The 144,179-nt window shown below is 44.5% G+C and overlaps 3 protein-coding genes across 4 annotated transcripts; 1 reads left to right on the forward strand and 2 right to left on the reverse strand.

Moving 5' to 3' along the window:
* Positions 1 to 12,050: 12,050 nt before the first annotated feature.
* On the reverse strand, positions 12,051 to 64,545 carry hexa (hexosaminidase A (alpha polypeptide)). Of its 2 annotated transcripts, XM_036961273.1 has the most exons (14): positions 63,797 to 64,538; positions 63,238 to 63,345; positions 58,651 to 58,716; positions 58,515 to 58,561; positions 57,807 to 57,917; positions 55,729 to 55,830; positions 38,510 to 38,642; positions 35,820 to 36,000; positions 25,361 to 25,447; positions 25,108 to 25,180; positions 22,004 to 22,184; positions 18,390 to 18,480; positions 17,898 to 18,005; positions 12,051 to 12,450 (listed from the first exon to the last, which is right to left on the reverse strand). In XM_036961273.1, the coding sequence occupies exons 1-14, from the start codon at positions 64,062 to 64,064 to the stop codon at positions 12,387 to 12,389; spliced, it is 1,620 nt and encodes a 539-aa protein (XP_036817168.1). In that variant the 5' UTR covers positions 64,065 to 64,538; the 3' UTR covers positions 12,051 to 12,386. The 2 variants fall into 2 exon arrangements, with proteins under 2 accessions (XP_036817168.1, XP_036817172.1); XM_036961277.1 differs by lacking the exons at positions 55,729 to 55,830; positions 57,807 to 57,917 and having other exon boundaries at positions 63,797 to 64,545.
* A 14,312-nt stretch (positions 64,546 to 78,857) lies between these two features.
* c2h15orf39 (chromosome 2 C15orf39 homolog) lies at positions 78,858 to 117,965 on the reverse strand. The gene is made up of 4 exons (XM_036934567.1): positions 117,684 to 117,965; positions 99,029 to 103,433; positions 95,341 to 95,515; positions 78,858 to 81,482 (listed from the first exon to the last, which is right to left on the reverse strand). Exons 2-4 carry the CDS (start codon positions 103,394 to 103,396, stop codon positions 80,020 to 80,022), a joined length of 6,006 nt encoding a protein of 2,001 aa, XP_036790462.1. The 5' UTR covers positions 103,397 to 103,433; positions 117,684 to 117,965; the 3' UTR covers positions 78,858 to 80,019.
* Positions 104,177 to 111,892, forward strand: LOC118936918 (basic proline-rich protein-like). Its single transcript, XM_036934571.1, has 3 exons — positions 104,177 to 104,191; positions 104,662 to 105,550; positions 110,883 to 111,892. The coding sequence occupies exons 1-3, from the start codon at positions 104,177 to 104,179 to the stop codon at positions 111,890 to 111,892; spliced, it is 1,914 nt and encodes a 637-aa protein (XP_036790466.1).
* Positions 117,966 to 144,179: the final 26,214 nt, after the last annotated feature.

The following is a 144,179-nucleotide window of genomic DNA, read 5'->3' on the forward strand; positions in this document are numbered from 1 at the left end:
CTTGCACCCCGTGTTAATGGAAGGCAGGATGAGCTTGGCCTTGCATCCTGTGTTTATGGAAGGCAGGATGGGGTTGGCCTTGCATCCAGTCTTTATGGAAGGCAGGATGAGCTTGGCCTTGCATCCCGTGTTTATGGAAGGCAGGATGAGCTTGGCCTTGCATCACATGTTAATGGAAGGCAGGATGAGCTTGGCCTTGCATCCTGTGTTAATGGAAGGCAGGATGAGCTTGGCCTTGCATACTGTGTTAATGGAAGGCAGGATGAGCTTGGCCTTGCATCCCGTGTTAATGGAAGGCAGGATGAGCTTGGCCTTGGAAGGCAGGATGAGCTTGGCCTTGCATCCCGTGTTAACGGAAGACAGGATGAGCTTGGCCTTGCATCCGTGTTAATGGAAGGCAGGATGAGCTTGGCCTTTGAAGGCAGGATGAGCTTGGCCTTGGAAGGCAGGATGAGCTTGGCCTTGCATCACGTGTTAATGGAAGGCAGGATGAGCTTGGCCTTTGAAGGCAGGATGAGCTTGGCCTTGGAAGGCAGGATGAGCTTGGCCTTGGAAGGCAGGATGAGCTTGGCCTTGCATCCCGTGTTAATGGAAGGCAGGATGAGCTTGGCGTTGCATCCTGTGTTTATGGAAGGCAGGATGGGGTTGGCCTTGCATCCAGTCTTTATGGAAGGCAGGATGAGCTTGGCCTTGCATCCTGTGTTAATGGAAGGCAGGATGAGCTTGGCCTTGCATCCCGTGTTAATGGAAGGCAGGATGAGCTTGGCCTTGCATCACGTGTTAATGGAAAGCAGGATGAGCTTGGCCTTGGAAGGCAGGATGAGCTTGGCCTTGCATCCCGTGTTAACGGAAGACAGGATGAGCTTGGCCTTGCATCCCGTGTTAATGGAAGGCAGGATGAGTTTGGCCTTTGAAGGCAGGATGAGCTTGGCCTTGGAAGGCAGGATGAGCTTGGCCTTTGAAGGCAGGATGAGCTTGGCCTTGGAAGGCAGGATGAGCTTGGCCTTGCATCCCGTGTTAATGGAAGGCAGGATGAGCTTGGCCTTGCATGCTGTGTTTATGGAAGGCAGGATGGGGTTGGCCTTGCATCCAGTCTTTATGGAAGGCAGGATGAGCTTGGCCTTTGAAGGCAGGATGAGCTTGGCCTTGGAAGGCAGGATGAGCTTGGCCTTGCATCACGTGTTAATGGAAAGCAGGATGAGCTTGGCCTTGGAAGGCAGGATGAGCTTGGCCTTGCATCCCGTGTTAACGGAAGACAGGATGAGCTTGGCCTTGCATCCCGTGTTAATGGAAGGCAGGATGAGCTTGGCCTTTGAAGGCAGGATGAGCTTGGCCTTGGAAGGCAGGATGAGCTTGGCCTTGCATCACGTGTTAATGGAAGGCAGGATGAGCTTGGCCTTTGAAGGCAGGATGAGCTTGGCCTTGGAAGGCAGGATGAGCTTGGCCTTGCATCCCGTGTTAATGGAAGGCAGGATGAGCTTGGCCTTGCATCCTGTGTTTATGGAAGGCAGGATGGGGTTGGCCTTGCATCCAGTCTTTATGGAAGGCAGGATGAGCTTGGCCTTGCATCCCGTGTTTATGGAAGGCAGGATGAGCTTGGCCTTGCATCACATGTTAATGGAAGGCAGGATGAGCTTGGCCTTGCATCCTGTGTTAATGGAAGTCAGGATGAGCTTGGCCTTGCATCCCGTGTTAGTGGAAGGCAGGATGAGCTTGGCCTTGCATCACGTGTTAATGGAAAGCAGGATGAGCTTGGCCTTGGAAGGCAGGATGATCTTGGCCTTGCATCCCGTTTTTATGGAAGGCAGGATGAGCTTGGCCTTGCATCCCGTGTTTATGGAAGGCAGGATGAGCTTGGCCTTGCATCCCGTGTTAATGGAAGGCAGGATGAGCTTGGCCTTGCATCCTGTGTTTATGGAAGGCAGGATGAGCTTGGCCTTGCATCCCGTCTTTATGGAAGGCAGGATGAGCTTGGCCTTGCATCACGTGTTAATGGAAGGCAGGATGAGCTTGGCCTTGCATCCTGTGTTAATGGAAGGCAAGATGAGCTTGGCCTTGCATCCCGTCTTTATGGAAGGCAGGATGAGCTTGGCCTTGCATCCCGTGTTTATGGAAGGCAGGATGACCTTGGCCTTGCATCCTGTGTTTATGGAAGGCAGGATGAGCTTGGCCTTGCATCCCGTGTTTATGGAAGGCAGGATGAGCTTGGCCTTGCATCCCGTGTTAATGGAAGGCAGGATGAGCTTGGCCTTGCATCCTGTGTTTATGGAAGGCAGGATGAGCTTGGCCTTGCATCCCGTCTTTATGGAAGGCAGGATGAGCTTGGCCTTGCATCCCGTGTTTATGGAAGGTAGGATGAGCTTGGCCTTGCATCCCGAGTGTCTGCGGGTTTTCGCTCCTCCCTTTTACTTGATTGAATTATTAAGGTCACTGATTAGTTAGGAACTCCCCTCACCTGGTTGTCAAGGTCTAATTGGTAGCCAGGAACTCCCCTCACCTGGTTGTCAAGGTCTTAATTGGTAGCCAGGATCTCCCCTCACCTGGTTGTCTAGGTCTTAATTGAACACAAATTTAATATATGAGTATTTGTATTTATTATGCATCCCCATTAGCAGCAGCTTCTCTTCATTGGGTCCAGTAAAATGAATGTAGTTTTTAGGGATGCATATCGGCATCGGCCTGATGTGCAAAACCGATGTCAAAGCTGACGTTTATACCTGTATAACGTAGGTAGATGATGTGCATACCTGTATAACGTAGGTAGATGACATGCATACCTGTATAACGTAGGTAGATGACGTGCATACCTGTATAACGTAGGTAGATGACGTGATGATGTCTCAGCCTCCAGTATTTATGCTGCAGTAGTTTATGTGTCAGGGGGCTGGGGTCAGTTTGTTATATCTGGAGACTAAACCCTGACTGTAGTGGTTGTTGTTCAGGACTAAACCCTGACTGTGGTAGTTGTTGTTCAGGACTAAACCCTGACTCGAGTGGTTGTTGTTCATGTCTAAACCCTGACTGTAGTGGTTGTTGTCCAGGACTAAACCCTGACTGTAGTGGTTGTTGTCCAAGACTAAACCCTGACTGTAGTGGTTGTTGTTCAGGACTAAACCCTGACTGTAGTGGTTGTTGTTGAGGACTAAACCCTGACTGTAGTGGTTGTTGTCCAGGACTAAACCCTGACTGTAGTGGTTGTTGTCCAGGACTAAACCCTGACTGTAGTGGTTGTTGTCCAAGACTAAACCCTGAATGTAGTGGTTGTTGTCCAGGACTAAACCCTGACTGTAGTGGTTGTTGTCCAGGACTAAACCCTGACTGTAGTGGTTGTTGTCCAGGACTAAACCCTGACTGTAGTGGTTGTTGTCCAGGACTAAACCCTGACTGTAGTGGTTGTTGTCCAGGACTAAACCCTGACTGTAGTGGTTGTTGTTCAGGACTAAACCCTGACTGTAGTGGTTGTTGTTCAGGACTAAACCCTGACTGTAGTGGTTCTGTAATTGTACTATGTCCAGGACTAAACCCTGATTGGTTTACATTGTCCCCTTACCCTGTTATCATCAGAAGTAAACAGCGGCTGTCGCAGCTTTTGAGAGTCATGATGGCTTGCAGTGAAGATGCAAAAAATGAATACATTCAGTTATACAATTGACTACGGTAGGTATCCCCCTTACCCTGTCCTTGTCCCCTTACCCTGCTCCTGTCTCCTTACCCTGTCCCTTGTCTCCTTACCCAGTCCCCCCTTACCCTGTCCCTTGTCTCCTTACCCAGTCCCCCCTTACCCTGCCCCTTGTCTCCTTACCCAGTTCCCCCTTACCCAGTTCCCCCTTACCCTGTCCCTTGTCCCCTTACCCTGCCTCCTTACCTTGTCCTCCCTGTCCCTTGTCCCCTTACCCTGCCTCTTTACCTTGTCCTCCCTTACCCTGTCCCCTTACACTGTCCATTGTCCCTGTCTCCTTACCCAGTCCCCCCTTACCCTGTCCCTTGTCCCCTTACCCTTGTCCCCTTACCCTGTCCCTTGTCTCCTTACCCTGTCCCTTGTCCCCTTACCCTGTCCCTTGTCTCCTTACCCAGTTCCCCCTTACCCTGTCCCTTGTCCCCTTACCCTGCCTCCTTATCTTGTCCTCCCAGTCCCTTGTCCCCTTACCCTGCCTCTTTACCTTGTCCTCCCTTACCCTGTCCCCTTACACTGTCCCTTGTCCCTGTCTCCTTACCCAGTCCCCCCTTAACCTGTCCCTTATCCCCTTGTCCCCTTACCCTGTCCCTTGTCCCTTGTCCCCTTACCATGTCTCCTTACCCTGTCCCCTTACCCTTGTCTCCTTACCCTGTCCCCTTACCCTTGTCCCCTTACCCTGTCCCTTGTCTCCTTACCCTGTCCCTTGTCCCCTTACCCTGTCCCTTGTCTCCTTACCCAGTTCCCCCTTACCCTTGTCTCCTTACCCAGTTCCCCCTTACCCTGTCCCTTGTCCTCTTACCCTGCCTCCTTACCTTGTCCTCCCTGTCCCTTGTCCCCTTACCCTGCCTCTTTACCTTGTCCTCCCTTACCCTGTCCCCTTACACTGTTCCTTGTCCCTGTCTCCTTACCCAGTCCCCCCTTACCCTGTCCCTTATCCCCTTACCCTGTCCCTTGTCCCCTTACCCTGTCCCTTGTCCCCTTACCCTGTCCCCTTACCATGTCTCCTTACCCTGTCCCCTTACCCTTGTCTCCTTACCCTGTCCCCTTACCCTGTCCCTTGTCTCCTTACCCTGTCCCTTGTCCCTGTCTCCTTACCCAGTCCCCCCTTACCCTGTCCCTTGTCCCCTTACCCTTGTCCCCTTACCCTGTCCCTTGTCTCCTTACCCTGTCCCTTGTCCCCTTACCCTGTCCCTTGTCTCCTTACCCAGTTCCCCCTTACCCTTGTCTCCTTACCCAGTTCCCCCTTACCCTGTCCCTTGTCCCCTTACCCTGCCTCCTTACCTTGTCCTCCCTGTCCCTTGTCCTCTTACCCTGCCTCTTTACCTTGTCCTCCCTTACCCTGTCCCCTTACACTGTCCCTTGTCCCTGTCTCCTTACCCAGTCCCCCCTTAACCTGTCCCTTATCCCCTTGTCCCCTTACCCTGTCCCTTGTCCCCTTACCATGTCTCCTTACCCTGTCCCCTTACCCTTGTCTCCTTACCCTGTCCCCTTACCCTTGTCCCCTTACCCTTGTCCCCTTACCCTGTCCCTTGTCTCCTTACCCTGTCCCTTGTCCCCTTACCCTGTCCCTTGTCTCCTTACCCAGTTCCCCCTTACCCTTGTCTCCTTACCCAGTTCCCCCTTACCCTGTCCCTTGTCCCCTTACCCTGCCTCCTTACCTTGTCCTCCCTGTCCCTTGTCCCCTTACCCTGCCTCTTTACCTTGTCCTCCCTTACCCTGTCCCCTTACACTGTCCCTTGTCCCTGTCTCCTTACCCAGTCCCCCCTTAACCTGTCCCTTATCCCCTTGTCCCCTTACCCTGTCCCTTGTCCCTTGTCCCCTTACCATGTCTCCTTACCCTGTCCCCTTACCCTTGTCTCCTTACCCTGTCCCCTTACCCCCTTACCCTGTCCCTTGTCTCCTTACCCTGTCCCTTGTCCCCTTACCCTGTCCCTTGTCTCCTTACCCAGTTCCCCCTTACCCTTGTCTCCTTACCCAGTTCCCCCTTACCCTGTCCCTTGTCCTCTTACCCTGCCTCCTTACCTTGTCCTCCCTGTCCCTTGTCCCCTTACCCTGCCTCTTTACCTTGTCCTCCCTGTCCCTTGTCCCCTTTCCCTGTCCCCTTACCATGTCTCCTTACCCTGTCCCCTTACCCTTGTCTCCTTACCCTGTCCCCTTACCCTGTCCCTTGTCTCCTTACCCTGTCCCTTGTCTCCTTACCCTGTCACTTGTCCCATTACCCTGTCCCTTGTCCCATTACCCAGTTCCCCCTTACCCTTGTCTCCTTACCCAGTTCCCCCTTACCCTGTCCCTTGTCCCCTTACCTTGTCCTCCCTGTCCCTTGTCCCCTTACCCTGCCTTTTTACCTTGTCCTCCCTTACCCTGTCCCCTTACTGTCCCTTGTCCCTGTCTCCTTACCCAGTCCCCCCTTACCCTGTCCCTTGTCTCCTTACCCTGTCCCTTGTCTCCTTACCCTGTCCCTTGTCCTTTGTCCCCTTAGGTCCCAGCTCATGGTGGGCGTCCTTTACCAGGGCTCTAAAGCACATGTGACGAAACATGTTGCTAGGCCTACTGACTACAGCAACACCACTAGACCTACTGACTACAGCAACACCACTAGACCTACTGACTACAGCAACACCACTAGACGGAATGGGCCACAGTGTCTCCTGACCCCTCCTGTCTCAGCCTCCAGTATTTATGCTGCAGTAGTAGTTTATGTGTCGGGGGGCTAGGGTCAGTTTGTCTCCTTACCCAGTTCCCGGTTACCCACTTACCCGGTTCACAACTTCCGGCGCCGACAGAGATGGCCGCCTCGCTTCGCGTTCCTAGGAAACTATGCAGTTTTTTGTTTTTTTACGTGTTATTTCTTACATTAGTACCCCAGGTCATCTTAGGTTTCATTACATACAGTCGAGAAGAACTACTGAATATAAGATCAGCATCAACTCACCATCAGTACTACCAAGAATGTTTTTCGCGACGCGGATCCTGTGTTCTGCCTTACAAACAGGACAACTGAGTGGATTCCATGCAGCGACCCCAAAAAAAAAACTACTCAGAAAAAGAGGGAAACGAGGCGGTCTTCTGGTCAGACTCCGGAGACGGGCACACCGTGCACCACTCCCTAGCATTCTTCTTGCCAATGTCCAGTCTCTTGACAACAAGGTTGATGAAATCCGAGCAAGGGTAGCATTCCAGAGGGACATCAGAGACTGTAACGTTCTTTGCTTCACGGAAACGTGGCTCACTGGAGAGACTCTATCCGAAGCGGTGCAGCCAACGGGTTTCTCCACACATCGCGCAGACAGAAACAAACATCTTTCTGGTAAGAAGAGGGGCGGGGGCGTATGCCTTATGACTAACGTGACATGGTGTGATGAAAGAAACATACAGGAACTCAAATCCTTCTGTTCACCTGATTTAGAATTCCTCACAATCAAATGTAGACCGCATTATCTACCAAGAGAATTCTCTTCGATTATAATCACAGCCGTATATATCCCCCCCCAAGCAGACACATCTATGGCTCTGAACGAACTTTATTTAACTCTTTGCAAACTGGAAACCATTCATCCGGAGGCTGCATTCATTGTAGCTGGGGATTTTAACAAGGCTAATCTGAAAACAAGACTCCCTAAATTTTATCAGCATATCGATTGCGCAACCAGGGGTGGAAAGACCTTGGATCATTGTTACTCTAACTTCCGCGACGCATATAAGGCCCTGCCCCGCCCCCCTTTCGGAAAAGCTGACCACGACTCCATTTTGTTGATCCCTGCCTACAGACAGAAACTAAAACAAGAGGCTCCCACGCTGAGGTCTGTCCAACGCTGGTCCGACCATGCTGACTCCACACTCCAAGACTGCTTCCACCACGTGGACTGGGACATGTTTCGTATTGCGTCAGACAACAACATTGACGAATACGCTGATTCGGTGTGTGAGTTCATTAGAACGTGCGTTGAAGATGTCGTTCCCATAGCAACGATTAAAACATTCCCTAACCAGAAACCGTGGATTGATGGCAGCATTCGCGTGGAACTGAAAGCGCAAACCACTGCTTTTAATCAGGGCAAGGTGTCTGGTAACATGACCGAATACAAACAGTGCAGCTATTCCCTCCGCAAGGCTATCAAACAAGCTAAGCGTCAGTACAGAGACAAAGTAGAATCTCAATTCAACGGCTCAGACACAAGAGGCATGTGGCAGGGTCTACAGTCAATCACGGACTACAGGAAGAAATCCAGCCCAGTCACGGACCAGGATGTCCTGCTCCCAGGCAGACTAAATAACTTTTTTGCCCGCTTTGAGGACAATACAGTGCCACTGACACGGCCTGCAACAAAAACATGCGGTCTCTCCTTCACTGCAGCTGAGGTGAGTAAGACATTTAAACGTGTTAACCCTCGCAAGGCTGCAGGCCCAGACGGCATCCCCAGCCGCGCCCTCAGAGCATGCGCAGACCAGCTGGCCGGTGTGTTTATGGACATATTCAATCAATCCCTATACCAGTCTGCTATTCCCACATGCTTCAAGAGGGCCACCATTGTTCCTGTTCCCAAGAAAGCTAAGGTAACTGAGCTAAACGACTACCGCCCCGTAGCACTCACTTCCGTCATCATGAAGTGCTTTGAGAGACTAGTCAAGGACCATATCACCTCCACCCTACCTGACACCCTAGACCCACTCCAATTTGCTTACCGCCCAAATAGGTCCACAGACGATGCAATCTCAACCACACTGCACACCGCCCTAACCCATCTGGACAAGAGGAATACCTATGTGAGAATGCTGTTCATTGACTACAGCTCGGCATTCAACACCATAGTACCCTCCAAGCTCGTCATCAAGCAACTGGGTGCAACTGGGTACTGGACTTCCTGACGGGCCGCCCCCAGGTGGTGAGGGTAGGCAACAACATCTCCTCCCCGCTGATCCTCAACACTGGGGCCCCACAAGGGTGCGTTCTGAGCCCTCTCCTGTACTCCCTGTTCACCCACGACTGCGTGGCCACGCACGCCTCCAACTCAATCATCAAGTTTGCGGACGACACAACAGTGGTAGGCTTGATTACCAACAACGACGAGACGGCCTACAGGGAGGAGGTGAGGGCCCTCGGAGTGTGGTGTCAGGAAAATAACCTCACACTCAACGTCAACAAAACTAAGGAGATGATTGTGGACTTCAGGAAACAGCAGAGGGAACACCCCCCTATCCACATCGATGGAACAGTAGTGGAGAGGGTAGCAAGTTTTAAGTTCCTCGGCATACACATCACAGACAAACTGAATTGGTCCACTCACACAGACAGCATTGTGAAGAAGGCGCAGCAGCGCCTCTTCAACCTCAGGAGGCTGAAGAAATTCGGCTTGTCACCAAAAGCACTCACAAACTTCTACAGATGCACAATCGAGAGCATCCTGGCGGGCTGTATCACCGCCTGGTACGGCAACTGCTCCGCCCTCAACCGTAAGGCTCTCCAGAGGGTGGTGAGGTCTGCACAACGCATCACCGGGGGCAAACTACCTGCCCTCCAGGACACCTACACCACCCGATGTCACAGGAAGGCCATAAAGATCATCAAGGACATCAACCACCCGAGCCACTGCCTGTTCACCCCGCTATCATCCAGAAGGCGAGGTCAGTACAGGTGCATCAAAGCTGGGACCGAGAGACTGAAAAACAGCTTCTATCTCAAGGCCATCAGACTGTTAAACAGCCACCACTAACATTGAGTGGCTGCTGCCAACACACTGACACTGACTCAACTCCAGCCACTTTAATAATGGGAATTGATGGGAAATGATGTAAATATATCACTAGCCACTTTAAACAATGCTACCTTATATAATGTTACTTACCCTACATTATTCATCTCATATGCATACGTATATACTGTACTCTATATCATCGACTGTATCCTTATGTAATACATGTATCACTAGCCACTTTAAACTATGCCACTTTGTTTACATACTCATCTCATTTGTACATACTGTACTCGATACCATCTACTGTATCTTGCCTATGCTGCTCTGTACCATCACTCATTCATATATCCTTATGTACATATTCTTTATCCCCTTACACTGTGTACAAGACAGTAGTTTTGGAATTGTTAGTTAGATTACTTGTTATTACTGCATTGTCGGAACTAGAAGCACAAGCATTTCGCTACACTCGCATTAACATCTGCTAACCATGTGTATGTGACAAATAAAATTTGATTTGATTTGAGTTTGTTATATCTGGAGTACTTCTCCTGTCCTATTCGGTGTCCTGTGTGAATCTAGGTGTGCGTTCTCTAATTCTCTCCTTCTCTCTCTCGGAGGACCTGAGCCCTAGGACCATGCCCCAGGACTACCTGACATGATGACTCCTTGCTGTCCCCAGTCCACCTGGCTGTGCTGCTGCTCCAGTTTCAACTGTTCTGCCTTAATATTATTTGACCATGCTGGTCATTTATGAACATTTGAACATCTTGGCCATGTTCTGTTATAATCTCCACCCGGCACAGCCAGAAGAGGACTGGCCATCCCACATATGCTCTCTCTAATTCTCTCTTTCTTTCTCTCTCTCTCTCAGAGGACCTGAGCCCTAGGACCATGCCCCAGGAATACCTGACATGATGACTCCTTGCTGTCCCCAGTCCACCTGACTGTGCTGCTGCTCCAGTTTCAACTGTTCTGCCTTATTATTATTCGACCATGCTGGTCATTTATGAACATTTGAACATCTTGACCATGTTTTGTTATAATCTCCACCCGGCACAGCCAGAAGAGGACTGGCCACCCCACATAGCCGGTTTCTTCCTAGGTTTTGGCCTTTCTAGGGAGTTTTTCCTAGCCACCGTGCTTCTACACCTGCATTGCTTGCTGTTTGGGGTTTTAGGCTGGGTTTCTGTACAGCACTTTGAGATATCAGCTGATGTACGAAGGGCTATATAAATACATTTGATTTGATTTGATTTTGATTTAGACCTACTGACTACAGAAACACCACTAGACCTACTGACTACAGCAACACCACTAGGCCTACTGACTACAGCAACACCACTAGACCTACTGACTACAGCAACACCACTAGGCCTACTGACTACAGCAACACCACTAGGCCTACTGACTACCAGACGTATTAGACAGACAACAGGTGGCAGCCCCAGCCGGTCAACAGGCATAGCTAACTGAGCTACTGATGAAATCCAACACCACTTACTGCCAACCAAATTCACACCCATTTTACACATCCAGAAAAATAATGGATTACAAATAAACCCGACATATGGAAATGTTGTGTCCTGTGCAAACCTTATTGGCACCATCACGGACAGTATCAGGAAGACAGTGCTATAACGGATCCTTGGGATGTCTCTACCCTAAAAGCGAGTTGATTAATTAGCTAGATTGTAGATTAAGAAATTGATTAGTAGTTGTGAGAGGAGACTAAACATGTATTACATAATCCATGTATCAGTTGACAGGCAGCATGTTACAACATTCTTATTGTCTGTTAGCTGATGACTGTCCTATCATTGTTAATTGTCATCATGTTGCCTGGTTACAACATTCCTATTGTCTGTTAGCTGATGACTGTCCTATCATTGTTAATTGCCATCATGTTGCCTGATTACATTATTATTGTCTGTTAGCTGAATGCAAATGGCTGTCCTATCATTGTTAATTATCATCATGTTGCCTGGTTACATTATTATTGTCTGTCAGCTGAATGCAAATGGCTGTCCTATCATTGTTAAGCAGGTGTATCTCACTGATCATCCCTAAAGCCAACACCTCATTTGGCCGCCTTTCGTTCCAGTTCTCTGCTGCCTGTGATTGGAACGAATTGCAAAAATCGCTGAAGTTGGAGACTTTTATCTCCCTCACCAACTTCAAACATCTGCTATCTGAGCAGCTAACCGATCGCTGCAGCTGTACATAGTCTATTGGTAAATAGCCCACCCATTTTCACCTACCTCATCCCCATACTGTTTTTATTTATTTATTTTTCTGCTCTTTTGCACACCAATATCTCTATCTCTACCTTTACATAACCATCTGATCATTTATCACTCCAGTGTTAATCTGCATAATTGTAATTATTTGCCTACCTTCTCATGCCTTTTGCACACAATGTATATATAGACTCCCCTTTTTTCTACTGTGTTATTGACTTGTTAATTGTTTACTCCATGTGTAACTCTGTGTTGTCTGTTCACACTGCTATGCCTTATCTTGGCCAGGTCGCAGTTGCAAATGAGAACTTGTTCTCAACTAGCCTACCTGGTTAAATAAAGGTGAAATAAAAAAAATAAAAAAATAAAAAAAATCATTGTTAATTATCATCAGTTGTTTCCTTGATGATGTAGAACACATAACTAGAGAGTGGGCCAGACATTAAAATAAAAACAACTTTTAATAATTGTATTCGAAAGTGCAACGGCAAACATACAGTATTTATATAGGTAATTTGTTTTGGACAAACAAATGTGATAAACAGAACATTGATTGTATTCAAAATTGCAACAGCAAACATAATTATACAGGTGATTAAAAACAACCCTTATTATATTTAAAAATACAACTGCAAAACTGTTATTCATTACCACAGTAAAAAAAATATATATAATCTGGTGCTCCCAAAATTCTGTCTTGTGCTCTTTACTTTCTGTGGTACCAATGAAGAAACGTTCATTTAAAGCCCTGACTGGTGACACACAACCAGCCATGTTTCAGATACCCTGATACTCATGTCTGCAGTGACCCACAAACAGAGGCTCTGCCTGGATACCGCGCCTGGAGAGAGAGGGAGAAGATATGGAAAGGGAGAGAGGGAGGAGAAGAGATGGAAAGGGAGAGAGGGAGGAGAAGAGATGGAAAGGGAGAGGAGAGAGGGGGAGAAGAGATGGAAAGGGAGAGAAGAGATGGAAAGGGAGATTTAGTTGCCTTAATGACTATTACAAAACAGCTAGTACTGTATTGTGTCTGTATGGCTAAACACATTTGATAAACATCTTGTGTAGCCTACTTTGATTAACATCTTACTTTACTCAAAGTAACGTAACCCCGAAACAGTGTCTGGGCAGAAGAGACTACGGCTGCAGTCAACTCAAAGTAGACAGCCCTAAACCCTCAGCCCTTGAATTACTTTTTAAATCATCCCATCTGAGTGTACCTTAAAATGGCCATTTCCCAAGCTAGGGAGAATGCTGATCAGAGATGCAAAAATATTGAAGTTGAGCTTAAAAACAAGCAACCTAAAGCTATTGATGTACCTAGCAGGCTAATGTAGCTAGCTAGCACTCCTGTCAGGTAGCTAGATACAGTTACCTATAGCTGGCTAGCTAGTTTTACAATTAGGTCACTTATTCCAATACATTTCAGAATTCCCCAAAATATGTTTATGAAGCTAGCTATGTTTTAATGACACCTCAATACGAGACTAAGCCAATTTGAGTGTGATTCCCATTTGACAATGCTAAAATCAATGTCCTCTATATATATTTTTTAGCATATAAATTTGCTAAAAATATGTGATATGTGAGTCAATATATAATTTTGACTCACATATCGAAAATGTAGCCATGTTGATTAAATTTGACACCACCAGAGTTCGACACGTGACTACAGTTTGCATTGAACCCACAAGTGATCAAAGTTATTCACTCGCTCCCTCAAGCTAAATCGAGGGCCTGCAGCGGCAACGTTAGTGAATTAGATCTCCACTTAAGATGGCAATCAAACTGCATCCAGTTTTGATAGGGAAAGTGGCTAGAGTGAGGCCCGAGGGGGTAAGTAACACTGAAACATGCATGAGAGCATCAGCTGTTCTGGACAACTCTGATCACACTCTCTGCAGCCGATGTGAGTAATCTTTAAACAGGTAAACATTCACAAGGCCGCTGGGCCAGACGGATTACCAGGACGTGTACTCAGTATGCGCTGACCAACTGGCAGTGTCTTCACTGACATTTTCAACCTCTCCCTGTCTGAGTCTGTAATACCAACATGTTTCAAGCAGACCGCCCTAGTACTGTGCCCAAGAACACTAAGGTAACCTGCCTAAAATGACTACCGACCCGTAGCACTCACGTCTGTAGCCATGAAAAGCTTTGAAACACTGGTCATGGCTCACATCAATACCATCATCCCAGAAACCCTAGACCCACTCCAATTTGCATACCGCACCAACAGATCCACAGATGATGCAATCTCAAATCGCACTCCACACTGCCCTTTCTCACCTGGACAAAAGGAACACCTATGTGAGAATGCTATTCATTGACAACAGCTCAGCGTTCAACACCATAGTGCCCTGGGACTAAACACCTCCCTCTGCAACTGGATCCTGGACTTCCTGACGGGCCGCCCCCAGGTGGTAAGGGTAGGTAACAACACATCTGCCACACTGATCCTCATGGGTGCGTGCTCAGTCTGCTCCTGTACTCACTGTTCACTCATAACTGCACGGCCAGGCATGACTCCAACACCATCATTAAGTTTGCTGATGACACAACAGTGGTAGGCCTGATCACCAACAACGACGAGACAGTCTATAGGGAGGAGGTCAGAAACGTGTGGTGCAAGGACAACAACCTCTCCCTCAACGTGATCAAGACTAAGGAGTTGATTGTGGACTACAGGAAAAGGAGGACCAAGCACACCCCCATTCTCATCGACGGGGCTGTAGTGGAACAGGTTGAGAGCTTCAAGTTCCTTGGTGTCCACATAATCAACAAACTAACATGGTCCAAGAACACCAAGACAGTCGTGAAGAGGGCACGACAAAAACCTCTTCCCCCTCAGGAGACTGAAAAGATTTGGCATGGGTCCTCAGATCCTCTAAAGGTTCTACAGCTTCACCATCAAGAGCATCCTGATGGGTTGCATCACTGCCTGGTATGGCAACTGCTCGGCCTGCAAGGCACTACAGAGGGTAGTATATCACCGGGGCCAAGCTTCCTGCCATCCAGGACCTCTATACCAGGATGTGTCAGAGGAAGGCCCTAAAAATTGTCAAACTCCAGCCACCCTAGTCATAGACTGTTCTCTCTGCTACTGCACGGCAAGCGGTACCGGAGCACCAAGTCTAGGTCCTAGAGGCTTCTAAACAGCTTCTACCCCCCAAGCCATAAAACTCCAGAACATCTAATCAAATGGCTACCCAGACTATTTGCACCCCCCCCCCCCCCCCCCCCCTCTATGCATAGTCACTTTAATAACTCTACCTACATGTACATATTACCTCGACTAACCGATGCCCCCGAACATTGACTCTGTACTGGTACCCCCTGTATATAGCCTCCACATTACACATTGAATCTGTACCAGTACCCTCTGTATATAGCTCCGCTATTGTTATTTACTGCTGCTCTTTAATTATTTGCTTTTCTTATCTCTTACTTTTTTGGGGGATATTTTCTTAAAACTGCATTGTTGGTTAAGGGCTTGTAAGTAAGCATTTCACTGTAAGGTCTACAGCTGTTGTATTCGGTGCATGTGACAAAGGATGAATAACGACTCTCCTCTCTAGCCTAGTTAGCTAGCATGATGAATAACAACTCTCCTCTCTAGCCCAGGTAGCTAGCATGATGAATAACAACTCTCCTCTCTAGCCCAGTTAGCTAGCATGATGAATAACGACTCTCCTCTCTAGCCCAGGTAGCTAGCATGATGAATAACAACTCTCCTCTCTAGCCCAGGTAGCTAGCATGATGAATAACAACTCTCCTCTCTAGCATGATGAATAACGACTCTCCTCTCTAGCCCAGGTAGCTAGCATGATGAATAACAACTCTCCTCTCTAGCCCAGGTAGCTAGCATGATGAATAACAACTCTCCTCTCTAGCATGATGAATAACAACTCTCCTCTCTAGCCCAGGTAGCTAGCATGATGAATAACAACTCTCCTCTCTAGCCCAGGTAGCTAGCATGATGAATAACAACTCTCCTCGCTAGCCCGGTTAGCTAGCATGATGAATAACCACTCTCCTCTCTAGCCCAGTTAGCTAGCATGATGAATAACCACTCTCCTCTCTAGCATGATGAATAACGCCTCTCCTCTCTAGCCCAGGTAGCTAGCATGATGAATAACGCCTCTCCTCTCTAGCCCAGGTAGCTAGCATGATGAATAACCACTCTCCTCTCTAGCATGATGAATAACGCCTCTCCTCTATAGCCCAGGTAGCTAGCATGATGAATAACGCCTCTCCTCTCTAGCCCAATTAGCTAGCATGATGAATAACGCCTCTCCTCTCTAGCCCAATTAGCTAGCATGATGAATAACGCCTCTCCTCTCTAGCCCAATTAGCTAGCATGATGAATAACGCCTCTTCTCTCTAGCCCAGGTAGCTAGCATGCATTTCCCCAATTCACAGCTCTGCAAGGATTATATTGTCAAAATACAAATGTAATACCTATAGCAAATACCTATTTAATGCCGTCACGCCAGGTATATACTTCCAAAAAAGGTCTAAATAAAAATGGACAAACAACCCAAAAAATGTATTGTTTGGAAATAATCTATTGTTTTTGAATAAGTGCGCATGCGCCAAATCCACCTCTTCTGTACCTGGCAGTGGCAGTAATGAGTGAGTTTTATTGGACGTCCCAGGGACATCATGTACCCAAACATATCAGGGGACACAACGTGAGGATGGCTGAGGGGTGGTCTACAGGGGTGCAAGGCCACTCAACCATAAATCGGAGAATGTAGCATTTTCAAACACCTGAACAGCTTTTTCCAGAAATCTATAGCCATAATCATTATGCTTAATCCAATGTAAAAAAAATATATATATATATATATATCTCTAACCATAGCTCTTGAGCTGACTGTATCCTCCCGACTGGTGGTTCTTTTGTAAAGAAATTAAATATGCTTCTCGTCATCTATGCTAAAATATGTGTAAAGGAATAGAAGTCTTATTCAGTGCATTAGTTATTGCTTGCTTTTGTAAAGTCTACCAACCTTGCTACTCTAACTTGATTGATAGCCTGACATGGTTTCTTGGTATCTAGTTATGAGGATGGGAGATCGGTTACACTAGCCCAGATTGGGAACCTATGTGAAATGGCTAGCTAATAGCGTTTCAATCAGTGACGTCACTCGCTCTGAGACCTTGAAGTAGTTGTTCCCCTTTGCTCTGCAAGGGCTGTGGCTTTTGTGGAGCGATGGGTAACGATGCTTCGTGGGTGTCAGTTGTTGATGTATGCAGAGGGTCCCTGGTTCGAGCCCAGGTTGGGGCGAGGAGAGGGACGGAAGCTATATTGTTACACTAGCTAACTGGGCTAAAGACAACTTCGTAAAATTGCTAGGTGGATAGTGGTATCACAGAGAAACACATTTTTAAACATGACAAATGAGGAGGCACGTGCCCCCTATAGGAATGATGCCTCTGGAGGTGTCTAAGAGGATTTGGAGCATGGATTTTACATGAGTGGGCAAGGGCGCAGCCATGGGTGGGCCTACCCACTTGGGTGCCAGGCCTATCTATTGGGCAGCCAGGCCCAGCCAATCAGAATGAGTTTTTCCCCCAAAAAAGAGCTAAATTACAGACGATCCCACAGGTGAAGAAGCCGAATGCGGAGGTCCTGGGCTGGCGTGGTTACACGTGGTCTGTGAGGTCGGTTGGGCATACTGCCAAATTCTCTAAAATGACATTGGAGGCGGGTAACGGTAGAGAAAGTAACATTCATTTATATAGCAACAGCTCTGGTGGACATCCCTGCAATCAGCAATCACACTCCCTCAAAACTTGAGACATCTGTGGCATTGTGTTGTGTGACAAAACTGCACATTTTAGACTGACCTTTTATTGTCCCCAGCACAAGGTGCCCCTGTGTAAATGAGCATGCTGTTTAATCAGCTTCTTGAAATGCCACCAGTCAGGTGGATTGATTCTCTTGGCAAAGGAGAAATGCTCACTAACAGGGATATAACTAATTTGTGCAAAACAATTGAGAGAAATCAGCTTTTAGAACGTATGGAACATTTCTGGGATCTTTTATTTCAACTCATGAAACATGAGACCAACACTTCACATGTTGCGTTTATATTTTTGTTCAGTGTAGATTTTCATTTTGATTTCTTTAAAGTAACAGCAGTAAATAAAGATACTCTACATTTGGTGTGCAACCAAAGTAGTTTGACATTATAACGCTTGCAGAGCTGTCTAATAGGGAAACGTATACAGGCTATCTGGGCTAGAGAGGAGAGTCATCATATTAACATAACCCTGTACCTCAGTAGCCTGCAGCGGAAGTCCACGAGGCGAGGGAAGGCGTCGATCACACTGGAGGTCATCCTCTCATCACTCCACAATCGCTCTCCAGCAGCACTCGCCCTCGGCCTACACACACACACACACCTTGTTACCGTATTTAGATTCTTGCCTGTTATTATTTCTGTTTGAAAAATGTCCCTAGGGGCCCTGGTCAGAAGTAGTGTACTATATATAGGGAATAGGGTTCTATAGGGCCCTGGTCAGAAGTAGTGTACTATATATAGGGAATAGGGTTCTATAGGGCCCTGGTCAGAAGTAGTGTACTATATATAGGGAATAGGGTTCTATAGGGCCCTGGTTAACAGTAGTGCACTATATAGGGAATAGGGTTCTATAGGGCCCTGGTTAACAGTAGTGCACTATATAGGGAATAGGGTTCTATAGGGCCCTGGTCAACAGTAGTGTACTATATAGGGAATAGGGTTATATTTGGGACTCTTTTCTATTTACCAGAGACGAGGAGAGAGGTTGGTAGCATCAACATACTCTCCCCACATGCACACCTCTCCACCAATCACCAGTTTCTTCTGCTGCTCTGTACCTGTGGAGGTAAAGTACATAGGATAGTACATACTGCACCTGCCCACAACAACACAGCACAACACCCCCACAACACAGCACATCACAACACCACAATACAACGGCACAACAACACGGCACAACACAACACCACACAACACAACACCACACCAACACGGCACAACACCACGGCACAACAACACGGCACAACAACACAACACCACGGCACAACAACACGGCACAACACCACAACACAACATCACAACATGGCACAACACAACAACAACACGGCACAACACAACGGCACAACACAACAACATGGCACAACACAACAACATGGCACAACAACACAACACAACAACACGGCAGGGCACGACGACAAAACGTCATGGCACGACGACAAAACGTCATGGCACGGCAACAAAACGTCATGGCAAGACAACAAAACGTCATGGCACGACAACAAAACGTCATGGCACGACAACAACACGTCAGGGCAAGACAACAAAACGTCATGGCACGACAACAAAATGTGTCGGAGGCTACACCGTGCACCTGGCAACCTTGGCTAGCGCGCACTGCGCCCGGCCCGCCACAGGAGTCGCTGGTGCGCGATGAGACAAGCAGATCCCTACCGACCAATCCCTCCCTAACCCGGACGACGCTAGGCCAATTGTGCGTCGCCCCACGGACCTCCCGGTCGCGGCCGGTTACGACAGAGCTTGGGCGCGAACCCAGGGACTCTGATGGCACAGCTGGCGCTGCAGTACAGCGCCCTTAACCACTGCGCCACCCGGGGGGCAGTTCATCATATTTCTGACCTACTAGAGCTACCCCGGTCAAAACGTAAATGTTGTTATTGTGAAGTAAAAACGTCAAGGAGCAACAACGGCTCAGCAGCAAAGTGGAAGACCACACAAGCTCACAGACCGGGACCGCCCAGTGCTGAAGTGCGTAGCACATAAAACTTGTCTGTCCTCAGTTGCCAGACTCACTACAGAGTTAGAAACTGCCTCTGGAAGCAACGTCAGCATTAGAACTGTTTGTCGGGAACTTCATGAAATGGGTTTCCATGGCTGAGCAGCCGCACACAAGCCTAAGATCACCATGCGCAATGCCAAGCGTCGACTTCAGTGGTGTAAAGCTCGCTGCCATGAGAGCAGTGGAAATGCGTTCTCTGGAGTAATGAATCACGCTTCACCATCTGGCAGTCCGACAGATGAATCTGGGTTCGGCGGATGCCAGGAGAACATTACCAGCTGGAATGCATAGAGTCAACTGTAAAGTTTGTTGGGAGGAGGTTCAGGCTGGGCCCCTTAGTTCCAGTGAAGGGAAATGTTAATGCTACAACATACAATGACATTCTAGACGATTCTGTGCTTCCAACTTCGTGGTAACAGGTTGGAGAAGGTCCTTTCCTGTTTCAGCATGACAATGCCCCCGTGCACAAAGCAAGGTCCATACAGAAATGGTTTGTCGAGATCGGTGTGAAAGAACCCAGTCGAAAACCTTTAGGATGAATTGGAATGCCGACTGCGAGCAAGGCCTAATCGCCCAGCATTAGTGCCCGACCTCACTAATGCTCTTGTGGCTGAATGGCAGCAATGTTCCAAAATCTAGTGGAAAGCCTTCCCAGAAGAGTGGAGGCTGTTGTAGCAGCAATGTTCCAACATCTAGTGGAAAGCCTTCCCAGAAGAGTGGAGGCTGTTATAGCAGCAAAGCGGGGGACCAACTCAATATTAATGGCTTCCCAGAAGAGTGGATGCTGTTATAGCAGCAAAGCGGGGGACAAACTCAATATTAATGGCTTCCCAGAAGAGTGGATGCTGTTATAGCAGCAAAGGGTGGGGACCAACTCAATATTAATGCCCATGATTTTGGAATGAGATGTTGGACCAGCTGGTGTCCACAGACTACATGACCAAAAGCGTACTTGTGCTATATTATATTACCCATAGACCTTTAGACCAGTCTCCTACTATAATAATAACCACATTACAGTGGGGCAAAAAAAAGTATTTAGCCAGCCACAAATTGTGCAAGTTCTCCCATTTAAAAAGATGAGAGAGGCCTGTAATTTTCATCATAGGTACACTTCAACTATGACAGACAAAATGAGAAAAAAAATCCAGATAATCACATTGTAGGATTTTTAATGAATTTATTTGCAAATTATGGTGGGAAAAAAGTATCTCAATACTTTGTTATATACCCTTTGTTGGCAATGACAGCGGTCAAACGTTTTCTGTAAGTCTTCACAAGGTTTTCACACACTGTTTCTGGTATTTTGGCCCATTCCTCCATGCAGATCTCCTCTAGAGCAGTGATGTTTTGGGGCTGTTGCTGGGCAACACGGACTTTCAACTCCCTCCAAAGACTTTCTATGGGGTTGTGATCTGGAGACTGGCTAGGCCACTCCAGGACCTTGAAATGCTTCTTACGAAGCCACTCCGTCGTTGCCCTGGCGGTGTGTTTGGGATCATTGTCATGCTGAAAGACCCAGCCACGTTTCATCTTCAATGCCCTTGCTGATGGAAGGAGGTTTTCACTCAAACTCTCACGATACATGGCCCCATTCATTCTTTCCTTTACACGGATCAGTCGTCCTGGTCCCTTTGAAGAAAAACAGCCCCAAAGCATGTTTCCACCCCCATGCTTCACAGTAGGTATGGTGTTCTTTGGATGCAACTCAGCATTCTTTGTCCTCCAAACACGACAAGTTGTGTTTTTACCAAAAAGTTATATTTTGGTTTCATCTGACCATATGACATTCTCCCAATCTTCTTCTGGATCATCCAAATGATCCAAACTTCAGACGGGCCTGGACATGTACTGGCTTAAGCAGGGGGACACGTCTGGCACTGCAGGATTTGAGTCCCTGGCGGCGTAGTGTGTTACTGATGGTAGGCTTTGTTACTTTGGTCCCAGCTCTCTGCAGGTCATTCACTAGGTCGAGTGGTTCTGGGATTTTTGCTCACCATTCTTGTGATCATTTTGACCCCACGGGGTGAGATCTTGCGTGGAGCCCCAGATCGAGGGAGATTATCAGTGGTCTTGTATGTCTTCCATTTCCTAATAATTGCTCCCACAGTTGATTTATTCAAAACAAGCTGCTTACCTATTGCAGATTCAGTCTTCCCAGCCTGGTGCAGGTCTACAATTTTGTTTCTGACCTTTGACAGCTCTTTGACTGTTTGAGGTTGTGGACAGGTGTCTTTTACACTGATAACAAGTTCAAACAGGTGCCATTAATACAGGTAACAAGTGGAGGAAGAAGTTACAGGTCTGTGAGAGCCAGAAATCTTGCTTGTTTGTAGGTGACCAAATACTTAATTTCCACCATAATTTGCAAATAAATTCATTAAAAATCCTACAATGTGATTTTCTGGATTTTTTGGAAAGGTAAAGGTATCAATGTGTTTTCCGTTTTACTGTATTTGCTACCTTTTGAACACATCGATTTGATACCGTTCCATTAATTTCATTCCCACCATTACATTAAACCTGTTCACCAATTTTAAAGTGACACCAGCTTCTGCACACACCAGTGAAGTTGAGTGGCTGTATGGTGTAGTATTTTTCCCAGTCCTGTCCGTAGTCGATGTGGTTGATGTACCAGGGGGCAGCCAGTATGACCCTGTACCCAGCCAGGGTGATGCTACTCAACTCCTGTTGTATCTGACCAGGGCTCCCCTTCCAGATGTGGAGCACCGTGTCCACTGGGATCTGAGGTAGGGTAGAAAACAAGTGCCATGTACACCGCCGTTCAAAAGTTTGGGGTCACTTAGAAATGTCCTTGTTTGTTTTAAAGAAAATCACTTTTTTTGTCCATTAAAATAACATCAAATTGATCAGAAATACAGTGTAGGCATTGTTAATGTTGTAAATGACTATTGTAGCTGGAAACGGCAGATTTTTAATGGAATATCTGCATAGGCGTACAGAGGCCCATTATCAGCAACGATCACACCTGTGTTCCAATGGCATGTCGTGTTTTCTAATCCAAGTTTAATATTTTTAAAAGGCTAATTGAACATTAGAAAACCATTTTGCAAATATTTTAGTACAGCTGAAAACTGTTGTACTGATTAAAGAAGCAATAAAACTGGCCTTCTTTAGACTGGTATCTGGAGCATCAGCATTTGTGGATTTGATTACAGGCTCAAAATGGCCAGAAACAAAGACTTCTTCTGAAACTCGCCAGTCTCTTCTTGTTCTGAGAAATGAAGGCTATTCCATGTGAGAAATTGCCAAGAAACTGAAGCTCTCGTACAACATTGTGTCCTACTCCCTTCACAGAACAGCACAAACTGTCTCTAATCAGAATAGAAAGGGGAGTGGGAGGCCCCGGTGCACAGCTGAGCGAGAGGACAAGTACATTAGAGTGTCTAGTTTGAGAAACAGACACCTCACAAGTCCTCAACTGGCAGCTTCATTAAATAGTACCCGCAAAACACCAGTCTCAACGTCAACAGTGAAGAGGCGACTCCGGGATGCAGGCCTTCTAGGCAGAGTTCCTCTGTCCAGTGTCTGTGTTCTTTTGGCTAATAAAAAGAAGAGATTTAGATGGGCAGTCTGAGATATGGTTTTATCTTTGCAACTCTGCCTAGAAGGCCAGCATCCCAGAGTCGCCTCTTCACTGTTGACCTTGAGACTGGTCTCCTCTTTTTTTGTTTTTAAAGTACTTGTAACAACAAAATCAAAAGTATTTAATCCCAACCGGTGGGAACAATAACTACATCAGCCTGAGTGCTGGTCCATGGTTGACAACCACAAGTAGGGGAGTGTGGGGTAAGTTGAGACATTTTTTACATTCAGCATCACTCTGTCAAGGAAAATATAGTATTCTTTCTAACAAAGAGATCTACCTATGTGGTGTATCCCTGGAAATAAATCAGAATTAATGTAAACATAAGTTTTGAAAACATACCTTGTCCAAAAAAAAGTGGTCTCTTGGTACAACACGGTACGTTGTACAGGGTACGTTGAGCTGCCTAAACATTTCTGTTTTGAATTAAATATTACTACTGCCACCTTTAAACCATGTCTATCTTTATTTCCCAAACACTTTTTTAAAACACTTTTAACATAGGCCAGGCCCTGTTACCTCATATCCCAGCGATAATGCCTACAACACGCTTGGTCAATTTGCTCAACTTGTCATTGGCTCAACTTACCCCAAGGCCATTGGCTCAACTTACCCCAAGGCAAACATGTTGACTATATTAGCCCACGGCTAGAAGGATGCCTCTTCATTCTAGGTTTAGGACCATATTGAAGCTGACAGAGACACCAACTGATGTATAAAACAATCTTACAATTATTTACTTTAGATACAAGCATCTTGAAACCTGTAACACAATTGATTTGGTAAATTAATTTGACTTGTTGAAAATCCGTTTTTTGGACCTAACTTGTTTACCACTTTTACCATGTGGTTTCTTCCTTCAGACTCCATGAAATGATCACCAATTCTTAAATATTACCTAAAATAATTAATTTTGTGTATGGTTTCCTAGAAACAAGGGTGGCTCAACTTACCCCTAAGGCTCAGGTTTCCCCACTCTCCCCTATACATATTCCAACTAGACACACTATTCACTGCAAAGTTAACTGATTGTGCAGATGGCTTCTTGCCGCTAAAACACGGTGACATGCTGTTTTTCTGATCCTTGTATGTTTATTTCATTTCACCCCTTAGGTCTGAGTGGATGACAATGATTATTATTACTATGAAAAACATATGATCACAGACATCTAATAGTTAACTGCACATAGCACTTTTCTTCACTGCAAACTGTCCCACTCCACACTGTCCCACTCCACTCCACACCACTCCACACTGTCCCACTCCACTCCACACTGTCCCACTCCACTCCACACTGTCCCACTCCACCCCACTCTATTCACCCCACTCTATTCACCCCACTCTATCCACCCCACTCTATCCACCCCACTCTATTCACCCCACTCTATTCCCTATTCACCCCACTCTATTCCCTATTCACCCCACTCTATTCCCTATTCACCCCACTCTATTCACCCCACTCTATTCACCCCACTCTATTCACCCCACTCTATCCACTCCACCCACCCCACTCTATTCACCCCACCCACCCCACTCTATTCACCCCACTCTATCCACTCCACCCACCCCACACTATTCATACCGCACTGGCCACTCCACTCTGTTTCACTCCACACTAGTTAAGCGGTTCTAACCCTTGAAAGCAAGGGGCCAGACAGTATAGTATCTAGCCCAGTCATGAGTAGGTCCAGGCTGGTCTAGGTACCAAGGAGAGGCCAAGACGACCCTGAGGCCTGCCTTGGTCACCCTGCGGACCTCACACAGGTAGCACCCTCCCTTCCACACCTCCACCACTGACAGAGAGCTGCAACACAGCTGAAACACAACCAATCTGGAGAACCCTGCTCTGGCGCAGCAGGAGAAACAGCATGAAGACCACCCTCAGTCTAGAGACAGCCTCTGATGTTTTATCAAAATAGAAGGATCTAGGTAATATCACAGTGAGAGGACCCGGCACAGAGGTCCCTAGTCAAATCATGTGTAATTGGAAAGTGTCTGGGTGTTTACATTAGGGTGATACAGGTACAGACCATATGATCTGGGTGTTTACATTATACTTACTTTTTCATGGTAGTCAAACACGTCCTGCCAGACTATGGCTGTCTTGTTGAGTCCCTTAGTAATGTTCACCATACTGGAAGATACAAACACACAGACCTCTGTAGCATCCCCAACTTAAACCGAGCCAGTCCCAGAGCAGCCCACCACTACGTCCTATTTTCATTTCATTATCTTGGAAATAAATTGTGTCCATTTTTTAGGTGTATTTCTGCACCATACAGGTCTCCATTTTGGTCCTTTTTTGTCCACTAACTTTTCCATGTAGTAGGATTCCAGTTTTGTGTAGTCAGTTCCAAACCCCATCTTCAGCATGAAGCCTCGGACATCAGGGTTGGACTTCCTGTGAGAAACAACACATTACAATATGATCATTCTTGGGTCAAGTACTGGGGTGTATTTATTCTGCCGATTCTGTTGCAAAAAAGGAACTAAAACAAGAGTTTCTATTGGACAAATTCAGGTAAGTCCCTCCTAGTTTATTTCCGTTTGCCTTTTCACAAAACATTTGCAACAGACACGGCAGAATGAATACACCCTTGGAAGTTTGTGCAAGCTAAAGTACAATACATCTGATGGTTATGTATTCAAGCTATAGTACATCTGACGGTTATGTATTCAAGCTATAGTACATCTGACGGTTATGTATTCAAGCTATAGTACATCTGACGGTTATGTATTCAAGCTATAGTACATCTGACGGTTATGTATTCAAGCTATAGTACATCTGACGGTTATGTATTCAAGCTATAGTACATCTGACGGTTATGTATTCAAGCTATAGTACATCTGACGGTTATGTATTCAAGCTATAGTACAATACATCTGACGGTTATGTATTCAAGCTATAGTACAATACATCTGATGGTTATGTATTCAAGCTATAGTACATCTGACAGTTATGTATTCAAGCTACAATACATCTGACGGTTATGTATTCAAGCTATAGTACATCTGACGGTTATGTATTCAAGCTATAGTACATCTGACGGTTATGTATTCAAGCTATAGTACATCTGACGGTTATGTATTCAAGCTACAATACATCTGATGGTTATGTATTCAAGCTATAGTACATCTGACGGTTATGTATTCAAGCTATAGTACATCTGACGGTTATGTATTCAAGCTATAGTACATCTGACGGTTATGTATTCAAGCTATAGTACATCTGATGGTTATGTATTCAAGCTATAGTACATCTGACGGTTATGTATTCAAGCTATAGTACATCTGACGGTTATGTATTCAAGCTATAGTACATCTGACGGTTATGTATTCAAGCTATAGTACATCTGACAGTTATGTATTCAAGCTATAGTACATCTGACGGTTATGTATTCAAGCTATAGTACAATACATCTGACGGTTATGTATTCAAGCTATAGTACAATACATCTGATGGTTATGTATTCAAGCTATAGTACAATACATCTGACGGTTATGTATTCAAGCTATAGTACATCTGATGGTTATGTATTCAAGCTATAGTACATCTGACGGTTATGTATTCAAGCTATAGTACATCTGATGGTTATGTATTCAAGCTATAGTACATCTGACGGTTATGTATTCAAGCTATAGTACATCTGACGGTTATGTATTCAAGCTATAGTACAATACATCTGACGGTTATGTATTCAAGCTATAGTACAATACATCTGATGGTTATGTATTCAAGCTATAGTACAATACATCTGACGGTTATGTATTCAAGCTATAGTACATCTGACGGTTATGTATTCAAGCTATAGTACATCTGACGGTTATGTATTCAAGCTATAGTACATCTGACGGTTATGTATTCAAGCTATAGTACATCTGATGGTTATGTATTCAAGCTATAGTACATCTGACGGTTATGTATTCAAGCTACAATACATCTGACGGTTATGTATTCAAGCTATAGTACATCTGACGGTTATGTATTCAAGCTATAGTACATCTGACAGTTATGTATTCAAGCTATAGTACAATACATCTGACGGTTATGTATTCAAGCTATAGTACATCTGACGGTTATGTATTCAAGCTATAGTACATCTGACGGTTATGTATTCAAGCTATAGTACATCTGACAGTTATGTATTCAAGCTATAGTACATCTGACGGTTATGTATTCAAGCTATAGTACATCTGACGGTTATGTATTCAAGCTATAGTACATCTGACGGTTATGTATTCAAGCTATAGTACATCTGACAGTTATGTATTCAAGCTATAGTACATCTGACGGTTATGTATTCAAGCTATAATACATCTGACAGTTATGTATTCACGCTATAGTACATCTGACGGTTATGTATTCAAGCTATAGTACATCTGACGGTTATGTATTCAAGCTATAGTACATCTGACGGTTATGTATTCAAGCTATAGTACATCTGACGGTTATGTATTCAAGCTATAGTACATCTGACAGTTATGTATTCAAGCTATAGTACAATACATCTGATGGTTATGTATTCAAGCTATAGTACATCTGACGGTTATGTATTCAAGCTATAGTACATCTGACGGTTATGTATTCAAGCTATAGTACATCTGACGGTTATGTATTCAAGCTATAGTACATCTGACAGTTATGTATTCAAGCTATAGTACAATACATCTGATGGTTATGTATTCAAGCTATAGTACAATACATCTGATGGTTATGTATTCAAGCTATAGTACATCTGACAGTTATGTATTCAAGCTATAGTACAATACATCTGATGGTTATGTATTCAAGCTATAGTACATCTGACGGTTATGTATTCAAGCTATAGTACATCTGACAGTTATGTATTCAAGCTATAGTACAATACATCTGATGGTTATGTATTCAAGCTATAGTACATCTGACGGTTATGTATTCAAGCTATAGTACATCTGACGGTTATGTATTCAAGCTATAGTACATCTGACGGTTATGTATTCAAGCTATAGTACATCTGACGGTTATGTATTCAAGCTATAGTACATCTGATGGTTATGTATTCAAGCTATAATACATCTGACAGTTATGTATTCAAGCTATAGTACATCTGACGGTTATGTATTCAAGCTATAGTACATCTGACTGTTATGTATTCAAGCTATAGTACAATACATCTGACGGTTATGTATTCAAGCTATAGTACATCTGACGGTTATGTATTCAAGCTATAGTACATCTGATGGTTATGTATTCAAGCTATAGTACATCTGACGGTTATGTATTCAAGCTATAGTACATCTGACAGTTATGTATTCACGCTATAGTACATCTGACGGTTATGTATTCAAGCTATAGTACAATACATCTGATGGTTATGTATTCAAGCTATAGTACATCTGACGGTTATGTATTCAAGCTACAATACATCTGACGGTTATGTATTCAAGCTATAGTACAATACATCTGATGGTTATGTATTCAAGCTATAGTACATCTGACGGTTATGTATTCAAGCTATAGTACATCTGACGGTTATGTATTCAAGCTATAGTACATCTGATGGTTATGTATTCAAGCTATAGTACATCTGACGGTTATGTATTCAAGCTATAGTACATCTGACGGTTATGTATTCAAGCTATAGTACAATACATCTGATGGTTATGTATTCAAGCTATAGTACATCTGACGGTTATGTATTCAAGCTATAGTACATCTGACGGTTATGTATTCAAGCTATAGTACATCTGACGGTTATGTATTCAAGCTATAGTACATCTGACGGTTATGTATTCAAGCTATAGTACATCTGACGGTTATGTATTCAAGCTATAGTACATCTGACGGTTATGTATTCAAGCTATAGTACATCTGATGGTTATGTATTCAAGCTATAGTACATCTGACAGTTATGTATTCAAGCTATAGTACATCTGACGGTTATGTATTCAAGCTACAATACATCTGACAGTTATGTATTCAAGCTATAGTACATCTGACGGTTATGTATTCAAGCTATAGTACATCTGACGGTTATGTATTCAAGCTATAGTACATCTGACGGTTATGTATTCAAGCTATAGTACAATACATCTGATGGTTATGTATTCAAGCTATAGTACATCTGACAGTTATGTATTCAAGCTATAGTACATCTGACGGTTATGTATTCAAGCTATAGTACATCTGACGGTTATGTATTCAAGCTATAGTACATCTGATGGTTATGTATTCAAGCTATAGTACATCTGACGGTTATGTATTCAAGCTATAGTACATCTGACGGTTATGTATTCAAGCTATAGTACATCTGACGGTTATGTATTCAAGCTATAGTACATCTGACGGTTATGTATTCAAGCTATAGTACATCTGACGGTTATGTATTCAAGCTATAGTACATCTGACGGTTATGTATTCAAGCTATATGTATTCAAGCTATATGTATTCAAGCTATAGTACAATACATCTGATGGTTATGTATTCAAGCTATAGTACAATACATCTGATGGTTATGTATTCAAGCTATAGTACATCTGACAGTTATGTATTCAAGCTATAGTACATCTGACGGTTATGTATTCAAGCTATAGTACATCTGACGGTTATGTATTCAAGCTATAGTACAATACATCTGACGGTTATGTATTCAAGCTATAGTACATCTGACGGTTATGTATTCAAGCTATAGTACATCTGACAGTTATGTATTCAAGCTATAGTACAATACATCTGACGGTTATGTATTCAAGCTATAGTACATCTGACGGTTATGTATTCAAGCTACAATACATCTGACGGTTATGTATTCAAGCTATAGTACAATACATCTGACGGTTATGTATTCAAGCTATAGTACATCTGACGGTTATGTATTCAAGCTACAATACATCTGACGGTTATGTATTCAAGCTATAGTACAATACATCTGACGGTTATGTATTCAAGCTATAGTACATCTGATGGTTATGTATTCAAGCTAGAATACATCTGACGGTTATGTATTCAAGCTATAGTACATCTGACGGTTATGTATTCAAGCTACAATACATCTGACGGTTATGTATTCAAGCTATAGTACAATACATCTGACGGTTATGTATTCAAGCTATAGTACATCTGACGGTTATGTATTCAAGCTATAGTACATCTGACGGTTATGTATTCAAGCTATAGTACATCTGATGGTTATGTATTCAAGCTAGAATACATCTGACGGTTATGTATTCAAGCTATAGTACATCTGACGGTTATGTATTCAAGCTATAGTACATCTGACAGTTATGTATTCAAGCTATAGTACATCTGACGGTTATGTATTCAAGCTATAGTACATCTGACGGTTATGTATTCAAGCTATAGTACATCTGACAGTTATGTATTCAAGCTATAGTACATCTGACGGTTATGTATTCAAGCTATAGTACATCTGATGGTTATGTATTCAAGCTACAATACATCTGACGGTTATGTATTCAAGCTACAATACATCTGATGGTTATGTATTCAAGCTATAGTACATCTGACGGTTATGTATTCAAGCTATAGTACAATACATCTGATGGTTATGTATTCAAGCTATAGTACATCTGACGGTTATGTATTCAAGCTATAGTACATCTGACGGTTATGTATTCAAGCTATAGTACATCTGACGGTTATGTATTCAAGCTATAGTACATCTGATGGTTATGTATTCAAGCTATAGTACATCTGACAGTTATGTATTCAAGCTATAGTACATCTGAAGGTTATGTATTCAAGCTATAGTACATCTGACGGTTATGTATTCAAGCTATAGTACATCTGACGGTTATGTATTCAAGCTATAGTACATCTGACGGTTATGTATTCAAGCTATAGTACAATACATCTGATGGTTATGTATTCAAGCTATAGTACATCTGACGGTTATGTATTCAAGCTATAGTACATCTGACGGTTATGTATTCAAGCTATAGTACATCTGACGGTTATGTATTCAAGCTATAGTACATCTGACGGTTATGTATTCAAGCTACAATACATCTGACAGTTATGTATTCAAGCTATAGTACATCTGACGGTTATGTATTCAAGCTATAGTACATCTGACGGTTATGTATTCAAGCTATAGTACAATACATCTGATGGTTATGTATTCAAGCTATAGTACATCTGACAGTTATGTATTCAAGCTATAGTACATCTGACGGTTATGTATTCAAGCTATAGTACATCTGATGGTTATGTATTCAAGCTATAGTACATCTGACGGTTATGTATTCAAGCTATAGTACATCTGAAGGTTATGTATTCAAGCTATAGTACATCTGACGGTTATGTATTCAAGCTATAGTACATCTGAAGGTTATGTATTCAAGCTATAGTACATCTGACGGTTATGTATTCAAGCTATAGTACATCTGATGGTTATGTATTCAAGCTATAGTACAATACATCTGACGGTTATGTATTCAAGCTATAGTACATCTGAAGGTTATGTATTCAAGCTATAGTACATCTGATGGTTATGTATTCAAGCTATAGTACATCTGACGGTTATGTATTCAAGCTATAGTACAATACATCTGACGGTTATGTATTCAAGCTATAGTACATCTGATGGTTATGTATTCAAGCTACAATACATCTGACGGTTATGTATTCAAGCTATATGTATTCAAGCTATATGTATTCAAGCTATAGTACAATACATCTGATGGTTATGTATTCAAGCTATAGTACAATACATCTGATGGTTATGTATTCAAGCTATAGTACATCTGACAGTTATGTATTCAAGCTATAGTACATCTGACGGTTATGTATTCAAGCTATAGTACATCTGACAGTTATGTATTCAAGCTATAGTACATCTGACGGTTATGTATTCAAGCTATAGTACATCTGACAGTTATGTATTCAAGCTATAGTACATCTGACGGTTATGTATTTAAGCTATAGTACATCTGACGGTTATGTATTCAAGCTATAGTACAATACATCTGATGGTTATGTATTCAAGCTATAGTACAATACATCTGATGGTTATGTATTCAAGCTATAGTACATCTGACGGTTATGTATTCAAGCTATAGTACATCTGACGGTTATGTATTCAAGCTATAGTACATCTGACGGTTATGTATTCAAGCTATAGTACATCTGACGGTTATGTATTCAGGCTATAGTACATCTGATGGTTATGTATTCAAGCTATAGTACAATACATCTGACGGTTATGTATTCAAGCTATAGTACATCTGACGGTTATGTATTCAAGCTACAATACATCTGACGGTTATGTATTCAAGCTACAATACATCTGACGGTTATGTATTCAAGCTATAGTACATCTGACGGTTATGTATTCAAGCTATAGTACATCTGACGGTTATGTATTCAAGCTATAGTACATCTGACGGTTATGTATTCAAGCTACAATACATCTGACGGTTATGTATTCAAGCTATAGTACAATACATCTGACGGTTATGTATTCAAGCTATAGTACATCTGATGGTTATGTATTCAAGCTACAATACATCTGACGGTTATGTATTCAAGCTATAGTACATCTGACGGTTATGTATTCAAGCTATAGTACATCTGACAGTTATGTATTCAAGCTATAGTACATCTGACGGTTATGTATTCAAGCTATAGTACATCTGACGGTTATGTATTCAAGCTACAATACATCTGACGGTTATGTATTCAAGCTATAGTACATCTGACGGTTATGTATTCAAGCTATAGTACATCTGACGGTTATGTATTCAAGCTATAGTACATCTGACGGTTATGTATTCAAGCTACAATACATCTGACGGTTATGTATTCAAGCTATATGTATTCAAGCCCCCCCCCCCCCTCAGAACAGCCTCAATGTGTCGGGGCATGGACTCAGCAAGGTGTCAAAAGCTTTCAAAAGGGATGCAGGCCCATGCTGACTCCAATGCTTCTCACAGTTGTTCTCAAGTTGGCTGGGTGTTCTTTTAGGTGGTGGACGATTCTTAAAATTAATACACATGGGAAACTGTTGAGCATGAAAAACCCAGCAAATCAAGTTCTGAGATACTCAAACCGGTGCGCCTGGCACTACCATACCCCATTCAAAGGCACCTACTACCATACCCTGTTCAAAGACACCTACTACCATACCCCATTCAAAGGCACCTACTACCATACCCTGTTCAAAGACACCTACTACCATACCCCGTTCAAAGGCACCTACTACCATACCCCTGTTCAAAGACACCTACTACCATACCCCTGTTCAAAGACACCTACTACCATACCCCGTTCAAAGGTACCTACTACCATACCCCTGTTCAAAGGCACCTACTATCACACCCCTGTTCAAAGACACCTACTACCATACCCCTGTTCAAAGACACCTACTACCATACCCCGTTCAAAGGTACCTACTACCATACCCCGTTCAAAGGTTCCTACTACCATACCCCGTTCAAAGACGCCTACTACCGTACCCCGTTCAAAGGCGCCTACTACCATACTCCCGTTCAAAGGTACCTACTACCATACCCCATTCAAAGGCACCTACTACCATACCCTGTTCAAAGACACCTACTACCATACCCCATTCAAAGGCACCTACTACCATACGCCTGTTCAAAGACACCTACTACCATACCCCGTTCAAAGGTACCTACTACCATACCCCTGTTCAAAGGCACCTACTATCACACCCCTGTTCAAAGACACCTACTACCATACCCCTGTTCAAAGACACCTACTACCATACCCCGTTCAAAGGTACCTACTACCATACCCCGTTCAAAGGTACCTACTACCATACCCCGTTCAAAGACGCCTACTACCGTACCCCGTTCAAAGACACCTACCACCATACCCCGTTCAAAGACACCTACTACCATACCCCGTTCAAAGGTACCTACTACCATACCCCGTTCAAAGGTACCTACTACCATACCCCGTTCAAAGACGCCTACTACCATACCCCGTTCAAAGGTACCTACTACCATACCCCGTTCAAAGACACCTACTACCATACCCCGTTCAAAGGTACCTACTACCATACCCCGTTCAAAGACACCTACTACCATACCCTGTTCAAAGGTACCTACCACCATACCCCGTTCAAAGACACCTACCACCATACCCCGTTCAAAGACACCTACTACCATACCCCGTTCAAAGGCACCTACTACCATACCCTGTTCAAAGACACCTACTACCATACCCTGTTCAAAGGCACCTACTACCATACCCTGTTCAAAGACACCTACTACCATACCCCGTTCAAAGACACCTACTACCATACCCCGTTCAAAGGCACCTACTACCATACCCCGTTCAAAGGCACCTACTACCATACCCCGTTCAAAGGTACCTACTACCATACCCCGTTCAAAGACACCTACTACCATACCCCGTTCAAAGGTACCTACTACCATACCCCGTACAAAGACACCTACTACCATACCCCGTTCAAAGGTACCTACTACCATACCCCGTTCAAAGACACCTACCACCATACCCCGTTCAAAGACACCTACTACCATACCCCGTTCAAAGGCACCTACCACCATACCCCGTTCAAAGACACCTACCACCATACCCCGTTCAAAGACACCTACTACCATACCCCGTTCAAAGGCACCTACTACCATACCCCGTTCAAAGACACCTACTACCATACCCCGTTCAAAGGCACCTACTACCATACCCCGTTCAAAGGCACCTACTACCATACCCCGTACAAAGACACCTACTACCATACCCCGTTCAAAGGTACCTACTACCATACCCTGTTCAAAGGCACCTACCACCATACCCCGTTCAAAGACACCTACTACCATACCCCGTTCAAAGGCACCTACTACCATACCCCGTTCAAAGGCACCTACTACCATACCCCGTTCAAAGGTACCTACTACCATACCCTGTTCAAAGGCACCTACCACCATACCCCGTTCAAAGACACCTACTACCATACCCCGTTCAAAGGCACCTACCACCATACCCCGTTCAAAGGCACCTACTACCATACCCCGTTCAAAGGCACCTACTACCATACCCCGTTCAAAGGCACCTACTACCATACCCCGTTCAAAGGCACCTACTACCGTACCCCGTTCAAAGGCACCTACTACCATACCCCGTTCAAAGGCACCTACTACCATACCCTGTTCAAAGGCACTGAAATATCTAGTCTTGCCCATTCACCCTCTGAATGGCACAAATATACAATCCATGTCTCAATTGTCTCAAGCCTTAAAAATCCTTCTTTAACCCGTCTCCTCCCCTTCATCTACACTGATTGAAGTGGATTTAACAAGTGACATCAATAAGGGATCATAGCTTTCACCTGGTCAGTCTGTCATGGAAAGAGCAGGGCTCTTAAGTGCTAGCACACACACACACGTACTGTACTGTACATTCTGATAATGTAGTGGTGTAATATTGTTACATGATGTACTGTTTTATATTTTGTGTTATGTGTAAAGAAAGTGCCTCAATGTGTTTGGACCACAGGAAGAGTAGCTGCTGCATGGGCATGAACTAATGGTGATCCCTGATAAATACCAATACAAATGTTTCGTATAGTCAGTGTGTATTGACACATTGGAAGTTAGACCATACAAAGTAGATGTACTGTAACGGACAACCCTCTTCACATCTCTCGACAAAACAAACGGAACAGTAGCAACAATTATGTCCTCACAGCATCAAGAGACACACTACTTTTTGATATATATACACACTTTCACTATTCAAAAAAATGTCAGTTAATCAAGTTTGTATAGCCTTAACATCAACCTACCAGCAGGTGAAGTCTACCTCGTCCCCTCCCAGATGGACGTAAGAGTCAGGAAACACTGAGGTGACCTCTTTAAACAGGCGGGTCATGAACTGGTAGCTGGAGGAGTTGGCTGGGTTCACTGGACCGAACGTCCCAGAGGGAACTGTGCCCTTATAGCAGGGGGTCAGGAGACCGGGCTGTCCTGAGGAGAGAGGGGTCAGGGGGTTATGGGTGGGGAGAGATGGGTCAGGAGACCGGGCTGTCCTGAGGAGAGAGGGGTCAGGGGGTTATGGGTGGGGAGAGATGGGTCAGGAGACCGGGCTGTCCTGAGGAGAGAGGGGTCAGGGGGTTATGGGTGGGGAGAGAGAGGTCAGGAGACCGGGCTGTCCTGAGGAGAGAGGGGTCAGGGGGTTATGGGTGGGGAGAGATGGATCAGGAGACTGGGCTGTCCTGAGGAGAGAGGGGTCAGGGGGTTATGGGTGGGGAGAGATGGGTCAGGAGACCGGGCTGTCCTGAGGAGAAAGGGGTCAGGGGGTTATGGGTGGGGAGAGATGGGTCAGGAGACCGGGCTATCCTGAGGAGAAAGGGGTCAGGGGGTTATGGGTGGGGAGAGATGGGTCAGGAGACTGGGCTGTCCTGAGGAGAGAGGGGTCAGGGGGTTATGGGTGGGGAGAGATGGGTCAGGAGACCGGGCTGTCCTGAGGAGAGAGGGGTCAGGGGGTTATGGGTGGGGAGAGATGGGTCAGGAGACCGGGCTGTCCTGAGGAGAGAGGGGTCAGGAGGTTATGGGTGGGGAGAGATGGGTCAGGAGACCGGGCTGTCCTGAGGAGAAAGAGGTCAGGGGGTTATGGTTAGTTAGAACAAGTGGTGGAAAAAGTACCCAGTTATCATACTTGAGTAAATGTAAAATATAACTTCATTAGAAAATGACTAAAAGTGGAAGTCACCCAGTAAAATACCCAGTAAAATACCCAGTAAAATACTAGAGTAAAAGTCTAAAAGTATTTGGTTTTAAATTGTTGGATTCTGGGTTAAACTTGGAACATTGCTATCCTAGAGACATAACATATCAGATGTAAGACTATAGTATCTGAGGGGTGATAGAGACTGGTTTTTACATCAGAAGTTAATGGTTATCTGTTGAAGCCAGATGGCTTTGGAATGTGTTGGGTGGATGGGAGGAAGTCACATGATTGCTATGGGGGATAAGGATGGATATCTGTGGATTAGGCAAATGAGGGGTTGAGGTCAGGTCAGATCCCCTTAAGGGAGACATTATGGTTTATTACCTACCCTATTACGTTAGCAATTCATAGTCCATCGGTAAATAGCCCACCCAATTTACCTACCTCATCCCCATACTGTTTTTATTTATTTACTTTTCTGCTCTTTTGCACACCAGTATCTCTACCTGTACATGACCATCTGATAAATTATCACTCCAGTGTTAATCTTCTAAATTGTAATTATTCGCCTACCTCCTCATGCCTTTTGCACACAATGTATATAGACTATCTTTTTTATTTGTTATTTTTCTACTGTGTTATTGACTTGTTTATTGTTTACTCCATGTGTAACTCTGCATTGTTGTCTGTGTCACACTGCTTTGCTTTATCTTGGCCAGGTCACAGTTGTAAATGAGAACTTGTTCTCAACTAGTCTACCTGGTTAAATAAAGGTAAAATAAATAAACAAAACATTTAAAAAGAAGCAGAGTCCATGACTGGGTGTGTGTTACATTTGCCCCATGACTGTGTGTGTGTGTGTGTGCGTGCGCGCGCGTGTGTGTGTGTGTTACCTTTGCCCATGACTATGTGTGTGTGTGTGTGTGTGTGTACCTTTGCCCATGACTGAGGGTGTGTGTGTGTGTTATCTTTGCCCCATGACTGAGGGTGTATGTGTGTGTTACCTTTGCCCCATGACTGGGTGTATGCGTGTGTTACCTTTGCCCCATGACTGGGTGTATGCATGTGTGTTACCTTTGCCCCATGACTGTGTGTGTGCACGTGTGTGTTACCGTTGCCCCATGACTGTGTGTGTTACCTTTGCCCCATTAATGTGCGTGTGTGTGTTACCTTTGCCCCATGACTGTGTGTGTGTGTGTTACCTTTGCCCCATGACTGAGGATGTGTGTGTGTTACCTTTGCCCCATGACTGAGGGTGTGTGTGTGTTACTTTTGCCCCATGACTGTGTGTGTGTGTGTTACCTTTGCCCCATGACTGTTTGTGTGTGCGTTACCTTTGCCCTATGACTGAGGGTGTGTGTGTGTTACCTTTGCCCCATGACTGAGGGTGTGTGCGATTTTCCTTTGCCCCATGACTGAGGGTGTGTGTGTGACCTTTGCCCCATGACTGAGGGTGTGTGTGTGTGACCTTTGCCCCATGACTGAGGGTGTGTGTGTGTGTGTGTGTGTGACCTTTGCCCCATGACTGAGGGTGTGTGTGCTACCTTTGCCCCATGACTGTGGGTGTGTGTGTTACCTTTGCCCCATGACTGAGGGTGTGTGCGATTTTCCTTTGCCCCATGACTGAGGGTGTGTGTGTGTGACCTTTGCCCCATGACTGAGGGTGTGTGTGTGTGACCTTTGCCCCATGACTGAGGGTGTGTGTGTGTGACCTTTGCCCCATGACTGAGGGTGTGTGTGCTACCTTTGCCCCATGACTGAGGGTGTGTGTGCTACCTTTGCCCCATGACTGTGGGTGTGTGTTACCTTTGCCCCATGACTGGGTGTGTCCCGGGGAGTCAAATTCAGCCAGGACCCTAATGCCTCTGAGTCTGGCGTGGGCGATAACCCTCTTCACGTCTATCTGGGTGTACACATGGGTCGACGGATGGAACGCCCCCTAGGACACACAGAGCCGAGCAGAATATCAGCCAAGCACAACATCAGATGACAATAGAATATTGAAGGAGGCAGGTAGCCTAGCAGTAATAGAATATTGTTGAGGGCGGCAGGTAGCCTAGCGGTAGGAGGGCGGCAGGTAGCCTAGCAGTAAGAGGGCGGCAGGTAGCCTAGCAGTAAGAGGGCGGCAGGTAGCCTAGCGGTAGGAGGGCGGCAGGTAGCCTAGCGGTAAGAGGGAGGCAGGTAGTCTAGCAGTAAGAGCGAGGCAGGTAGCCTAGCGGTAAGAGGGAAGCAGGTAGCCTAGAGGTAAGAGGGCAGCAGGTAGCCTAGCGGTAAGCAGGTAGCCTAGCGGTAAGCAGGTAGCCTAGAGGTAAGAGGGCGGCAGGTAGCCTAGCGGTAAGAGGGAGGCAGGTAGCCTAGCGGTAAGAGGGAGGCAGGTAGCCTAGCAGTAAGAGCGAGGCAGGTAGCCTAGCGGTAAGAGGGAAGCAGGTAGCCTAGAGGTAAGAGGGCAGCAGGTAGCCTAGCGGTAAGAGGGCGGCAGGTAGCCTAGCGGTAAGAGGGAGGCAGGTAGCCTAGCGGTAAGAGGGCGGCAGGTAGCCTAGCGGTAAGAGGGTGGCAGGTAGCCTAGCGGTAAGAGGGCGGCAGGTAGCCTAGCGGTAAGAGGGCGGCAGGTAGCCTAGCGGTAAGAGGGCGGCAGGTAGCCTAGCGGTAAGAGGGCGGCAGGTAGCCTAGCGGTAAGAGGGCGGCAGGTAGCCTAGAGGTAAGCGGGAGAGAGGTAGCCTAGCGGTAAGCGGGAGACAGGTAGCCTAGCGGTAAGAGGGCGGCATGTAGCCTAGAGGTAAGAGGGAGGCAGGTAGCCTAGCAGTAAAATAATATTGTTGAGGGCGGCAGGTAGCCTAGCGGTAGGAGGGCGGCAGGTAGCCTAGCGGTAGGAGGGAGGCAGGTAGCCTAGCGGTAAGCAGCCTAGAGGTAAGAGGGAGGCAGGTAGCCTAGCAGTAAAATAATATTGTTGAGGGCGGCAGGTAGTCTAGCGGTAGGAGGGCGGCAGGTAGCATAGCGGTAAGCAGGTAGCCTAGCGGTAATATAATATTGTTGAGGGCGGCAGGTAGCCTAGCGGTAGGAGGGCGGCAGGTAACCTAGCGGTAAGCGGGAGGCAGGTAGCCTAGAGGTAAGAGGGAGGCAGGTAGCCTAGCGGTAATAGAACATTGTTGAGGGCGGCAGGTAGCCTAGCGGTAGGAGGGCGGCAGGTAGCCTAGCGGGATGAGGAAGGCAGGTAGCCTAGCGGTAGGAGGGAGGCAGGTAGCCTAGCGGTAAGAGGGAGGCAGGTAGCCTAGCGGTAAGCGGGAGGCAGGTAGCCTAGCGGTAAGCGGAGGCAGGTAGCCTAGCGGTAAGAGGGCGGCAGGTAGCCTAGCGGTAAGCGGGAGGCAGGTAGCCCAGCGGGAAGAGGGAGGCAGGTAGCCTAGCGGGAAGAGGGAGGCAGGTAGCCTAGCGGTAAGCTGGAGGCAGGTAGCCTAGCAGGAAGAGGGAGGCAGGTAGCCTAGCGGGAAGAGGGAGGCAGGTAGCTTAGCGGGAAGAGGGATGCAGGTAGCCTAGCGGGAAGAGGGAGGCAGGTAGCCTAGCGGTAAGCTGGAGGCAGGTAGCCTAGCGGGAAGAGGGAGGCAGGTAGCCTAGCGGTAAGCGGGAAGCAGGTAGCCTAGCGGGAAGAGGGAGGCAGGTAGCCTAGCGGGAAGAGGAAGGCAGGTAGCCTAGCGGTAGGAGGGCGGTTTGAACGTGGAAGTATTTTATTTTTGTATAAAAGTTTTCCTTCTCGAACATGTGAACTTTCATGTGCCTTAATAATGGTTTATGCCATCTGTAAATATTAATAAAATGATAAATTACGAGCTTAGTTGGTTAAGCCACAGAAAAAGTCAGTAACCTTCCCACTAGCCATGATTAGCTGAGACAATGAGTGGGCTGAACATGCCAAGCGATGAGTTTGGATTGGTGTAACTGAGTCAGGTATGTTGTCCTCCTCGCTCGCACACGCTATTTCAGTTCTGCCCACACATTTTCTATAGGATTTAAAGGTCAGGGCTTTGTGATGGCCACTCCAATACCTTGACTTTCTGGTCCTTAAGCCATTTTGCCACAACTTTGGAAGTATGCTTGGGGTCATTTTCCATTTGGAGACCCATTTGCGACCAAGCATTAACTTAAGCAAGACTGATGTCTTGAGATGTTGCTTCAATATATCCACATCATTTTCCCGCCTCATGATGCCATCTATTTCGTGAAGTGCACCAGACCCTCCTGCAGCAAAGCACCCCCACAACATGATGCTGCCACCCCCGTGCTTCACAGTTGGGATGGTGTTCTTCGTTTTGCAAGCCTCCCCCTTTTTCCTCCAAACATAACAATGGTCATTATGGCCAAACAGTTCTATTTTTGTTTCATCAGACCAGAGGATATTGTTGGAGTAGTGGCTTCTTCCTTGCTGAGCGGCCTTTCAGGTTATGTTGATATAGGACTCATTTTACTGTGGATATAGATACTCTTGTACTGTTTCCAAGGTCCTTTGCTGTTGTTCTGAGATTGATTTGCACTTTTCGCACCAAGGTACGTTCATTGCTAGGAGACAGAATGCGTCTCCTTCCTGAGCGGTATGACGGCTGCGTGGTCCCATGGTGTTTATACTTGCGTACTATTGTTTATACAGATGAACGTGGGAACTTCAGGCGTTTGGAAATTGATCCCAAGGATGAATCAGACTCGTGGAGGTCTACAATTTCTATTCTGAGGTCTTGGCAGATTTATTTTGAATTTCCCATGATGTCAAGCAAAGTGGCACTGAGTTTGAAGGTAGGCCTTGAAATACATCCACAGGTACACCTCCAAATGACTCAAATGATGTCATTTAGCCTATCAGAAGCTTCTAAAGCCATGACATTTTCTGGAATTTTCCAAGCTGTTTAAAGGCACAGCCAACTTAGTGTATGTAAACTTCTGACCCACTGGAATTGTGATACAGTGAATTATAAGTGAAATAATCTGTCTGTAAACAATTGTTTGAAAAATTACTTGTGTCATGCACGAAGTAGATGTCCTAACCGACTTGCCAAAACTATAGTTTGTTAACAAGTGTATGTAAACTTCCGACTTCAACTGTATACGGGTAAGAGTCTAGCTATAGTTTCAGATATTATGCATTTCTAATTTTGCCAAAGTTGTTTTTATCGCAAATTAAAGTTTACTGTTGGCTGGCTTGCTAGCTAACAATACGTTTATGATCTGTGTGTAGTAATGTTATCTCAGAATGCCATTTCACATTGCTAGTTATAGCCTAATGTAGACTAACTTTAACTAGCTATGACAATCGGTTTGAATTGCTAGTACTCTATCGATTAGGATTAAGGTTCACTGTTTAGGTAGTATGTCTGAACAGATGATTACACGACTCATCAAGTTAGCCAAGTGTGTCTGACGGTGATTACGGCTATCTACTGTATAATAAGCCAAAATATTTGTATCTGGATTGTGTCTATCAGCATCAGTAGAACACGCCTGACTCCCCTTCACCAGTCACACAAGGAGAATGGTCTAATGCCTCCCATCAGAAAGACCTGTAGAACACACCTGACTCTCCTCACCAGTCATACAAGGAGAATGGTCTAATGCCTCCCATCAGAAAGACCTGTAGAACACACCTGACTCTCCTCATACAAGGAGAATGGTCTAATGCCTCCCATCAGAAAGACCTGTAGAACACACCTGACTCTCCTCATACAAGGAGAATGGTCTAATGCCTCCCATCAGAAAGACCTGTAGAACACACCTGACTCTCCTCATACAAGGAGAATGGTCTAATGCCTCCCATCAGAAAGACCTGTAGAACACACCTGACTCTCCTCATACAAGGAGAATGGTCTAATACCTCCCATCAGAAAGACCTGTAGAACACACCTGACTCTCCTCACCAGTCATACAAGGAGAATGGTCTAATGCCTCCCATCAGAAAGACCTGTAGAACACACCTGACTCTCCTCATACAAGGAGAATGGTCTAATGCCTCCCATCAGAAAGACCTGTAGAACACACCTGACTCTCCTCATACAAGGAGAATGGTCTAATGCCTCCCATCAGAAAGACCTGTAGAACACACCTGACTCTCCTCATACAAGGAGAATGGTCTAATGCCTCCCATCAGAAAGACCTGTAGAACACACCTGTCTCTCCTCATACAAGGAGAATGGTCTAATACCTCCCATCAGAAAGAGAGCTGGCCCAAACAAGAACAGGTTACACCTGAAGCATGAGGACATGCAGCGAGCGGTGAACTTCAACAACTACGCAGAGGATAATGCAATAGTATTACCAGGACACAAACACTTTGGAGGAAAGCTTCTGCCATCCCATGTGACAAAGGCAGCAGTGTGGCGTCTCTACAAGGAATCGATGACAATGCTTGGTATGTAAAGCGTAAACACATTTGAATGATTTAATTGACCTCCAACATGACTGGCACTACTTTCATTGATCTCACATTATTTCTGTATTTTCCAGAGGTACGTGTAGTGGGGCTGTGTGTTATCATTTTAACTTCCAGCTCCCAAGATTGTTTATGTTTGCAGTGCTGCTGCTCTGCACATTTGTAGGTAAGTGAACCTTACCTGATAATGATCCATTACATTTTTTTTAAACTTGATGTTATTTTGCTGTTTGCAGGTGCACTATCCTCCTGACCCTATGTAGCCAGGTCCATCTACTATCCTCCTGACCCTATGTAGCCAGGTCCATCTACTATCCTCCTGACCCTATGTAGCCAGGTCCATCTACTATCCTCCTGACACTATGTAGCCAGGTCCATCTACTATCCTCCTGACCCTATGTAGCCAGGTCCATCTACTATCCTCCTGACCCTATGTAGCCAGGTCCATCTACTATCCTCCTGACCCTATGTAGCAAGGTCCATCTACTATCCTCCTGACCCTATGTAGCCAGGTCCATCTACTATCCTCCTGACCCTATGTAGCCAGGTCCATCTACTATCCTCCTGACCCTATGTAGCCAGGTCCATCTACTATCCATCTGACCCTATGTAGCCAGGTCCATCTACTATCCTCCTGACCCAGGTCCATCTACTATCCTCCTGACCCTATGTAGCCAGGTCCATCTACTATCCTCCTGACCCAGGTCCATCTACTATCCTCCTGACCCTATGTAGCCAGGTCCATCTACTATCCTCCTGACCCTATGTAGCCAGGTCCATCTACTATCCTCCTGACCCTATGTAGCCAGGTCCATCTACTATCCTCCTGACCCGATGTAGCCAGGTCCATCTACTATCCTCCTGACCCGATGTAGCCAGGTCCATCTACTATCCTCCTGACCCGATGTAGCCAGGTCCATCTACTATCCTTCTGACCCTATGTAGCCAGGTCCATCTACTATCCTCCTGACCCGATGTAGCCAGGTCCCATCTACTATCCTTCTGACCCTATGTAGGCAGGTCCATCTACTATCATCCTGACCCGATGTAGCCAGGTCCATCTACTATCCTCCTGACCCGATGTAGGCAAGTCCATCTACTATCCTCCTGACCCGATGTAGGCAGGTCCATCTACTATCCTTCTGACCCTATGTAGGCAGGTCCATCTACTATCCTCCTGACCCGATGTAGGCAGGTCCATCTACTATCCTCCTGACCCGATGTAGCCAGGTCCATCTACTATCCTCCTGACCCGATGTAGGCAGGTCCATCTACTATCCTCCTGACCCGATGTAGGCAGGTCCATCTACTATCCTCCTGACCCTATGTAGCCAGGTCCCATCTACTATCCTCCTGACCCTATGTAGCCAGCTCCCATCTACTATCCTTCTGACCCTATGTAGCCAGGTCCATCTACTATCCTCCTGACCCGATGTAGGCAGGTCCATCTACTATCCTCCTGACCCGATGTAGCCAGCTCCCATCTACTATCCTTTTGACCCTATGTAGCCAGGTCCCATCTACTATCCTTCTGACCCTATGTAGGCAGGTCCATCTACTATCATCCTGACCCGATGTAGCCAGGTCCATCTACTATCCTCCTGACCCTATGTAGCCAGGTCCATCTACTATCCTCCTGACCCGATGTAGCCAGGTCCCATCTACTATCCTTCTGACCCTATGTAGGCAGGTCCATCTACTATCATCCTGACCCGATGTAGCCAGGTCCATCTACTATCCTCCTGACCCGATGTAGGCAAGTCCATCTACTATCCTCCTGACCCGATGTAGGCAGGTCCATCTACTATCCTTCTGACCCTATGTAGGCAGGTCCATCTACTATCCTCCTGACCCGATGTAGGCAGGTCCATCTACTATCCTCCTGACCCGATGTAGCCAGGTCCATCTACTATCCTCCTGACCCGATGTAGGCAGGTCCATCTACTATCCTCCTGACCCGATGTAGGCAGGTCCATCTACTATCCTCCTGACCCTATGTAGCCAGGTCCCATCTACTATCCTCCTGACCCTATGTAGCCAGCTCCCATCTACTATCCTTCTGACCCTATGTAGCCAGGTCCATCTACTATCCTCCTGACCCGATGTAGGCAGGTCCATCTACTATCCTCCTGACCCGATGTAGCCAGCTCCCATCTACTATCCTTTTGACCCTATGTAGCCAGGTCCCATCTACTATCCTTCTGACCCTATGTAGGCAGGTCCATCTACTATCATCCTGACCCGATGTAGCCAGGTCCATCTACTATCCTCCTGACCCGATGTAGCCAGCTCCCATCTACTATCCTTTTGACCCTATGTAGCCAGGTCCCATCTACTATCATCCAGACCCTATGTAGCCAGGTCCATCTACTATCCTCCTGACCCTATGTAGGCAGGTCCATCTACTATCCTTCTGACCCTATGAGGCCAGGTCCCATCTACTATCCTTCTGACCCTATGTAGCCAGGTCCATCTACTATCCTTCTGACCCTATGTAGCCAGGTCCATCTACTATCCTTCTGACCCTATGTAGCCAGGCCCATCTACTATCCTTCTGACCCTATGTAGGCAGGTCCATCTACTATCCTCCTGACCCAGGTCCATCTACTATCCACCTGACCCGATGTAGGCAGGTCCATCTACTATCCTCCTGACCCGATGTAGGCAGGTCCATCTACTATCCTTCTGACCATATGTAGCCAGGTCCATCTACTATCCTCCTGACCCGATGTAGGCAGGTCCATCTACTATCCTCCTGACCCGATGTAGGCAGGTCCATCTACTATCCTCCTGACCCGATGTAGGCAGGTCCATCTACTATCCTCCTGACTCGATGTAGGCAGGTCCATCTACAATCCTTCTGACCCTATGTAGCCAGGTCCATCTACTATCCTTCTGACCCTATGTAGGCAGGTCCATCTACTATCCTCCTGACCCGATGTAGGCAGGTCCATCTACTATCCTCCTGACCCTATGTAGGCAGGTCCATCTACTATCCTTCTGAGCCTATGTAGCCAGGTCCATCTACTATCCTCCTGACCCGATGTAGGCAGGTCCATCTACTATCCTCCTGACCCTATGTAGCCAGGCCCATCTACTATCCTTCTGAGCCTATGTAGCCAGGTCCATCTACTATCCTTCTGAGCCTATGTAGCCAGGTCCATCTATTATCCTTCTGAGCCTATGTAGCCAGGTCCATCTACTATCCTCCTGACCCGATGTAGGCAGGTCCATCTACTATCCTCCTGACCCTATGTAGCCAGGCCCATCTACTATCCTTCTGAGCCTATGTAGCCAGGTCCATCTACTATCCTTCTGAGCCTATGTAGCCAGGTCCATCTACTATCCTCCTGACCCGATGTAGGCAGGTCCATCTACTATCCTCCTGACCCTATGTAGCCAGGTCCATCTACTATCCTCCTGACCCGATGTAGGCAGGTCCATCTACTATCCTCCTGACCCGATGTAGCCAGGTCCATCAACTATCCTCCTGACCCGATGTAGGCAGGTCCATCTACTATCCTCCTGACCCGATGTAGGCAGGTCCATCTACTATCCTCCTGACCCGATGTAGCCAGCTCCCATCTACTATCCTTTTGACCCTATGTAGCCAGGTCACATCTACTATCCTTCTGACCCTATGTAGGCAGGTCCATCTACTATCATCCTGACCCGATGTAGCCAGGTCCATCTACTATCCTCCTGACCCGATGTAGGCAGGTCCATCTACTATCCTTCTGACCCTATGTAGGCAGGTCCATCTACTATCCTCCTGACCCGATGTAGGCAGGTCCATCTACTATCCTCCTGACCCGATGTAGGCAGGTCCATCTACTATCCTCCTGACCCGATGTAGCCAGGTCCATCTACTATCCTCCTGACCCTATGTAGCCAGGTCCATCTACTATCCTCCTGACCCTATGTAGCCAGGTCCATCTACTATCCTCCTGACCCGATGTAGGCAGGTCCATCTACTATCCTTCTGACCCTATGTAGCCAGGTCCATCTACTATCCTCCTGACCCTATGTAGCCAGGTCCATCTACTATCCTTCTGACCCTATGTAGCCAGGCCCATCTACTATCCTTCTGACCCTATGTAGGCAGGTCCATCTACTATCCTTCTGACCCTATGTAGGCAGGTCCATCTACTATCCTCCTGAACCAGGTCCATCTACTATCCTCCTGACCCGATGTAGGCAGGTCCATCTACTATCCTCCTGACCCGATGTAGGCAGGTCCATCTACTATCCTCCTGACCCGATGTAGGCAGGTCCATCTACTATCCTCCTGACCCGATGTAGGCAGGTCCATCTACTATCCTCCTGACCCGATGTAGGCAGGTCCATCTACTATCCTCCTAACTCGATGTAGGCAGGTCCATCTACAATCCTTCTGACCCTATGTAGCCAGGTCCATCTACTATCCTCCTGACCCGATGTAGCCAGGTCCCATCTACTATCCTCCTGACCCTATGTAGCCAGGTCCCATCTACTATCCTTCTGACCCTATGTAGCCAGGTCCCATCTACTATCCTCCTGACCCTATGTAGGCAGGTCCATCTACTATCCTCCTGACCCTATGTAACCAGGTCCATCTACTATCCTCCTGACCCTATGTAGGCAGGTCCATCTACTATCCTCCTGACCCTATGTAACCAGGTCCATCTACTATCCTCCTGACCCGATGTAGCCAGGTCCCATCTACTATCCTTCTGACCCTATGTAGGCAGGTCCATCTACTATCCTCCTGACCCGATGTAGGCAGGTCCATCTACTATCCTCCTGACCCGATGTAGGCAGGTCCATCTACTATCCTCCTGACCCGATGTAGCCAGGTCCATCTACTATCCTCCTGACCCGATGTAGCCAGGTCCATCTACTATCCTTCTGACCCTATGTAGCCAGGTCCATCTACTATCCTCCTGACCCGATGTAGCCAGGTCCCATCTACTATCCTTCTGACCCTATGTAGGCAGGTCCATCTACTATCATCCTGACCCGATGTAGCCAGGTCCATCTACTATCCTCCTGACCCGATGTAGGCAAGTCCATCTACTATCCTCCTGACCCGATGTAGGCAGGTCCATCTACTATCCTTCTGACCCTATGTAGGCAGGTCCATCTACTATCCTCCTGACCCGATGTAGGCAGGTCCATCTACTATCCTCCTGACCCGATGTAGCCAGGTCCATCTACTATCCTCCTGACCCGATGTAGGCAGGTCCATCTACTATCCTCCTGACCCGATGTAGGCAGGTCCATCTACTATCCTCCTGACCCTATGTAGCCAGGTCCCATCTACTATCCTCCTGACCCTATGTAGCCAGCTCCCATCTACTATCCTTCTGACCCTATGTAGCCAGGTCCATCTACTATCCTCCTGACCCGATGTAGGCAGGTCCATCTACTATCCTCCTGACCCGATGTAGCCAGCTCCCATCTACTATCCTTTTGACCCTATGTAGCCAGGTCCCATCTACTATCCTTCTGACCCTATGTAGGCAGGTCCATCTACTATCATCCTGACCCGATGTAGCCAGGTCCATCTACTATCCTCCTGACCCTATGTAGCCAGGTCCATCTACTATCCTCCTGACCCGATGTAGCCAGGTCCCATCTACTATCCTTCTGACCCTATGTAGGCAGGTCCATCTACTATCATCCTGACCCGATGTAGCCAGGTCCATCTACTATCCTCCTGACCCGATGTAGGCAAGTCCATCTACTATCCTCCTGACCCGATGTAGGCAGGTCCATCTACTATCCTTCTGACCCTATGTAGGCAGGTCCATCTACTATCCTCCTGACCCGATGTAGGCAGGTCCATCTACTATCCTCCTGACCCGATGTAGCCAGGTCCATCTACTATCCTCCTGACCCGATGTAGGCAGGTCCATCTACTATCCTCCTGACCCGATGTAGGCAGGTCCATCTACTATCCTCCTGACCCTATGTAGCCAGGTCCCATCTACTATCCTCCTGACCCTATGTAGCCAGCTCCCATCTACTATCCTTCTGACCCTATGTAGCCAGGTCCATCTACTATCCTCCTGACCCGATGTAGGCAGGTCCATCTACTATCCTCCTGACCCGATGTAGCCAGCTCCCATCTACTATCCTTCTGACCCTATGTAGGCAGGTCCATCTACTATCATCCTGACCCGATGTAGCCAGGTCCATCTACTATCCTCCTGACCCGATGTAGCCAGCTCCCATCTACTATCCTTTTGACCCTATGTAGCCAGGTCCCATCTACTATCATCCAGACCCTATGTAGCCAGGTCCATCTACTATCCTCCTGACCCTATGTAGGCAGGTCCATCTACTATCCTTCTGACCCTATGAGGCCAGGTCCCATCTACTATCCTTCTGACCCTATGTAGCCAGGTCCATCTACTATCCTTCTGACCCTATGTAGCCAGGTCCATCTACTATCCTTCTGACCCTATGTAGCCAGGCCCATCTACTATCCTTCTGACCCTATGTAGGCAGGTCCATCTACTATCCTCCTGACCCAGGTCCATCTACTATCCTCCTGACCCGATGTAGGCAGGTCCATCTACTATCCTCCTGACCCGATGTAGGCAGGTCCATCTACTATCCTTCTGACCATATGTAGCCAGGTCCATCTACTATCCTCCTGACCCGATGTAGGCAGGTCCATCTACTATCCTCCTGACCCGATGTAGGCAGGTCCATCTACTATCCTCCTGACCCGATGTAGGCAGGTCCATCTACTATCCTCCTGACTCGATGTAGGCAGGTCCATCTACAATCCTTCTGACCCTATGTAGCCAGGTCCATCTACTATCCTTCTGACCCTATGTAGGCAGGTCCATCTACTATCCTCCTGACCCGATGTAGGCAGGTCCATCTACTATCCTCCTGACCCTATGTAGGCAGGTCCATCTACTATCCTTCTGAGCCTATGTAGCCAGGTCCATCTACTATCCTCCTGACCCGATGTAGGCAGGTCCATCTACTATCCTCCTGACCCTATGTAGCCAGGCCCATCTACTATCCTTCTGAGCCTATGTAGCCAGGTCCATCTACTATCCTTCTGAGCCTATGTAGCCAGGTCCATCTATTATCCTTCTGAGCCTATGTAGCCAGGTCCATCTACTATCCTCCTGACCCGATGTAGGCAGGTCCATCTACTATCCTCCTGACCCTATGTAGCCAGGCCCATCTACTATCCTTCTGAGCCTATGTAGCCAGGTCCATCTACTATCCTTCTGAGCCTATGTAGCCAGGTCCATCTACTATCCTCCTGACCCGATGTAGGCAGGTCCATCTACTATCCTCCTGACCCTATGTAGCCAGGTCCATCTACTATCCTCCTGACCCGATGTAGGCAGGTCCATCTACTATCCTCCTGACCCGATGTAGCCAGGTCCATCAACTATCCTCCTGACCCGATGTAGGCAGGTCCATCTACTATCCTCCTGACCCGATGTAGGCAGGTCCATCTACTATCCTCCTGACCCGATGTAGCCAGCTCCCATCTACTATCCTTTTGACCCTATGTAGCCAGGTCACATCTACTATCCTTCTGACCCTATGTAGGCAGGTCCATCTACTATCATCCTGACCCGATGTAGCCAGGTCCATCTACTATCCTCCTGACCCGATGTAGGCAGGTCCATCTACTATCCTTCTGACCCTATGTAGGCAGGTCCATCTACTATCCTCCTGACCCGATGTAGGCAGGTCCATCTACTATCCTCCTGACCCGATGTAGGCAGGTCCATCTACTATCCTCCTGACCCGATGTAGCCAGGTCCATCTACTATCCTCCTGACCCTATGTAGCCAGGTCCATCTACTATCCTCCTGACCCTATGTAGCCAGGTCCATCTACTATCCTCCTGACCCGATGTAGGCAGGTCCATCTACTATCCTTCTGACCCTATGTAGCCAGGTCCATCTACTATCCTCCTGACCCTATGTAGCCAGGTCCATCTACTATCCTTCTGACCCTATGTAGCCAGGCCCATCTACTATCCTTCTGACCCTATGTAGGCAGGTCCATCTACTATCCTTCTGACCCTATGTAGGCAGGTCCATCTACTATCCTCCTGAACCAGGTCCATCTACTATCCTCCTGACCCGATGTAGGCAGGTCCATCTACTATCCTCCTGACCCGATGTAGGCAGGTCCATCTACTATCCTCCTGACCCGATGTAGGCAGGTCCATCTACTATCCTCCTGACCCGATGTAGGCAGGTCCATCTACTATCCTCCTGACCCGATGTAGGCAGGTCCATCTACTATCCTCCTAACTCGATGTAGGCAGGTCCATCTACAATCCTTCTGACCCTATGTAGCCAGGTCCATCTACTATCCTCCTGACCCGATGTAGCCAGGTCCCATCTACTATCCTCCTGACCCTATGTAGCCAGGTCCCATCTACTATCCTTCTGACCCTATGTAGCCAGGTCCCATCTACTATCCTCCTGACCCTATGTAGGCAGGTCCATCTACTATCCTCCTGACCCTATGTAACCAGGTCCATCTACTATCCTCCTGACCCTATGTAGGCAGGTCCATCTACTATCCTCCTGACCCTATGTAACCAGGTCCATCTACTATCCTCCTGACCCGATGTAGCCAGGTCCCATCTACTATCCTTCTGACCCTATGTAGGCAGGTCCATCTACTATCCTCCTGACCCGATGTAGGCAGGTCCATCTACTATCCTCCTGACCCGATGTAGGCAGGTCCATCTACTATCCTCCTGACCCGATGTAGCCAGGTCCATCTACTATCCTCCTGACCCGATGTAGGCAGGTCCATCTACTATCCTCCTGACCCGATGTAGGCAGGTCCATCTACTATCCTCCTGACCCTATGTAGCCAGGTCCCATCTACTATCCTCCTGACCCTATGTAGCCAGCTCCCATCTACTATCCTTCTGACCCTATGTAGCCAAGTCCATCTACTATCCTCCTGACCCGATGTAGGCAGGTCCATCTACTATCCTCCTGACCCGATGTAGCCAGCTCCCATCTACTATCCTTCTGACCCTATGTAGCCAGCTCCCATCTACTATCCTTTTGACCCTATGTAGCCAGGTCCCATCTACTATCCTCCAGACCCTATGTAGCCAGGTCCATCTACTATCCTCCTGACCCTATGTAGGCAGGTCCATCTACTATCCTTCTGACCCTATGAGGCCAGGTCCCATCTACTATCCTTCTGACCCTATGTAGCCAGGTCCATCTACTATCCTTCTGACCCTATGTAGCCAGGTCCATCTACTATCCTTCTGACCCTATGTAGCCAGGCCCATCTACTATCCTTCTGACCCTATGTAGGCAGGTCCATCTACTATCCTTCTGACCCTATGTAGGCAGGTCCATCTACTATCCTTCTGACCCTATGTAGGCAGGTCCATCTACAATCCTTCTGACCCTATGTAGCCAGGTCCATCTACTATCCTTCTGACCCTATGTAGCCAGGTCCCATCTACTATCCTTCTGACCCTATGTAGCCAGGTCCCATCTACTATCCTTCTGACCCTATGTAGCCTGGTCCCATCGACTTTTTAACTCCTCACAACTGCAGTGGCCAAACCCAGAACACGTTTGTGCTCTGGTACTGTACCTGGTGGACCATGCACAAGCTCCACCACAGTCTGGACCTTCACTTCCTGATCACAGGCCACACCAAGTTTGCCCCCTACTGGTGCTTCGGCCTCATCGAGCAGAGCTTCAAAAAGACCAGAGTGAACACTGTGTCTGAGATTGCAGGTGTTGTGAAGGACAGCACTGTGACAGGGATCAACATCCCTCAGCTGGTTGGACTGGAGGATGGTACGGTGCTGGTGGAAAGCTATGGCTGGCAACAACACCTGATGAAGCAGGACCAGCACTTCAGGTGAATATAATTTTCCTTGCATTGTATGAGGTCATTCTTCGTATCCTTGTTATGCAAGGTTGTAATATCTTCTCAATTATTTTGTTATTTCCTGTTTTACAGCTTCGATGCTCTGGAGCCTAGTGTTGTTGTCACCAGGGAGCGTTCAGACTCAGTAGGGACCAGGTTTCAGCTGCTGCACAACGCTGACATCCTTCCTCCCATAGATGGTCTACCTGTACAGGCACCACCTGGACTGGACACAACTTGACAAACATATCTTTTTGAGAAGATCAGGGAGTTTTGCGACGAAGAGGCTATGGACATCACAAGCCCTGCACCAAAGTCAAGGGCAGGACAGAAACAGACTCTCCGAATATAGATTCCCTTGTTCATGATTGGTTCGGACGGACCAGTCATCAGCACTATCTGCAGTGCCTCTATTCAAATGACTCTCTGCTAACACACAGCGTTGCTGTTACTATCTATCTATTTATTTATCCTGCTGCTCAGCCACTTTAACCCTGATTGTATTGTTGGAATTGGCTAAACTTTGAACATGGAGATAGTAAATGAATGATAGGAAATGAAAGAGACTGGGTTTTATGTCTCTGTGGGAGGACAGATAGCTGTGGAATGTGTTGGGGGGACGGGAGCAGAGCACCGTGTTGATACAGGGGAGACAGATGGACATCTGTGGATTAGGTGAAGGAGGGGTTGAGGTCAGGAGGTGAGGACAGGTCACCTGAAGGGAGTAATAAGGGTTTGGCATCTTGTTACTCTTTTCCTGTTAAATCATAAGAAGGATTGGAGAGAAGGAGAAGTGTCTTAAGTGGGACATAAATATCTGGATGAGACAAATGTTGTCTGAATTACAGAACCTTTGGGCAGAATTAAACTTGGTTAAAGCTTCTCTAGTGGTTATTTACCATGAAAAATAAGAACCTAACTACCTCATCTATCACTGATATTGTACATACTGTATATCATTTTCTTTATATTGCTACTATGCAGGTAGCCATTTGGCTGTACCACTTACACCTTCTGTAGCTGGGGGTTACAGCATTTCTTTCACGTGACCCATCAGTTTAGACAAGTGTGTCTGGTTAAGAGTCATCTAATATTTATAACATATTTATATCTGGACACTCAGTTTACCTGGAATGTTTCCTTATTGTAGGCTACTACCACTTTTAGTCTTCATCTTTACAACACTACTCACTGTTTAGCACATGACCTCACATGTGGATCCTTAAAGAGATGGGTGGGGCTGGTTTAAGAGGTTGTGAACAATGCTGAATGGGTGTAGACAAAGGAGGTTTACAAAAATATTCAAGGGACATTTTCTCAAAGGTGAGTTTACACGTTTATCAACTTTCAAAGCAGAACTACTTTCCCATTGGTCCTCAAAAATGCAGTGTATGATATACCATTGTAGCTCTGAGTCTCTAGTTTTATCCAAGGTATAAAAAAAAACACAATTTGAAATGTTGCTAAATAAGACCGTTTTGAGCCGGTCGGTCACACCTCTGCTCCCAATCATTACGCACGCCTGGACTTCATCATCACCTTGATTACCTTCCCTTTATTTATCCCTCAGTAGCCTCAGTCATCAGGCAGTATTGGTTTTGTTCACGTTCAGTACGCGTCTCCTGTTTTGTTGCCTTGTTTCAGGTCTATTAAACTCACCTTCTGCACCGGCTTCCTGACTCCAAACGTTACACACACAGACATTGAGAGGCACACGCAGGTAAGGTAAAGCACCCTGGGACAAAGAGCCAATCACAACATCAGCTGAACAAAACCGATCTGTTTCTGTTCGCCTGCCAAATCCTTATAGAATTGTGAAACAGAATTGGGACCAGGCTTACAGTTAACAGTTCAGCTGCAGAACATCTTTTCAGCAACTCATTATCAGAACCACCTGTGTCTATCCAGTTTCCTCAAGTGGAAGGGGAAACTACAGTGGAGGCAGGTAGCCTAGTGGTTAGAGCCAAGGGCCAGAAAGCGAAAGGTTGCTAGAGGTACTAATCTTGTTCCTGGTACTTCATAGCACAAAAACACCAACTCGACCAATGGCATAAATCAATTGTCAACTCCAGACACTACCCCACACATCTAGTCTCAGACCTTATCTCCCCCAAGGCTAAAGGAGGGAGTGACTGGCGCACAGACATTGTGGAATCCAGTAATTGGTTCCCCATTAATCACACCCTCCTGCGTGGTTTAAGAATGATATTCTGCATAGCACCAGGAACATGTGAAAGACAAGCCTGACCTCTCCCCTCTCTGGGCCCCAGGTGACTGAGCCCCCGCTGAGGGAAGAAGTGCAACTGCCAACACCAGAGTCCAAAGGGATATACATTCTAATAAGTATCTGACATCAGCATATAATGCAGATAGGACATCTTAATTATCTATGTTACCCAACTCATTATGATTCTTCCACTTTCCAAGTGAAATGAAACACATTTAAAAAGAGAACCTGACAGCTTAACACTCTACATATTCCTTCAACACTTGACTTAAGTCCTGCAGTTATACAGCTTTATTACTGGTTATAAGCATGTTTATAATGTGCCTTTATATTGTATTATAACATCATAATGCATTATTAATGCTTTACCATATCCCAGGCCAGAGAGCTCCAGTTCCAGTCCTCTCACCTTGCTGGTTTAACATGTCATAAGCCTTTATGTTTTATAATAGCATCATAAGGCATTATAAATGTTCAGCTCCATTACAGGTTCTCTCCTCTCACCTTGCTGCTGAGGTCAGGGAAGGTGCTACTCTGGTAGGGGAAGGAGGGGTCGTCCACGATGTGCCAGTGGAACACATTGAACTTGTTGTAGGACATCGCATCCTAGTAAACAAGGAAAAGGATCTGAAGTGAGTATCATTTATATATACCCTGTCCGAGTCAGATTAAGCCTAGTCCAGGACTAAAAATCATTCAATGAAAATTCACCATTCAAAGTGCTTTGTAGTCTAGAACGCGTAACGTGAGCTGAGAAACTGGACATCAATGTTATAACTCAAATGTATATACAGAACCAGTCAAAAGTTTGGGCACACCGACTCATTCAAGGGTTTTTCTTTATTTGTACTATTTTATACATTGTAGAATAATATTGAAGACGTCAAAACTATAAAATAACAACACATATGGAATCATGTAGTAACCAAAAAAAGTGTTAAACAAATCAAAATAAATTTTAGATTTTAGATTCTTCAAAGTAGCCACCCTTTTCCTTGATGAGAGCTTTCAACGCTCTTGGTATTCTCTCAACCAGCTTCACCTGGAATGCTTTTCCAACAGTTTGGAAGGAGTTCTCACATATGCTGAGCACTTGTTGGCTGCTTTTCCTTCACTCTGCGGTCCAACTCATCCCAAACCATCTCAATTGGGTTGAGGTCAGGTGATTGTGGAGGCCAGGTCATCTGATGCAGCACTCCATCACTCTCCTTCTTGGTCAAATAGCCATTACACAGCCTGGAAGTGTGTTGGGTCATTGTCCTGTTGAAAAACAGATTATAGTTCCACTAATCGCAAACCAGATGGGATGGTGTATCGCTGCAGAATGATGTGGTATCCATGCTCATTAAGTGTGTCTTGAATTATAAATAAATCACAGACAGTGTCACCAGCAAAGCATCATCACACCTCCTCCTCCATGCTTCACGGTGGGAACCACACATGCGGCTACTCTTCGTTTCACAAAGACAAGGCAGTTGGAACCAAAAATCTCATCAGACCAAAAGGACAGAATTCCACCAGTCTAATGTCCATTACTCGTGTTTCTTGGCCCAAGCAAGTCTTCTTCTTATTGGTGTCCTTTAGTAGTGGTTTCTTTGCAGCAATTTGACCATGAAGGCCTGATTCACACAGTCTCCTCTGAACAGTTGATGTTAAGATGTGTCTGTTACTTTAACTCTGTGAAGCATTTATTTGGGCTGCAATTTCTGAGGCTGGTAACTCTAATGAACTCATCCTCTGCGGCAGAGGTAACTCTGAGTCTTCCATTGCTTGGCGGTCCTCGTGAGAGCCAGTTTCATCATAGCGCTTGATGATTTTTGCGACTGCACTTAAAGAAACTTTCAAAGTTCTTGAAATGTTCTGTAATGACTGACTTCATGTCTGAAAGTAATGATGGACTGTCGTTTCTCTTTGCTTATTTGAGCTGTTCATGCCATAATATGGACTTGGCCTCTTACCAAATAGGGCTGTTTTTTTATTTTATTTTACTAGGTAAGCTAGTTGAGAACAGGTTCTCATTTACAACTGCGACCTGGCCAAGATAAAGCAAAGCAGTGTGACACAAACAACAACAGAGTTACACATGGAATAAACAAACATACAGTCAATAACACAATATACAAAAAAAAGTCTATATACAGTGTGTGCAAATGGCGTGGGTCTGGCGATGAATATGTAGCGAGGGCCAGCCGACTAGAGCAACTCTACCTTGTCACAACACAACTGATTGGCTCAAACTCATTAAGGAAAGAAATTTCACAAATTAACTTTTAACAAGGCACACCTGTCAATTGAAATGCATTCCATGTCACTACCTCATGAAGCTGGTTGAGAGAATGCTAAGAGTGTGCAAAGCTGTCATTAAGGCAAAGGGTGGCTACTTTGAGGAATCTAAAATGTATTTTGATTTGTTTAACACTTTTTTGGTTACTACATGATTCCATATGTGTTATTTCATAGGTTTGATGTCTTCACTATTATTCTACAATGAAGAAAGGAGTAAAATAAAGAAAAACCCTGGAAGGAGTAGATGTGTCCAAACTTTTGACTGGTACTGTATGTGTAAATATATATATCTTTACCAGGGTCTTCAGAATAGCGTGTAAAGGAAGGTAATGACGTGACGTATCCAATAATATCCCTCGGAACTGGAAGCGGGGAAAGTCTTCTATCTTAGTCTCATTCACAAAATACTGAAATAAATCAGATTGATAGAGAACAGAAATTATCAGATCAAGTTTGATCCATTTTTGCAAATCATATTGTTGGCAGCATGTTGACTGTTCAGTTCTCACACACACACACACACACACACACACACACACACACACACACACACACACACACACTTTGGTGAGTAAAAATTGATTCAGATTGAAAATCCTATAACCCCTAACCTTAACACCAAAATCCTTAACCCTAATTATAAACCTAATTCCAACCCTAATAACCTTTTTAAAAGTGAAGAACGACCACAATGTCCTCACTAGTGAGTTGTTTTCCCTACTTGTGAGGACTTCTGGTATTCAGTAGTACAAGTACACACACAGTAGGCTACCTGGGCGGCAGGTAGCCTAGTGGTTAGTGCGTTGGACGTAACCGAAAGGTTGCAAGATCGAATCCCCGAGCTGACAAGGTAAAATCTGTAGTGCTGCCCCTGAACAAGGTAGTTAGCCCAATGTTCCTAGGCTGTCATTGAAAATAAGAATTTGTTCTTAACCGACTTGCCCAGTTAAATAAAGGTAAAATAAAATAAAACACACAATGTTGACTGTTCAGTTATGACTTACCTCCCCAAAGTCATCTTGGTAGACCAGCTGACTGAATGACTCCAAACCTGTTATTTACCAGAGGACATGTGGTTACATCATCAAAGGACATCATTGATCATATTGATCACTGATTTCTAAACACTTGTGTTTCTACCTCTGAGTGCTCCCCATACCGTCTCAGCCCTCAGTGCTGCCTGGCCCGAACACACACTCAGCTTGTCTATAACACAAGAAAGAAAGATTCAAATCAGCCTTATGGGTATTCAGAGGTGTAAAGTAACTAATTACAAATACTCACGTTACTATAATTTAGTAACTTTTCAGAGTACTCGTATTTTTCAAAGTCAGTCATTTTTACTACTACTGGAAAAAAATCTAATTAAAGTAGAAGTACTTCTACTGAAGTAGGATATTTCAGTACTCTTTCTGAACAATGTGAGTGAGAGGGACTTTGAGTGAGGGGGTGAGTGAATGAACTTAGTTCCTACATTCATTTCAGTGAAAAAGGGAGTTTGAGTGAGGGGGTGAGTGAGGGGATGGGTGAGTCAAGGGGTGGGTGAGCCAAGGGGTGGGTGAGTGAACTTCATCAATTTCCTCTCTTCCGTTTTCAATGTGATGATTAACGACGTTCAGGTTCAGACATTCCAATTCACTAATTATCAAAGATACATTTTATTTTATTTTAAAGAACGTGTCAAACTCATTCCACAGAGGGCAGAGTGTCTGTGGGTTTTCGCTCCACCCTTGTACTTGATTGATTAATTATGGTCACTAATTAGTAAGGAACTCACCACACCTGGTTGTCTAGGTTCTAAAAAAACAAAAACCCGCAAACACTCCGCCCTCCATGGAATGAGTTTGCCACCCCTGTTTTAAAGGGTAGGGCGTGTTGGTTCCACTTTTCTGGGCTCCGTTATTTACTGAACAAATAAGGAATACTCAAAATGTGCACTTATAAATCAGAACTATCTTAATCAAAATACAGCTGTAGACAGAAGTCAAAGATCAAACATCAGACATACAACTGATGTCTCTCCAGAGTTCTGCCCCGAACAAAAGAAAGACTGGATCTTATATACCCGAGGTCACACCTTACGGTGCGATCTCCTATGTCAAACCCTGCATGTGCAGCTCAAAGAACAAGTTATTCTTAACACAAGGTTTCTGAGAACCTGTCTCAGTGGCATGCAAGTCTGCCCTTGTTTCAGAGAAAAACAGACACCGTCTCTCTATCACCCTCAGTCCCTTTTCTCACAGACGCGGGGCTGCGCGTTTTGGCAGAGCTAGACACAGACAGAGGCCTCAATATTCAGCTATACGGTGAGCATAAGTACAATGGCATGTAAGCAAATTAACAACAACATAATCAATGGAGGGGGTCTTCAGAAGACCCCCATAATCAATGGAGGGGGTCGTCAGAAGACCCCCATAATCAATTTGAATCCTTCAGAAGCATGAATTTTTACTCACCACAGTAAGTGTGTGTTAGTAACTTAGTTGTAATAGCAATCTGGTTACCTTTAACTACAAACATTATTTTTGTGCATATTTATTAACTTATATCCGGATATCATCTACACTACCCACAATGCACTATTTCTCAACGTCATATGGAGACACAAGAAGAAGGGAAGGGGTGTGGGGGTATAGGTACGTCTCTCTCCAGAATACGCTCCGTCTCCCGCTAATTTGTGCACCATCATTGTTTAATTGTGTGAATTGTTTTAACTTGGTTACATAATGTTTGTTATATATTTTGTTATATATTTTAGTTGAGCACGCAAGAGGAACACCTGGCTTGTGTGCAAATGTAGCAATTGGAGGATGTCTGAAATAGTATTTCTGATGGTTTTAACTAATAAAAAGCATGAGCTGGCGCACACGCCCCAAAACAGTAGGTGCTGACTAAGGGCAGTAAAAGTGTAGGTTATGAAAATAAATAAGGAGAGTCGGACACTGTATACAAACTATCCATCGCTGTGCCTTCTTCAGGGTGAATGAATGCTTGACCCAGGTTATGTACAGTGCAATGAATGCAACCAATGACAATAGTGAGTCATAGTTGGATGATGAGAATTATAAACAATTCATTGCTAAGACAATAGTTTACAGCATGTTGGATATATTAGTAATAACATCAGCAGATTAATTTAAGGTACAATACCAGTCAAAGGTTTTTGAACACCTACTCATTCATGAGTTTCTTTATTTTTACTATTTCTACATTGTAGAATAATAGTGAGGACATCAAAACTAATGCTATCTAATGCTAATGCTAACTATCTGCTAAATTGTAATTATTTGCTCCAATGGCCTATGTATTGCCTACCTCCTCATGCCTTTTGCACACACTGTATATAGACTTTCTTTTTTCTACTGTGTCATTGACTTGTTTATTGTGTTATTGGCTTGTTTATTGTTTACTCCATGTGTAACTCTGTGTTGTTGTTTTTGTCGTACTGCTTTGCTTTATCTTGGCCAGGTCGCAGTTGCAAATGAGAACTTGTTCTCAACTGGCCTACCTGGTTGAGTGTGCACAGCTGTCCTCAAGGCAAAGGGTGGCTACTTTGAAGAATCTCAAAAATATTTTAATTTGTTTAACACTTTTTTGGTTACTACATTAGTCCATATGTGTTATTTCATAGTTTGTGTCTTCAAAACTTTTCAGCAATATAGATAAATATAGGTAAAAATAAAGAAAACCCCTGGAATGAGTACGTGTCCAAACTTTTGACTGTTACTTCTCTGCAAAAATCTGGGTAAAATATTGAAAGGAAAGTGGGAATTATTCGATCATTTGCAAATAAATTCATTAAAAATCCTACAATATGATTTTCTGGATTTTTTTTCTCATTTTGTCTGTCATAGTTGAAGTGTACCTATGATGAAAATTACAGGCCTCTCTCGTCTTTTTAAGTGGGAGAACTTGCACAATTGCAAATCCATCGTTACGTGTAACATTTATTTTTTTACATATTTTTTATTTCACCTTTATTTATCCAGGTAGGCTAGTTGAGAACAGGTTCTCATTTACAACTGCGACCTGGCCAAGATAAAGCAAAGCAGTGTGAACAGACAACACAGAGTTACACATGGAGTAAACAATAAACAAGTCAATAACACAGTAGAAAAAAAAGAGTCTATATACATTGTGTGCAAAAGGCATGAGGAGGTAGGCGAATAATTACAATTTTGCAGATTAACACTGGAGTGATAAATGATCAGATGGTCATGTACAGGTAGAGATACTGGTGTGCAAAAGAGCAGAAAAGTAAATAAATAAAAACAGTATGGGGATGAGGTAGGTAAATTGGGTGGGCTATTTACCGATGGACTATGTACAGCTGCAGCGATCGGTTAGCTGCTCAGATAGCAGATGTTTAAAGTTGGTGAGGGAGATAAAAGTCTCCAACTTCAATGATTTTTGCAATTCGTGCCCTCCGATTTGACACACTGAACTCTGTCTGCAAAGTAGTTGGTGAACCAGGCAAGGCAGTCATTAGAAAAACCGAGGCTACTGAGTCTGCTGATAAGAATATGGTGATTGACAGAGTCGAAAGCCTTGGCCAGGTCGATGAAGACGGCTGCACAGTACTGTCTTTTACCAATGGCGGTTATGATATCCTTTAGTACCTTGAGCGTGGCTGAGGTGCACCCATGACCGGCTTGGAAACTAGATTGCACAGCGGAGAAGGTATGGTGGGATTCGAGATGGTCAGTGATCTGTTTGTTGACTAGGCTTTCGAAGACCTTAGATAGGCAGGGCAGGATGGATATAGGTCTGTAACAGTTTGGGTCCAGGGTGTCCCCCCCTTTGAAAATGGGGATGACTGCGGCAGCTTTACTCATACGATATGAAAGAGAGGTTGAACAGGCTGGTAATAGGGGTTGCAACAATGGCGGCGGATAGTTTCAGAAATAGAGGGTCCAGATTGTCAAGACCAGCTGATTTGTTCTTAGTTCTGCATTTTTTGAACGGAGCATGCTTATCTAAGATGGTGAGGAAGTTACTTTTAAAGATTGACCTGGCATCCTCAACTGACGGGATGAGGTCAATATCCTTCCAGGATACCCGGGCCAGGTCGATTAGAAAGGCCTGCTCGCAGAAGTGTTTTAGGAAGCGTTTGACAGTCATGAGGGGTGGTCGTTTGACTGCGGACCCGTAGCGGATACAGGCAATGTGGCAGTGATCGCTGAGATCCTGATTGAAGACCTCTTCATGCTTTGTAAGTAGGAAAACCTGCAAAATCGGCAGCGTATCAAATACTTGCTCTCCCCACTGTATATACTGTATTTTATACCATCTCTGCACCTTGCCTATGCTGCTCGGCCACGGCTCATCCATATACTTACATGTACATATTCTCATTCACCCTTTAGATTTGTGTGTATTAGGTAGTTGTTGTGAATTTATTAGATTATTTGTTAAATATTACTGCATTGTCGGAACTAGAAGTACAAGCATATCGCTACACTCGCATTAACATTTACTAACCATGTGTATGTGACAAATAAAATTAGATTTGATTTATGTAAGTACCCTTTAAAAGTAACCAAATTACTTTTACTCTGAATACTTTTTACATTAGCTACTTTTTACTTGAGATTTTTTAAACCAGTAATTTTACTTCTACTGGAGAAGGATATTTCAGTACTCTTTCACCACTCCGTGTATTGACTCAGCAGGGGCTGCACAGTGGAAGTTTCAGGACAGAGTGTGTTCTAGTGTTTCATCACTTACAGCTTTCTGAGGAGTCTGCGTCTGGATAGCCCTCACATTCTGCTCTCTCCACATGGACCACAACGGTGAAAGGGAACCTAAACCATTCATCGTGCTGTCTGGGTCTGGCTGAATCAAACACAAACACATGAACATAAACATCAATGAACATGATGAATTATGTGAAATAGCTCACCTGTACAACTCAAAAATCTAAAATGGTTGTCATAAAATATGTGAAAACAACTTTGCAAGTCATGCAAATTCGTTACTCTCAAATATAACCAAATAAACTCTGCCTCTAATAAAGGTTAGGTCATTAAGCAGGCATATTCTTAAATGAATTACTTTTAAATCACAGGTGTTATGCAGTGTTGCTGGGGCTCTGCAGTGTTCATTGAACTAAAAGTCACATGCCACAATGAATAGGTACCAAACCAAAGGTACCTTTTGTTTTGCTCTACAATGGTTGGCAACATGGTTTTCAAAAAACAGAATACTCCCAACAACTGACCATGATGAGGACTGATTCACATAACTTAAAACTGTTATCCATTTATTTAAAATGTTTTGTTATTACCTGCCCTATAATCCGTGAAGATGAGCGGGAAGTATCTCTCGAAAGCCGAGTCCAGAAGAGAACAACCGGGTTGAGCGGATGATCCACTAGAGTACTGAAAAATAAACTCCCGTGGATTTAGTGTGTATCGGGCCATGGAAGAGCTGATCATTTGAGGCATCGGCCACACCGCATCCACGTAGATTACAGAGAAGGACATGAACAAAACCATGAACCAAAGCCATTGTTTATAACAACGCCTGGAGTTGGAGATAGTTTTCTCTTCCATTGTATCACGTGAGTCTAGAATGTCAAATTGGTGTTCTTGCGGATGTACAGTGTGCTGTACTGTCCTGGACGGTCCTGGCGTTCAAAGGAGGAAGACTGAACTGGAAAAGAGTCACGTGATACAGGCAGACGCTTTAGACTCAAACAAATCACGTGATCAGGTGTGAATCCCACTTTCGGGTTCCGGTCCAAACGCAAAGTAAACAGTCCTAAAACACCCAGCACTTAAATTACGTTTTTACCTCGTCAGATCCAAGTCTACTCTAAAATGTTCCTTGCCCAAGAAAGGGAGAATGACGATCTGAGAGGCAACGTCCTTGGTGGAAATGTTGAAGTTGAGCTTAAAAACAGCCATACTAAAAACTATGAATGTACCTAGCAAGCTAACGTAGCTAGCTAGCGCTCCTGTCAGGTAACGTTACCCCTCTCTGGCTAGGTAGTTGTATAGTTTGATCATCTATTCCATTTCAGAATATACCCAAAACATATATTTAGCTATGACGCTAGCTACGTTTTATAGCACCTCACTACGAGACTAAGCCAATTTGAGGGTCATTTCCACTTGCCAACACTAAAATAAATGTTTTATTTTTAATTCTTTCACTTTATTGTATTGCATATGTCAGTTGAATTGCGTATGATGTATTGAAAAAAAAATAATAGGTATCCAATTACATATTTTTTATTGTAAAAAAAACAGTATACATACAGGAAGTACAAAAACAGACAATGACAATATATGCTTGGGAGTAAAATCAATGTTATCTATAGATTGTGTTGCAAACTAGGGTCATAGGCTGCATTCCAAACACTTAAAAGACACACCCTCTCCCTTTTTATAATGTCAGATGAGTTGACACTTGCAGGGCAAGGGAAGAATGAATTCATTTTAAATGGACCCCTCTTGCCTGGAAATTTGTCACTAGTTCATCCCATATTTGTGTTTTCAGTCATCATGGAACTGTTGTGTGTGCACGCTACAGTCAATTATGATGCATTTCATATCTTGACAGCCCCCACAATCTTATAATTTTCTCTCAGCCAATCATCAGTCATTTGTGTAAGTGCTGTGTAAGTGCTGTGCTTGTTGAATGTCCTCTATATGCATGCTGAACGTTTGTCAATTTGTTTACTGTAAAATGGCATTGTATCTGGTCAAACACAATGTTTTCCAGAAGTTTACTAAGGGTTGGTAACAGGCTGGTTGGTCGGCTATTTGAGCCAGTAAAGGGGGCTTTACTATTCTTAGGTAGCAGAATGACTTCTGCTTCCGTCCAAGCCTGAGGGCACACACTTTCTAGTAGGCTTAAGTTGAAGATGTGGCAAATAGGAGTGGCAATATCGTCCGCTACTATCCTTAGTAATTTTATATCCAAGTTGTCAGACCCCGGTGGCTTGTCATTGCTGATAGACAATTTTTTTATCTCTTCCACAATAATTTGCGGAAAATTACAATGCTTGTCTTTCACAATTTGGTCAGATATACTTGGATGTGTAGTGTCTGTGTTTGTTGCTGGCATGTTATGCCTACATTTTCTAACCTTGCTAATGAAAAAAACATTAAAGTAGTTGGCAATATCAGTTGGTTTTGTGATGAATTAGCCATCTGTTTCAATGAATGATGGACCTGAGTTTGCCTTTTTTCCCAGAATTTAATTGTATGTGCTCCAAATCTTTTTACTATCATTCTTTATTTCATAGTGTAGTTTCATCTTTTTATTAAGTTTAGTCACATGATTTCTCAATTTGCAATAAGTTTGCCAATCGGTTGTGCATCCAGACTTATTTGCCATTCCTTTTGCATCATCCCCCTCAACTGTACAACTTCCAAATTCCTCATCAATCCACGGGGATTTAACAGTTTTTAGTCATTTTATAATGTGTAAATGCTTATTAGCAACTGGAATATGCAATTTCATAAATGTGTCAGGTGCAGCATCTGGTTGCTCCTCATTACACACCACAGACCAGCAGCATCTGGTTGCTCCTCATTACTCACCACAGACCAGCAGCATCTGGTTGCTCCTCATTACACACCACAGACCAGCAGCATCTGGTTGCTCCTCATTACTCACCACAGACCAGCAGCATCTGGTTGCTCCTCATTACTCACCACGGACCAGCAGCATCTGGTTGCTCCTCATTACTCACCACAGACCAGCAGCATCTGGTTGCTCCTCATTACACACCACGGACCAGCAGCATCTGGTTGCTCCTCATTACACACCACAGACCAGCAGCATCTGGTTGCTCCTCATTACTCACCACAGACCAGCAGCATCTGGTTGCTCCTCATTACACACCACAGACCAGCAGCATCTGGTTGCTCCTCATTACACACCACAGACCAGCAGCATCTGGTTGCTCCTCATTACACACCACGGACCAACAGATATTCTTTACATCATCAACATATGATTCACTACAAAACTTATTGAATGACCTCTTATACACTATATTAGGCCCAGCCTTTGGAACTTTGGTTTTCCTAGATATTGCTTTTATATTGTGATCACTACATCCTATGGACTAAGCCAGTGTGCCCTAGTAGGAAGTCCACTGTGAGCAGCTCACCCTGCACTAACATAAATAGCATGAACACATCTACTGCTGCTAGGCTTCCCAGTAAAGCAAGTACATGTTGACACATGTAGCTTAAGAAAAAAGGGTAATGAAATCAATAATTTGCTAGTAACAGATGATATTCATAGTCTACCTCTCAGAAAAGATAGAAATGCCAATGGTGGAAGTGTTGCTGTTTATATTGAGCCACATTCCTGTAAAGCTTAGAGAGGATCTCATGCTAAATAATGTTGAAGTAATATGGCTACAGGTTCATCTGCCTCACCTAAAGCCCATTCTGGTGGGAAGCTGCTATAGATCACCAAGTGATAACAGTCAGTATCTGGATAATATGTGTGAAATGCTTGATAATGTATGTATCAACAGAGAAGTATATGTTCTGGGTCATTTAAATATTGACTGGCTTTCATCAAGCTGCCCACTCAAGAAAACGCTTCAAACTGTAACCAGAGCCTGCAACCTGGTTCAGGGTATCAGTCAACCTACCAGGGTAGTTACAAACAGCACATGAATGATATCATCAACATGTATTGATCATATACTTACTGATGCTGCAGATATTTGCTTTAAAGCAGTATCCAAATTGTATTTATTTATTTTACCTTTATTCAACCAGGTAGGCAAGTTGAGAACAAGTTCTCATTTACAATTGCGACCTGGCCAAGATAAAGCAAAGCAGTTCGACAGATACAACGACACAGAGTTACACATGGAGTAAAACAAACATACAGTCAATAATACAGTATAAACAAGTCTATATACAATGTGAGCATATGAGGTGAGAAGGGAGGTAAAGGCAAAAAAGGCCATGGTGGCAAGGTAAATACAATATAGCAAGTAAAACACTGGAATGGTAGTTTTGCAATGGAAGAATGTGCAAAATAAAAATAATGGGGTGCAAAGGAGCAAAATAAATAAATAAATTAAATACAGTTGGAAAAGAGGTAGTTGTTTGGGCTAAATTATAGGTGGGCTATGTACAGGTGCAGTAATCTGTGAGCTGCTCTGACAGTTGGTGCTTAAAGCTAGTGAGGGAGATAAGTGTTTCCAGTTTCAGAGATTTTTGTAGTTCGTTCCAGTCATTGGCAGCAGAGAACTGGAAAGAGAGGCGGCCAAAGAAAGAATTGGTTTTGGGGGTGACTAGAGAGATATACCTGCTGGAGCGTGTGCTACAGGTGGGAGATGCTATGGTGACCAGCGAGCTGAGATAAGGGGGGACTTTACCTAGCAGGGTCTTGTAGATGACATGGAGCCAGTGGGTTTGGCGACGAGTATGACGCGAGGGCCAGCCAACGAGAGCGTACAGGTCGCAATGGTGGGTAGTATATGGGGCTTTGGTGACAAAACGGATTGCACTGTGATAGACTGCATCCAATTTGTTGAGTAGGGTATTGGAGGCTATTTTGTAAATGACATCGCCAAAGTCGAGTATTGGTAGGATGGTCAGTTTTACAAGGGTATGTTTGGCAGCATGAGTGAAGGATGCTTTGTTGCGAAATAGGAAGCCAATTCTAGATTTAACTTTGGATTGGAGATGTTTGATATGGGTCTGGAAGGAGAGTTTACAGTCTAACCAGACACCTAAGTATTTGTAGTTGTCCACGTATTCTAAGTCAGAGCCGTCCAGAGTAGTGATGTTGGACAGGCGGGTAGGTGCAGGTAGCGATCGGTTGAAGAGCATGCATTTAGTTTTACTTGTATTTAAGAGCAATTGGAGGCCACGGAAGGAGAGTTGTATGGCATTGAAGCTTGCCTGGAGGGTTGTTAACACAGTGTCCAAAGAAGGGCCGGAAGTATACAGAATGGTGTCGTCTGCGTAGAGGTGGATCAGAGACTCACCAGCAGCAAGAGCGACCTCATTGATGTATACAGAGAAGAGAGTCGGTCCAAGAATTGAACCCTGTGGCACCCTCATAGAGACTGCCAGAGGTCCGGACAACAGACCCTCCGATTTGACACACTGAACTCTATCAGAGAAGTAGTTGGTGAACCAAGCGAGGCAATCATTTGAGAAACCAAGGCTGTCGAGTCTGCCGATGAGGATGTGGTGATTGACAGAGTCGAAAGCCTTGGCCAGATCAATGAATACGGCTGCACAGTAATGTTTCTTATCGATGGCGGTTAAGATATCGTTTAGGACCTTGAGCGTGGCTGAGGTGCACCCATGACCAGCTCTGAAACCAGATTGCATAGCAGAGAAGGTATGGTGAGATTCGAAATGGTCGGTAATCTGTTTGTTGACTTGGCTTTCGAAGACCTTAGAAAGGCATGGTAGGATAGATATAGGTCTGTAGCAGTTTGGGTCAAGAGTGTCCCCCCCTTTGAAGAGGGGGATGACCGCAGCTGCTTTCCAATCTTTGGGAATCTCAGACGACACGAAAGAGAGGTTGAACAGGCTAGTAATAGGGGTGGCAACAATTTCGGCAGATAATTTTAGAAAGAAAGGGTCCAGATTGTCTAGCCCAGCTGATTTGTAGGGGTCCAGATTTTGCAGCTCTTTCAGAACATCAGCTGAATGGATTTGGGAGAAGGAGAAATGGGGAAGGCTTGGGCGAGTTGCTGTTGGGGGTGCAGTGCTGTTGACAGGGGTAGGAGTAGCCAGGTGGAAAGCATGGCCAGCCGTAGAAAAATGCTTATTGAAATTCTCAATTATGGTGGATTTATCAGTGGTGACAGTGTTTCCTATCTTCAGTGCAGTGGGCAGCTGGGAGGAGGTGTTCTTATTCTCCATGGACTTTACAGTGTCCCAGAACTTTTTTGAGTTAGTATTGCAGGAAGCAAATTTCTGCTTGAAAAAGCTAGCCTTGGCTTTTCTAACTGCCTGTGTATAATGGTTTCTAGCTTCCCTGAACAGCTGCATATCACGGGGGCTGTTCGATGCTAATGCAGAACGCCATAGGATGTTTTTGTGTTGGTTAAGGGCAGTCAGGTCTGGGGAGAACCAATGGCTATATCTGTTCCTGGTTCTAAATTTCTTGAATGTTTATTTAAGATGGTTAGGAAGGCATTTTTTTTAAATATCCAGGCATCCTCTACTGACGGTATGAGATCAATATCCTTCCAGGATACCCCGGCCAGGTCGATTAGAAAGGCCTGCTCGCTGAAGTGTTTCAGGGAGCGTTTTACAGTGATGAGTGGAGGTCGTTTGACCGCTGACCCATTACGGATGCAGGCAATGAGGCAGTGATCGCTGAGATCTTGGTTGAAGACAGCAGAGGTGTATTTAGAGGGCAAGTTGGTTAGGATGATATCTATGAGGGTGCCCGTGTTTAAGGCTTTGGGGAGGTACCTGGTAGGTTCATTGATAATTTGTGTGAGATTGAGGGCATCAAGTTTAGATTGTAGGATGGCTGGGGTGTTAAGCATGTTCCAGTTTAGGTCGCCTAGCAGCACAAGCTCTGAAGATAGATGGGGGGCAATCAGTTCACATATGGTGTCCAGAGCACAGCTGGGGGCAGAGGGTGGTCTATAGCAGGCGGCAACGGTGAGAGACTTGTTTTTAGAGAGGTGGATTTTTAAAAGTAGAAGTTCAAATTGTTTGGGTACAGACCTGGATAGTAGGACAGAACTCTGCAGGCTATCTTTGCAGTAGATTGCAACACCGCCCCCTTTGGCAGTTCTATCTTGTCTGAAAATGTTGTAGTTTGGAATTAAAATGTCTGAATTTTTGGTGGTCTTCCTAAGCCAGGATTCAGACACAGCTAGAACATCCGGGTTGGCAGAGTGTGCTAAAGCAGTGAATAGAACAAACTTAGGGAGGAGGCTTCTAATGTTAACATGCATGAAACCAAGGCTATTACGGTTACAGAAGTCGTCAAAAGAGAGCGCCTGGGGAATAGGAGTGGAGCTAGGCACTGCAGGGCCTGGATTCACCTCTACATCGCCAGAGGAACATAGGAGGAGTAGAATAAGGGTGCGGCTATAAGCAATAAGAATTGGTCGTCTAGAACAGAGAGTAAAAGGAGGTTTCTGGGGGCGATAAAATAGCTTCAAGGTATAATGTACAGACAAATGTATGGTAGGATGTGAATACAGTGGAGGTAAACCTAGGTATTGAGTGATGATGAGAGAGATATTGTCTCTAGAAACATCATTGAAACCAGGAGATGTCATTGCATGTGTGGGTGGTGGAACTAATAGGTTGGATAAGGTATAGCTGCTGCACATAGAGCCAGAACATCTTCAGTCAAGAGTCAGAAGACACCAAATTGATGATTTTTTCCCCAGACAGTTGGAGTTGATAGGACCTCAACCCAAAATGCTTCTTATTTGTTGAAATAATTAAGAAATGAATGAATACTAGTCTAGCATATGGAGATGTGAAACATGCTCCTGATTGTCTCATGAGCTAGAATAAAGATCCACACGCACAAAAAGCTTCTGTCTCTCAAGTGTTGAGCACTAATTAGTTGACATCCCTGTTAGTATGATCAGCATGATCATTACACAGGTGCACCTTCTGCTTGGTACAATAAATGGCCACTCTAAAATGTGCAGTTTTGTCACACAACACAATGCCACAGATGTCTCAAGCTTTGAGGGAGCGTGCAATTATCATTCTGACTGTAGGAATGTCCACCAGAGCTGTTCCCAGATAATTTAATATTAATTTCATTACCATAAGTCGCCTCAAACATAATTTTAGAGAATTTGGCAGTACATCCAACTGGCCTCACAACCGCAGAACACGTGTATGGCGTTGTGTGGGGGCGGTTTGCTGATGTCAACGTTGTGAACAGAGTGCCCCATGAAGCAGTGGGGTTATGGTATGGGCAGGAATAAGCTATGGGCAACAAACACAACTGTGTTTTATTTATGGCAATTTGAATGCATAGAGATACCGTGACAAGATCCTGATTGTCGTGCCATTCATCCACCACCATCACCTCATGTTTCAGCATGATAATATCGCAGAGATCTGTACAAAGTTCCTGGAAGCTGAAAATGTGCCAATTCGGCCATGGCCTGCATACTCACCAGACATGTTTGGAATGCTCTGGATCGATGTGTAAGATAGCGTGTTCCAGTTCCTGACAATATCCATCACCTTCGCACAGCCATTAAGGAGTGGGACAACATTCCACAGGCCACAATCAACCGCCTGATCAACTCTATACGAAGGAGATGTGTCACGCTGCATGAGGCAAATGGTGGTCACACCAGATACTGACTGGTTTTCTGATCCACTCCCCCAATTATTTTTTTTCAAGGTATTTGTGACCAACAGATGCATGTCTGTATTCCCAGTTATGTGAAATCTATAGATTAGGTCCTAATTGATTTTTAAAAAATGTACTGATATCCTTATATGAACTGCAACTCAGTAAAATCTTATAAAACTCAACATGCAATAATTTCTATTTTTGTTCAGTGTAGTTGTGACTTGAATTGAATGTAAGGTGTTTTCAATGGCTTCTTTTGTTCCCCTGCCCATGTGGCAAACTGGTGATGTTTGGATTTGAATGCATTTCTCTTCACTAAGAAGTGCCATTTTGTTAAGGCTGTCTTGCAGCACTGTGTCTGTGGCTATAGCTGTCTATGAGACTGATCATAAGGCCAATGTGCTCTAGCCTACAGGCTCTTCAAATGAAATGTATTTATATAGCCCTTCTTACATCAGCTGATATCTCAAAGTGCTGTACAGAAACCCAGCCTAAAACCCCAAACAGCAAGCAATGCAGGTGTAGAAGCACGGTGGCTAGGAAAAACTCCCTAGAAAGGCCAGAACCGAGGAAGAAACCTAGAGAGGAACCAGGCTCTGAGGGGTGGCCACTCTTCTGGCTGTGCCGGGTAGAGATAACAGAACATGGTCAAGATGTTCAAATGTTCATAAATGACCAGCATGGTCAAATAATAATAATCACAGTAGTTGTTGAGGGTGCAGCAAGTCAGCACCTCAGGAGTAAATGTCAGTTGGCTTTTCATAGCCGATCATTGAGAGTATCTCTACCTCTCCTGCTGTCTCTAGAGAGTTGGAAACAGCAGGTCTGGGACAGGTAGCACGTCCGGTGAACAGGTCAGGGTTCCATAGCCGCAGGCAGAACAGTTGAAACTGGAGCAGCAGGGTTAGCGTTAGTTCCCAAATGGAACCCTATCCCTTATGTAGTGCACTACTTTAGACCAGCGCTAGGGCACTAGATAGGGAATAGGGTGCTGCACTACTTTAGACCAGAGCTAGGGCACTAGATAGGGAATAGGGTGCTGCACTACTTTAGACCATAGATAGGGAATAGGGTGCTGCACTACTTTAGACCAAAGCTAGGGCACTAGATAGGTAATAGGGTGCTGCACTACTTTAGACCAGAGCTAGGGCACTAGATAGGGAATAGGGTGCTGCACTACTTTAGACCAGAGCTAGGGCACTAGATAGGGAATATGGTGCTGCACTACTTTAGACCAGAGCTAGGGCACTAGATAGGGAATAGGGTGCTGCACTACTTTAGACCATAGATAGGGCACTAGATAGGGAATAGGGTGCTGCACTACTTTAGACCATAGATAGGGAATAGGGTGCTGCACTACTTTAGACCAGAGCTAGGGCACTAGAAAGGGAATAGGGAGCTGCACTACTTTAGACCAGAGCTAGGGCACTAGATAGGGAATAGGGTGCTGCACTACTTTAGACCATAGATAGGGAATAGGGTGCTGCACTACTTTAGACCAGAGCTAGGGCACTAGATAGGGAACCATGTCTGTATGCTGGCTACTTGTCAACATTTCAACTTTACATTCAGTGACCGTAAAGCAGCTACATTCATTTGGTTGAAGCACCCCCCCAAGGGCCAAGCTTGTACCGTCATACCCAAGAAGGCTGTAATCGCTGCTAAAGGCGCTTCAACAAAGTATTGAGTAACGGGTCAAATACTTACAGAACCAGTCAAAAGTTTGGACGTACCTACTCATTCAAGGGTTTTTAATTATTTTTTACTATTTTCTACATTGTAGAATAACAGTGAAGACATCAAACTATGAAATACCACATATGGAATCATATAGTAACCAAAAAAGTGTTAAACAAATCAAAATACATTTTAGATTATTCTATGTAGCCTCCATTTGACTTGATGACAGCTTTGCACACGCTTGGCATTCTCTCAACCAGCTTCACCTGGAATGCTTTTCCAACAGTCTTGAAGGAGTCCAACTCAAACCAAACCATCTCAATTGGGTTGAGGTCAGGTGATCGTGGCCAAATCATCTGATGCAGCACTCCATCACTCTCCTTCTTGGTCATATAGCCCTTACACAGCATGGAGGTGTGCTGGGTCATTATCCTGTTCAGGGATGCAAACTAGTCACCTTTCGGAGAAATTTGCCATTTTGAATCCAAAATAGGTGACCTACGTGATTCGTGTGGATCCGATGAGAAAAGATCACTACTGGCTGTAGGCAGAGTGCAACGCAGCAAGTGACTGAAGAGAGAAGAGACAATCAATGTGCTAGTCACAGCATCATTGTGCGTTCTGGAAAGACTGGAAAGGCAGTTACAGCAGCGCGTCCCCTGAACGATAATGAAGAGGTGACGTTAGGTGAGAAGCCTGACCACGGAGACGGTGGTGAGAAGGTGATGAAGCGTACTTCATGAGCTGTAATCGAAAAACAACTGGCATTTGGAAAGTTTGAGCTGCGGGAGAAAGTGTGGTGGAACAAGTATTAGCATTGTTAAGTATCTTGCTAGCTGGATCGGATTCTCCGTTAGCTAGCCAGAGTAATGTTGAGCAACATTAGCCTACTCATCTGATCACATAATTGAGTTTATGGTGTGAAAATTAGCTGGCTAATAAAGTCAGAGTTAACGTTAGCTCATCTGATGTTGTAACGTTAGCTAGCTAACATTAGTAACCTAACCAATTCGCTATAGTATTAACTGGTATACGACTCCTTGCCGTTCAAGTTATAACGAGTTAGTTGCTTACTGGACCTGTGTGAAATGTTAACTAGCTAACAAACTAACCACTATCTGTCCCCCTCTACAGTATGTGGTTAATTTTCAGAATGATAGAATGAGATGAAAATAAGGCGTTGCTTGTTAAACAAGTGGATTCAGGGATCAAGTGTAGCTGTAGCTGGACCTGGTTTAAACTGGATGCCACTATAGAGGTGAAAGAAACACCACACACTTTCCCTCTTTCTCACTTTTGCTGGCACATTGTAGAACAGATGTCCACAGGCAGAAAGTGTATTATGTGCAGTGTAGCCCAAAGATAGTTTTTGTTGTGTTGAACTTGACAGTAACACCTGTGTGTGTGATTGAGGGGGGGATTATATATATATATATATATTTTAACTCAGTGAACGTTATTTTTGCACACATGTAGCCTTGTGCACTTGATTGATGTCTACTATAGTGGCCACTATAATAGAGCAACAATAGAATGCCTGTTTGTTTAATTATATTTCTACTTTAAGATGTTTTTTTCCCCAAATGCAATATTTATGTGGTCACAAGCGTTCTATTATAAAGACTATCATGGCTAACTGCAATGTTAGTGTATTGTTCTTTCTCATTTGCAGTAAAGTCTAGGCAACAAATAACATTGGATTGCTTTCGTTACATTTTTAGGTAATGTTAGGTTAGCTACACTACATCTCATTCCAAACTCATTCATATGGAGTTGGTCCTCCCTTTGCTGCTATAACAGCCTCCATTCTTCTGGGAAGGCTTTCCACTAGATGCTGGAACATTGCTGCTATAACAGCGTCCACTCTTCTGGGAAGGCTTTCCACTAGATGTTGGATTATTGCTGCGGTGACTTGCTTCCATTCAGCCACAAGAGCATTAGTGAGGTCGGGTACTAATGTTGGGCGAGTAGGCCTGGCTCGTGTTCAGCTTTTCAATTCATCCCAAAGGTGTTCGATGGGGTTGACTGTGCAGGCCAGTCAAGTTCTTCCACACCGATCTCGACAAAACATTTCTGTATGAACTTGTTTGGTGCACAGGGGCATTGTCACGGAGTCACGGATCTCTCCAGTAAGGCCATTATACTGCCAATGTTTGTCTATGGAGATTGCATGGCGGTGTGCTCGATTTTATACACCTGTCAGCAACTGATGTGGCTGAAATAGCCAGATCCACTAATTTGAAGGGGTGTCCACGTACTTTTGTATATAAAGTGAATTCGGGAAGTATTCAGACCCCTTGACTTTTTCCACATTTTGTTACAACCTTATTCTAAAATTGATTAAATTATTTGTATTCCTCAATCTACACACAATACCCTATAATGACAAAGCAAAAACAGGTTTTGAGAAATGTTTGCAAAGAAAAAAAAAATCACATTTACATAAGTATTCAGACCCTTTACTCAGAACTTTGTTGAAGCACCTTTGGCTGCAATTACAGCCTTGAGTCTTCTTGGGTATGATGCTACAAGCTTGACACATCTGTATTTGGGGAGTTTCTCCCAATCTCTTGTCAGGTTGGATGTGGAGCGTCACTGTACAGCTATTTTCAGGTCTCTCCAGAGAATCCGTAATCTGGCTGTGCCACTCAAGGACATTCAGAGACTTGTCCCGAAGCCACTCCTGCATTGTCTTGGCAGTGTGCTTAGGGTCGTTGTGCTGTTAGAAGGTGAACCTTCGCCCCCAGTTTGAGGTCCTGAGCGCTTTGGAGCAGGTTTTCATCAAGGAGCTCTCTGTACTTTGCTCCATTCATCTCCCCCTCAATCCTGACTGGTTTACAGGGTATTTATTGTGTGTAGATTGATGAGGAACATGTTTTATTGAATCCATTTTAGAATAAGGCTGTAACGTACCTACATGTGGAAAAAGTCAAGGGGTTTTAAACTATACCGTGCATTCCGAAAGTATGATGTTGGTATTGTTCTTCAAACTATGTGTAGGCAGGTTGCTTAGGATTCAAACCTTCTCAAACAGCTGGATTCATACTCTTTAGAGGAATAATAGATTGTACAGTGTCCTGCTATTAAAATTATGTAAATAAATCATTTGTAAATGTGTAATATTGGTACGTCAACATCTTCATTGCAAAAAAAAAACATGTCAGTACATGTACAAACTTAACTTTAAGCTACACATTATTTTGACAGAAAGTCAATAACTGTCCATTGATCAGCACAGCAATTGATAAAACAGGACCATGTTTGAAACACAAGTGGTTCTGAGTTTAATTCAATATTTCACCGGTTGGCTACCAGTTATAGAAATCATGAATGCAGACGGGCTCGGAGCTGCTGTGTCCCAACCCACCCCCACCTGCTGTTATGTTGGTACGTACTGACCAACAAAGGATCTTATGATTCATGTTTTCCTAAAATACAGGCAGCCAAACACATTACTACAAGACAAAACATCAAGTCTGATGGTCTTGTAAATATAAAAGCAAAGCTGGATTTCATTTAATAAAACACCTTGAAAAGTTTTCGTAATGGGATGATGTCTTACTGTGGTGTGTGAAGAACCCAATACTTTACCTTGTATGTGGTACAAATCACATTATTGCGGAAGCCCCTCTAACAGTATGAATGAGGCTGTTTGAGAAGGTTTGAATCCCTAGCAACCTGCCTACACATAGTCTGAAGTACAATACCAACATAGCTCCAGTAGTAGGTCAAAACTGGGTGCTGGAAACCCTGGTAGAGCATGGTGGGGGAATAGGCATGGTGGGGGAATAGGCATGGTGGGGAAATAGGCATGTTGGGGAAATAGGCATGGTGGGGGAATAGGCATGGTGGGGGAATAGGCATGTTGGGGGAATAGGCATGGTGGGGGAATAGGCATGGTGGGGGAATAGGCATGGTGGGGGAATAGGCATGGTGGGGAAATAGGCATGGTGGGGAAATAGGCATGGTGGGGAAATAGGCATGGTGGGGAAATAGGCATGGTGGGGGAATAGGCATGGTGGGGGAATAGGCATGGTGGGGGAATAGGCATGGTGGGGGAATAGGCATGGTGGGAGAATAGGCATGGTGGGGGAATAGGCATGGTGGGGGAATAGGCATGGTGGGGGAATAGGCATGGTGGGGGAATAGGCATGGTGGGGGAATAGGCATGGTGGGGGAATAGGCATGGTGGGGACGGGGGATAGGTACGGGGTTAGGGGTGGTGTTAGGTACGGGGTTAGGGATGGTGTTAGTGTAACGGATGTGAAACGGCTAGCTAGTTAGCGGTGGTGCGCGCTAAACAGCGTTTCAATCGGTGACGTCACTTACTTTGAGACCTTGAAGTAGTGGTTCCCCTTGCTCTGCAAGGGCCGCGGCTTTTGTGGAGCGATGGGTAATGATGCTTTGTGGGTGACTGTTGTTGATGTGTGCAGAGGGTCCCTGGTTCGCACCCGGGTATGGGCGAGGGGGCGGTTTAAAGTTATAATGTTACATTAGGTAGGGGGTTAGGGATGGTGTTAGGGATGGTGTTAGGTACGGGGTTAGGTACGGGGTTAGGGATGGTGTTAGGTAGGGGGGATAGGTACGGGGGTAGGGGGGATAGGGATGGTGTTAGGTAGGGGGTTAGGGATGGTGTTAGGTAGGGGGTTAGGGATGGTGTTAGGTACGGGGTTAGGGATGGTGTTAGGTACGGGGGATAGGGGGGGATAGGTAGGGGGTTAGGGATGGTGTTAGGTAGGGGGGATAGGTACGGTGTTAGGTAGGGGGGGATAGGTACGGGGTTAGGGGTGGTGTTAGGTACAGGGTTAGGGGTGGTGTTAGGTACGGGGTTAGGGGTGGTGTTAGGTACGGGGTTAGGGGTGGTGTTAGGTAGGGGGGATAGGTACGGGGTTAGGGATGGTGTTAGGTAGGGTGGATAGGTAGGGTGGATAGGTACGGGGTTAGGGGTGGTGTTAGGTACGGGGTTAGAGGTGGTGTTAGGTACGGGGTTAGGGGTGGTGTTAGGTAGGGGGGATAGGTACGGGGTTAGGGATGGTGTTAGGTAGGGGGGATAGGTACGGGGGATAGGTACGGGTTTAGGGATGGTGTTAGGTAGGGGGGAAAGGTACGGGGTTAGGGATGGTGTTAGGTAGGGGGGATAGGTACGGGGATAGGTACGGGGTTAGGGGTGGTGTTAGGTAGCGGGGGATAGGTACGGGGTTAGGGATGGTGTTAGGTAGGGGGGGATAGGTACGGGGTTAGGGAGGGTGTTAGGTAGGGGGGGATAGGTACGGGGATAGGTACGGGGTTAGGGGTTAGGGATGGTGTTAGGTAGGGGGGATAGGTACGGGGTTAGGGGTCAGGGATGGTGTTAGGTAGGGGGGATAGGTACGAGGTTAGGGATGGTGTTAGGTAGGGGGGATAGGTACGGGGTTAGGGATGGTGTTAGGTACGGGGTTAAGGATGGTGTTAGGTACGGGGGATAGGTACGGGGTTAGGGATGGTGTTAGGTACGGGGTTAGGGATGGTGTTAGGCATGGTGTTAGGTACGGGGTTAGGGATGGTGTTAGGTACGGGGTTAGGCATGGTGTTAGGTACGGGGTTAGGCATGGTGTTAGGTACGGGGTTAGGGATGGTGTTAGGTACGGGGTTAGGGATGGTGTTAGGTACGGGGGATAGGTACGGGGTTAGGGATGGTGTTAGGTACGGGGTTAGGCATGGTGTTAGGTACGGGGTTAGGGATGGTGTTAGGTACGGGGTTAGGGATGGCCATTTGGGTCCAAAATAGTGCACTATATAGGGAATAGGGTGCCATTTGGGTCTAAAATAGTGCACTATATAGGGAATAGGGTGCCGTTTGGGTCTAAATTAGTGCACTATATAAGGAATAGGGTGCCATTTGAGATGCCATCTGTGATGGCCTTACTAGCTTAACATAAATTAAGACTGTTAGACATTTTTCCGGAGGAAAGATTCATTAAAACTGCCTAAATCTTGTCTAACAATATTATTTTGTGAACCGGAGACAATTACAGTTAACTGATAGGATGAATAAATACAAACAATTTAACATAATGGGTGGTAGATTTATGTTTCCATGTTGCAAGGAGCACAGTTTAACCAATCGGTCTGTCTTAAGTAAAAAATAATCTCCATCCTGTCCAACAGCATTCCTTTGGGAGGCAGCCGGCAGCTGACAGTTTAACAACAAACTAGCAAAGACCAACTTGAGGATCATTGGACGAGTTTGTTTTGCGTCGTCCGGTGAACAGGGTGGGGTGGAAGTTGCATATTGTAGACCATTCCATTGGTCCTAAAGTGAAATCTCCACCCACCCGGGGCACCAGGCGATGCAAAAACAAAGTGGCCCAGAGAAAAGCACCGATACACATATCAAACTGTTGAAAAACAACACAGTCAAAACACACAAACCAGTGAAAACACACACACACACAGGAAAAATTGTGTTTCACCAGGATTCACTCTTCTTCAAGCCAGCCATTCTTCAAAAACCAAACAAGACAAAACGCCCAGTTAGCCTTCAGTCCTGTCTCAGTCCTCTATTTTTAGCCAACCCTTCTTATAGTCTATGAGCAGCTCCAAGTAGTACTGCCACTCTGGTTCAGAGTCATATTTCACCTGGAACACAGTCTTCAGGGGGTTAGGGTGTGGCTCATGTACCTGCACCACCAGACCCCTGTACCACACCTCCGTCCCGTCCCCCTCCTCGTAGAGGTGTTGTATCCGTCTCCCCACCAGGTCTGGGTAGTAGATCTTCATGACGGAGCGGGCGCGCTGCACGGCGGAGCGAAGGATCCAGCGGCGCCGACGGTGGTCAGAGCTGTGGCAGGCAGACAAGAAGGGGCAGTACTTGATCTTCATGACGGAGCGGCGCAGGGAGGAGGACAGAGAGGAGGGCAGTCGGCTGAAGGATGAGAAGGTGGTGAGGTGGCGCAGGGTAGAAGAGAAGCCCCCGAAATGCAGCCCTCGCTGGGGGAGCTTGGAGGACATCCTCCTGGAAAGACATCCATCCCTGGTTCTTTCCCTGGCCTCTCCTCTGTCCCCCTCCCTGTCCCTCTTTCTCCTGGACTCCCCATCCTCTGTCTCTGAGAGGAGAGGCTGGCTGTCTGAGAGAGGAGGCTGACTGTGTCGGCGCAGTTCAGTGTCTGAGACAGAGACAGCCTGGTATCGCGTCTGTTGTCCTTTACGTCCCTCAGGAAACAACACCTTCCTCAACTTGAGGATCATCCCTGACTGGCTCTTCGTCCTGAGGCCCTGGGACCAGGCTGAACCTGAGGATGGGGTCTTGTAGGACGGCACGGCCAATAGTGTGGAGGCTCGATCCCTGTTGCTAGGAGACGAAGACAGCTCGTCTGAGGTCAAAGGGCACGTCCAGGAGTTAGACTCCTCCTCCTCCTCCTCCAGCAGGGGTGTGGCTGGTGGCTCCTCCTCTTCCTCCAGCTTATTGCCTCCATTCCGCTCTCCATCCCCCTTTCCCCTTTTCTCTCCATCACTCTTTCCATCCCTCCTGTCAGAGTCACTGCCTGCATTGTCACTGCTCCACACCAGCCGGCCATTCCTTTCCTCCTCCTCCTGATTAACAGTGTTCTTTAGAATGCTCCAGTCTCCAGCCTGCTCTGTGTTCCCACCACCCTCCAACACCGTGCGAACCCTCGTCCCTACAAACAGAGGTTTGGGGAAGCTCTTCTTCTTCTTCTTCTTGCCTTTCCCCTCTTTCCTCTTGTGCATCTTAAAGTGTGAGGATGATGATGATCCTCTCTTCGGGTCCTCTCTCGGTCTATGAGAGGAGAGGCTAGCTGTGGCTCTGCAGCTCGGGGTCTGAGATGGAGACAGACTGATACATTCCTCCAGGTGTTGTGGTGAGGTGGTGGTCTGTGTTCCAATGTCACAGCGGTTGGTGGCCAGTGAACATAGCCCACTGGCAGACCTATTCCAACGATCCTCTGAACACAGCATTCCTTCTGGTGTCCTGGCCGTGTCACATGGCTCTACACCTGAAACACAGGCAACATGGCCGTTAGAATGTCTTTACATTAGCCTAATGTGTCAACTTGAAATGACAGGAGGATAAATCACATTGTTCTTTGATTGCAGTTCACCAAAAATAATCAAGAGATATGAAGAAGAAAAGAGTGAAAGACGTTAACGGGAGGACAGAAAGACGTTAACGGGGATGACAGAAAGACGAAGTAAATAAAAATTTCCCTGGAGAAAGGAGAAGGAGAGCAGACAAAGTCCCACGTCCAGTCAAAACTGCCACAGTGACTAGACACAGAACTGCAACTGACGAGATAACTGCACTCCACCACCAACCAGACCCCTCCACCACCAACCAGACAACCAACCAGGCCCCTCCACCACCAACCAGACCACTCCACCACCAACCAGACCACTCCACCACCAACCAAACCACTCCACCACCAACCAAACCACTCCACCACCAACCAAACCACTCCACCACCAACCAAACCACTCCACCACCAACCAAACCACTCCACCACCAACCAGACCACTTCACTAGACCACTCCACCAGACCACTCCACCAGACCACTCCACCAGACCACTCCACCAGACCACTCCACCAGACCACTCCACCAACCAGACCACTCTACCACACCGCCAACCAGACCACTCCACCAACCAGACCACTCCACCAGGCCCCTTCACCACACCACCAAGCAGACCACTCCACCACACCGCCAACCAGACCACTCCACCAACCAGACCAATCCACCGCCAACCAGACCACTCCACCAGACCCCACCAACCAGACCAATCCACCAAGCCCCGCCAACCAGACCACTCCACCAACCAGACCACTCCACCACACCGTCAACCAGATCACTTCACCAGACCACTCCACCTGGCCCCGCCAACCAGACCACTCCACCACACCGCCAACCAGACCACACCACCACACCGCCAACCAGACCACACCACCACACCGCCAACCAGACCACTCCACCACACCGCCAACCAGACCACTCCACCACACCGCCAACCAGACAACTCCACCAATCCGCCAACCAGACCACTCCACCAGACCACTCTGCCAGACCACTCCGCCAGACCACTCCGCCACACCACTCCGCCAACCAGACCACTCCACCAGACCATTCCGCCAACCAGACCACTCCACTAGTTCCCTCCACCAGGCCCCTCCACCAGACCACTCCAACCAGACCACTCCACCACACCGCCAACCATACAACTCCACCAGACCAGTCCACTCCACCAGTCCACTCCACCAACCTGACCACTCCACCACACCACACCACCAACCTGACCACTCCACCACACCACACCACCAACCAGACCACTCTGCCAACCAGACCACTCCACCACACTGCAAACCAGACCACTCCACCACACCGCCAACCAGACCACTCCACCACACCGCCAACCAGACCACTCCACCACACTGCCAACAAGACCACTCAACCAGACCACTCCACCACACCGCCAACCAGACCACTCCACCAACCAGACCACTCCACCACACTGCCAACCAGACCACTCCACCACACTGCCAACCAGACCACTCCACCACACCACACCACCAACCAGACCACTCCACTACTTACCTCCCCACCAGACCACTCAACCACACCGCCAACCAGACCACTCCACCAGACCGCCAACCACACCGCTCCACCAGGCCGCTCCACCACACCGCCAAGCAGACCACTCCGCCAACCAGACCACTCCACTCCACACCGCCCACCAGACCACTCCACCAGACCACACCGCCCACCAGACCACTCCACCAGACCGCCCACCAGACCACTCCACCAGACCGCCAACCAGACCACTCCACCAGACCGCCAACCAGACCACTCCACCACACCACTTCACCAGACCACTCCACCAGACCACACCGCCAACCAGAACACTCCACCAGACCGCCCACCAGACCACTCCACCAGACCGCTCCACCACACTGCCAACCAGACCGCTCCACCAGACCGCTCCACCAGACTACTCCACCACACCACCAGGCCCCTCCACCAGACCACACCACCAACCAGACCACTCCACCAGACCACTCCACCACACCGCCAACCAGACCACTCCACCACACTGCCAACAAGACCACTCCACCACACTGCCAACCAGACCACTCCACCACACTGCCAACTAGACCACTCCACCACACCGCCAACCAGACCACTCCACCAACCAGACCACTCCACCACACTGCCAACCAGACCACTCCACCACACCGCCAACCAGACCACTCCACCACACCGCCAGTCAGACCACTCCACCACACCACCAGCCAGACCACTCCACCACACCGCCAACCAGACCACTCCACCACACTGCCAACCAGACCACTCCACCACACCGCCAACCAGACCACTCCACCACACCGCCAACCAGACCACCCCACCAGACCACTCCACCATACCGCCAACCAGACCACTCCACCACACCGCCAACCAGACCACTCCACCAGACCACTCCGACACACCGCCAACCAGACCACCCCACCAGACCACTCCACCATACCGCCAACCAGACCACTCCACCACACCGCCAACCAGACCACCCCACGAGACCACTCCACCATACCGCCAACCAGACCACTCCACCAGACCACTCCACCACACCACCAACCAGACCACTCCACCAGACCGCCAACCAGACCAGACCGCTCCACCAGACCACTCCACCACACTGCCAACCAGACCACTCCACCACACCGCCAACCAGGCCACTCCACCACACCGCCAACCAGGCCACTCCACCACACCGCCAACCAGGCCACTCCACCACACCGCCAACCAGGCCACTCCACCACACCGCCAACCAGGCCACTCCACCACACCGCCAACCAGACCAGTCCACCACACCCCCAACCAGACCACTCCATCAACCAGGCCACTCCACCACACCGCCAACCAGACCACTCCACCAGACCACTTCACCACACCGCCAACCAGACCACTCCACCAACCAGACCACTCCACCAAACCGCTAACCAGACCACTCCACCAGACCGCTCCACCAGACCACTCCACCACACTGCCAAACAGACCACTCCACCACACCGCCAACCAGGCCACTCCACCACACCGCCAACCAGGCCACTCCACCACACCGCCAACCAGGCCACTCCACCACACCGCCAACCAGACCAGTCCACCACACCGCCAACCAGACCACTCCACCACACCGCCAACCAGACCACTCCACCAGGCCACTCCACCACACCGCCAACCAGACCAGTCCACCACACCGCCAAACAGACCACTCCATCAACCAGGCCACTCCACCACACCGCCAACCAGACCACTCCACCAGACCACTTCACCACACCGCCAACCAGACCACTCCACCAACCAGACCACTCCACCAAACCGCTAACCAGACCACTCCACCAGACCGCTCCACCAGACCACTCCACCACACTGCCAACCAGACCAATCCACCACACCGCCAACCAGGCCACTCCACCACACCGCCAACCAGGCCACTCCACCACACCGCCAACCAGGCCACTCCACCACACCGCCAACCAGACCAGTCCACCACACCGCCAACCAGACCACTCCATCAACCAGGCCACTCCACCACACCGCCAACCAGACCACTCCACCAACCAGACCACTCCACCACACCGCCAACTAGACCACTCCACCAACCAGACCACTCCACCAACCAGACCACTCCACCACACCGCCAACCAGACCACTCCACCACACCGCCAACCAGACCACTCCACCACACCGCCAACCAGACCACTCCACCACACCGCCAACCAGACCACTCCACCACACTGCCAACCAGACCACGAGACCACTCCACCATACCGCCAACCAGACCACTCCACCACACCGCCAACCAGACCACCCCACGAGACCACTCCACCACACCGCCAACCAGACCACTCCACCACACCGCCAACCAGACCACTCCACCAGACCACTCCACCACACCGCCAACCAGACCACTCCACCAACCAGACCACTCCACCAGACCGCCAACCAGACCACTCCACCACACCGCCCACCAGACCACTCCACCACACCGCCCACCAGACCACTCCACCAGACCACACTCCACCACATCGCCAACCAGACCACTCTACCACACCGCCCACCAGACCACTCCACCAGACCACACTCCACCACATCGCCAACCAGACCACTCTACCACACCGCCCACACCACCAGACCACACTCCACCACATCGCCAACCAGACCACTCCACCACACCGCCCACCAGACCACTCCACCAGACCACACTCCACCACATCGCCAACCAGACCACTCTACCACACCGCCCACCAGACCACTCCACCACACCGCCCACCAGACCACTCCACCACACCGCCCACCAGACCACTCCGCCCACCAGACCACTCCACCACACCGCCCACCAGACCACTCCACCAGACCACACTCCACCACATCGCCAACCAGACCACTCCACCTCACTGCCAACCAGACCACTCCACCTCACCGCCCACCAGACCACTCCACCAGACCACACTCCACCACATCGCTAACCAGACCACTCTACCACACCGCCCACCAGACCACTCCACCTCACCGCCAACCAGACCACTCCACCACACCGCCCACCAGACCACTCCACCACACCGCCCACCAGACCACTCCACCAGACCACACTCCACCACATCGCCAACCAGACCACTCCACCTCACCGCCAACCAGACCACTCCACCTCACCGCCCACCAGACCACTCCACCAGACCACACTCCACCACATCGCTAACCAGACCACTCTACCACACCGCCCACCAGACCACTCCACCTCACCGCCAACCAGACCACTCCACCACACCGCCCACCACACCGCCCACCAGACCACTCCACCTCACCGCCAACCAGACCACTCCACCACACCGCCAACCAGACCACTCCACCAACCAGGCCCCTCCACCAGGCCCCTCCACCACACCACCAACCAGGCCCCTCCACCCAATTCATATTTAGCTGACAGACTAAAACAGTGTTCATCTATTAAAATCAGAAAACAATGAGTCCCAAATGGCACCCTATTCCTGAAATAGTGCACTACTTTTGACCAGGACTCATTTGGCAGGCACCCAATGACTGAACAGTGTTGACCTCAGCCTCCGAGTGAAAGGTGAGAATACTAAAAGTGCTGCAGTATACAGGCTACATGACAACACAGTCTGCTGCTACAGAAGATCAACATGAATAAACCAACACACCTGGGTTTCAACATCTTTCAAATACTTTGCGTTTGCTTTAGCCTGCCTACAGTTCCATTTGGGCAGGGTTAGTAAATTGTAACTTCCATTGGTTCCTTTGTGCAAGGCAAAGCACAATCCAGCCTAGTGGAAGTATTTGAACCCAGGTCTGAATATTTATTTTTTGCTAATACAGGAAGAAAAGGGTCAGATAGAAGTCAAGTTCCCATGTGACCCACATGTGAACACTAACAAAGTCAGCACTCAGCAGAGAACAGGAAATAACCAACTATCTGGCTAGATTAGATGATTCAGTTAGTGAAATCAGTTATGTTGACAGAGGTCAAAAGATTAAATCAGTCACAACTGTTGAGGTAATGTCAAAGACTAGTGTGTGTTTTTAACCAAACTTTACCAAATAAATATCAAGTTTAAAATCTACTTCATAAAAAAAAAGTTAGAGATGCTAGTGATATGATGTCAGTGTTGTTTTTTCCAACACATTTCTGTAGGGGACAAATGGAGGTTTGAGATGAAAGGGTGAAAGGTGAATTTAAAATTATTAAAAAAAAAAAAAAAATTGGGGGGGAGATTTGGTTAAAAATAAAAAGGCAAAATTGACATTTGAAATGAAACAGACAAAAGAAAGATGTGAAAAGGAGAGAGAGGGGGGTAGCTTGATTATGGACACGTTTAACTCCTCCATCCAGTCACTAACCAAGAGGACAGAATACAGGTCCCTAAATGGTCCACCACTTCCTTCCTTACAACAAACGTCTGAGTTTTAGTTGCACTGTATCACATGGTGCTGTTCTATACCCTGATCCCAGATCTGTTTGGGCTGTAAAAGCCAACTCCCATGGTCATGCCAAACACGATCTGGGACCAGGCTAGCTGTTCTATGAGTAATCCTACAGAAGGGAAAAATCCATTGTTTTCATTAGAAATGTTTTGCATGTCAGCAGTCAAGTTTTCAAGATATTGGACTTTCAAGAAGCAGAAGTGTCACCAGCCACACCATGATGATATAAAATGCACATAAAGATGCATGTACAGGAAGAAGGTAGTCATGTTGTTAATACGGTTGAATATTAACAGCAGTTATCACAGTGTTATTAACTCTAAGGGTTATTAGTTCAATAATCATAGGTAGAGTTAGTTGACATTTCAACTTGAGTTGTGTGGTTAGAACTAGTGTGATACTGGATTGTTTGTGAGTATTGTTACATGCACACAACAATATGATTATTGTGAAGTCAGATTGATATAGTTTGTAAACGTTTACATGCGTTGCATGAAGAACGGTTCCCTAATAATCTTGTTAACACGACATCTGAAATCAGGCTACATGATAGGACTATGATACATGCAGAACAACTAGTGAGGGGGAGGCTCTGCTGGCACATGCTCAGATCAAACACCAACCAGACCACTCCACCACCAACCAGACCACTCCACCACCAACCAGACCACTCCACCACCAACCAGACCCCTCCACCACCAACCAGACCACTCCACCACCAACCAGACCCCTCCACCACCAACCAGACAACCAACCAGGCCCCTCCACCACCAACCAGACCACTCCACCACCAACCAGACCACTCCACCACCAACCAGACCACTCCACCACCAACCAGACCACTCCACCACCAACCAGACCACTCCACCACCAACCAGACCACTCCACCACCAACCAGACCCCTCCACCACCAACCAGACAACCAACCAGGCCCCTCCACCACCAACCAGACCACTCCACCACCAACCAGACCACTCCACCACCAACCAGACCACTCTACCAACTTGAGTTGGTTAGAACTAGTGAGGGGGAGGCTCTGCTGGCACATGCTCAGATCAAACACCAACCAGACCACTCCACCACCAACCAGACCACTCCACCACCAACCAGACCACTCCACCACCAACCAGACCACTCCACCACCAACCAGACCACTCCACCACCAACCAGACCACTCCACCACCAACCAGACCCCTCCACCACCAACCAGACAACCAACCAGGCCCCTCCACCACCAACCAGACCACTCCACCACCAACCAGACCACTCCACCACCAACCAGACCACTCCACCACCAACCAGACCCCTCCACCACCAACCAGACCACTCCACCACCAACCAGGCCACTCCACCACCAACCAGACCCCTCCACCACCAACCAGACCACTCCACCACCAACCAGGCCACTCCACCACCAACCAGACCCCTCCACCACCAACCAGACCCCTCCACCACCAACCAGACAACCAACCAGGCCCCTCCACCACCAACCAGACCACTCCACCACCAACCAGACCACTCCACCACCAACCAGACCACTCCACCACCAACCAGACCACTCTACCAACTTGAGTTGGTTAGAACTAGTGAGGGGGAGGCTCTGCTGGCACATGCTCAGATCAAACACGCCACTGTAACTCTGATGAAGCTGTTCACATGTCCTAAAAATTGCATCATTATATGAATGCTCAGTGTTTGAGATCAATTAACACCCTTCACCGTGGCACTTTGAGATTTATTTTAAACTGCAAAACCCTTACGCACCACTGCACTTTGTATACCAGGGTTGGCTGGCCTTCTCTAGTCACTCGTAGGCTCAGTCACTGGTATACTTTTATTTACAAAGCCATTTTGGGTTTACTACCTTTTTATTTGGGCATTTGTATTGTTCAGAAATGTGGTGGGTACTCTCTTCGTTCGCTGGACTTTATCCTGCTAACTGTTCCAAATGTCCGAACTGAATTTGGTAAAAGGGCTTTTATGTCCTCTGCGCCATCGTCTTGGAACAACCTTACAAAATACTTTTAAACTGGAAGAACTTGTCCCGATCGGTGTTTTTAAATCACTGATGAATGATCTTGAGACTGATTTCCTGACTTGTCAATGTTTTTGTTATACTCTTGTGAATTCTATGGTTTTTACTTGATTACTTGTAGTTTTTCATGTTGTTTGTCTGTAATTTTTGTAATATCTTGGCCAGGACGCTCTTGAAAAATAGATTTTAAATCTCAATGAGCCCTTCCTGTTTAAATAAATAAAAGATTTAAAAAAACTTTTTTTTTTAGCATCGTCGCATGCCAATTGAAGATAAGCAGAGAAAAGGTGACTAATGTCGTACTCGGCCTACTGCCATAAATCAGTTTAATATCAGATTGTTAGTGTGCATGGAAACGTAGCCAGTGATGTAGTAAACGGAGGGGTAACAGAGCAGAAAGCAGCAGATACCTGGGCTGTCTTTTGGGGAGCATCAGGTGACGGCGACTCTGCAAAACAATAAATGGAATGGATTTGAAATTAAATTAAAATGTTAACAGTTCGAAAATGGAGAGGGAATGGAAAACATGCTTATTAATACAATTATAGTAGTATCTCTCCCATTACTAGAAATTATATTCAAGAACCTGAAATCACATTTATAAAACCTGAGAACCGTTTTTTGCCTACTAAACATTTTATAAAGAATGAAGGAGTGAATCCTAACTTCCATGAAAGTTCAGTCTCCCATTGAAATCAATGCAAGTGAAAATATGATTTGCCCCGACTATACGACTCAGTGCAGTAGCGTGACTATACGACTCAGTGCAGTAGCGTGACTATACGACTCAGTGCAGTAGCGTGACTATACGACTCAGTGCAGTAGCGTGACTATACGACTCAGTGCAGTAGCGTGACTATACGACTCAGTGCAGTAGTGTGACTATGCATATAGAGGAACGACTCAGTACAGTAGTGTGACTATGCATATAGAGGAACAACTCGGTACAGTAGTGTGACTATGCATATAGAGGAACAACTCAGTACAGTAGTGTGACTATGCATATAGAGGAACAACTCAGTACAGTAGTGTGACTATGCATATAGAGGAACAACTCGGTACAGTAGTGTGACTATGCATATAGAGGACCGACTCAGTACAGTAGTGTGACTATGCATATAGAGGACCGACTCAGTACAGACTCAGCTCTCATTGTTAAAGGAAGGAAATAACAGCGCAGTATAGGGGGATTTCCAGAACCAGCCTGTTACCACGGTGACCTGCTGGGAGTGAAGCACTAGTATTATGGGATGGTAAAAAAAACTCCAGGAAGCATCTGAAATGGCCCCCTATTCCATATGACCCTGGTCAACAGTAGAGCCCTATATATGGACCCTGGTCAACAGTAGGGCCCTATATATGGACCCTGGTCAACAGTAGGGCCCTATATATGGACCCTGGTCAACAGTAGGGCCCTATATATGGACCCTGGTCAACAGTAGGGCCCTATATATGGACCCTACCCTCGTCAACAGTAGAGCCCTACATATGGACCCTACCCTTGTCAACAGTAGAGCCCTATATATGGACCCTGGTCAACAGTAGAGCCCTATATATGGACCCTGGTCAACAGTAGGGCCCTAAAAATGGACCCTACCCTGGTCAACAGTAGAGCCCTATATATGGACCCTGGTCAACAGTAGGGCCCTATATATGGACCCTGATCAACAGTAGGGCCCTATATATGGACCCTGATCAACAGTAGGGCCCTATATATGGACCCTGGTCAACAGTAGGGCCCTATATATGGACCCTGGTCAACAGTAGGGCCCTATATATGGACCCTGGTCAACAGTAGGGCCCTATATATGGACCCTGGTCAACAGTAGGGCCCTATATATGGACCCTGGTCAACAGTTGGGCCCTATATATGGACCCTGGTCAACAGTAGGGCCCTATATATGGACCCTGGTCAACAGTAGGGCCCTATATATGGACCCTGGTCAACAGTAGGGCCCTATATATGGACCCTGGTCAACAGTAGGGCCCTATATATGGACCCTGGTCAACAGTAGGGCCCTATATATGGGAAATGGGAAATATAATACTGTAGCAACAGCACACATTTAACACCATGCAAGCCTTGAAGTTGTTGGCATTCTTTCTGCATGTAATACTGCCATTCTGGGTTTAGTAATGAATGGACTCCCAAATCAAACAAGCCAATAGGATCATACGATTTAACCAGATCCAGTCCCTCGCTAAATCCAAATGTTATTTTCTAAACCAACCTGGATCTGGTTAACAGAAGGGTTTGTGTGACAAAAATAGACATGACATCATCAGTGATTTCGATCAATCACAGACTGATTACTGGAGACATACTGAACACACAGTACCTTCCTCTGCAAACACATACTTTTTCATCACCAAACATGACAGTGTGTGAGGGGGTTAGGGTTGGGGGGGGGTTCACGGTTGCTTATTTGGCATATACACATGATATACAGCATGTTGAGCACACAGTGCAATGAAATGTTTACTTGCAGGTTCACCTCTCGACAATAGGAAAGTAATTAAGTGAGTAAAGGGTAATAAAAACAACAAAGCTCAGTGTGTGTGCCAATAACAAAAAGGAGACCAAATGAATAACAGAGGAGTCTCAACAACAACTTTTCAGTCCAGGCTAAGTAAGCTTCCTATGTCTGGGGAATCTCCAGAACACCACCAACCAGACCTGGGAAACTGGCCCATATAAAAACCAGACCTGGGAAACTGGCCCATATAAAAACCAGACCTGGGAAACTGGCCCATATAAAAACCAGACCTGGGAAACTGGCCCATGTAAAAACCAGACCTGGGAAACTGGCCCATGTAAAAACCAGACCTGGGAAACTGGCCCATATAAAAACCAGACCTGGGAAACTGGCCCATATAAAAACCAGACCTGGGAAACTGGCCCATTTAAAAAACAGACATGGGAAACTGGCCCATTTAAAAAACAGACCTGGGAAACTGGCCCAAATTGTTTTTACTTTTGTGATTACTTTCATTGCATCCAGTTCCCCTTCAAGGTCCCCATTTCATCCAGGTCCCCATTTTATCCAATTCCCCTTCAAGGTCCCCATTTTATCCAGGTCCCCTTCAAGGTCCCCATTTTATCCAGGTCCCCATTTTATCCAGGTCCCCATTTTACCCAGGTCCCCATTTTACCCAGGTCCCCATTTTATCCAGGTCCCCTTCAAGGTCCCCATTTTATCCAGGTCCCCATTTTACCCAGGTCCCCATTTTACCCAGGTCCCCTTCAAGGTCCCCATTTTATCCAGGTCCCCATTTTACCCAGGTCCCCATTTTACCCAGGTCCCCATTTTACCCAGGTCCCCATTTTACCCAGGTCCCCATTTTATCCAGGTCCCCTTCAAAGTCCCCATTTTATCCAGGTCCCCATTTTACCCAGGTCCCCATTTTATCCAGGTCCCCATTTTATCCAGGTCCCCTTCAAGGTCCCCATTTTACCCAGGTCCCCATTTTACCCAGGTCCCCTTCAAGGTCCCCATTTTATCCAGGTCCCCATTTTACCCAGGTCCCCTTCAAGGTCCCCATTTTACCCAGGTCCCCTTCAAGGTCCCCATTTTATCCAGGTCCCCATTTTACCCAGGTCCCCTTCAAGGTCCCCATTTTATCCAGGTCCCCTTCAAGGTCCCCATTTTATCCAGGTCCCCATTTTATCCAGGTCCCCATGCAACATCTCCAGTTCACACAGATAGCAGGCATGTGACTGTTTCTGTTCAGCCTCTCAGTAATACTCAATGTAAGACATTTGCTTCTGCTTTCACCCAGATTCCAAACTGAAACGCCAGGCAGCCGTCAGTCAGGCCACCATGGAGAGACACACACACACTCGCGCACACACACACACACACACACACACACACACACGTGCAGTTTATGATGAGGGAGGATGATTTTCTTTTTCATGAAGATGGCCTTATTTCTATTACAGCATATTGGATGACTCTCATTCATATTCCATTCACCCAAAAATAGGCTATTTGTCCTGTACCCATCATGAGGTTGCTACAACCTAGCCTATGAATGAAAGTTTACAATGTCGAGAGAAAAATTTGAGATGACAGAAAATTACACAATACCACATTGCACACTCTTGCCTGCATCTAACTTATCTAGGGTGTAACCATTAATCCAACAGTTGCAAACGAGAGTTTCTATTGGACAAATTCTGGTGTTTTTATCCCCGTTTCATTTGCTTCCATTTATATGCTCTCTCTCTCCCTCTCTCTTGGAGGACCTGAGCCCTAGGACCATGCCTGAGGACTACCTGGCCTGATGACTCCTTGCTGTCCACCTGGCCGTGCTGCTGCTCCAGTTTCAACTGTTCTGCCTGCGACTATGGAACCCTGACCTGTTCACCGGATGTGCTACCTGTCCCAGACCTGCTGTTTTCAAATCTCTAGAGACAGCAGGAGTGGTAGAGATACTCTCAATGATCGGCTATGAAAAGCCAACTGACATTTACTCCTGAGGCATTTACTCCTGACCTGTTGCACCCTCGACAACTACTGTGATTATAATTTTTTTGAACCTGCTGGTCATTTATGAACATCTTGGCCATGTTCTGTTATAATCTCCACCCGGCACAGCCAGAAGAGGACTGGCCACCCCTCATAGCCTGGTTCCTCTCTAGGTTTCTTCCTAGGTTTTGGCCTTTCTAGGGAGTTTTTCCTAGCCACCGTGCCTCTACACCTGCATTGCTTGCTGTTTGGGGTTTTAGGCTGGGTTTCTGTACAGCACTTTGTGACATCAGCTGATGTAAGAGGGGCTTTATAAATACATTTGATTGACTGATGGTTTAAAAAATGTTTTTCAACAGAATTGGCGGAATGAAACACCCCTGATCACGCATAAAACACAGTTCACTTTCATAGCAGCCATGTTGTATTCATTCTAACCTCTATGCACTCTCCTCCTCTCACCTTTTCCCTTCGTCTGTGGACTTCAAATGAGCAACACATCAGCGGTATGTGACCAGGCGAACACACAGCCTAGATCGTTGTCCCCGTATTAGCTAAAGTAACGTCCTAGTCAACATAGCTAATAGAACTAATGCGTTAGTAAACCAGCTACAATCATGCAGTAACGTTACAGTGTGCAGTCAGTTTGCTTATTATACAGAATTTGAAATTATTTATACTTTTGTTATCAGAAAAATAAGAGCCAACAGTGCAGTTTTCTGCTAAAGAGACAGTCCATTATGGTCTAAACATAACAATATTGCTTGGCATGACCCCAGGAAAAGCTGATTCTAACAGCTAATGGGAACCAAAATAAATAAATGAATGACTGGCCGACATTGTGACGATGTCAAGGATATGGACAATGTCAATGATAAGTAAATTAGATTTCCACTATCTAGAACATGTATCTTTACTAATGTGTATGTACACCAGTGATTGAGATACAAGCATCCGAGTGGTATACTACAAATTAGATTCAATGAATTAGCCAGCTAACTTATCTAAATATTCTGAAATAACACATTTTTGTTGTTGTTGATAATCTTAAAATGGGCTCAACAACCAAACACAGATAGAAGTTTAGCTTTCTAAATGAACCAGACACTCAACAGCTATTTCCGTTTATTTATCAAAGTTAGCTAACTCATTGATCCTGCTTTGTAGTATACCTCTCTGACCAACTGTGATCTAACCCTCTGGGGCCTGGCTAACAGCTAACTCACCCAGGCTCTATCAAGGGCCAGGCTAGCAGGCTAAGGGCTAACTCACCCAGGCTTTTTCAGGGGCCAGGCTAACGGCTAACTCACCCAGGCTCTATCAAGGGCCAGGCTAGCAGGCTAACGGCTAACTCACCCAGGCTCTTGCAGACACAGCTGTGATAGTAGAGGTTGAGAACGTCAGGGTAGATGTTAGGCAGGTGTTTGAGTGACAGGAGTCTGCGGAGCTTGGAGGAACACGGTCGTTTCTGCAGCGTCACCAGGTGTCTCTCCTCAGACAGGGTGGTAGGTCTCAACTCCACCTTGTGCTCCTGTCATTACATTAGATCAACTTTATTGTAAGCCTGAAATACAGAACTGTTTTGTGCTAACATTCCACTCCTCATACTATGTGTCATATGCCAACAAGTAGATGGAGTGGAATGTTAGCACAAAACAAACTGGTACCCAGGCTACTTTGTAGTCTTGACAGAAATGTGCTTTACGTACAGAAAAAGCAGAGACTTGACATGGGTAATTCATCAGACACAAACAGCAAATGAAATGTGATACACTACATGACCAAAAGTATGTGGACAACTGCTCATCCAACATCTCATTCCAAAATCATGGGCATTCATTTTGAGTTTCTCCCCCCTTCGCTGCTATAACAGCCTCCACTCTTCTGGGAAGGCTTTCCACTAGATGTTGGAACATTGCTGCTATAACAGCCTCCACTCTTCTGGGAAGGCTTTCCACTAGATGTTGGAACATTGCTGCTATAACAGCCTCCACTCTTCTGGGAAGGCTTTCCACTAGATGTTGGAACATTGATGCTATAACAGCCTCCACTCTTCTGGGAAGGCTTTCCACTAGATGTTGGAACATTGCTGCTATAACAGCCTCCACTCTTCTGGGAAGGCTTTCCACTAGATGTTGGAACATTGCTGCTATAACAGCCTCCACTCTTCTGGGAAGGCTTTCCACTAGATGTTGGAACATTGATGCTATAACAGCCTCCACTCTTCTGGGAAGGCTTTCCACTAGATGTTGGAACATTGCTGCTATAACAGCCTCCACTCTTCTGGGAAGGCTTTCCACTAGATGTTGGAACATTGCTGCGGGGACTTGCTTCCATTCAGCCACAAGAACATTAGTAAGGTCGGGCACTGATGTTGAGCGATTAGGCCTGGCTCGCAGTAAGCGTTCCAATTCATCGCAAAGGTGTTCAATGGGGTTAAGGTCAGGGCTCTGTGCAGGCCAGTCAAATTGGAACTACGCATTCGGGCAGGCAGCATTCTCCTGGCATCCGCCAAACCCAGATTCGTCAGTCGGACTGCCAGATGGTGAAGCGTGATTCATCACTCCAGAGAATGCGTTTTCACTGCTCCAGAGTCTAATGGTGGTGAGCTTTACACCACTCCAGCCAACGCTTGGCATTGCGCATGGTGATCTTAGGCTTGTGTGCGGCTGCTCAGCCATGAAAACCCATTTCATTAAGCACCCGACAAACAGTTCTGACGTTGCTTCCAGAGGCAGTTTCGGTAGTGAGTCTGGCAACCGAGGACAGACGAGTTTTATGTGCTATGCACTTCAGCAATGGGTGTGGCTAAAATAGCAGAATACACTAATTTGAAGGGGTGTCCACATACTTTTGTATACAGTGCATTCAAAAAGTATTCAGACCCTTGACTTTTTCCACATTTTGTTACGTTATGGGCTTATTCTATAATGGGTAAAGAAAATTTAAAAAATGTAATCGATCTACACACAATACCCCAAAATGACAAATTGAAAACAGGTTTTTATATATTTCTGCAAATGTATAAAAAAAATAACAGAAATACCTTAATTACATAAGTATTCAGACCCTTTGCTATGAGACTCAGAATTGAGTTCTCCAACTTGATTGGAGTCCACCTGTGGTAAATTTAATTGATTGGACATGATTTGGAAAGGCACACACCTGTCTATATAAGGTCCTACAGTCGACAATGCATGTCAGAACAAAAACCAAGCCATGAGGTTGAAGGAACTGTCCGTAGAGTTCAGAGACAGGATTGTGTCGAGGCACAGATTGGGGGAAGGGTACCAAAAAATGTCTGCAGCATTGAAGGTCCCCAAGAACATAGTGGCCTCCCTCTTTCTTAAATGGAAGAAGTTTGGAACCACCAAGACTCTTCCTAGAGCTGGCCGCCCAGCCAAACTGAACAATTGGGGGAATAGAGCCTTGGTCATGGAGATGACCAAGAACCCGATGGTCACTCTGACAGAGCTCCAGAGTTCCTCTGTGGAGATGGGATAACCTTCCAGCAGGACAACAATCTCTGCAGCACTCCACCAATCAGACCTTATGGTAGAGTGGCGAGACTGAATCCACTCCTCAGTAAAAAGCGGATCAGTTTGCTAAAAAGTACCTAAAGGACTTTCAGATGATGCAAAACAAGATTCTCTGGTCTGATGAAATCAAGATTGAACTCTTTGGCCTGAATGCCAAGCGTCACATCTGGAGGAAACCAGGCACCATCCCTACGGTGAAGCATGGTGGCATCATGTTGTGGGAATGTTTTTCAGCAGTAGGGACTGGGAGACTAGTCAGGATCGAGGGAAAGAGGAACAGAGCAAAGTACAGAGAGATCCTTATGAAAACCTGCTCCAGAGCGCTCAGGAGCTCGGGAAGGTGAATCTTCGCCCCCCAGACTAATAGGACAACGACCCTAAGCACACAGCCAAGACAACACAGGAGTGGTTTCGGGACAAGTCTCTAAATGTCCTTGAGTGGCACAGCCAGAGCCCGGACTTGAACATGATTAAACATCGCTGGAGAGACCTGAAAATAGCTGTGTAGTGATGCTCCCCATCCAACCTGACAGAGCTTGAGAGGATCTGCAGAGAAGAATGGGAGAAACTCCTCAAATACAGGTGTGCCAAGCTTGTAGCGTCATACCCAAGAAAACATGAGGCTGTAATCGCTGTCAAAGGTACTTCAACAAAAGTATTCAGACCATTTACTCAGTACTATGTAAATGGTATATTTCAGTTTTATATTTTTTTATACATTTGCAAAAATATCTAAACCTGTTTTTGCTTTGTCATTATGGGGTATTGTGTTGTCATTATGGGGTATTGTGATGTCATTATGGGGTATTGTGTGTAGATTGATGAGGAAAAAAACGTAACGTGGAAAAAGTCTAGGGGTCTGAATACTTTCTGAATGCACTGCAATGGAATGAGTGACCTGTCACGTGTAATGAAATGAGTGACCTGTCACGTGTAATGAAATGAGTGACCTGTCACGTGTAATGAAATGAGTGACCTGTCACGTGTAATGAAATGAGTGACCTGTCACGTGTAATGGAATGAGTGACCTGTCACGTGTAATGGAATGAGTGACCTGTCACGTGTATAATGAAATGAGTGACCTGTCACGTGTATAATGAAATGAGTGACCTGCCACGTGTATAATGAAATGAGTGACCTGTCACGTGTATAATGAAATGAGTGACCTGTCACGTGTAATGAAATGAGTGACCTGTCACGTGTAATGAAATGAGTGACCTGTCACGTGTATAATGAAATGAGTGACCTGTCACGTGTAATGAAATGAGTGACCTGTCACGTGTAATGAAATGAGTGACCTGTCACGTGTAATGAAATGAGTGACCTGTCACGTGTATAATGAAATGAGTGACCTGTCACGTGTAATGAAATGAGTGACCTGTCACGTGTATAATGAAATGAGTGACCTGTCACGTGTAATGAAATGAGTGATGTTATGTATTATATGTGGTGCTAAAATGTATTGATTTAAGATTAGATCGAGATCCAGTACGTCACAACTGTACCTGGAGAACCTGGTCGATGTAGACCCCCTGGACCTGAGGGAAGAGCAGCTCCTTGACCACCAGCATGGGAACAAACACCGCGCCTGCCCTCATCACATGGGGGAAGGGACACTGCTTCTGGGCTACATACTGCCCCAGTCTCTGGAGCACATTCTGGAGGGCAGCCTGGGTCTCTGGTCCCCTCAGCCACACCTCCCTGGCCTCAGAACCCAGCAGAGAGGTCACCTTCTGGGCCTTGGGTGGGGAAATGGCGGTGGAGGTAAGGGAGATGTCCAGCTGGGACAGCCAGGTTTGGAGCTCTGTGGGTGGGGTGTGGGACACACAGCTGGAAACCAGGTTACAAAGTAAGAGGTGCAGCTCTAGGAAGTGCTGTCTGGCTGGTCGGGAGCTGTTGTTGCTGTCTGAAAGGGCATGAGGGCTGCGGCTGGATTTGGCTACAGCTGTAGGGTCAGTGGGTGACTGTGGGACCTCTGTAGAGCAGGGAGGGGGAGCAACAGCCCGGAGCATGTTATCTGGCAGGACGATCTTATAAGTGGATAGTTTGAGACATTGAGGAGGGATGTTTTGAAGGTTCAGTTTGGTGGTGGCTGGGTTGGTGGATTGGGGAGAGCTGGATGATTTAGGGTGTGGTGTAGCAGTCTGGTCATAGGGCTTCTGATGGGCCTGGGGAGGGTGGTGCACGTTATGGGTGAACGCGCCAACTATCCTATGCCTTATTGAGAGGGGTTGGGGTGGAGTTGTTGATTTGGGACGTAGGTGGGGTTGCGGCGGATTGGGTGGATAGTGGTTGGACAGGGGCTGGGATGGATGGTGGTTGGACTGGGATGGATGGTGGTTGGACAGGGGCTGGGATGGATGGTGGTTGGACTGGGGCTGGGATGGATGGTGGTTGGACAGGGGATGGGATGGATGGTGGTTGGACTGGGATGGATGGTGGTTGGACAGGGGCTGGGATGGATGGTGGTTGGACAGGGGCTGGGATGGATGGTGGTTGGACCGGGGCTGGTGGTGCTGAGTTTGGGACTGATGGTGGTGCTGAGTTTGGGACTGATGGTGGTGCTGAGTTTGGGACTGATGGTGGTGCTCGTTGTAAGTAAAAGATCCCTCCATCACACGTCTATCTGTAGCCGACATAATAGAAATATATTTATCTGACGCTATTGACAATTTACTGTCCAGTTGATCAGATTCACATTTCTTAATAACACCCACGGTGAGATCATGTACAAACACACCCGGCTCTGTTGTTGCTGCTGCCACCTCCATCTCTTCCTCTTCCTTAATAACCACTTTAGTCTGCATGTCGTCATCAGTCTTCACTTCCACCTCCCTCTCTGGTTCTTGCTGTGGTTCCTCCTCCTCTTCCTTAACCACTTTAATCTGCAAATCGGCGGTCTTCACTTCCACCTCCCTCTCTGGTTCCTGCGGTGATTCACTGAAAACAGGCACTACGGGTGTCTTCTGTGTAGTGTCTGATCTGACTACAATACCCAGAATCCTCTGCTGGACTACAGGCCTCTGCTGTTCTGAGGCTGGTCGGACTACATGGTTACCAATCCTGTGATTGATTGATACAGGCTTCCCTTCCTCTCGTTCAGGGTCTCTCTCAGGCCTGTGTGGGTCAGATGTAGGGCCTGTTTCCTGTCTGTGTTGATGACGTCTGTGAGGGTCTGATTGGGTCTCAGGTTTGAGCACACAGTGTCCAGAAGGATGGCGGTCAGTTCTCTGAGATCCTCTAACAGGTAGAGACAGCATGCCAGCAGCCTCTAGGTAAGCCTTGTATGGAGCCAGGCTGAAAACATTGTTGATGACTGGCATGGGAGGAGAGGGAGACAGACAGCTATCGAGTCCGCCTCCCTCTCCGTTCACCTCTGCTCTCCCTCCCTCTGCTATATCTCCCTCTGCTATATCTCCCTCTGCTATATCTCCCTCTGCTATATCTCCCTCTGCTATATCTCCCTCTGCTATATCTCCCTCTCCGTTCGTCTTCATCTTCTGTCGTTTCTGATATAGTTCCACATCAATGACGTCATCCCCATTGTCCTGTGTGTGTTTTGGTGAGGGAGAGTCTATGTTGATGGGTCGGTCTGAGTCCGAGACCCATCTCTTCAGCATTTCTGTACCAGTAGTGATCATGTCTCCATGCACATTAGACTGAGGGACAGGACTGTCTCGAAGCCTCACTACAGTAGAACCAGTCATTCCCTGACACGTGGCGTTGTGATGGTTACGTGTAGTTGTGTGTTGGTGGTTGTTCTGGTTGGCTGTAGTTGTGTGGTGGTTGCCATAGTTTACAGCAGTTGTACACATGGCTGTAGTAGCATGGTTGTTGCTGTGGTGGTGGTGGTGGTTGGCTGGGTGGTTGTGATGGCCATAGTCAGCCCGTGACAGTGTGGTGGAGACAGTCAGTGGGGCTCCAGGGAGTGTGGAGTCAGAGTGTCCCCGAGATAGGTGGTGTCTCCTGGGGGAGGAGACCTGAGGAGAGGTGACTGGAGATCTGTACTGAGGCAGGGAGTAGTCCAGGGGTCTCTCAGTCCGCTGTAGGCTGCTGGGGGGAGATGGAGAGGCACAGGGTCTCTCTGGGGCTATAGCAGGGGCTCTCATCTGACCTGCTGCATTCAGGGGCATCCTGTACAATTGATGATAGGAGGGCTGGTCAAAACTCCTGAGGTATGGGTGGCTACTAGGAGCCATGTGGCTAGACATGGGGACATCAGTACTGTACATAGACTGGGTGACATGGTAGTGGGTGGGGGTTGCTGTGCTGGGAAGATGAGAAGCTAGGTGGGGTCCTGTCTGGGTGGGACTGGGAGGTAGGGGTCTTTTAGAACCTTTAGAGACCATAACATCCTCCCAGTCTCTGTCTCTGTGCATTCCTCCTCCTGCATCTTTAAAACCTGCTCCACAACTCTCACTCTCTCCCTCCACATTTGCCTGAGGATGGTAGTAAAAAATGGGCTGTGTGACTGGGAGCTGGCTGTATTTGGCCACATTGGGAGAAGAGCGGCCCTGATAAACTTGTGATGTTACCGGAACGCCATGGTGCAAAGGGGTCATGGGTTTGTATGTTGTAGGGTGGAAGGGGTGAGAGGGAGGAGAGGGATGGGAGGGATGGCAGGAGGGATGAGAGGGATGGGAGGGATGGTAGGAGGGGTGAGAGGGATGGGAGGAGGGGTGAGAGGAAGAGCAGGAGGGGTGAGAGGAAGAGCAGGAGGGGTGAGAGGAAGAGCAGGAGGGGTGAGAGGAAGAGCAGGAGGGGTGAGAGGAAGAGCAGGAGGGGTGGGAAGAGACCAAGCTGTGATAGGTTGGACGTTTAGAAGGGATTTGTAAACGTTGGCATTGATCAGCCCCATAGGGGGAGGCGCCTAACTGTGAAGAGAGGGGGTCACATGTAAATGAGGAGGGGCTTCGTACGGCACGGGCCGGGGCACATGGGTAACCAATGCTGTAGGTTGGTTCCATGAAGACAGGAAATCTTTGTGCCGATACTGCTCTGTTGGGGATTCCATTGGGGTGGTGTTGGTGGTCCTTGCCATCTTTTAGAGGCAGTCTGTCTGATAGTCTCTCTGTCTCAACACCGTGCTCCGGCTGCAGAGCCCTGGGGTGGTGGTGGGAGCTAGGACTATACATCCACCCCTCATACAAATTAAGATGGGGATGGATCCTGTGTACTCCCCCCCTCTGCTCCAGACTGTGCCTCTGTCCTACAGTACAGCCCAGCTCAGAACAGCAGGGGGAGGGGTGTCCGTAGAGCGGTTTGGGAACAGCCAGACTCAGACAGACAGAGTTCTCAGACTGAGGGGAGAGGCTAACTCCTCCAACAGGGGGCTGTTTCCTCACAGCAATGGGCATAGCGATGGTCCCAGGCCCGCTGGTGGGACTCCTCAGCCCACCTGGGCTCCTGGTGTAGTAGGTAAAACCCTGCTTAGCTGGAGTGTCCTGAGCAGTAGCAGAGACAGAGTTACTACCACTAACACTACTACTCTCAGTAGAAAAAGTCTCTGCCCTGCTGTAAACTATGTGGTTTCGTAACGACCCCTCCTCCACGCTCTGAGGGGAAACCCCCACATTCCTCCTGTTCAGCAGCAACCCCTCAGAGGGGCTCCAGGAAGGTCGGAGGTCAGGGTCAGAGAGGTCGTGACCCCCGAGGTCATAGGTGAAGTAGGCCCTGTTCTGCAGAGCCTGGGTCTGGGGTGTGTGGTGGGGGGCAGAGGGGTAGTGAGCCAGGCTGGCTGGTTTAGAGAGCCCTCCTGCCTCTGTAGACGCCACACTACCAATGATGGACCCTTCCAGCCGGGGCATCTTGCTCTGGACCACCGGGGCGACAGTGAAGCTTGGCTGGACTCGTTTACTGCTGTTGCTCATCATGTGTTGACTCTGTGGTGGTCCGATAATAGACCAGGATCTGAGACACAGGAGAGAATAGATGTTTATACATCACATTTCTCACTACAAATGCTGTTCAAAGTGCTTAACAGATATGAGGTCGTTCGGTTCAAATGATTTCAAAAGTTGAAGTTCTAGTGAGTTACTAGCTCCTCTGTCCCCATTTGATCAACTCTATGGTTACAAATATGATGAATATCAATGTTCATGTCTTTCAAATACAAGCAAAAAACACAATAATATAGAGTGTTTCTGTTAAAAAGAGGTCTCAGACATTAGGTCACTCAGGTCAAAAGTTCAACGTTTTAGTTCTTCTGATCTAGCCTGAAATCCAGACCTGTTTTGTGCTAATATTACACTCCTTGTCATATGTCAAACAGGAGTGGAATATTATCACAAACAGACTAGGAACCAGGCTACCTCTGTTCACTTACGAGCAACAACAAAACATCTCAACTCACAGTCAAATACCAAAACAAGAATAAGTACATCTGTTGAAAATACAAGCATCCACCTCTTCCTGTTCAGAGAGAAGACAAGTACAACATCACAAGGCCTTGGGAGCTTGTGAGGAAGAAAAAAAACAGATCACGATAAAATAGCTTTTGTTCCAAAATAGCTGGACAAGAAGTAAAGTACAGTAGTTTAAAGCAGCCTCTGTTTAAAGTACCACCTTCTACATCTCCAAACAGTGCTGTAAGTCTCCAGCCCATTCCTGTCTTGTGTTTTGCTATATAAGGCAATAGGCAACACGTATGACTCATGCCATTTACTGTGGTGAGGTTGGAATGGAGACTCCACATGTGTTCTGCCCTCTCATCTCTGCTTCACACAAACGTGATTAAATCCCCCTTCACCACAGAACTGTAACTTCAGAACATATTGAGGGGGAGTAAACTGAAGAATGTATTTCAAACCTTCTCAAGGAAACACCACCGATGCTTTGTCAGTAATACTGAGATGATTTATCATCCTCTTTGCAGAGGATCACTTCATCATGGTGAAGTAAACAGTCACCTACATTTAACTCATGTGGGCCACAACCTAACCACAGACGTAGACAGGTCGCCTCATCTAGCGCACAGGGGTATTCTACAGCCCACGCGGAGGCATTCTACAGCCCACGCCGAGGCGCTCTACAAGCCCAAGCCGAGGCGCTCTACAGCCCAAGCCGAGGCGCTCTACAGCCCAAGCCGAGGCGCTCTACAGCCCACCCGCTCTAAAGCCCACGCCATGGCGCTCTACAGCCCACCCGCTCTACAGCCCACGCCGAGGCGCTCTACATACCACGCGCTCTACAGCCCACGCCGAGGCGCTCTACAGCCCAGGCCGAGGCGCTCTACAGCCCACGCCGAGGCGCTCTACAGCCCACGCCGAGGCGCTCTACAGCCCACGCCGAGGCGCTCTACAGCCCAAGCCTAGGCGCTCTACAGCCCACGCCGAGGCGCTCTACAGCCCACCCGCTCTACAGCCCACGTCGAGGCGCTCTACATACCACGCCGAGGCGCTCTACAGCCCACGCCGAGGCGCTCTACAGCCCACGCCGAGGCGCTCTACAACCCAAGCCTAGGCGCTCTACAGCCCACGCCGAGGCGCTCTACAGCCCACCCGCTCTACAGCCCACGTCGAGGCGCTCTACATACCACGCCGAGGCGCTCTACATACCACGCGCTCTACAGCCCACGCCGAGGCGCTCTACAGCCCACGCGCTCTACAGCCCACGCCGAGGCGCTCTACAGCCCACGCGCTCTACAGCCCACGCCGAGGCGCTCTACAGCCCACGCCGAGGCGCTCTACAGCCCACGCCGAGGCGCTCTACATACCACCCGCTCTACAGCCCACGCCGAGGCGCTCTACAGCCCAAGCCGAAGCGCTCTACAGCCCACGCCGAGGCGCTCTACAGCCCACGCCGAGGCGCTCTACATACCACCCGCTCTACAGCCCTCGCCGAGGCGCTCTACAGCCCAAGCCGAGGCGCTCTACAGCCCACGCCGAGGCGCTCTACATACCACGCGCTCTACAGCCCACGCCGAGGCGCTCTACATACCACGCGCTCTACAGCCCACGCCGAGGCGCTCTACAGTCTCATCTCTCCAACACCTCAGGTAGGAGGGACTGGTGGTTACCTAGCCACACGTCAGGAGGATAGAGCAGAGGTGTACACACACACACACACACACACACACACAACTGAAGAGGGATGTTGGCTTATGATTCATGACATATTACTTATTGACATGTAGAAAAGCAGGTTCTGGTACGAGGTCAGTCTGACCAGCGTGACCAATTAATAATTATCCTTCCTGCAGTGAGTTCAGGGGTGGACCTTAGAGTTCACTGTGTCTGCTGTCATACAACGTTCTGCTGTCACACAATATTCTGCTGTCACACAACACAACATTACATTCTCTTCAATACAACATTCTGCTGTCACACGACACAACATTACATTCTCTTCAATACAACATTCTGCTGTCACACGACACAACATTACATTCTCTTCAATACAACATTCTGCTGTCACACAACATTACATTCTCTTCAATACAACATTCTGCTGTCACACAACACAACATTACATTCTCTTCAATACAACATTCTGCTGTCACACAACATTACATTCTCTTCAATACAACATTCTGCTGTCACACAACACAACATTACATTCTCTTCAATACAACATTCTGCTGTCACACAACATTACATTCTCTTCAATACAACATTCTGCTGTCACACAACACAACATTACATTCTCTTCAATACAACATTCTGCTGTCACACAACACAACATTACATTCTCTTCAATACAACATTCTGCTGTCACACAACACAACATTACATTCTCTTCAATACAACATTCTGCTGTCACACAACACAACATTACATTCTCTTTAATACAACATTCTGCTGTCACACAACATTACATTCTCTTCAATACAACATTCTGCTGTCACACAACACAACATTACATTCTCTTCAATACAACATTCTGCTGTCACACAACACTACATTCTCTTCAATACAACATTCTGCTGTCACACAACACAACATTCTCTTCAATACAACATTCTGCTGTCACACAACACAACATTCTCTTCAATACAACATTCTGCTGTCACACAACACAACATTACATTCTCTTCAATACAACATTCTGCTGTCACACAACATTACATTCTCTTCAATACAACATTCTGCTGTCACACAACACAACATTACATTCTCTTCAATACAACATTCTGCTGTCACACAACACAACATTACATTCTCTTCAATACAACATTCTGCTGTCACACAACACAACATTACATTCTCTTCAATACAACATTCTGCTGTCACACTACACAACATTACATTCTCTTCAATACAACATTCTGCTGTCACACAACACTACATTCTCTTCAATACAACATTCTGCTGTCACACGACACATTACATTCTCTTCAATACAACATTCTGCTGTCACACAACACAACATTCTCTTCAATACAACATTCTGCTGTCACACAACACAACATTCTCTTCAATACAACATTCTGCTGTCACACAACATTACATTCTCTTCAATACAACATTCTGCTGTCACACAACACAACATTCTCTTCAATACAACATTCTGCTGTCACACAACATTACATTCTCTTCAATACAACATTCTGCTGTCACACAACACAACACTACATTCTCTTCAATACAACATTCTGCTGTCACACAACATTACATTCTCTTCAATACAACATTCTGCTGTCACACAAAACAACATTACATTCTCTTCAATACAACATTCTGCTGTCACACAACACTACATTCTCTTCAATACAACATTCTGCTGTCACACGACACATTACATTCTCTTCAATACAACATTCTGCTGTCACACAACACAACATTACATTCTCTTCAATACAACATTCTGCTGTCACACAACACAACATTACATTCTCTTCAATACAACATTCTGCTGTCACACGACACAACATTACATTCTCTTCAATACAACATTCTGCTGTCACACAACATTACATTCTCTTCAATACAACATTCTGCTGTCACACAACATTCTGCTGTCACACAACACAACATTACATTCTCTTCAATACAACATTCTGCTGTCACACAACATTACATTCTCTTCAATACAACATTCTGCTGTCACACAACATTCTGCTGTCACACAACACAACATTACATTCTCTTCAATACAACATTCTGCTGTCACACAACATTCTGCTGTCACACAACATTACATTCTCTTCAATACAACATTCTGCTGTCACACATTACATTCTCTTCAATACAACATTCTGCTGTCACACAACACAACATTACATTCTCTTCAATACAACATTCTGCTGTCACACAACATTACATTCTCTTCAATACAACATTCTGCTGTCACACAACACAACATTACATTCTCTTCAATACAACATTCTGCTGTCACACAACATTACATTCTCTTCAATACAACATTCTGCTGTCACACAACATTACATTCTCTTCAATACAACATTCTACTGTCACACAACATTACATTCTCTTCAATACAACATTCTGCTGTCACACAACACAACATTACATTCTCTTCAATACAACATTCTGCTGTCACACAACACAACATTACATTCTCTTCAATACAACATTCTGCTGTCACACAACACAACATTACATTCTCTTCAATACAACATTCTGCAGTCACACAACACAACATTACATTCTCTTCAATACAACATTCTGCTGTCACACAACACAACATTACATTCTCTTCAATACAACATTCTGCTGTCACACAACAACATTACAATCTCTTCAATACAACATTACATTATCAGTGAAACAACGCAGGAGGAAAACGGGCACATTGATTGACCGATACCAAGGAAAGCAGTAAGTCCACAGTACATTGTGAGGTTACATACACTACACGACCAAAAGTATGTGGACACTTGCTCGTCAAACATCTCATTCCAAAATCATCAGCATTAATATTGAGTTGTTTCCCCTTTGCCGCTATAAAACAGCCTCCACACTTCTGGGAAGGCTTTCCACTTGATGTTAGATAATTAGTGAGGTCACGCACTGATTTATGGTGATTAGGTCTGGCTCGCAGTCTGCGTTCCAATTCATCCCAAAGGCGTTTGATGGGGTTGAGGTCAGGGCTCTGTGCAGGCCAGTCAAGTTCTTCCACAACTATCGACAAACTATTTCTGTATGGACCTTGCTTGGTGCACGGGGCATTGTCATGTTGAACTAGGAAAGGGTCTTCCCCAAACTGTTGCAACAATGTTAGAAGCACAGAATCATCTTGAATGGCATGGTATGCTGTAGTGTTAGGATTTCCCTTCACTGGAACTAAGGGGCCCGAACCATGAAAAACAGCCCCAATCTATTATTCCTCCTCCACCAAACTTTACAGTTGGCACTGCATTCGGGCAGGTAGCTTTCTCCTGGGTGTTGCAACCAAGGACAGATGATTTTTACACGTTACGCGCTTCAGCGGTCCCATTCTGTGAGCTTGTGTGACCTACCACTTCATGGCTGGGCCGTTGTTGCTCCTAGATGTTTCCAGTTCACAATAATAGTACTTACAGTTGACTGGGGCAGCTCTAGCAAGGCAGAAATTTGATGAACTGACTTGTTGGAAAGGTCATTCTACTGCCAATGTTTGTCTATGGAGATTGCATGGCGGTGCGCTCGATTTTATACACCTGCCAGCAACGGGTGTGGCTGAAATAGCCAAATCCAATAATATGAAGGGGTGTTCACATACTTTTATATATATATGCACACGCAGTGCATTCGGAAAGTATCCAGAGCCTTTGAATTTTTCCAGATTATTACAGCCTTATTCTAAAATTGATTCAATTGTTATTTGTCCCTCAATCTACACACAATACTGCATGATAAAAATCTGAAAAATAACATTTACATAAGTATTCAGACAGTTTACTCAGTACTTTATTAAAGCACCTTTGGCAGCGATTACAGCCTCGAGTCTTCTTGTGTATGACGCTACAAGCTCGGCACACCTGTATTTGGAGAGTTTCTCCCATTCTTCTCTGCAGATCCTCTCAAGTCAGGTTGGATGAGGAGCGTCGATGCACAGCTATTTTCAGGTCTCTCCAGCGATGTTTGATTGGGTTCAAGTCTGGGCTCTGGCTGGGCCACTCAAGGACATTCAGAGACTTGTCCTGAAGCCACTCCTGCATTGTCTTGGCTGTGTGTTTAGGGTCGTTGTCCTTTTGGAAGGTGAACCTTCGCCCCAGTCTGAGGTCCTGAGCGCTCTGGAGCAGGTTTTCATCAAGGATCTCTCTGTACTTTGCTCCGTTCATCTTTGCCTCGATCCTGACTGGTCTGCCAGTCTCTGCCGCTGAAAAACATCCCCACAGTGTGATGCTGCCACCACTATGCTTCACCGTAGGGATAGTCTGAGGGTCCTTTAGATGCTTTTGGCAAACTCCAAGCGGGCTGTCAAATGGCTTTTACTGAGGAGTGGCTTCCGTCTGGCCTCTCTACCATAAAGGCCTGATTGGTGGAGTGCTGCAGAGATGTTTGTCCTGCTGGAAGGTTCTCCCATCTCCACAGAGGAACTCTGGAGCTCTGTCAGTGTGACCATCGGGTTCTTGGTCACTTCCCTGACCAAGGCCCTGCTCCCCCAATTGTTCAGTTTGGCTGGGCGGCCAGCTCTAGGAAAAGTGTTGGTGGATCCAAACTTCTTCCATTTAAGAATGAGGGCGGCCACTGTGTTCTTGAGGACCTTCAATGTGGCAGACACTTGTTGGTACCCTTCCCCAGATCTGTGCCTCGACACAATCCTGTCTCAGAGCTCTAAGGAAAATTCCGTCAAATGTGAGACCTTTATATAGACAGACGTGTGCCTTTCCCAAAATCATGTCCAATCAATTGATGATCAATGGAAACAGGATGCACCTGAGCTCAATTTCGAGTCTCATAGCAAAGGGTCTGAATAATTACGGAAATAAGGTATGTTTCTTTTTTATTGGATTTTATTTGCAAACACCTGTTTTCACTTTGCCAATATGGGGTATTGTGTGTAGAAAACAACTAATTTAATCAATTTTAGAAAAATGCAGTAATGTAACAAAACGTGGAAAAATGGAAGGGGTCTGAATACTTTCCGAATGCACCGTAGTGTCATTAGTCACAATAATAGAATATTTAGACAATGGAATAAAGCCTTAGCGTCAGAAGTAAAGTGTCTCCTGTTTGCCTCAAATTAGTCCTTTTTGGATGTTTTCTTGGTTAGCCCTTTAGCTATTATATCTAGCTACCATGGAATGAATAGAGTCTAGATAAACTAGACATGACCAGAGCTATATAAACAATGTTGCTACCCATCATTATGACTAATTATATATTGAGTGACCAGAGGACATATTTTCCCCTGAAACAAAAAGCCTGGTGACACAAACGCCAACTCTGAGTCACACAGCTTTTTCACCCCTAGAGTCGGCCCCAATCCACCCCATGGAGTCGGCCCCAACCCACCCCTGGAGTCGGCCCCAACCCAACCCACCCACCCCTGGAGTCGGCCCCACCCCACCCCACCCACCCCTGGAGTCGGCCCCACCCCACCCCACCCACCCCTGGAGTCGGCCCCACCCCACCCCACGCACCACTGGAGTCGGCCCCACCCCACCCACCCACCCACCCCTGGAGTCGGCCCCACCCCACCCCACGCACCCCTGGAGTCGGCCCCAACCCACCCCACGCACCCCTGGAGTCGGCCCCAACCCACCCCAACCACGCCTGGAGTCGGCCCCAACCCACCCCAACCACGCCTGGAGTCGGCCCCAACCCACCCCAACCACGCCTGGAGTCGGCCCCAACCCACCCCAACCACGCCTGGAGTCGGCCCCAACCCACCCCAACCACGCCTGGAGTCGGCCCCAACCCACCCCACCCACGCCTGGAGTCGGCCCCAACCCACCCCACCCACGCCTGGAGTCGGCCCCAACCCACCCCACCCACGCCTGGAGTCGGCCCCAACCCACCCCACCCACGCCTGGAGTCGGCCCCAACCCACCCCACCCACGCCTGGAGTCGGCCCCAACCCACCCCACCCACCCCTGGAGTCGGCCCCACCCCACGCACCACTGGAGTCGGCCCCAACCCACCACTGGAGTCGGCCCCAACCCACCACTGGAGTCGGCCCCACCCCACGCACCACTGGAGTCGGCCCCACCCCACCCACGCCTGGAGTCGGCCCAAACCCACCCACGCCTGGAGTCGGCCCCAACCCACCCCACCCACGCCTGGAGTCGGCCCCAACCCACCCCACCCACGCCTGGAGTCGGCCCCACCCCACGCACCCCTGGAGTCGGCCCCACCCCACCCCACGCACCCCTGGAGTCGGCCCCAACCCACACACGCCTGGAGTCGGCCCCAACCCACCCACGTCTGGAGTCGGCCCCACCCCACGCACCCCTGGAGTCGGCTTCAAATCAGTGTAGATGAAGGGGAAGAGACGGGTTAAAGAAGGATTCTTCAGCCTTGAGACATAGATTGTGTATGTGTGCCATTCAGAGGGTGAATGGGCAAGACAAAATATTTAAATGCCTTTGACCACCCCTGGTAGTAGATGCAAAAACTGCAACGCTGCTGGGTTTTTTTACACTCAAAAGTTTTCCCGTGTGTATCAAGAATGGTCCACCACCCAAAGGACATTCAGCCAACTTAACACAACTGTGACGCATCAGAGTCAACATGGGCCAGCATACCTGTGGAATGTTTGACACCTTGTAGAATCCATGCCCCGGCAATTGAGGCTGTTCTGAGGGCAAAAGGGGGTGCAACTCAATATTAGGAAGGTGTTCCTGATGTTTGTTATACTCAGTGTGTGGATACATACAAAACACACACACTACCAGTCAAAAGTTTGGACACATCTACTCATTCCAGGGTTTTTCTTTATTTAGATTAATAGCGAAGACGTCCAAACTACGAAACAAAACATAAGGAATCATGTAGTAAGCAACAACAACAAAAAGTTAAAGAAATCTAAATATATTTTATATTTGAGATTCTTCTAAAGCCAACACCTCATTTGGCCGCCTTTCTTTACAGTTCTCTGCTGCCTGTGACTGGAACGAATTGCAAAAATCATTGAAGTTGGAGACTTTTATCTCCCTCGCCAACTTCAAACATCTGCTATCTGAGCAGCTAACCGATCGCTGCAGCTGTACATAGTCCATCGGTAAATAGCCCACCCAATTTACCTAACCTCATCCCCATACTGTTTTTATTTATTTACTTTTCTGCTCTTTTGCACACCAGTATCTCTACCTGTACATGACCATCTGATCATTTATCACTCCAGTGTTAATCTGCATAATTGTAATTATTTGCCTACCTCCTCATGCCTTTTGCACACACAGACTATTTTTTCATTTTTTTCTCTACTGTGTTATTTACTTGTTAATTGTTTACTCCATGTGTAACTTTGTGTTGTCTGTTCACACTGCTATGCTTTATCTTGGCCAGGTCGCAGTTGTAAATGAGAACTTGTTCTCAACTAGCCCACCTGGTTAAATAAAGGTAAAATAAATTTAAAAAAAAAATTAAAAAGTAGCCACCCTTTGCCTTAATGCCAAGAGTGCGAAAAGATGTCATCATCTCAACCAGCTTCATGAGGTAGTCACCTTAAGAAATGTCTGAGTTTCGTTGTTCCAACTAGCATGTGAACACAGTGTCTGGCTAGGTATATATATCTCAGGACCTGACACAAGGATTTGCATATTCTTGATACCATTTGAAAAAGGAAACACTGAAGTTTGTGGAAATGTGAAATTAATGTAGGAGAAAAAGATAATACAAAGAAAAAACATGAGGTTTTTTGTACCATCTTTGAAATGCAAGAGAAAGGACATAATGAATTATGCCAGCCCAGGCACAATTTAGGTTTTGGCCACAAGATGGCAGCAGTGTATGTGCAAAGTTTTAAACTGATCCAATCAACCATTGCACATCTCTTCAAAATGTTGTATCAAGACTGCCCAAATGTGCCTAATTGGTTTATTAATACATTTAAAGTTCATAACTGTGCACTCTCCTCAAACAATAGCATGGTATTCTTTCACTGTAAATTGGACAGTGCAGTTAGAGGGGGGGACACACGGATCAAGTAGATGTTAAAGTTAATTTGTGGAATTTCTTTCCTTCTTAATGCGTTTGAGCCAATCAGTTGTGTTGTGAAAAGGTAGGGGTGATATACAGAATATTGTTTGCTAAAAGACCAAGTCCATATTATGGCAAGAAAAGCTCAAATAAGCAAAGAGAAACAATAGTCCATTATTACTTTTAGAAAATCAAGCGCGATGATGAAACTGCCTCTCATGGAAAGGAAGACCCAGAGTTACCTCTGCTGCAGAGGATAAGTTCATTAGAGTTACCAGCTTCAGAAATTGCAGCCCAAATAAATGCTTCAGAGTTCAAGTAACAGACACATCTCAACATCAGCTGTTCAGAGGAGACTGCATGAATCAGGCGTTCATGGTCAGATTACTGCAAAGAAACCACTACTAAAGGACACCAATAAGAATAAGAGACTTGCTTGGGCCAAGAAACACGAGTAATGGACAAATGTGAGATTTTTGGTTCCAACCACTGTGTCTTTGTGAGACACAGGGTAGGTGAATGGATGATCTCAACATGTGTGATTCCAACCGTGAAGCATGGAGGAGGTTGTGTGATGGTGTGGGGGTGCTTTGCTGGTGACATTGTGATTGATTTCGAATTCAAGGCACACAACCAGCATGGCTACCACAGCATTCTGCAGCAATACGCCATCCCATCTGGTTTGCGCTTACTGGAAATATCATTTGTTTTTCAACAGGACAATGATCAATACACCTCCAGGCTGTGTAAGGGCTACTTGACCAAGAAGGAGAGTGATGGAGTGCTGCGTCAGATGACCTGGCCTCCACAATCACCCGGCATCAAACCAATTGAGATGGTTTGGGGTGAGTTCTTGGACCGCAGAGTGAACGAAAAGCAGCCAACAAGTGCTCAGCATGTGGGAATTCCTTCAATGCTGTTGGAAAAGCATTCCAGGTGAAGATGGTTGAGAGAATGCCAAGAGTGTGCAAAGCTGTCATCAAGGTACAGGGTGGCTAATTTGAAGAATCTAAAATATATTTTGATTTGTTTAACAAATTACTACAAATTAATACATGATTACTTATATATATATCCTTCTGGATGGTAGCAGTGTGAACAGGCAGTGGCACTGGTGGTCGATGTCCTTGATGATCTTTTTGGCCTTCCTGTGACATCAGGTGCTGTAGGTGTCATGGAGGGCAGGTAGTTTGCCCCCAGTGATGCGTTGTGCAGACCACACCACACTCTGGAGAGCCTTGTGGTTGAGGGCGGTACAGTTGCCGTACCAGGCTGTGATACAGCCCGATTGTGCACCTGTAAATGTTTGTGAGGGTTTTGGGTGACAAGCCAAATTTCTTCAGCCTCCTGAGGTTGAAGAGGTGCCCGTTGCGCATTCTTCACCACACAGTCTTTGTGAGTGGACAATTTCAGTTTGTCTGTGATGTGTACACCTAGGAACTTATAACTTTCCACCTTCTCCACTGCTGTCCATTGGATGTGGACCCTCTGCTGTTAATCGTTTTATATATATTTTAAGGGGTGGATCAGCTTAATATTGAGGAAAGATTGATGGAAGCAACAATGTAACTGTCTGCATCATTTCCAATCCCCCATATATTTTTGGGGTAAAAAATTCCCCAACAACCCTCCCAACAACCCTTCCCCCAATTGGAGTAAACTAATAAACAATAACACTTAGGCTTCTACCTTCAGTTTATAGATCTGAGGAAACAAAACAAACTGTATTTGGTTAGGAACATCTTCCTTTCTTATTAAAAATGTCCAATTGATTCATGACTAATATATACAGTTGAAGTCAGAAGTTTACATACACCTTAGCCAAATACATTTAAACTCAGTTTTTCACAACTCCTGACATTTAATCCTAGTAAACAATCCCTGTTTTAGGTCGGTTAGGATCACCACTTTTTTAAAGAATTTAAATGTTTTAGAATTATTTATTAGCCTATCAGAAGCTTCTAAAGCCATGATGTCATTTTCTGGAATTTTTCAAGCTGTTTAAGAGGCACAGTCAACTTAGTGTATGTAAACTTCTGACCCACTGGAATTGTGATACAGTGAATTCTAAGTGAAATAATCTGTTTGTAAACAATTGTTGGAAAAATGACTTGTGTCATGAACAAAGTAGATATCCTAACCGACTTGCCAAAACTATAGTCTGTTAACAATACATTTGTGGAGTGGTTGAAAAACGAGTTTTAATGACTCCAACCTAAGTGTATGTAAACGTCCTACTTCAACTGTATATTATTTCATAGTTTTGACTCTTCACTACTCTACAATGTAGATAATAGTAAAAATAAAGGAAAACCCTTGAATGAGTAGGTGTCCAAACTTTTGACTGGTACTGTACATATGTATATATACACACACATACATACTGTATATGCTAGACGTGCCAATGGAGTCTAGATAGTGAATTTACATGTCTAGCCTCTGACATGTCATTGTCATACCTCCTGCTGCAACAAAGAAAGGTTTGCAAAGAAGCTCAACTTTCTAAAGCAAATTAAGTTGATGCATTTGCAAATACGTAGGCTACCTTTGACACAGAATAGTCTAATAGCTGTTTGCATGAATAGCCTCTTAGGGAAAGTATGCAAATGTCACTATGTAAAACCATGCACAGGTTTATAAGATTCAACCAACTGATGCAGCCATCCTGAAGCTCCCTAGCCCGTGATCATGAGTTCCATTCCATTACAGAGTGTTTGGATGAAGGAGTCTTCTGTACAGGGGAGTTTTGTTAAGAGCCGCGACGCTCCGCCTAAACATTAACAGACAGAGTTTGTGGTTTTGAAAGCATACGGACATTATCTTTCATAACAGCAAGAAATAATACAAACTACATTAAAAAAGTTACATTGATACAGACCTTTATAGGGTTAACGTTCCCGCACGGGCATATTTCCATTTTACAGCGCTTGTTTACGGAAGACAGAACTGACTACCTGTGCTAATTAGCCATCTGCGTCTCTGAACACCTGTGTGTAAAGGGGAGACAGACACCCCAAACCTGTTGTCACTGAAAAAATACTGTCGGCTACAACTGAGCAGTAAATGTATTTTGCATTCGTGACATTATTTTGATGTGATATGAAAGTAGAGGAAGTTATGTTTCTAAAACCACACCACATTTGAGAATCGATTCATGTTTAGATGGAGTATTTAGCTGTTTTGGTTTCCAGAGCCAATTCTCTTTTAACTAGAACATGCAAGATCCTTAGACTAGAAGGAAGAACGTTAGGCTCCTGTAGCCCCCATACATTTTCAGGAAACCTTTAACACCATTGTGGCAATGGGGTAAGCCTACTGTGTCAGGGCTCGGGGAATCTGAAACTAGTATGCCTTTCTGAGATGAACTTGAAATACATTTATATCAATGCAATTGAGTAACAAATGTTTGCTTAATTTTTTGTATCTGACTTGCTAACTGGTTGAACGCAGCGGGTGTATAACTACAACCAATTGTAGTTGTTCCAACTAGCATGTGAACACAGTGTCTGGCTAGGTGATTCAACGCGCTACAATGGGCGGATCGGTTTTGCATGGCCCGGTGCGCCGGATGGGCGAATTAAATTATTTAGACCATTCCATTGGTCATGAAGTGAAATCTCCATCCACCCGGGAACCAGGCCATTGCAAAACGTGCTCTAGTGGGCGTTTGGCGCTTCCAAGACCGCTGGAAAAATCCTAACGTTAGTGATCTTCTGTTCGGAAAGTCAGAGCCACAGAAAGATGCCGAGTTCCCATCTTGGAATTCCGAGTTGGATGACCGTACAAAACGAATTTTCCCAGTGGGAGTTCATTTTTTGCAATTTCTCATTTGTCTTGAAAAAACTGAATTCGGAGTTTTCCGAGTTCCCAGTTATTTTGAACGCGGCAGTTGTTGCGACAGTTTCATGATTGCATCCATCGATACAAAGTATCAGCGTTACTTTTCACGTGGCTGCGTGCACCAATGGGTCACTGAAGTTCAACAAAATATTCTCTAAGCAATCGTGACCTGTGAAAATAAATCCACATTCTAATATCGTGATTGACATGATCAATCATCTTCAAATAATCATTAGCGGTGCAAAGTCGGTCAGACTAATAAATAAACTTCAGTTACAAAACGTCAACTTACCTCTTTATTCTGAGTAGACTACTGAACAAAATTCCCGCAAAGAATCCATGAAACACTCAGAAGTCAGATAAACTATTCGAAACATGCTGCTTCCGATTGCACGGCGAGGATTTACCAGACCAAATGATGTCATTCACTCAAATGTCAGGTTAAATGATTGGAATCCTGAACGCGATCTACATTGCCTTGTATGCCGTATATACATTGTAGTATGCCGATATGTTTTCATCATCTGTGCTGTTAACTGCTCGAAGTCCGCTGGGGTCGGAGGGAAAGGATTCAACCAATAAGCGACAGACAAGACAAGGGAGGGAAGGTCTGTGATCTAGCCTATAGGCGGGGTTAAAGGGTCTATAGGCGGAGTTAAACAATAGAACAAGAATGAGCTCAACGTTAAAGGTCCAATGCAGCCGTTTTTATCTCAAAACACTTCTGAGTAACAATTAAGCACCTCAATGTGCTTGTATATAGTACACTACTTTTAACCAGAGCCCTATAGAACCCTATTCCCTATATAGTGCACTACTTTAGACCAGAGCCCTATAGAACCCTATTCCCTATATAGAGTACACTACTTTAGACCAGAGCCCTATAGAACCCTATTCCCTATATAGTACACTACTTTAAACCAGACCCCTATAGAACCCTATTCCCTATATAGTGCACTACTTTAGACCAGAGCCATATAGAACCCTGTTCCCTATATAGAGTACACTACTTTAGACCAGAGCCCTATAGAACCATATACCCTATATAGTACTTTACTTTAGACCAGAGCCCTATAGAACCCTATTCCCTATATAGTACACTACTTTAGACCAGAGCCCTATAGAACCCTATTCCCTATATAGTACACTACTTTAGACCAGAGCCCTATAGAACTCTATTCCCTATATAGAGTACACTACTTTAGACCAGAGCCCTATAGAACCCTATTCCCTATATAGTACACTACTTTAGACCAGAGCCCTATAGAACCCTATATATTATGTACACTACTTTTGACCAGAGCCTTATAGAACCCTATTCCCTATATAATACACTACTTTAGACCAGAGCCCTATAGAACCCTATTCCCTATATAGTGTACACTACTTTAGACCAGAGCCCTATAGAACCCTATTCCCTATATAGTACACTACTTTAGACCAGAGCCCTATAGAACCCTATTCCCTATATATAGTACACTACTTTTGACCAGAGCCCTATAGAACCCTATTCCCTATATATAGTACACTACTTTTGACCAGAGCCCTATAGAACCCTATTCCCTATATAGTACACTACTTTAGACCAGAGCCCTATAGAACCCTATATAGAGTACACTACTTTTGACCAGAGCCCTATAGAACCCTATTCCCTATATAGTACACTAATTTAGACCAGAGCCCTATAGAACCCTATTCCCTATATAGAGTACACTACTTTAGACCAGAGCCCTATAGAACCCTATTCCCTATATAGAGTACACTACTTTAGACCAGTGCCCCTATAGAACCCTATTCCCTATATAGAGTACACCACTTTTGACCAGAGCCCTATAGAACCCTATTCCCTATATAGAGTACACTAATTTAGACCAGAGCCCTATAGAACCCTATTCCCTATATTGAGTACACTACTTTAGACCAGAGCCCTATAGAACCCTATTCCCTATATAGAGTACACTGCTTTAGACCAGAGCCCTATAGAACCCTATTCCCTATATAGTGCAGTACTTTAGACCAGAGCCCTATAGAACCCTATTCCCTATATAGAGTACACTACTTTAGACCAGAGCCCTATAGAACCCTATTCCCTATATAGAGTACACTACTTTAGACCAGAGCCCTATAGAATCTTATTCCCTATTTAGAGTACACTACTTTAGACCAGAGCCCTATAGAACCCTATTCCCTATATATAGTACACTAATTTAGACCAGAGCCCTATAGAACCTTATTCCCTATATAGAGTACACTACTTTAGACCAGAGCCCTATAGAACCCTATTCCCTATATAGAGTACACTATTTTAGACCAGAGCCCTATAGAACCCTATTCCCTATATAGAGTACACTACTTTAGACCAGAGCCCTATAGAACCCTATTCCCTATATAGTGCACTACTTTAGACCAGAGCCCTATAGAACCATATTCCCTATATAGTGCACTACTTTAGACCAGAGCCCTGAATATGGGGTGGTGTATGGGACTTAAAAGGGTAACTAAAGGTGCAATGAAGTAATTAGAAGCCAAGACACTACCCAGGAGCTGTGATTTAACCGGTTACCCAGGAGCTGTGATTTAACCGGTTACCCAGGAGCTGTGATTCAACCGGTTACCCAGGAGCTGTGATTCAACCGGTTACCCAGGAGCTGTGATTCAACCGGTTACCCAGGAGCTGTGATTCAACCGGTTACCCAGGAGCTGTGATTTAAACGGTTACCCAGGAGCTGTGATTCAACCGGTTACCCAGGAGCTGTGATTCAACCGGTTACCCAGGAGCTGTGATTCAACCGGTTACCCAGGAGCTGTGATTCAACCGGTTACGCAGGAGCTGTGATTTAAACGGTTACCCAGGAGCTGTGATTCAACCGGTTACCCAGGAGCTGTGATTTAACCGGTTACCCAGGAGCTGTGATTCAACCGGTTACGCAGGAGCTGTGATTTAAACGCTTACCCAGGAGCTGTATGTGAAAAGCCCTCCCATGGTATGTGAAAAGCCCTCCCATGGTATGTGAAAAGCCCTCCCATGTTATGTGAAAAGCCCTCCCATAGTATGTAAAAAGCCCTCCCATGGTATGTGTAAAGCCCTCCCATGGTATGTGAAAAGCCCTCCCATGGTATTTGAAAAGCCCTCCCATGGTATGTGTAAAGCCCTCCCATGGTATGTGAAAAGCCCTCCCATGGTATTTGAAAAGCCCTCCCATGGTATGTGTAAAGCCCTCCCATGGTATGTGAAAAGCCCTCCCATGGTATTTGAAAAGCCCTCCCATGGTATGTGTAAAGCCCTCCCATGGTATTTGAAAAGCCCTCCCATGGTATGTGTAAAGCCCTCCCATGGTATGTGAAAAGCCCTCCCATGGTATTTGAAAAGCCCTCCCATGGTATGTGTAAAGCCCTCCCATGGTATTTGAAAAGCCCTCCCATGGTATGTGTAAAGCCCTCCCATGGTATTTGAAAAGCCCTCCCATGGTATTTGTAAAGCCCTCCCATAGTATGTGAAAAGCCCTCCCATGGTATTTGTAAAGCCCTCCCATGGTATGTGAAAAGCCCTCCCATGGTATGTGAGGAGAAAGTCACATTTCAATAAAGCAGAGAACACAATCAGAGAAACGTGCTGTTCAAAGGACCGTCCGTCAAGACCAGGAAAAGGAATGTTCTGAGGTGGAATACAGGTCACCGTCCGTCAAGACCAGGAAAAGGAATGTTCTGAGGTGGAATACAGGTCACCGTCCGTCAAGACCAGGAAAAGGAATGTTCTGAGGTGGAATACAGGTCACCGTCCGTCAAGACCAGGAAAAGGAATGTTCTGAGGTGGAATACAGGTCACCGTCCGTCAAGACCAGGAAAAGGAATGTTCTGAGGTGGAATACAGGTCACCATCCGCCAAGACCAGGAAAAGGAATGTTCTGAGGTGGAATACAGGTCATCGTCCGTCAAGACCAGGAAAAGGAATGTTCTGAGGTGGAATACAGGTCATCGTCCGTCAAGACCAGGAAAAGGAATGTTCTGAGGTGGAATACAGGTCACCGTCCGTCAAGACCAGGAAAAGGAATGTTCTGAGGTGGAATACAGGTCACCGTCCGTCAAGACCAGGAAAAGGAATGTTCTGAGGTGGAATACAGGTCACCGTCCGCCAAGACCAGGAAAAGGAATGTTCTGAGGTGGAATACAGGTCATCGTCCGTCAAGACCAGGAAAAGGAATGTTCTGAGGTGGAATACAGGTCACCGTCCGTCAAGACCAGGAAAAGGAATGTTCTGAGGTGGAATACAGGTCATCGTCCGTCAAGACCAGGAAAAGGAATGTTCTGAGGTGGAATACAGGTCACCGTCCGTCAAGACCAGGAAAAGGAATGTTCTGAGGTGGAATACAGGTCACCGTCCGTCAAGACCAGGAAAAGGAATGTTCTGAGGTGGAATACAGGTCATCGTCCGTCAAGACCAGGAAAAGGAATGTTCTGAGGTGGAATACAGGTCACCGTCCGTCAAGACCAGGAAAAGGAATGTTCTGAGGTGGAATACAGGTCATCGTCCGTCAAGACCAGGAAAAGGAATGTTCTGAGGTGGAATACAGGTCACCGTCCGTCAAGACCAGGAAAAGGAATGTTCTGAGGTGGAATACAGGTCATCGTCCGTCAAGACCAGGAAAAGGAATGTTCTGAGGTGGAATACAGGTCACCGTCCGTCAAGACCAGGAAAAGGAATGTTCTGAGGTGGAATACAGGTCACCGTCCGTCAAGACCAGGAAAAGGAATGTTCTGAGGTGGAATACCGGTCACAGTCCGTCAAGACCAGGAAAAGGAATGTTCTGAGGTGGAATACAGGTCACAGTCCGTCAAGACCAGGAAAAGGAATGTTCTGAGGTGGAATACAGGTCATCGTCCGTCAAGACCAGGAAAAGGAATGTTCTGAGGTGGAATACAGGTCACCATCCGCCAAGACCAGGAAAAGGAATGTTCTGAGGTGGAATACAGGTCATCGTCCGTCAAGACCAGGAAAAGGAATGTTCTGAGGTGGAATACAGGTCACCGTCCGTCAAGACCAGGAAAAGGAATGTTCTGAGGTGGAATACAGGTCACCGTCCGTCAAGACCAGGAAAAGGAATGTTCTGAGGTGGAATACAGGTCACCATCCGCCAAGACCAGGAAAAGGAATGTTCTGAGGTGGAATACAGGTCATCGTCCGTCAAGACCAGGAAAAGGAATGTTCTGAGGTGGAATACAGGTCACCGTCCGTCAAGACCAGGAAAAGGAATGTTCTGAGGTGGAATACAGGTCACCGTCCGTCAAGACCAGGAAAAGGAATGTTCTGAGGTGGAATACAGGTCACCGTCCGTCAAGACCAGGAAAAGGAATGTTCTGAGGTGGAATACAGGTCACCGTCCGTCAAGACCAGGAAAAGGAATGTTCTGAGGTGGAATACAGGTCACCGTCCGTCAAGACCAGGAAAAGGAATGTTCTGAGGTGGAATACAGGTCACAGTCCGTCAAGACCAGGAAAAGGAATGTTCTGAGGTGGAATACAGGTCACCGTCCGTCAAGACCAGGAAAAGGAATGTTCTGAGGTGGAATACAGGTCATCGTCCGTCAAGACCAGGAAAAGGAATGTTCTGAGGTGGAATACAGGTCACCGTCCGTCAAGACCAGGAAAAGGAATGTTCTGAGGTGGAATACAGGTCATCGTCCGTCAAGACCAGGAAAAGGAATGTTCTGAGGTGGAATACCGGTCATCGTACAGGAGTGGATGAGGTCTACGTCCCAAATAGAACCTTATTCCCTACATAGTGCACTACAATTAGAACCTTATTCCCTTCATAAAGAAAAAAATGCTATGTCTTCATAAAGGAATAAATACTATGTCTTCATAAAGGAATAAATACTATGTCTTCATAAATGAATAAATACTATGTCTTCATAAAGGAATAAATACTATGTCTTCATAAAGGAATAATACTATGTCTTCATAAAGGAATAAATACTATGTCTTCATAAAGGAATAAATACTATGTCTTCATAAAGGAATAAATACTATGTCTTCAAAAAGGAATAAATACTATGTCTTTATAAAGGAATAAATACTATGTCTTCATAAAGGAATAATACTATGTCTTCATAAAGGAATAAATACTATGTCTTCATAAAGGAATAAATACTATGTCTTCATAAAGGAATAAATACTATGTCTTCATAAAGGAATAAATACTATGTCTTCATAAAGGAATAAATACTATGTCTTTATAAAGGAATAAATACTATGTCTTCATAAAGGAATAAATACTATGTCTTCATAAATGAATAAATACTATGTCTTCATAAAGGAATAAATACTATGTCTTCATAAAGGAATAAATACTATGTCTTCATAAAGGAATAAGTACTATGTCTTCATAAAGGAATAAATACAATGTCTTCATAAAGGAATAAATACTATGTCTTCATAAAGGAATAAATACTATGTCTTCATAAAGGAATAAATACTATGTCTTCATAAAGGAATAAATACTATGTCTTCATAAAGGAATAAATACTATGTCTTCATAAAGGAATAAATGCTATGTCTTCATAAAGGAATAAATACTATGTCTTCATAAAGGAATAATACTATGTCTTCATAAAGGAGTAAATACTATGTATTCATAAAGGAGTAAATACTATGTATTCATAAAGGAATAAATACTATGTCTTCATAAAGGAATAAATACTATGTCTTCATAAAGGAATAAATACTATGTCTTCATAAAGGAATAAATATTATGTCTTCATAAAGGAATAAATACAATGTCTTCATAAAGGAATAAATACTATGTCTTCATAAAGGAATAAATACTATGTCTTCATAAAGGAATAAATATTATGTCTTCATAAAGGAATAAATACAATGTCTTCATAAAGGACTAAATACTATGTCTTCATAAAGGAATAAATACTATGTCTTCATAAAGGAATAATACTATGTCTTCATAAAGGAATAAATACTATGTCTTCATAAAGGAATACATACTATGTCTTCATAAAGGAATAAATACTATGTATTTATAAAGGAATAAATACTATGTCTTCATAAAGGAATAAATACTATGTCTTCATAAAGGAATAAATACTATGTCTTCATAAAGGAATAAATACTATGTATTTATAAAGGAATAAATACTATGTCTTCATAAAGGAATAAATACTATGTCTTCATAAAGGAATAAATACTATGTCTTCATAAAGGAGTAAATACTATGTATTCATAAAGGAATAAATACTATGTCTTCATAAAGGAATAAATACTATGTCTTCATAAAGGAATAAATACTATGTCTTCATAAAGGAATAAATACTATGTCTTCATAAAGGAATAAACACTATGTCTTCATAAAGGAATAAATACTATGTCTTCATAAAGGAATAAATACTATGTCTTCATAAAGGAATAAATACTATGTCTTCATAAAGGAATAAATACAATGTCTTCATAAAGGAATAAATACTATGTCTTCATAAAGGAATAAATACTATGTCTTCATAAAGGAATAAATACTATGTCTTCATAAAGGAATAAATACTATGTCTTCATAAAGGAATAAATACTATGTCTTCATAAAGGAATAAATATTATGTCTTCATAAAGGAATAAATACTATGTCTTCATAAAGGAATAAATACTATGTCTTCATAGAGGAATAAATACTATGTCTTCATAAAGGACTAAATACTATGTCTTCATAAAGGACTAAATACTATGTCTTCATAAAGGAATAAATACTATGTCTTCATAAAGGAATAAATACTATGTCTTCATAAAGGAATAAATACTATGTCTTCATAAAGGAATAAATACTATGTCTTCATAAAGGAATACATACTATGTCTTCATAAAGGAATAAATACTATGTCTTCATAAAGGAATAAATACTATGTCTTCATAAAGGAATAAATACTATGTCTTCATAAAGGACTAAATACTATGTCTTCATAAATAAATAAATACTATGTCTTCATAAAGGAATAAATACTATGTCTTCATAAATGAATAAATACTATGTATTTATAAAGGAATAAATACTATGTCTTCATAAATAAATAAATACTATGTATTTATAAAGGAATAAATACTATGTCTTCATAAAGGACTAAATACTATGTCTTCATAAAGGAATAAATACTATGTCTTCATAAATAAATAAATACTATGTCTTCATAAAGGAAGAAATACTATGTCTTCATAAAGGAATAAATACTATGTCTTCATAAAGGAATAAATACTATGTCTTCATAAAGGAATAAATACTATGTCTTCATAAAGGAATAAATACTATGTCTTCATAAAGGAATACATACTATGTCTTCATAAAGGAATAAATACTATGTCTTCATAAAGGAATAAATACTATGTCTTCATAAAGGAATAAATACTATGTCTTCATAAAGGAATAAATACTATGTCTTCATAAAGGAATACATACTATGTCTTCATAAAGGAATAAATACTATGTCTTCATAAAGGAATAAATACGATGTCTTCATAAATGAATAAATACTATGTCTTCATAAAGGAATAAATACTATGTCTTCATAAAGGAATAAATACTATGTCTTCATAAAGGAATAAATAATATGTCTTCATAAAGGAATAAATACTATGTCTTCATAAAGGAATAAATACTATGTCTTCATAAAGGAATAAATACTATGTCTTCATAAAGGAATAAATACTATGTCTTCATAAAGGAATAAATACTATGTCTTCATAAAGGAATAAATACTAGGTCTTCATAAAGGAATAAATACTATGTCTTCATAAAGGAATAAATACTATGTCTTCATAAAGGAATAAATACTATGTCTTCATAAAGGAATAAATACTATGTCTTCATAAAGGAATGAATACTATGTCTTCATAAAGGAATAAATACTATGTCTTCATAAATAAATAAATACTATGTCTTCATAAAGGAATAAATACTATGTCTTCATAAATGAATAAATACTATGTATTTATAAAGGAATAAATACTATGTCTTCATAAATGAATAAATACTATGTCTTCATAAAGGAATAAATACTATGTCTTCATAAAGGAATAAATACTATGTATTTATAAAGGAATAAATACTATGTCTTCATAAAGGAATAAATACTATGTCTTCATAAAGGAATAAATACTATGTCTTCATAAAGGAATAAATACTATGTCTTCATAAAGGAATAAATACTATGTCTTCATAAAGGAATAAATACTATGTCTTCATAAAGGAATAAATACTATGTCTTCATAAAGGAATAAATACTATGTCTTCATAAAGGAATAAATACTATGTCTTCATAAAGGAATAAATACTATGTCTTCATAAATGAATAAATACTATGTCTTCATAAAGGAATAAATACTATGTCTTCATAAAGGAATAAATACTATGTCTTCATAAAGGAATAAATACTATGTCTTCATAAAGGAATAAATACTATGTCTTCATAAAGGAATAAATACTATGTCTTCATAAAGGAATACATACTATGTCTTCATAAAGGAATAAATACTATGTCTTCATAAAGGAATAAATACTATGTCTTCATAAAGGAATAAATACAATGTCTTCATAAAGGACTAAATACTATGTCTTCATAAAGGAATAAATACTATGTCTTCATAAAGGAATAAATACTATGTCTTCATAAAGGAATAAATACTATGTCTTCATAAATAAATAAATACTATGTCTTCATAAAGGAATAAATACTATGTCTTCATAAATGAATAAATACTATGTATTTTTAAAGGAATAAATACTATGTCTTCATAAATGAATAAATACTATGTCTTCATAAAGGAATAAATACTATGTCTTCATAAAGGAATAAATACTATGTATTTATAAAGGAATAAATACTATGTCTTCATAAAGGAATAAATACTATGTCTTCATAAAGGAATAAATACTATGTCTTCATAAAGGAATAAATACTATGTCTTCATAAAGGAATAAATACTATGTCTTCATAAAGGAATAAATACTATGTCTTCATAAAGGAATAAATACTATGTCTTCATAAAGGAATAAATACTATGTCTTCATAAAGGAATAAATACTATGTCTTCATAAAGGAATAAATACTATGTCTTCATAAAGGAATAAATACTATGTCTTCATAAAGGAATAAATACTATGTCTTCATAAAGGAATAAATACTATGTCTTCATAAAGGAATAAATACTATGTCTTCATAAAGGACTAAATACTATGTCTTCATAAAGGAATAAATACTATGTCTTCATAAAGGAATAAATACTATGTCTTCATAAAGGACTAAATACTATGTCTTCATAAAGGAATAAATACTATGTCTTCATAAAGGACTAAATACTATGTCTTCATAAAGGAATAAATACTATGTCTTCATAAAGGAATAAATACTATGTCTTCATAAAGGAATAAATACTATGTCTTCATAAAGGAATAAATACTATGTCTTCATAAAGGAATACATACTATGTCTTCATAAAGGAATAAATACTATGTCTTCATAAAGGAATAAATACTATGTCTTCATAAAGGAATAAATACTATGTCTTCATAAAGGAATAAATACTATGTCTTCATAAAGGAATAAATACTATGTCTTCATAAATGAATAATACTATGTCTTCATAAAGGAATAAATACTATGTCTTCATAAAGGAATAAATACTATGTCTTCATAAAGGAATAAATATTATGTCTTCATAAAGGAATAAATACTATGTCTTCATAAAGGAATAAATACTATGTCTTCATAAAGGAATAAATACTATGTCTTCATAAAGGAATAAATACTATGTCTTCATAAAGGAATAAATACTATGTCTTCATAAAGGAATAAATACTATGTATTTATAAAGGAATAAATACTATGTCTTCATAAAGGAATAAATACTATGTCTTCATAAAGGAATAAATACTATGTCTTCATAAAGGAATAAATACTATGTCTTCATAAAGGAATAAATACTATGTCTTCATAAAGGAATACATACTATGTCTTCATAAAGGAATAAATACTATGTCTTCATAAAGGAATACATACTATGTCTTCATAAAGGAATAAATACTATGTCTTCATAAAGGAATAAATACTATGTCTTCATAAAGGAATAAATACTATGTCTTCATAAAGGAATAAATACTATGTCTTCATAAAGGAATAAATACTATGTCTTCATAAAGGAATAAATACTATGTCTTCATAAAGGAATAAATACTATGTATTCATAAAGGAATAAATACTATGTCTTCATAAAGGAATAAATACTATGTCTTCATAAAGGAATAAATACTATGTCTTCATAAAGGAATAAATACTATGTCTTCATAAAGGAATAAATACTATGTCTTCATAAAGGAATACATACTATGTCTTCATAAAGGAATACATACTATGTCTTCATAAAGGAATACATACTATGTCTTCATAAAGGAATAAATACTATGTCTTCATAAAGGAATAAATACTATGTCTTCATAAAGGAATAAATACTATGTCTTCATAAAGGAATAAATACTATGTCTTCATAAAGGAATAAATACTATGTCTTCATAAAGGAATAAATACTATGTCTTCATAAAGGAATAAATACTATGTCTTCATAAAGGAATAAATACTATGTCTTCATAAAGGAATAAATACTATGTATTCATAAAGGAATAAATACTATGTCTTCATAAAGGAATAAATACTATGTCTTCATAAGGGAATAAATACTATTGTAAGGGTTTTCCTCGTCTTCGTCTGAAGAGGAGAGGCGAGAAGGATCGGAGGACCAATATGCGGCGCGGTAAGTGTCCATGGTTGTTTATTAAACACATAAACTGAACACTCCATACAAAACAATAAACGTAACGTGAATAACGAAAGCAGAAAACAGTACCGTGTGGTGTAAAACACAGACACGGAAACAATCACCCACAAACAAACAGTGAAACCCAGGCTACCTAAGTATGATTCTCAATCAGAGACAACTAATGACACCTGCCTCTGATTGAGAACCATACTAGGCCGAAAACAGAAAAACAACCTAGACACACAAAACATAGGATGCCCACCCAACTCACGTCCTGACCAACTAAAACAAACAATTAACACAATAACTAGGGTCAGAACGTGACAACTATGTCTTCATAAAGGAATAAATACTATGTCTTCATAAATTAATAAAGTGTCAATCTGAAAGTAGCCCAAAGAATCCTTGGTATTGTACATCATATTGGACAGTGGCCTCACTCATTCTTATAGAAAGTTATGTACCTTTACACATCAGTTTGGACATATTCTGCACTTTATCAATAGCGACTTTGTCACGACTTCCTCTGAAGTCGGTCCCTCTCCTTGTTTGGGCAGTGTTCGGAGGTCGACGTCACCGACCTTCTAGCCATCACTGATCTATGTTTCATTTTCCATTCGTTTTGTCTTGTCTTCCTTCACACCTGGTTCCAATCCCATTCATTACATGTTGTTTATTTAACCCTCTGCTTCCCCTCATGTCTTTGTTGGAGATTGTTTTATTGTATGTTGGTGTATAATGTGTTGGTGCGCGACGGGTCCTTGTACCCACTGTTATTTATTTTGTACTTTTGGTTATGGAGTTTTGTATAATTTATTAAATGACTCCATTTATACCAAGTTGGATTCTCCTGCGCCTGACTTCCCTGCCACCTACACACACGCTCTTACAGATTTGTCTGGAAAATGTTCAAAGATTCACAGAAAATAATAAAATCGAAAAGGCTTGCATTATTTTCCAGGAGTCAGAGTATTGTAGTATTGCCCTAAGCAGTATCAGCAGTATTCTGCTGTATCATCTACATCAATCACCCGCAGCACGTTTTGGGACTCATTCATCACTTATTACCTCATTAAGTACAATACCATTGGAAATAGATTTTGTAAAGTTCAATTTATATTCCTTTTAAATGTTAACTTAAGTTGAAAATGATGCTGTTGCTGCTTCCTGTTGACAAGACAATTTGGATAAATAGTCCCAATGTCAAAACACATAAAGGAATACATACTATGTCTTCATAAAGGAATAAATACTATGTCTTCATAAAGGAATAAATACTATGTCTTCATAAATGAATAAATACTATGTCTTCATAAAGGAATAAATACTATGTCATCATAAAGGAGTAAATACTATGTCTTCATAAAGGAATAAATACTATGTCTTCATAAAGGAACAAATACCATGTCTTCAGAAAGGAATAAATACTATGTCTTCATAAAGGAATAAATACTATGTCATCATAAAGGAATAAATACTATGTCTTCATAAAGGAATAAATACTATGTCTTCATAAAGGAATAAATACTATGTCTTCATAAAGGAATAAATACTATGTCTTCATAAAGGAATAAATACTATGTCTTCATAAAGGAATAAATACTATGTCTTCATAAAGGAATAAATACTATGTCTTCATAAAGGAATAAATACTATGTCTTCATAAAGGAATAAATACTATGTCTTCATAAATGAATAAATACTATGTATTTATAAAGGAATAAATACTATGTCTTCATAAATGAATAAATACTATGTCTTCATAAAGGAATAAATACTATGTCTTCATAAAGGAATAAATACTATGTCTTCATAAAGGAATAAATACTATGTCTTCATAAAGGAATAAATACTATGTCTTCATAAAGGAATAAATACTATGTCTTCATAAAGGAGTAAATACTATGTCTTCATAAAGGGAATAAATACTATGTCTTCATAAAGGAATAAATACTATGTCTTCATAAAGGAATAAATACTATGTCTTCATAAAGGAATAAATACTATGTCTTCATAAAGGAGTAAATACTATGTCTTCATAAAGGAATAAATACTATGTCTTCATAAAGGAGTAAATACTATGTATTCATAAAGGAATAAATACTATGTCTTCATAAAGGAATAAATACTATGTCTTCAGAAAGGAATACATACTATGTCTTCATAAAGGAATAAATACTATGTCTTCATAAAGGAATAAATACTATGTCTTCATAAAGGAATAAATACTATGTCTTCATAAAGGAATAAATACTATGTCTTCATAAAGGAATAAATAGTATGTCTTCATAAAGGAATAAATACTATGTCTTCATAAAGGAATAAATACTATGTCTTCATAAAGGAATAAATACTATGTCTTCATAAAGGAATAAATACTATGTCTTCATAAAGGAATAAATACTATGTCTTCATAAAGGAATAAATACTATGTCTTCATAAAGGAATAAATACTATGTCTTCATAAAGGAATAAATACTATGTCTTCATAAAGGAATAAATACTATGTCTTCATAAAGGAATAAATACTATGTCTTCATAAAGGAATAAATACTATGTCTTCATAAAGGAATAAATACTATGTCTTCATAAAGGAATAAATACTATGTCTTCATAAAGGAATAAATACTATGTCTTCATAAAGGAATAAATACTATGTCTTCATAAAGGAATAAATACTATGTCTTCATAAAGGAATACATACTATGTCTTCATAAGGGAATAAATACTATGTCTTCATAAAGGAATAAATACTATGTCTTCATAAAGGAATAAATACTATGTCTTCATAAAGGAATAAATACTATGTCTTCATAAAGGAATACATACTATGTCTTCATAAGGGAATAAATACTGTTGTAAGGGTTTTCCTCCTCTTCGTCTGAAGAGGAGAGGCGAGAAGGATCGGAGGACCAATATGCGGCGCGGTAAGTGTCCATGGTTGTTTATTAAACACATAAACTGAACACTCCATACAAAACAATAAACGTAACGTGAATAACGAAAGCAGAAAACAGTACCGTGTGGTGTAAAACACAGACACGGAAACAATCACCCACAAACAAACAGTGAAACCCAGGCTACCTAAGTATGATTCTCAATCAGAGACAACTAATGACACCTGCCTCTGATTGAGAACCATACTAGGCCGAAAACAGAAAAACAACCTAGACACACAAAACATAGGATGCCCACCCAACTCACGTCCTGACCAACTAAAACAAACAATTAACACAATAACTAGGGTCAGAACGTGACAACTATGTCTTCATAAAGGAATAAATACTATGTCTTCATAAATTAATAAAGTGTCAATCTGAAAGTAGCCCAAAGAATCCTTGGTATTGTACATCATATTGGACAGTGGCCTCACTCATTCTTATAGAAAGTTATGTACCTTTACACATCAGTTTGGACATATTCTGCACTTTATCAATAGCGACTTTGTCACGACTTCCTCTGAAGTCGGTCCCTCTCCTTGTTTGGGCAGTGTTCGGAGGTCGACGTCACCGACCTTCTAGCCATCACTGATCTATGTTTCATTTTCCATTCGTTTTGTCTTGTCTTCCTTCACACCTGGTTCCAATCCCATTCATTACATGTTGTGTATTTAACCCTCTGCTTCCCCTCATGTCTTTGTTGGAGATTGTTTTATTGTATGTTGGTGTATAATGTGTTGGTGCGCGACGGGTCCTTGTACCCACTGTTATTTATTTTGTACTTTTGGTTATGGAGTTTTGTATAGTTTATTAAATGACTCCATTTATACCAAGTTGGATTCTCCTGCGCCTGACTTCCCTGCCACCTACACACACGCTCTTACAGATTTGTCTGGAAAATGTTCAAAGATTCACAGAAAATAATAAAATCGAAAAGGCTTGCATTATTTTCCAGGAGTCAGAGTATTGTAGTATTGCCCTAAGCAGTATCAGCAGTATTCTGCTGTATCATCTACATCAATCACCCGCAGCACGTTTTGGGACTCATTCATCACTTATTACCTCATTAAGTACAATACCATTGGAAATAGATTTTGTAAAGTTCAATTTATATTCCTTTTAAATGTTAACTTAAGTTGAAAATGATGCTGTTGCTGCTTCCTGTTGACAAGACAATTTGGATAAATAGTCCCAATGTCAAAACACAGTTTTAACATGTCCAAATCAATAACCAATATGCAGAAACAGTTAGTGATATATTGAAAACCTAAATAGAAAATGTTATGCCTACCGATACATGTGAAACAATAGTAATCATATTACTGTTATATTTTAAAATAACACCTTTTAAACTGCACACACACCAAAAACACTTATTTTGACAAGTGGCAAGTCATCACTCATATTGATTAGGGGGGAAATCAAGGTTGTACACTGTTGAAACTAACCAAAAAACCATGGCAACTGGAGATATGTATTACTGGTTAGAGGACAACATGTAGAGGACAGTCAGCTCCATTGGAGTGATGCATAGTCAAAACGGAAAGAGAAACGCAACACTTATTTATCAATCACTCATATTGATATCACATTGCATTCAATAGAATAAGGGGTTCAGAGGAGGCTGGTGGGAGGAACTATAGGAGGGCGGGCTCATTGTAACGGCTGGAATGGAATCAATGGAACTGAGTTCACTGTGTTTGATACCGTTTCATGTATTCAATTCCAGGCATTACAATGAGCCCGTCCTCCTACAGCTCCTCCCACCAGCCTCCTCTTGAACACGTCCTGTTCAAACTAACCTTACTATAAAAACGCACAGAATCTGGGAATAATATTTATATTACTGGTTAGAGTGCAAGTTGTAGAAGACAGCCAGCTGCAATTTGGATTGTTGCAAAAATCTTACTCGTTGACAGTTTGACTCTCAAATCCATGTGTTGGTGTGCGGTCAGCAACTCTTATAGAAAGACCTCCCAGAAATGATCCTTGCCGTTTGAGAATGAAAATAATAGCTGCAACCCCTGACAAAATCAACAGTACAAAACCAAAGATATCGATATGTTTAAAGCAACTAATATTGTGTCATCATGCTAACTGTAAGCTCTTCTACCAACATCACCAATCTGAGGTCAAAGGGATGTGTAAATCTCCCCAATTCCATGCAGTCAAAACGTCAGTTTGTAATGTAGTTACACGTACTGTCCATCACAGGAGGATGATGGAGGACGGACTGGTGGTAAGAACTGTGGCAGAATTGGTGGAATGGAATCAAATACATCAAACACATTGGTTTCCATGGTTTCCATGTGTTGGATGCCATTCTATTTGCTCTGTTCCTGCCATTATTATGAGAAATATGCTGCCCACATCATGTACAGTAGCGTAATATAAATTAAATATAAATAAACTAGATATGGCAAAATATAGTAAAGAAAGCAAACTCACAGATTTGTTCAATAATTACATATATTTCCTCATTAGTGTAGCCCTTTACACTCGTACCCGTATACGGTTTGACAATGGTAGATTCGGGCACTAATAGATTAATAATAAATTGGAACATAGTGGCTGTACAGTAACATGCAAAACATGACGTCAGATCTCTGGCTCTGCTCTGTATGGGCTTTGACTGACAGCCGGTCTAATCAGGCAACTTTTGCAAATATTTTGTTGTCTGAGTAAGGAAAATTCTGTCAATTAAGATGACTCTATGTATTTTTAAAGATGAGATGTTAAGGATTACAATAAATACCGCTTTCATACAAGCAAGCCAAACACCCGTGAATCATATCATAAAATTCATGTCAAATAAAATCAAAGTTTATTTGTCACGTGTGCCGAATACAACAGGTGTAGAGCTTATAGTGAAATGCCGAATACAACAGGTGTAGTAGAGCTTACAGTGAAATGCCGAATACAACAGGTGTAGTAGAGCTTACAGTGAAATGCCGAATACAACAGGTGTAGAGCTTACAGTGACATGCTTACTTACAGGCTCTAACCAATAGTGCAAAAAAGGTATTAGGTATTAGGTGAACAATAGGTAGGTAAAGAAATAAAACAACAGTAAAAAGACAGGCTATATACAGTAGCGAGATTATAACAGCAGTGAGGCTACATACAGACAGACACCTGTTAGTCAGGCTGATTGAAGTAGTATGTACATGTAGATATGGTTAAAGTGACTATGCACATATGATAAACAGAGAGTAGCATTAGCGTAAAAGGGGTTGGCGTGTGGTTGATGGTGGGACACAATGCAGATAGTCCGGGTAGCCAATGTGCGGGGGCACCCGTTAGTCTGGATAATTGAGGTAGTATGTACATGAATGTATAGCTAAAGTCACTATGCATATATGATAAACAGAGAGTAAGCAGCAGCGTAAAAGAGAGGTTGGGATGGGGGGCACACAATGCAAATAGTCCGGGTTACCTGTTCAGGAGTCATATGGCTTGGGGATAAAAACTGCCATATTCAGGGTCAACGTTTATGATCACTATGTTAGACGTACAGCTACAAGATGACATGACGTCATACCCTGGGTTATCCTGGACAGAATGGTTGTTTATTGTGAAAGAACATTTGCCTTAAAGCCTCATGACTGCTTTCTATGCGCATAAGAATTACCATCTGTTTCTCTGAATTGCATTGTGAAAGCCTAACACTGTAATATCATGTTTTATAACTTAGCTGGGTATATTGGCAATATAGTAAACTTTTAAATGATGCCCACCTGACCCAGATTATGATTTATAATAGAGTTCTCCAATGGAACCCTCTTTGTCTGGAGTAACAGATGACATTCATATTCTATCTCTGTAACTCACTTAGACAATACCTTTGATGACACAGTAGTAGCAATACAATGTTACATTTACAGAAAATACAGAAATGCCAAAGGTGGAGGTGTTGCTGTTTATATTCAGAGCCACATTCCTATAAAGATTAGGGAGGATGATCTCATGTGAAATACTGTGGAAGTAATATGGCTAGAGGTTCATCTACCTCACCTAAAGCCCATTCTGGTGGGAAGCTGCTATAAACCAAGTGCTAACAGTCAGTATCTGGATAATATGTGTGAAATGCTTGATATTGTACATCGTATGAACAGAGAAGTATATTTTCTGGGTAATTGAAATATTGACTAACTTTCATCAAGTTGCCCACTCAAGAAAACGCTTCAAACTGTAACTAGTGCCTGCAACCTGGTTCAGGTTATCAGTCAACCTACCAAGGTAGTTACAAACAGCACATGAATGATATCATCAACATGTATTTATCACATCTTTACTAATGTTGCAGATATTTGTTATAAAGCAGTATCCAGATCCTTTGGATGTAGTGATCACAATATAGTAGCTATATCTAGGAAAACCAAAGTTCCAAAGGCTGGGCCTAATATAGTGTATAAGAGGTCATACAATAGGTTTTGTAGTGATTCCAATGTTGTTGATGTAAAGAATATTTGTTAGTTCGTGGTGTGTATTGAGGAGCAAACAGTCGCTGCACTTGACACACTGCAAATTGAGAAATCATGTGACTAAACTGAATAAAAAGAAGAAGAAACTACACTATGAAACAAAGATAAATGATATAAAGAACGATAGTAAATAGCTTTGGAGCACCTTAAATACATTTTGGGGAAAAAAGGAAAACTCAGGTCCATCATTCATTGAAACAGATTGCTAATTCATCACAAAACCAATTGATATTGCCAAATATTTTAATGATTATTTAATTGCCAAGATGAGCAAACTTAGGCATAACATGCCAGCAACAAACACTACACATCCAAGTATATCTGACCAAATGATGAAAGACAAGAATTGTAATTTTGAATTCCGTAAAGTGAGTGTGCAGGAGTTAAAACATTTTTTATTGTCTATCAACAATGAAAAGTCACCTGGGTCTGACAACTTGGATGGAAAATTACTGAGAATAATAGTGGACGATATTGCCACTCCTATTTGCTATATCTTCAATTTAAGCCAACTAGAAAGTGTGTGCGCTCAGGCCTGGAGGGAAGCTAAAGTCATTCCACTACCTAAGAAGAGTAAAGCCCCCTTCACTGGCTCAAATAGCCAACCAATCAGTCTGTTACCAACCCTTAGTAAACTTTTGGGGAAAAATTGTGTTTGATCAGATACAATGCTATTTTACAGTAAAGAAATGAACAACAGACTTTCAGCATGCATATAGGGAAGAATATTCAACAAGCACAGCACTTACACAAATGACTGATGATTGGGCTCAGAGAAATTGATGATAAAAACATTGTGGGGGCTGTTTTGTTAGACTTCAGTGCGGCTTTTGACATTATCGATCATAGTCTGCTATTGGAAAAACGTACGTGGTATGGCTTTACACCCCCTGCTATAATGTGGATAAAGAGTTACCTGTCTAACACAACACAGAGGGTGTTCTTTAATGGAAGCCTCTCCAACATAATCCAGGTAGAATCAGGAATTCCCCAGGGCAGCTGTTTAGGCCCCTTACGTTTTTCAATCTTTACTAACGACGTGCGATTGGCTACTACAGTGACTGAAATAACTGCAACACTTAACAAAGAGCTGCAGTTAGTTTCAGAATGGGTGGCAAGGAATAAGTTAGTCCTAAATTTATTAAAAAAAACTAAAAGCATTGTATTTGGGACAAATCATTCACTAAACCCTAAACCTACAACTCAATCTTGGAATAAATCATATGGATATTGAGCAAGTTGAGGTGACTAAACTGCTTGGTGTAACCTTGGATTGTAAACTGTCATGGTCAAAACATGTAGCTAAGATGGGGAGAAGTATGTCCATAATAAAGTGTTGCTCTGCATTCTTCACAACACTATCAACAAGGCAGGTCCTACAGGCCCTAGTTTTGTCGCACCTGGACTGCTGTTCAATCGTGTGGTCAGGTGCCACAAAGAGGGACTTAGGAAAATTGCAATTGGCTCAGAACAGGGCAGCACGGCTGGCCCTTGGATGTACACAGAGAGCTAATATTAATGACATGCATGTCAATCTCTCCTGGCTCAAAGTGGAGGAGAGATTGACTTCATCACTTCATTGTATTTATGAGAGGTATTGACATGTTGAAAGCACAGAGCAATCTGTTTGAACGACTAGCACACAGCTCAGACACCCCTGCATACCCCACAAGACATGCCACAAGAGGTCTCTATGGGAGGTACACAGTACAAAATAGAGACATGACTACATGGAACTCTATTCCACATCAGGTAACTGATGCAGCAGTAGAATCAGATTTAATAAACAGGTGGAAATACACCTTATAGAACAGCGGGAACTCTGAAGCAACACAAACAGAGGCACATACACACACATGATAACATACGCACTATACACACACGAACACATGGATTTTGTGTTGTAGATATATGGTAGTGGAGTAGGGGCCTGAGGGTACATACTTAGTGTGTTGTTAATTCTGTTATGAATATATTGTAATCTTTTAAAAATGGTATAACTGCCTTCATTTTGCTGGACCCCAGGAAGAGTAGCTGCTGCCTACAAATACAACGTTTGTTGACGACACGACGGTGGTAGGCCTGATCACTGATGATGATGAGACAGCCCATAGAGAGGAGGTCAGAGACCTGACAGTGTGGTGCCAGGACAACAACCTGTCCTTCAACATGAGCAAGACAAAGGAGCTGATCATAGACTACAAGAAACGGAGGGGCGAGCACGCCACCATCCACATTGACGGGCTGAAGTGGAGCAGGTTGTGAGCTTCAAGTTCCTCGGTGTCCACATCACCAAGGATCTGTCATGGTCCAAACAAACCAACACAGTTGTGAAGAGGGCACGACAACGCCTCTTCCCTCTCAGGAGGCTGAAAAGTGGCAGTAATATAGCCTCTCCTGAAAAAGCCAAACCTTGACCCCAAATAAAAAACTTAAAAAATGAATTGGCCTATATCGAATCTCCCATTCCTCTCTAAATGATTTGAAACAGCTGTTGTTCAGTAACTCACTGCCTCCCCAAGGTCAAATAATGTATACAAAGCGCTTCAGTCTGGTTTTAGATCCGAGAACTGAGACTGCACTCATGAAGGTGGTAAATTACCTTTTAATGGTGTCAGACCAAGGCTCTGCATCTGTTCTTCTAGGCCTTAGTGCTGCTTTTGACACCACAGAGCACCACATTCTAATTGGTCGACACAGACAAGTTCTTGCATGGTTTAGATCGTATCTGTCGAAAATATATACGTTTGTGTTTCCTAGCCAACGTGCTTCTACATCTGCATTGCTTGCTTTCTGGGGTTTTAAGTTTGGTTCTGTATAAGCACTTTGTGACAATTGCTAATGTAAAAAGGTCTTTATAAATACATTTGAATGATTGAAAAGATTTGACATTGTCACGTTCTGACCTTAGTTATTTTGTTATGTCTTTGTTTTAAGTATGGTCAGGGCGTGAGTTGGGTGGGTTGTCTATGTTCTTTTTTCTATGATTTGGGATTTCTGTTTTTGGCCTGGTATGGTTCTCAATCAGAGGCAGCTGTCAATCGTTGTCCCTGATTGAGAACCATACTTAGGTAGCCTGGTTTCATTTTGAGTTGTTTGTGTTTATTTTCTGTTCTGTGTTTTGTTTCACCGTTCAGGACGGTTCGTTATGTGGTTTTATTGTTTTGTATTTAAATGTATTATATAGCCCTTCTTACATCAGCTGATATCTCAAAGTGCTGTTCAGAAACCCAGCCTAAAACCACAAACAGCAAGCAATGCAGGTGTACAAGCACCAAGCATGTGACAAACAAAATGTGATTTGATTTTCTATGTTTTCAGAAGATGGGCAGGGACTCTGCTGTCTTAGCTTCAGGGGGAAGATGGACAGGGCCGCTACTGTCGTAGCTTCAGAGGGAAGATGGGCAGGGACTCTGCTGTCCTAGCTTCAGGGGGAAGATGGACAGGGACTCTGCTGTCCTAGCTTCAGGGGGAAGATGGACAGGGACTCTGCTGTCCTAGCTTCAGGGGGGGAAGATGGGCAGGGACTCTGCTGTCCTAGCTTCAGGGGGAAGATGGACAGGGCCGCTACTGTCCTAGCATCAAGGGGAAGATGGGCAGGGACTCTGCTGTCCTAGCATCAGGGGGAAGATGGGCAGGGACTCTGCTGTCCTAGCATCAAGGGGAAGATGGGCAGGGACTCTGCTGTCCTAGCATCAGGGGGAAGATGGGCAGGGACTCTGCTGTCCTAGCATCAGGGGGAAGATGGGCAGGGACACTGCTGTCCTAGCTTCAGGGGGAAGATGGACAGGGCCGCTGCTGTCCTAGCTTCAGGGGGAAGATGGACAGGGCCACTGCTGTCCTAGCTTCAGGGGGAAGATGGACAGGGACTCTGCTGTCCAATTTTCAGGAAGGAAGATGGGCAGGGACTCTGCTGTCCTAGCTTCAGGGGGGAAGATGGGCAGGGACTCTGCTGTCCTAGCTTCAGGGGGAAGATGGACAGGGACTCTGCTGTCCAATTTTCAGGGGGGAAGATGGGCAGGGACTCTGCTGTCCTAGCTTCAGGGGGGAAGATGGGCAGGGACTCTGCTGTCCTAGCTTCAGGGGGGGAAGATGGGCAGGGACTCTGCTGTCCTAGCTTCAGGGGGGAAGATGGGCAGGGACTCTGCTGTCCTAGCTTCAGGGGGAAGATGGACAGGGCCGCTGCTGTCCTAGCATCAGGGGGAAGATGGACAGGGCCGCTGCTGTCGTAACTTCAGGGGGAAGATGGACAGGGACTCTTCTGTCCTAGCATCAGGGGGAAGATGGGCAGGGACTCTGCTGTCCTAGCTTCAGGGGGAAGTTGGTTTCCCCACTGGGCTGCCAGGACAGAGAACAAATTTGAACTTTTGTGCTGAATGGGAGCTGCCCTCCCTTTGGGTGGGAGGACCAATAGACCAGAGATGGATAAGTTGCAGGGGTTTGATGGCACAAGCGGGGAGCCCAGCCAACAGCGAGTTGCAGTGGTCCAGATGGAAGAGGACAAGTGCCTGGATTAGGACCTGATCCACTTCCTGTGTGAGGGAGGGTCGTACTCTACGGATGTTCCACTTCCTGTGTGAGGGAGGGTCGTACTCTACGGATGTTCCACTTCCTGTGTGAGGTAGGGTCATACTCTATGGATGTTCCTCTTCCTGTGTGAGGGAGGGTTGTACTCTACGGATGTTGTAGAGCTAGAACCTGTAGGACTGAGTCACTGGTTTGATGTTTGTGGAGAACAACAGGGTGTTGTCCAGGGTCACGGCAAAATTCTTTGCACTGTGGGTGGGAGACACAGTGGAGAAGTCTGTGACAACGTGGAGTTGTCAACGGTCTTGGAGCGGGCAGGACTTCCCCGGGAGGAAGGGCAGCTTTGTCTTGTCGAATTGAATAAGGAGACAGAGGAGGTGTTATGATTGTTGTAGAATTGTCTTTAGTTTGATCCACACTACATGATGTTGTCCTATCCCAAAATATGTGTCAGACATGTTGACTGAACTGGCCGGGAGAACTTTGGATTACAGTGTCAAAGTTGAAAACGTCCTCACACATGCAAGCTAGCACGCACGCTGACACACGGTGTCACAGACAGTTCATAGTCTTTAGTTAATCAGCTTCTTTCATCCTAATATAGTTAATGGTTGGCCATGGAGGGAGAGAGCTGGTATTGTTCAACTTATTTCATCCTAATATAGTTAATCGTTGACCATGGACAGGGAGAGCTGGTATTACTCTCTCTTGTTTACTTCATGTATTACAGTCCTATCTGAGATACGATACCACAACAGTGGATTTAAGATTTCCTTCTGTAATGGCACGTTAAAATGTATACTATCCAGGAGACGCCCATGTGTGTGTGCTTATGCACACGCGTGCGCGCGTGTGTGTGTGTGTGCATGTGTTTGCGTGCGCGCGTGTGTGTGTGTGCGTGCGTGCATGTGTTTGCGTGCGTGCGTGTGTGTGTGCATTCAGGATTTTGATATTTGACTTGTTGTAAAAGGACAAAGTATTTACAATGGCAGAAGTCGGCTGGAATTAAAAATAATAAAAATAAAAATAAAATATAGGACAAAACTTACATCATGACAAGTGAGACACCACAACAACATAGCAAGGCAGCAACACATGACAACACAGCATGGTAGCAACACAATATGACATTAACATGGTAGCAGCACATGGCACAAACATTATTGGGCAACAGACAACAGCACAAAAGGCAAGAAGGTAGAGACAACAATACATCACGTGACCCATAAATATGACCCGTAACAGATATTTCACTTGTTGTAAAGGGATAAAGTTTGACCCTTAACAGATATTTAACTTGTTGTAAAGGGAGAAAGTTTGACCCTTAACAGATATTTAACTTGTTGTAAAGGGATAAAGTTTGACCCGTGACAGATATTTAACTTGTTGTAAAGGGAGAAAGTTTGACCCGTGACAGATATTTAACTTGTTGTAAAGGGAGAAAGTTTGACCCGTGACAGATATTTAACTTGTTGTAAAGGGAGAAAGTTTGACCCGTGACAGATATTTAACTTGTTGTAAAGGGAGAAAGTTTGACCCGTGACAGATATTTAACTTGTTGTAAAGGGATAAAGTTTGACCTGTGACAGATATTTAACTTGTTGTAAAGGGATAAAGTTTGACCCGTAACAGATATTTAACTTGTTGTAAAGGGATAAAGTTTGACCCTTAACAAGTTAATCTGCATAATTGTAATTATTTGCCTACCTTCTCATGCCTTTTGCACACAATGTATATATAGACTCCCCTTTTTTCTACTGTGTTATTGACTTGTTAATTGTTTACTCCATGTGTAACTCTGTGTTGTCTGTTCACACTGCTATGCCTTATCTTGGCCAGGTCGCAGTTGTAAATGAGAACTTGTTCTCAACTAGCCTACCTGGTTAAATAAAGGTGAAATAAAAAAAATAAAAAATAAAAAAAATATATTTAACTTGTTGTAAAGGGATAAAGTTTGACCCGTGACAGATATTTAACTTGTTGTAAAGGGATAAAGTTTGACCCGTGACAGATATTTAACTTGTTGTAAAGGGATAAAGTTTGACCCGTAACAGATATTTAACTTGTTGTAAAGGGATAAAGTTTGACCCGTAACAGATATTTAACTTGTTGTAAAGGGATAAAGTTTGACCCGTGACAGATATTTAACTTGTTGTAAAGGGATAAAGTTTGACCCGTGACAGATATTTAACTTGTTGTAAAGGGATAAAGTTTGACCCGTAACAGATATTTAACTTGTTGTAAAGGGATAAAGTTTGACCCGTGACAGATATTTAACTTGTTGTAAAGGGATAAAGTTTGACAAGTAACAGATATTTAACTTGTTGTAAAGGGATAAAGTTTGACCCGTGACAGATATTTAACTTGTTGTAAAGGAATAAAGTTTGACCCGTAACAGATATTTAACTTGTTGTAAAGGGATAAAGTTTGACCCTTAACAGATATTTAACTTGTTGTAAAGGGAGAAAGTTTGACCCGTGACAGATATTTAACTTGTTGTAAAGGGAGAAAGTTTGACCCGTGACAGATATTTAACTAGTTGTAAAGGGAGAAAGTTTGACCCGTAACAGATATTTAACTTGTTTTAAAGGGATAAAGTTTGACCCATGACAGATATTTAACTTGTTGTAAAGGGATAAAGTTTGACCCTTAACAGATATTTAACTTGTTGTAAAGGGATAAAGTTTGACCCTTAACAGATATTTAACTTGTTGTAAAGGGATAAAGTTTGACCCTTAACAGATATTTAACTTGTTTTAAAGGGATAAAGTTTGACCCGTGACAGATATTTAACTTGTTGTAAAGGGATAAAGTTTGACCCTTAACAGATATTTAACTTGTTGTAAAGGAATAAAGTTTGACCCTTAACAGATATTTAACTTGTTGTAAAGGGAGAAAGTTTGACCCTTAACAGATATTTAACTTGTTGTAAAGGGATAAAGTTTGACCCGTAACAGATATTTAACTTGTTGTAAAGGGAGAAAGTTTGACCCTTAACAGATATTTAACTTGTTGTAAAGGGATAAAGTTTGACCCTTA

The sequence above is a fragment of the Oncorhynchus mykiss genome, chromosome 2, assembly GCF_013265735.2.
Source record: "Oncorhynchus mykiss isolate Arlee chromosome 2, USDA_OmykA_1.1, whole genome shotgun sequence".
NCBI lineage: Eukaryota > Metazoa > Chordata > Actinopteri > Salmoniformes > Salmonidae > Oncorhynchus > Oncorhynchus mykiss.

Bases quoted from the DNA above. Each gene is read 5' to 3' on its own strand.
- LOC118936918 (XM_036934571.1), top strand. The intron at 105,551-110,882 runs GTCAGGAGGATA...TTTCACCCCTAG, and splicing joins TGGTGGTTACCTAGCCACAC to AGTCGGCCCCAATCCACCCC.
- c2h15orf39 (XM_036934567.1), bottom strand. From the start codon at position 103,396: ATGATGAGCAACAGCAGTAAACGAGTCCAGCCAAGCTTCACTGTCGCC. The intron at 95,516-99,028 runs GTACAGTTGTGA...ATGTAATGACAG, and splicing joins ACATCGACCAGGTTCTCCAG to GAGCACAAGGTGGAGTTGAG. The intron at 81,483-95,340 runs GTGAGTTAGCCG...CCTGTGTTTCAG, and splicing joins CTGTGTCTGCAAGAGCCTGG to GTGTAGAGCCATGTGACACG.
- hexa (XM_036961273.1), bottom strand. From the start codon at position 64,064: ATGGAAGAGAAAACTATCTCCAACTCCAGGCGTTGTTATAAACAATGG. The intron at 36,001-38,509 runs GTAACACACACC...CTCTCTCCTCAG, and splicing joins CACCCAGTCATGGGGCAAAG to GACAGCCCGGTCTCCTGACC. The intron at 18,006-18,389 runs GTAAATAGAAAA...GTGTGTGTGTAG, and splicing joins AACCTCTCTCCTCGTCTCTG to GCCGAGGGCGAGTGCTGCTG.